Below are 144,179 nucleotides of genomic sequence, written 5' to 3'. Positions count from 1 at the left end.
TTTTTTAATGTGCAAAATGCATCTCATACCGTTCTTTTGCATCTAGATTGTTGAAATTTTGATTAAAAGAAGGCTTTATTGAAGAGCTCAAAGCCTCTCTTGAGGGATTCTTTCTTCTAGCATTAACTTTGGTTTTTGAGGCCATGTTGAAGTGAAATTGATGAGTGAATTGGTGATAGTAGGTAATGAGGAGCAAGATATATGTGGGAGATGCAAAAAGGATGAGTGAGTGTGGTAGATCAACTTTCTAAAGTAAGAAAAGATAGGCATCAATTTTTGAGTGATTTGATGGGTTTCAAGAAGGAATTTTGGCAAGAAATCAAGTTGAAGTGAAGGAATTTGCAAAAGATATAGCTAAGAATGATCAATTTTAGGTGAAAAATGAATGAGAGTGTTTAGGGTTTGGAAAGAATAAGTTTGAAAAGAAGATGAACAAGAAAAGAAAGCTAAAATGATCACCCAAGCTAGAAGAAAACCTGATTTTATCATGCCAATACAACACGCATAATGCCAAAGAAACATAAATCGATTGATCGACTGAGATGAGGGATCGATCGGTTATGGTTCTTGCATGGAACCGATCGATTGGTTTTAAAAGGGATCAATCGATTTTGCACATTTTCAGCCTAATTTAGCAACTGGTTGCACACCGGATTGATCCTGTCCAAAAGGGGATCGATTGGTGCTATATGTTTTCCCTTTTATTTGGCTACAGGGTGAGTAACCAATCGATCCATTCCAAAAGGGATCGATTGGTTTTTGCTATAGCATAATTTTTTAAAAACCATGCAACATGATCATTCAATCATACACAAACTTTCAAAAATTAGATAAACATACATTTGATCAATCAAAAATGCACCATTCATCATCACATCAAAATATTCACTTCAAGAAGCATTCATCATGCCAAGTTCACCTCTAATTGCATAAATTCTATCTTTATCAAAAGGTTTTGTGAAGATATCAGCTAGTTGATGCAATGTATCAACATATTCAAGCACAATATCACCTTTTTGAACATGATCTCTAATAAAATGATGCATAATTTCAATATGTTTGGTTCTAGAATGTTGAATTGAATTTTTAGCGAGATTGATGGCATAGTATTGTCACATTTAATGGGAATATGATCCATGGTTATTCCAAAATCCTCCAATTGCTGCTTAATCCATAAAACTTGAGCACAACAACTTCCAACTACCATATATTCAACTTTGGTTGTAGATTAAACAACACTATTTTGTTTCTTGGAAAATCATGATATGAGTATATTTTCAAACAATTGACAAATACCAAAAGTGCTTTTTCTATCAATTTTGCACCCATCAAAATTCGCATCGAAATAGGCATGTAAAGCAAAAGATGAACCTTTTAGATACCATAATCCTAAATTATGGGTGTCTTTAAGGTATCTAAAAGTTTTTTTAACAGCAGATAAATGTGATTTTCTAGGTGATGATTGAAATCTAGCACATAAACATACACTAAACATTATATCGAGTCTACTTGTAGTAAGATATAGCAATGAGCCAATCATAAACCTATATAGTTTAGAGTCAACACATTTACCTCATTCATCCTTGTCAAATTTTGTTAAAGTGCTCATTGGTGTTAAGCAAGGCTTTGATTTTTTCAATCCAAACCTTATGAGCAAATCTTTGATGTATTTGGCTTGATTGATGAATGTGCTATCTTTTGTTTACTTTACTTATAAACATACACTAAACATTATATCGAGTCTACTTGCAGTAAGATATAGCAATGAGCCAATCATAGACCTATATAGTTTAGAGTCAACACATTTACCTCATTCATCCTTGTCATGTTTTGTTGAAGTGCTCATTGATGTTAAGCAAGGCTTTGATTTTTCCAATCCAAACCTTATGAACAAATTCTTGATGTATTTGGCTTGATTGATGAATGTGCTATCTTTTGTTTACTTTACTTGTAAACATACACTAAACATTATATCGAGTCTACTTGCAGTAAGATATAGCAATGAGCCAATCATAGACCTATATAGTTTAGAGTCAACACATTTACCTCATTCATCCTTGTCATATTTTGTTGAAGTGCTCATTGATGTTAAGCAAGGCTTTGATTTTTCCAATCCAAACCTTATGAACAAATTCTTGATGTATTTGGCTTGATTGATGAATGTGCTATCTTTTGTTTACTTTACTTGTAGTCCCAAGAAGAATGTGAGTTCTCTCATCATGCTCATTTCAAATTTACCTTGCATAATCTTAGCAAATTCTTGACAAAGAATTTCATTAGTAGCACCGAATATAATATCATCAACATAAATTTACATTATGAGAATGTCTTTTTCTTTTGTTTTAATAAAAAGTGTAGTATCAACCTTTCCTCTATTAAAACCATTTTCTATCAAAAAATTTGACAATCTTTCATACCAAGCTCTAGAAGCTTATTTTAAACCATATAATGCTTTTGTTAATTTATAAACATGATTTGGAAATTTTGGATTTTCAAAACTAGGAGGTTGCTCTACATACACTTCTTCATTTATAAAACTATTAAGAAATGCACTCTTGACATCCATTTGAAAAAGCTTGAAATTTTAAAAACATACAAATGCAAGCAACATTCTTATGGCCTCTAACCTTGCAACCGGGGCATAGGTTTCATCATAATCAATTCCCTCTTCTTGACTATACCCTTGAGCTATCAATCTAGCTTTGTTTCTAATAACATTCCTATGCTCATCCATTTTATTTTTAAAAAGTCATTTTGTGCCTATAGTAGGATAATCACTAAGCCTAGGTACAAGATTACATACTTGGCTTCTTTCAAATTGGTTCAATTCCTCTTGTATGGCTAATATCTAATGATCATCTCCTAAGGCTTCATCTATATTTTTGAGTTCAATATGAGATAGGAAAGCAACATAATTATGCATGTTATAAGAAGATCTAGTTCATACCCCTTGAGTTGGATCACTAATTATTTCATTATCTTTGACATACCTCCTTTCTCTAGAATGATTTGGCTCTCTCTCTACGTATTGTGGCTCCTCTAGAAACTCATCATCTTCTTTTTAATTGTTCTCCTTAATCTCATGAGGTGCATCATTGATCCATTCTTAAAGTATACCTACATCATCATCATCAAGAGATACCTTTCTCGAAGGTGGGATAAATTCATCAAAAATAATATGTATAGACTCTTTAACCACTAATGTTTTTTTATTAAAAACTCTATAAGCTTTTGGATTCGAAGAATATCCTAAGAAAATCCCTTCAGCACTTTTTGCATTAAATTTACCAAGATTATCTTTTCCATTATTCAAAATAAAACATTTGCAACCAAAAGGATGAAAATAACTTATGTTAGGCCTTTTTCCTTTAAAAAGCCCATAGGGAGTTTTTTTCAAAATTGGCCTGATCATAGCTCTATTTATATTATAACAAGAAGTATTTATGGCTTTCGCCCAAAAATATCTAGGTAAATTATTTTCACAAAGCATGGTTCTAGCCATTTTTTTTAAAGTTCTATTTCTCCTTTCTACTACCCCATTTTGTTGAGGAGTTCTAAGAGTAAAAAAATTATGGCTAATACCATTTTCACTACAAAATACATTAAAGCCAAGATATTCAAATTCCTTTCCATGATCACTTCTAATCCTAGTAATTGAATAACTTTTTTTCATTTTGTATATATTTGCTAAAAGTGATAAATTTTTCCAAAGCCTCATTCTTTGAATGCAAAAAGAGAACCCATGTGAATATAGTAAAATCATCAATAATAACAAACCCATATTATTTTCCACCAAGACTCATTGTTCTAGTAGGGCCAAAAAGATCAATATGAAGTAGTTAAAGAAGTCTAGTAGTTAAAATGTAATTCTTAGGTTTGAAAGAAATTCTTCTATATTTTTTTTTTAGCACATGCATCACAAACCTTATCATTTTCATATTTTAACTTTGGCAAACCAACAACCAAATCATTTTGAGAAAGTTTTGAAATTACATGCATACTTGCATGTCCAAGCCTTCTATGCCAAATCCAACTATCATTTTTTTTTAACCATAAAACAAATATTTTTAGAGGATAGGTCATCTAGATGCACTACATAAATATTTTCTTGACGATGTTCAACAAAAATAAGTTTATTAGTTTTGATATCAATCACTTGACAGCACATGGATTTAAACACAACTCTAAGTCCTTTATCACATAATTGACTAATACTAAGTAAGTTACGCTTGAGACTTTTACAAGTAAAAAATTTTCAATAGTAGTAGAGGAATTGTTACCAACGGAGCCAATCCCTTTAATTTGGCTTTTAGAGTTGTCACCAAATGTAACATCTCATCTACTTTTAGTTTTCAAGTCCTTAAAGAGAGTTTTATCTCTGGTCATGTATTTTGAGTATCCGCTATCAAGGTACCATGGATTGTTCTTGCTTGAATTGGCTTTGTAGCAATGCTCATCCACCAACAAAAACACAATTAAATTTTTGTTTTATGTACCTAAATTTTCTTGGGTTTTTTAGTATTAGTACTAATAATTTTTGTGCCTTTTGGAATCCACTTCATTTTAGTAATTTCATCTTAAGATGTGCTAACTCCTTTTAGAATCCACACTCTTCTAATGAGCTTAACTCTATAAGTGATTTTTTTCAAGGAATAATATTGTATAGAATGACCCAATTTATGACAATGTACACATATGCTAGATGAATCATTTGGCTTAATAAGGAAATTTTTTAAATGAGTCTCTTAGTTACCACCATTATAGCCTAGTACATCTTTATCAAAGAATGCTCTTTGTATTTCAAGCATGTCATTAAACTTTTGATGTCCCATATAAAATCTAGAGAATGAATTATGCAAATTTTTATTTTTCTTAGTTAAGTCATTGACATTCAACTTTAAAAGCTCAACTTCTTTTTCTAGGTCTTCTTTTGCTTTACTCAAAGATTCATTTTCTAGTTTCAACTTAGAGACCATTTTCTTATATTTCATGCTTATGTTCTCAAATTCTATGGCTAATTCATCATAGGCATCTTGTAGTTCATCAAATATGTATGAATTTAAATCACATAGATTAAAGGTTACCTTGGGCTCATCAAAAGCCATGAGACATAGATTGGCTACTTCCTTCTCATTTGATTCATCATCGAAGAAGTTGCTATCACTTCATGTTACTACCATTGCTTTTTTCTTTGGCTTTGTCATGTTTTGCTTCTTCCACAAAAGATAATCAAATTTAATATGTCACGGTTTGTTGTATTCATAGTAAATAATTTGATCCTTTTCTCTTTTACTTGATTCTCCTTTAGTCATCTCCATTTGTGGTTTTCTTCTAATTAAAAACTTGTTCATCCTCATAAACTTCTTGAATCTTTTTGCAAACATAGCCATCTCTTCATCTTCATCATCTTCTTCTTATCCAAAATTTTCTTCATTTTTTTGAAAGGTAGATTTGAGAGCAATGCTACCTTTCTTGATTGGTTCTTGTCCTCTTTGATCTTCATTTTACAGGTGAGGAGAGAACCCATTAGTTCATCCAAAGAGAGTGTATAAGGATCTTTGGACTCTTCAATGGTTATCATTTTGGCTTTCCAACTTATTGGTAGACTATTGAGAATTTTTTTCACTATCTCCACATTGAGTAAGTCTTTTCAAGAGCTTTTAAACCATTAATGATGTTAGTGAAGTGGTTTGACATCTCACTAATGGTTTCATCTTGAATAACTCATAATCATGAGTGAGCATACTAATTTTTGTCTCTTTCACTGGATTTGTACCTTCATGAGTGACAACTAACTTATCCTAAATTTTTTTTGCATTTTTATACAAAAAAACTCTATTGTACTCACTTAGCCCCAATGCACAAAAAAGTGTGTGCATTGCTTTGGCTTTGAGTTGAGCCATCTTCATATCATTGACATCCCATTCACTCTCTAGCTTGATCACCTCCTTACCACTATCTTCATTGAAATTTGAAAACCATTTATAATGAGCCTCTAAACTTCATAATCATTGGCTTGAATGAACAACCTCATCCTAGTCTTTCAATAGGAGTAGTTGTCACCAACAAAGAGAAGAGGTCTTACAATTGAATGCCCTTCACTTTCAAAAGATGTTGTAACTGTTTTATTTACCATAAGACACACCTCTTGTTGGCCACTATAGTTGTTGTAGCTTGAGGATAGTTCTTCCACATTGATTACCATATTTCTTTAAGCCATTTTTAAGATCACTCTTAGGTTGTTAAACCTACAAAAAAGAGTACTAGCTTTGATACTAATTATTAGTTCAAAGACTTGAAATAAACTAATAGGGGTGAATTGGTTTTAATAAAATTTTCAAAAATAATATTCAATAAGCACAAGTTTAGCTAAACAAATTATCTAAGCAAATGAGCACAATAATTGAAAGTAAACAAGAGATAGGGTTAGAGAATTTGACATTAAAATTTATAAAGGTTTGGTCCTTTCTTAGGCACCTACATCTTCTCCCTTAGCCTCTCTTGTCAAGGAGTTTAATCCACTATGTGTTGAATATTACAACCAAGTTTCTCAAAGCTTTACAAACTCAACACTAAAAACTCTTAAGGGTTATCCTCCCCCTTAAGCTTACAAACTCACAATACAAAATTTTTGAAATATTTTACAAACTCTAAGAACATCTCAAAGGTTGAGTATTTGCTAATTTGACGTACACAATAGTATAAACAAGAAAATAAAAAAAAACTAATATGAATTTTTACATTTTTCTCTTTAAACAACTTTGAATGCTTGAGCAAATTGGTAGGTGAATAGCAATAAGTTTTCTTGGCTCTTATTGTTATTGATCTACAGTGGAATGCTTTATTTATATGTAAGAAGAAGTTAAGAGCCATTACCTTGCATTTAATGCTTCAAACCTACAAAAATTTCAAACAAAAAATAATCGTTGGGAGTTTTTGGGCTTCAGGGGATCGATCCCTTCCTTTAGAAGATCGATTAGGTCAGCTTTGAAGAAACAAAATCATGCTTCAAATGCTTTACCCGATCGATCATGTAATCCACCTGATCGATCTGTTCTTTCGATGATCGATCTTTTCTTTAGGTGATCGATCTATTTTACTTGTTTTCGAGCAAGAAAAGCTTTCTGTTTCAGAACGGATCAAACCCTTTAATGAGGGGATCGATCCCTTACCTTAGGTGATCGATCTCCTATATGGGGAGATCGATCCATTTTATGGAAAATTAAGCGAAGAGATCATTTTGTATGAAAAAGTAATCGATCCTTTGAATGAGAGGATCTATCTGGTTAGCTTGAAACCCTAACCAATCGATCCCTACAGGGAAGGGATCGATTGGTTTTTATCAAAACTTGATGAATTTCGATTTTGGAAAAAAAACAAGATTGATCCCTTTTGCTAGGGGATCGATCTAGTAAGGAGGGGATCGATCCCTTTCCTTAAGGGATCGATCCCTTCTATCAAAACATGCACTAATAAGTTTTTTTCCTATAATTTGACTTGTTTTGGTTCTCAAATGGATTTTAGCAAGATAAAAGGGTAGAAAAATGTTCAATTTAAGCTTAGAACAGATTGATTCAAGTTAGACAAATTTTTGTTTTATCAAATCAAAACTCTTAATCAATTCAAGGTCAACAAAAGTTTTTCTTTATAATAAACCAAAAAAAAAAAGAATTTAAGGGTTGTCAAAAAGATATTTTTGGTTTTTGAAAACAGAGTTAGGTTCGAAAATACGATTATGTGTGAGAAAGGATTAGCAGTCCTATAAAGCCCGCTTTAAAAAAACAGTACCAATTAATCATGCGTTATCTTTTGGTATTGGAAAAAAATAGTTTTAGTTTGAAATTTAATAATAATTCTCTTTACTTTTAAAAAAAGAAAATCAGTTTCATTAAAATTCTTTATTTAGGAATATTGTGAAAATCTTTAAGTTTAAAAATTATCTTAAAATTTTTTAATATCTAGGCAGAATTTAAAGATAACGTTTTTCACTTAATATTTACCATGGCATTCCTTTTTAAATGAAAATAAAATTCTTTGTAGATGATAATTGTTGGCAACTCTCCCATACTTAGGTAGAATATCAATAATTATTTCCCATAAAATGTTATTTTAGTTTTATTTCAAAATTCATATTTTTTAATAACATTTTTTACATAAAAAAATCTACAAGAAAAACCAATGATGCTATAATTAACCAATAAATAATAATAATTAAAAGATATATACATGTGAAATGAATGCAAATAACAACCTAAAACTAAATATATGCAAATGGATTCATGCATGACGTTGAGACAAAATTTTGAAATCAGATTCTTAAATATAAAAAGACCACCTAAACTCTCCAACCTCTAGGCAAAATTTAGGTACGATTATTTATATTTAAGATTATGTTTTTATTTCTAATCTTTGTTTAATCTTATTATTGTTTTTTGGTTAAGAAATCGTGTAAAAAATTTAATGAAATAAAACTTCCAAAATATCCTATCTTTTAGATGACATTTGGAAACAAATTATTTCATATGAGATTTCTATATGTATCCTTAGAATTTTGGGTTAGTTTTGGGTGTTGGCATAGGTAAGGTTTTTTAGGGTTTAAGTGATTTTAAGGTCTACGTAATTTGAGGCTATGGGTTAGATTTAGGTTTCAATTATTAGTTTAGGGTTTGGATTAGAGTTTAGGGTTCTAAAGTTTAGGATTTTAGGGTACAAGATTTAGGGTTTTAAGGTTTAGGGTTTCAAGGGTTTATCAGAAAAACGGGAATTATTAATAACTTGAATTTTCTCAATCGTCCCCGACATCTAAGCAAACTCTTAAAACAAATTCGATTTTATATTTCTCGTTTTTCCTTAAGAGTTCTACTTTAAATGCAATGTGAGATAAATAAACCATGCAAATGCAAACTAAAAAATGAAATGACCAATTTAATCCATCTTATGCATATTTATCCTATATTGATTTTTTTAATCATTTATTTTCTAGAATAAAAATTAAAAGAATTTTATTTACTTGGTTTGTGAATAAATTAAAAAAATTCTTTCTTGTTTTGTTTGTTTTTTAATTCTCTAAAATCTAAGCGAAATTAAATTTTTTAAAATATGATTTGAATTCCCTCTAATGTTTAGGCAATGTTTCCAAAATCTTTCTTTTAAAAATAATACCTTATATTTTTATTTTTCAAATAATGATGACAACTATTCTATTAGCAATAATATATGCACTCAAAATTTTTAATTTCTCAAAATATTATCAATGCAAAAGAAAAAATAAGTAAATAAATGATTGCATGATAAAATAATTAAAGTAAAGAAATCATACCTAACAAAGCTTCAATATTGAACCCCGAGCCTACAATCCATTAAGCCCAATGAATCCAGGTTGCTGGGCTGAAAACAAGTTGCTAGGCTAAAAACAAATGTGGGTCTTGTTCAAAGGTGGGCTTGACAAAAGTTGGGTCGGGTCTAAATGGCATGGGTAAGGTCACAGTTCAGGTTGGTTTACCTTTTTTTCTTTCTATAAAAACTAAATTTTTTTCTCAAACTTTCCCCTTTTAAAAAATAAATTAGAGCTATTTCTCAATAACCATTGTAGTTCTTAGTTGTTGTATCAGCTCGTCGCGCTGCCACCATTGGTTGGTCGCCATTTAGATTTTCGCCAAAGCTTTATCTTTTTTTCTTATTCACAGAGCCAAGCTCCGTTTTGCATAAATCTAATTGGATTCTCCTATCTAAAACAAAAGTTTGCATCATCTCACCCTTTTTTCCTCGTATCCCACCATCCGATTTAGCCCAACCTAATGTATGTTATTCTCCTCCCTCAATCTTTCTTTTTCATCATTTTTTACTGCCCCAAGGGCCTACTGCTTTAAACCACCCTTACACTATTACAACTATCGCCTTCTGAAATTAGTTGTTGTTTCTTTTTCTTTATATATATATATATATAAGATGTGTTGGCACTATTGTACCCTACACCCAAGGATGTGTTTTTGTTTTTTTTTTTTGTGATTTTGGATTCTGTCAAAATGAATTTTGATGATGTTTGTTGGCTGTAGGGTTGGTAGATAGTGGGCTATGTAAATAATAGTGAGTGGCTTGGGCTAATAAAGGAAGGAGGTCGAGTAGGTGATTATTGGGATGTGTTTTTGATTGTTTATGGCAATGTGTTCGTGGTTTGGTTTGGGACAAGACCTTTTTTTTTTATTAAGTCAAACGGCTGATGAAGGCTTAAAAAATGGGTTGTGGAAGGCTATTGTTGTTGTCAAATAACTAAATGAAGGGGCCTGTGAATGATGGTTTCGACGGCAGGCTATAGAACTAGGTCACGGTGGTTGCTTGGTAATGATAATAGGGGTTTCCAATGGGTTTTTTTTTAGAGGTATCTGGATTAAGAATTTTTTTCCTTTATGAATATTTTAGTCATAAACCCCCCTTTTTTGGAATTTTTTTTTTATCTCCAGTTTATCAATCAAAGCTTGCTGCATAAGATCTTGTCTTGTTGTGACCTGCAAGCTAATTGTAGGATAGGATTTTATTGGTTGTAGAGTAGTGGTCTGTGCAATTACTTGCCAACCACTACTTGTGCCGTCCTTTCTATTCTTTTTTTTTTTTTTTTTTTGCTTTTTTTTCTTTTTTTTAATTTTTTAATTTTTAGTTCATTTAATTAATTCCAAATAAATAAAGAAGTAAAAAATAAAAATGAAATTGGGTTTTAAAATTTAATTTGAGCCTAAAATTGAAGTTTGAGAGTTGAATAATTGATTTGGACTCCTATTGGACCTTCAAACTTTAGTTCAAAATTGATCTAATAATGAAATGGAATTAGGTTTGAGTTCATGCAAAAATAATCCAAAAATTATTAATCCAAAGCAAAGTCTAGTCAAGCAAAATCTAATTGGAACACATAGTTTAGCACGAATCAAAACATAAAAATCGAACCCATTTGAATCAATTTGAAAAAAATTAGTCATTTACAATCTATTCAATAAAAATTTTAGTGAAAAAATTCTCAATTTGAATAAAATAATATTATTATTATTAAAAAGAATTATATCATATATTATTACTAAATTTTTTGAACTCTATATTTTATAATTGTAAATGAATAACAACATATTAATAAATTAAAGATAGCTTAATAAAAAATAAGTGGTAATAATTAATTATTGATAACTTAACAAGAAATCAATAATAATTTATTAGAAAATTAGTGATAACTTAATAATAATTTAGTTTTAATTAAATAGTAATTAATTAATAAACTTAGTAGTAAATTATAAATAATTTAATAATAAATCAATGATTATCTAGTAACTAATCATTGAAAATTTAAAAGTAAATCAATATAAATTGGTAGTAAATTATCAATAACTTAATAATAAATTATAGATAATTTAATATAAATCAGTGATAACTTAGTAGTGAATTACAGATAATTTAGTAATAAATCTGTGATAATTTTATAATAAATAATTGAAAACTAAATAGTAAATCAATGGTAATATAGTAGTAAATATATAATAACATAAAAATATATCATTAATAATTTAATAATAAATCATTGATAATTCAATAGGAAATTTCTAATAACATAATAATAAATCATTAATTATTTAATTATAAATTAATGATAATTTAATAATAAATTAATTAATTATTGATAATTTTATAGTAAATTATTAATAAATTAGTAGTAAAATAGTTATAATTTTATAATAAATTATGAATAACTTAATACCTATTGATAACTTAATTGTAAATTATTTGTAAATTAATAATAAATCAACGATATTTTAAATACTAAATCATTGATAAGTTATAATAAATCACTCTTAACTTTATTAACAATCATTTATAATTTTTTTATATTTAAAATTGCTAAAGATTGAAATTTGATTATTAACAAAAAATTAAAGCTAAAATTTTGATCAAAAGAAGTTAAGTCCTATCCTAATTTATAATAATTAGGTTTAAAAGAAAAAAAAAACTTGAGAAGATGAAAATAATAGTTTCGTTTGTGCTAATAATTAAAGTTTAATTCCTAATAAATTATTAACAGAATGGAGGGTAGAAATTTCATCTTGAAGTTTGAAAAAATTATTTATTAAATTAAATGTTTAGGTTTAAAAATTATACGTGCCTCCTACACAATGATGTAAATTATACATTAGTATTCATTAATTATTCAGATTTAATTCAAATAAATTTTGAATTCAATTTGATTATTATTAAGTTGCGCTCGAGTTCGAATAGTTTAATATATCGATGGAGCTAAATTTAAATATTTTTATACTCGATTCGAGTAGTTCGTAAACTTAATCAAATTTTTATATTTTAATTATTTTAATTATTTTAATTGATAAAATATATTAATTTTGAGTTCAAATTTAAACATAAATAATTAAACTTTAATCAAATATAAAAATTAATTTTATTTTTACATGTTAATCGAATGAGCTTAAATAATTCAATTTTTATCTCAAATCGAATTTAAGTTAAAAAAATAAATTTTGATTAAATTATAACTAAATTTTAAATTTTAAATTTTAAATCGAACTTAAATTTAAACTTAATATTAGATTAACTCAAACACAATCTATTCCATCGTACTCGTAAATACAAGAAAAAGTAGTTATTATAAATGGACGTCCAAAAAAATTCTCGATCGCCCCCGAAAGGACCCTATAAATGAAATCCAACCCTCCGTATGGTTTTTACGGTCTACACTCTCCAACACGCTCGTAAATTCTTTTGAGTGAAGCAAACTAATAAAGTACGCTAAGAATCGCCAACAATGAGGTTTTTCTCTTTACCCCTTTTTTTTCTGAAATTTTTGTTCTCATTTTTCATTATACAACAATTTTTTGTTTTCTGTTAGGTTGCTTAGAACGTGGAGGAAAATGAAACAAAAACATTTAAACATGAACATGCATTGCTACTATAATTTGTTTACCTTTTTGTTTTTTTTGGTTTTAAAAAAAAGCTATAACTAGAGCTATAACTGTTCTGAGTTTTTTTGGGGCAAGGAGGGGGATTCTCTGGTTTTTTGTCATTTTAATTCTGCTGCAAAAAGTGGGCTTAGACATTTACTGTTTTGCTTAGTTTTTTTAATGATGCTTTTTCTTTTATGTTGTGGGAGGGATAGATGACGGGATGATTTTGCTCTGTTAATTTGTTAAAAGAAGTGGATAAGAAAAAAAAAAAAACAAGAAGAGGGTTTGGTTTGCAGTGCAAATAAAAGTATGATTTTTGAAGGGTTTCTCTTTGGGCAACTCTCCAATAAGTTATTTTTGGCTAATTACTTTTTTTTACCTCATGATATTATGAGCTAGCTGGTAAAATTGAAAACTTGACCTCTACAATAATTCTATTGCTATTTAATGTTGCAACTTGCAAATAAAAGGCTAAAACTTTATGAGAATAAGCAACCCTTTTGTTTGATATGGCTGAAATAGTAAATTCATACTCATTCTCATATCCACTGTTTATGAGGTGTTTGTGGTGTTCAGAGTTGAAAATTTGTTCCATTATAGCCTCGTTTCTGCCTCTTGGTTAGGGGATGTTGATGTCAGATGATCCTTGTTTTAGAGTCTTTAGGGTTCTGGAATAATGGAATGTGAGAAATGTTCTATCTGCTGAATGAGTGAGATATTGGGATGGCCGTGGCTGTTTGTTGGAAGTTTAAAGAAATTCCCTCCCTTCTTCCGATTTAGTGTTTTTTGATACAAGGATGACAATTATGTTGACCTTGATTGCCCACCTCTTCCGGCTCTTATAAGAGAGTTTTACTTATTAAATCTAAAACAAGTTCGATGATACTATCATCTCAATCAAGAAACTTGTACATAGATAATTGATATGATTTGCATAATTTTTATGCTATCCTTTACGAAATTTATGAGGGTTGAACATGTTTAAATTGTGTGAGCATGTGTATAGACCTGTCACATCTCTAGAATTTTGGATGTTGCTACGATGGATTCATTGTATTGCTATCAGATCATGATCCCATCTTGGTGTCTACCCACTGGTTTTTTTACTATCTTTTACATCAGTTATATTGCCTCATGCTGTTTCTTAAATTATCAACTTTTATTAAACATCTATAATGTAAATTTTCATGTTTATGCCAGACCAATGTGGACATTTTTTTTCAACAAAATAGTTCTGTAAATTTTGAGTTAGAAGTAAGTTGTCTATTCAGTGGTCTTTATTGAATTAGGTTGTCTGTTAATACATCATCTTGGAACAATGATGTTGATGGTTCTGGACTATGATGGAAATACATCAATCATTTAAGATTTGCTTCATGGATTGAGTTAATTGTTTTAAGACAAACTATATTCTTAGAAAGATTGATTAGAGTGTTTATGTTTTCAACTTGTTTTTAATTTTCCATTTGGAAATTTTTTATTGCAGCCGACATCCTATTGTGAAATGGGCCCAGAGGTCAGATGTAGTCTTCATAACTATTGAGCTTCCTGATGCACAGGATGCGGAGCTTAAACTGGAGCGTGAAGGAAAATTTTTCTTCTCTGCCACTAGTGGCGTAGACAAGATTCCTAATGAAGTTGACATGGATCTGCATGACAAAGTTGATGTTGATGTAGGTCGACAGCTAAAATCTCAATTCTTATGATTAACCTTTAATACATGCTACCTATAGGGTAATATGTGTCATTATGATGCTTGCAGGAAAGCAAGGCTAGTGTTGGGAAGAGAAATATCTCTTACCTTGTGAAAAAGGCTTAGAACAAGTGGTGGGGCAGATTGCTGAAACAGGAAGGGAAACCTCCTGTGTTTTTGAAAGCTGATTGGGATAGATGGGTTGATGAAGATGAGGAGGATCAGGACAATAAGTGTAAGACGTAGTTCCTCAATGTCTTATATGGTTTTTTCACTGCTATATTTTCATGGTGTAGGGTTTTATTTTTCAGTTTGACTGGCTGGGGATTTTTGTTGCCAGCTGGACCCGATATGGACTTTGGTGACTTTGACTTTTCTGTGAGTAGCCGTGTCATCACCTAATATTTAATGATTTGAGAGTGTCTCTAAATAGGACTTGACACCATTGCTTCTTTTTCCTTTTTGTTACAGAAGCTGAACATGGGTGGTGATGAAGGCTTTGGAGCGGATGAAGGTGAGGATGGTAAGTTTCATAATCCATCCAACATCAACTAGAGTGTGCCAATTTGCTATGTGGATGTTGATTTGAAGTATGTTTCAAAAGAGCTAATTTGTATATTAATTTTACGAATCTCAATGCTTTCCCCGTGCAGATGATGATAGTGATACGGAAGAGGAAAATTTGGAAGAAATTCCACCTTTGAAGAAAGATGCCTCGTCATCTGTTGCCAAACCTGAATTTAAAAAAAGTAAAGCCATATTTTGGCCCACAGTCATATCTAAATTGAGTTTTTCTTACATGCAAATATTATGAATCTTTCTTACTTGTTGAGCCTCCTTTTTTAGTGGAAACCTCTGGTCATTATGAGATTGTTAGATTGTGAAATTTATAATTGTCTCTATAAAATATCAGCTAGTGAAATTGTAATCTGCCAGTATTGCAGTTTAAAATGCTTCTTATTTATGGTCTTACATCTTGTAGCTTTTGAACTTGAATTAAAGAGGAATTTTTTCCTTTTCTGGATCAAGATTTTGGGGTGGGGAAAGGGCTCCAATCTTGAGCCCAACACTTTGAGCTCAAGATACATGCATATACATGCATTTATCATCGGATCAAATCCTCAACTTGAAGGATTGTTTTTCTAGTACGAGCTTTTATTTATCCAATGTTACCCAAAAGGATGCATATATGCAGAATAAGATGTGAAGCAGGTAATAGTTAATTTACTAGTAGAGGTGTAATCGAGCTTGAGTTGATCTATTGTTAGATTCGAGCTTAAGAAAATAAGCTCGATTGAGTTTATTTGTAATCCGGTGTAATCTGAGTCAATTTTAAAACTTGAGGTTTCAGCTTAACTCAAGTTTCATTGAGTTCCATATTTCATCCTCACGCTTGAGCTTGATTTGTATTTTATTCAAGTTTCACTCAATTAGATTTGATAAAATTGAAAATATGATCAAGTATTGCGATTTCATCATTTATTTATATATACATATTAATAAAAAAAAAAAAGTTTTGTTATGCTTTTGAGCATAGGAATTAAGAATTAAAGTACTTGAATTTGGTTTGATTCGGTGCTCAAATAACTAAAGCTTGAATTCAGTTTAATAATTGGTTAGTCATATTCGAGCATTTATAGAATCATATGCTCAAAATTGACTACTTACCATCGCAAGAATTTGGGTGTCAAAAGCTCTTTTCCTCCATGTACTTGTTCCAAAATTGGCCTGTTGACACCAACACGTCCATCAACATCGGCACCCTTAAGGCACATGTCGCTCTGTGCTTTTGAGTTTTGACAATGTGACCATCAAAATGTTGTAACAACCCAATGCAAACTTTAAGAAGTAACAACTAACCGAATCTTTCTTGGATTGTGATTACTACCAGTCTGGGTCAGTGTATTGGCAAAGATTGTCTCGCAATCAAGGACCAGAATATCATGAAATATTTTTCTTGCTAAGTGATAGGCGAATCCAAACACCACAATCCCAAATTGATACATGTTCAAAACTGAGTTTGACGAGCCGACTTCCTGTCATGTCAAATCGTTTTAAGCATGAAGATGTCAAAGATAATTTGAAGGAAATGTTATCAAGCGAATTCATCAGAAATTTCATGTTGTAACAGCACACAGGAAATATGTCAACCATACAGTTATCATTTGTCTGGATCCGAATAAGTCATACACAGCTTACTAGATACTATAGTACTGCAAATATAACACAATCTTCAATTTCACATGTCATAAAAGCCAGATCAACTGTCAGGCAATCTCATCTGTGCCACTTCAGAAGGCGGCCGTAAAGTGCAAACCATCTCTCTCGTCTTTCCAAAGTAGACCTGCAAAATCGGTAGATATTCTGACTTGTCGTACCAAACCACAAAATAATCAATATCGCAACATGCAGAGGCAATTGAAATAAAGAAAGTAGTCAACATACCTGATCCAACGAGTTCCTTAGCTTACCCTCCATTTCTTCTATCATCTTTCCCATGTTACAAAGATGACCATCAGCAACTGCAAGGTTCATATTCATCTATGGACAAAGAAAGGTTAAAGTGAACAGGGGCATAAACACACAAAGGATGGTCAATATGCATTAAGCTAACTGTAAATACATTAATTCAACAAGAATCTATACTCAGTTCATGACATAAATATTGTCATGTCATCATCAAAATTAGACACTCATGCTTTAAGACTAGAGGTATAATTGATCGAGTTCGAACTAATACAATGAAAGCCTTAAGCTTGACTTTAAATTAGAAACTCGAAACTCAACTTAAACTCAATCGAATTTTATTTTTTTAGCTCAAGCTTGACTCAAAATAAAAATTAAGCTACTCAAACTCACTCGATTAAGTTCATTTACCATGTAATAAATGAGCTCAATTTTCAACTCGATTTCAAGCTAGATTATTTATGCTCGAACTGGAATTGAAATTTTTTATAAATATATTGTATATTAAAAGTGTGTTTTTAGAATTTCTATTGAGAAATGAAATAAACTGTGATTATAAAGAAAAAAGAATAAATGGAGAATAAAAAGCATTTCCCCAAGCATTTTTTTTTATAGCTTTTCAATTTTCAGGAGATGGAAATCTTGGAGCTTTTTTTATACTAATTTTCATCATGCTTTTGTTATTTTATTTCAGGATTGAACTCTTGCTCAAAATCCCATTGCACAAACCAAATAAGGCAACACAAATTCAAGAATTTTTTTTTTATTAATATGAAATAGACATTTACAACAGAAGACAACCGTAGCTAATGGCGTCCACCAAACATTTAACCAACATATGGTATTAGAGCATGATACAAACTAAAGTTAGAATAGATAAAGCATAGAAATTCAATCACATTACATCTAAGAAACAGATAGAATATCGACCCTAAAGACAATCAAAGAAAAACACAAACCCATTGGATCACAAATTCCTTACACCACCAAATCATAAATTTCCCAAAATTCACTGTCAAAGTGACCGATTCAAAAACATAAAAAGCATCCAAAATACTAAAATATTACCAGAAATGATCTAGGAGTGAGAGAGGGACTAACACAAAAATGATTAGGGGAGAGTAAGAGGAAAGGAGGCATTGTTGGCCTAGGATCAAGGGAGCAAGAAAGACTAAGGTGGCATCGAAAGGATGGTTAGCTAGCTACTACATCTGCATCAGAAAGAATTAGGAGCGAGTGAGAGGAAGAGACGCCATAGATGGGTTTTTTGGTGGGATAAGGGAGCCGAGGAGTAAAAGAGAAAGAATAAAACGGAAAAGATTAAGGTTTTTTAGGTTAAGTATATTAAGGGTAAGATAGTAAATTATTAATTAAAATAATAAAAATATATTAAAATTGTGGGAAAATATTTATTTATAGCTGATTATAATCATATAATCTGTATATTTATATTTGTATCTCTAAAATTAAATATTTATATCCCTAGAATTAAGAACAAAAAATTATAATAGACAATCCCTCAATTATAGGGTCAATGTTAAGAAAATTTAGTTACTTATTTTACCCACTAGTTAGTTTTATATAAACCTAAAGTGCTTGTATAATTTTGAATGAGCTGATTTTTAATATACATTCAATTTTACTTTTACTTTTTCACACAGTTTTATTTCTTAGTTTTTCTCACATTGTATCAAAGCTTTAGGCTCTTCTCTAGAAGCAAAATTTTCAACCTTCATTGCTAACTTCTATTTTAGGCCTTCATTGCCAAACCCTATTAAGGTCTTCATAGACATTTTATTTTTCCTTTCTTTAGCCTTCATTGCTAAGAATCATTTTTTGTTATAACTTAAGACTTGTTTTAGTTCAAAGAAAGATATCACTACCACCCAATTTAATGAAGTGTCCACTGAAAAAATCACCAGAGTACTCCATATGTCTCGAAAACAAATAAAATTGGACAGAGAAGAGATTGAGAAGCTGAGAAGCCCATTGAAAACCCTTGAAAAGCCTACTGGGGTATTTTCCTTGGGTAAGGTCTCTAGCTCAGGTAAAACTTTTGATTCTCATGGATTAAAGCATAGACGTGTGTCTTTTCTAGTTAGCAATAAAAGAAGTTCTACTCCTTTTTACATGATTCATAGTGACATATGGGGTCCCTCTACAATTCTTAACATTTTTTGTGCAAGGTGGTTTGTTTCTTTCATAGATGATTGTACGAAGGTCTCTTGGATATTTTTACTTAAATCCAAATCAAATATGAATAATATGTTTTTAAGCTTCCAAAACATGATCCAAAACCAATTTGGAGTGAAAATCAAGATATTTAGATCCGATAATGCAAAAGACTATTTCAACCAGAGTTTATCTACCTAATTCCAAAAGAAAAGGATTATTTATGAATCATCTTGTGTTAATACTCCATAGCAAAACAGAATGGCAGAGAGGAAAAACAACAATTTACTAGCCACAACTCGAGCTTTACTTTTTCAAGCAAACATACCAAAATCCTCCTAAGGGGAAACTGTTCTAATTGCCATACACATTATAAATAGGTTACCTTCAAAGGTTTGGAGATTTAAAACTCCTATGGAACTACTTTCACAATTCTATCCCAACTTTAATACCACAAACAACCTCACACCTAAAATATTTGGTTATACATTTGTTCATGTTCAAATTCATTATAGGGGGAAGTTGGATCCTAGAGCAATTAAATGCATTTTTGTGGGGTATTCATCAACTCATAAAGGATATAAGTGTTATCATCCTCCTACCAAAAAATTTTATGTGCCTACAAATGTCACTTTTGATGAAAGTAAATCATTTTTTACTCAACCTTATCTTTAGGGGGAGACTTCATTCATGGAAGATAAGGATAAAGACTTCTTTTCCCTTGACTTGTCCTCCTTTCCAACATATTCACCCATTAATTCTTTTGAGTCTAAACCTGTTTCTTATAAATCCAAGTCAAACATTGAATTTGAGTTTGAACCCATTCCAAACACAGAAGATGTGACAAAGGATAAAATTAATCTTTATTCTATGAAGGAATTATAGGTGTACTCAAGAAAGAAAGTTTCAAATCTTGAACCAGTGCAAGTCCAAGAACCTGATCCTAACTCTGGAAATGAGGTAACTACAATCTTTGACTTTGTTTCTCAAAATGAGCATAAATCTCCCAAAACTATAACTAGTAATTATGATCTGCCTATTGCCATTAGGAAAGGAACCAGAGAATGTACTAAGCATCCATTATACCCAATCTCTAATTTTGTGTCATTTGAAAAATTCTCACCATCCCACAAAAATTCCCTTGTGAGCCTAAACACTATTTCTATTCCAACTACATTATCCGAGGCATTATCTAGTGAGAAATGAACGCAAGCCATGAAAATAAAAATGAAGACCTTAGAGAAAAATAAGACATGGGAACTAATAGAGTTGTCTAAAGGAAAAAATCCAATTGGGTATAAATGGGTTTTCATTGTAAAATACAAGGCGGATAGTATTGTTGAAAGGTACAAAGCCAGATTGGTGGCTAAGGGCTACACTCAAACTTATGAAGTGGATTATCAGAAAACTTTTGCTCCAGTTGCCAAAATAAATACAATTGGTATTTTGTTATCATTGGCTGCAAATCACAATTGGTAGCTTTAACAATTTGACATGAAAAATGTTTTTCTACATGGTGATTTGGAAGAAGAAATATCTATGAAGGTTTCACTGGGATTTGGAGGTCATCTAGAAGCAAACAAAGTATACAAATTGCTTATATGACCTTAAACAATCTCCTAAGGCTTGGTTTGGGAGATTTGCCAAAGTGATGCTAGCAATGAGATATAAGCAGAGTTAAGGAGATCACACATTGTTTATTAAACATTCTGATTCAGAGAGATTCACAGTTCTATTAGTGTATGTTGATGATATAATTGTAACTGGAGATGATGAAAAAGAAAAAAAATCTCTAAAACAGTGTCTGGCTAAAGAATTTGGAGATAAAAGAACTAGGGTGATTAAAATACTTCTAGGAATTGAAGTAGCTTACTCACGACAAGGTATTTTCATCTCACAACAAAAATATGTGATGGATCTTTTGAAGAAAACTAGGAAGTTCGCGTGTAAACCTGCAAATACCCCTATAGATCCTAATCATAAACTTAGAGAAGCTAATGAAAATGCTACTGTAGATAGAGAGACATACCAGAGATTAGTTGGAAGACTCATTTATTTCTCACATACTAGACCTAATATAGCATATATTGTGAGTGTGATAAGTCAATTTATGCATAGTCCTAAAGAAGTGCACTCGCAAGCTATTTACCGTGTATTGCACTATTTGAAGGCTAATCCTGGGATAGGTATCTTATTTAAAAAAAATTTGGGGCTAGTTTTAAATGCATATACAAATGCGGATTATGTAGGTTAAGTAACTGATAAAAGATCCACCTCAGGTTACTGCACTTTCCTTGGTGGTAATCTTGTGACTTAGAGGAGTAAAAACCATAATGTGGTGACAAAATCAAGTGCTGAAGCAAAGTTCAGAGCAATAGCTCAAGGAATTTGTGAACTACTATAGTTAAAGATTATCCTAGAAAACTTGAAGATCAAGTGAGATGGACCAATGAGACTCTACTGTGATAACAAGTCTGCAATAAGCCTTGCACAGAATCCTGTGCGACATAATAGAACAAAACATATTGAAGTAGTCCAGCATTTCATAAAGGAAAAACTAGACAGTGGGTTGATTTATACACCGTATGTATCAACCAAGGGTCAACTTGCAAATGTGTTGACTAAAAGTCTCAGCAATGCAACATTTCAAGAAATTATTTTCAAGCTGGGAATGACAAACACTGATTCGCCAATTTGAGGGGAAGTGTGAAAAAATATTTATTTACAGCTAGTTGTAATCTTGTAATCTGTATATTTATATTTGTATCTCCAAAATTAAGTATTTGTATTCCTAGAATTAAGGATAGAAAATTATGATAGATAATTCATTAATTATAGAATCAGTTTTAAGAAGATTTAGTTTCCTAGTTTACCCACTAGTTAGTTGTATATAAACCTAAGGTGTTTATATAATTTTGAATAAGCAATTTTTCAATATACATTCAGTTTTACTCTTAGTTTTCCACACAGTTTTATTTCTTTGTTTTTCCCACAAAAATATAAAAGCTCAATTAAGCTCACAAGTTATTCAAGTCGGGCATTAAGATACTCGAACTCAACTCGCTCGATAAGTCAAGTTACTTGAGCTCGAGCTCAGCTCAACAATGATCAAGCCAAATTCAAGTTTTATCCCAGTTGAACTCGAGTAGTTTACGAGCATTAATATATCATTTACACCCCTATTTAAGACAACATCTAATTTTTGGGGGGCAAGAGGAAACTAAAATAAAGTCCTAGCATTAAGGATGGTAAGAGGAACTTTATATTCTATTTGCCCCTGATCCACTCTGGCATCAAAGTTATACAAATAAATTTTAACAATATTAGATTAATGACCCAAGTAAATTGCACCAAGTATATTTAACTTTACAAATGCAATGCCTAAACAAAGTTTTGTCTAACATTTCTGCAGAAGTTTTCTCCTCTTATTTATACCACGGAGGCCTTGTTCCTTGGGTTTTAGGTAGTGGGTAGGGTATGTGGAACTGGTGGTAAAGCCATTGCCTTTACTCCACACATCATCTATGCACATCAAGATACCAAGTACAAAAGGAGCATATGTGAAAATCAACTATTGAAAGAACATCAACAATAATAAGGAAAAATAGCCTTCTCAATTATAATTCCAGTTATGTCACTCTACCAGTAAATCATGTATGGACAGCAACAGCTCTTAAATTAGGGTAAGAAAAAATTGCAGGACAAGTACAGGATTTCAGAGGATTATCACTAGTTATGCACCTTTTTTTTTCTAAATGATCCAGACACTCATTGCCGGTGATGTCCAAGGTCATCCATTCATTGACACTTGGGGGTCAAGAAATCCCACGACCTATCCCCAGTGTTTTCACAATGAATGGATAACATTGTAGTCTCCATTTTTACACCACTAATGGATTATCAAAAGGTAGATTAGTACCTATGAACAACTCTCAATGAACATAAAGCTCGAATCTCCAACAGTTTATTAGCTTTCCACTACGGAAAGCTTCAACGCTTGACTTTGAAACAAAATACCCCCAATTACCTGTCGTCTGATTGATCCTGACAAACTGAAAGTGCCTGATGACTCATCATCTGTAGTCAAAGACAGCATGACTGTACTGGTCAAGCAATAACGTGTTGTTCCTTCCTCTTCTGGTCCAACCTAGACAAAAGGTTAAAAAGCAGCACGAGTGAGAAAATGCATAACAAAATGTCGACATAGGAATAGATGGGTAAACGGATAAACAAAAGTGACCAAAGAAAAGAGAAGAGAACAGAAAGGTTTGAGATAAGAATGGAAGTTCTATCTTTAATTGTATCAAGACATTGAGTTCACCTCTATAACATGTATAGCATCCCAAGCTCCCTCCTCTAAATAACCTCTTCGCCCGTGCCCAGTCTTTGAGCCATCTATCTCCAAAAGCAATGCCAGCAAATTAGAAGTAACAGCACACAGGGTTACTGGTTTTATTTAGATTAAAACTAAATGGCTTACCTTTCTTTATCAAAAAGCAGGCAACAAAACCTTCATTGTCATCTTCCCACATATAGACTGATGAAATCCCACCCTCATAATACCTATTGTTTTATTGGTTAAACATAAATAAATGAACAACAATGAAGAAACCTTTGCATAAAAAATCCAATTTGATTGATGCCCCACCCCCTTATCCAGCCAGAGATAAAAAGAAAAGGATAAAACAAGAAGATATTATAAATCAATTTTAATCAAACCCATATTAAAAGCAAATAAGATAAACAAACTGTAGCACGAGGTAAGAACCTCACTGGTCACAATAGATTGCAAAGATATCATTAGCTTCAATTTCAAGTTTCCTCAACTCTGAAGATGGATAAGGTGCATCTTCCAATGGTGGATGGTATTTATTTGACCAAGGTGATCTACAAACAGTACAAATGCAAAGAACAGAGCCACAAATTACAGGTTATTTACAAATATGATTTTTATAGAACACATGCCATTCTGCAAGTGAAAAGGAACTCAACATGTAACTCAAAATATGGCCTTAGTCCTTACAGCAGCCTATAAGACATGAAATTGAAACGGTAGCACTTGAAGTAAGAATGATTTGTGAATGACATGGTTCAGTACCTGATCAAACAGAGAGAGCACTGACTTTGAAAGATGTCTGATTCTGGAGCTAGTATTTGTAGTTAAGTTGGAACACATCATATGTGCAAATTTATTTCATATGGCTAATGAACATGCAAATATATATGCACACAAAGAGAGAGAGAGACCACCATCGCATAATTATTGCATTCTATAATGTTTATTCAAAAAAGGCATCATGATGACAAGTGCAGTGCTCTGGATTATAGGTGCAAGCTTTTTCTATCATAAAACCTTTACAACTGTTTTTCTATGGATATTTTGAGGGAAAATGCCCCAGGAAACAAGCAATAAATTAAAACAGCTTAAGGGGGCTTAGACTACAAAATAAGAGGGTATAACTTCTATATAGATAAATTCATCAGAATCGTAAAGCTACCTATATGAATCAGCATCTCTGTTGTATTCACACAAAATGAACTCCTTCCCACTGTCCACATCACATAAAACCTATTTTCACAGGAAAATACAAAAATTTAATCAACTTATCCATCCAAATTAAGGGAACAGAACTCATTTCATCTTAATATGTTTCATATCATGTGAAAACTTCTCTGGCCATAAAAAATTATAGGTCACAAAGTAAGATAGTATGTAACAAGTTGGCATGAGGACACCATAAACTCAAATGCTAGCAAAGGAATTTGAAAAATCCCAGCAAATGGATCATTATATAAGATAAAAAAAAAAAGCAAGTTAGTTGATTGGAGAAGAGTGTGTAACAGAAAGTTACCAGCTCCATTGGTAAAGCTCAAAGTGAAAATTTTATTGCTAATATGTTTGCGCTCAAGACTCAAATGGTCAATCAATACGGAGTTTTACTCTTACACGTTACATCACATCATAATACCCAATTGTAAGGAGATCTAATTTATTTGTATTCCAGATGCAGATAGACAAGTGAGTTGTTATCAATAATGAAGGAGATATTGATTGAACAAATAATAGATTTAAAGGAAGAAAATTGTAGTAAAGGAAAGAATCTATAACAAGGCAATTTTTATGAACAATGAATAAATGATCAAATAAGAATAACCTTTTCTCTCATGTTCATAAATCAAGGGTGCTACAATGAGATTATAATGCAAAACTATCAAGCTAAAATATCTCCTGGAAAACAATTAAGTTCATGCGGTTGGCAAGAAAAATGAGAAAGAAGAGAAGGACAATCAATCAAGTATCAGAATGTTGCATGCGATCAAGGTCCCAAAGAAGCAAAATCCCAATCCCAATTACATGATCAAGTGATTCAGTTCCTCTCAGTAGGTGGGATAAGGGAAAAATTAAATACTTCTCAACTGAGCTCTAACGAACCATTTGACAGCAATAGGTAAATACATTTGTTTCATAGCATTGAGAAATGAAGAAACAAAAAACAAAGAAGGTCAAGTGTACTGTTCAAAAGTTAGAAACCACAGCAAATGTTTCGAAACTAGCATAAAACGTAGATTGCTGCACCTATGACATAATTCAAGGACTTCTTTAAAAAACAGACAATTTTGCTTTTTTTAACCAAAAAAAAATCGTCAAGCAATATTTCCCAGCTCCTTTTCCCTTTAATACTTAAATTCACTGAATCCTAAGCAAAACACATTCTAACATTGTAGCTCCATATATAAAAGTAAAAACAAGAACTCTGATTTGCAAAAAAAAAGTTTAAATCTTTTATTTCTTAAAGAATTGTTAGTATTGCTGTTGTTCCCAGTCGAGATCTTTACTTTTTTTATCGACTTCCAATGCACACCAAAAAAAAAAAAAAAAAAAACCAAACGGTACCTAACTTTAAATGCTCGTTCGCTTAAATCTTAAGTTTCATTATCATTTTTTGACATTACATTTTCCTCAATCGATTTAAACAAAACTCTGTCAATGAACCCTAAAATACTGATTTTTTTTTTTTTATTTTACTCCATTTCCTTATCAACCAAACACATTATCAAGTCATTTTCATAAAAAGAAAAAGAAAATCTAGCAAGTACTCAGATTTCAGCAACATTAAAGCGCGAAATCTCAAAAAAATGCAGAAATAGAGAGAAGCAAAGAAAAAGGAAATGAAAAGAGAGAGACCTGGAGAGGGAGGTCGACTTGAGAGAGGAGATCGGAGGAGTGGTGAGGCAAAAGGCTTAAAAGAGCGGAGAGTGTTGTCTCCGAGTGGCGAGGCGGCATTCTTCTCATCAGTCCCATCGCTGCCTCCATCTTCCTTCCTATTTCCCCCCTCCCAACTCAACCAACACTTATTATTCTACAATTAATCCAAACAAGGAAACGAAAGAAGAATTTTCTTCTTCTTTCTTTGGTATGAGTTTTAGAAGATAAAGATATTGCAGTAGCAGTCTTTGATTTTGATAAATGAGAAAAAATTTCACAAAAAAAAAAAAAATTTAAAAGAAGCGAAGAGAAAGAAAAAGAAGTGATCCGAGTTTCCCTCGCGGGAACCACCTCTGTTTATACAAAATGAAGAATCTTCTTCAAATATATAAAGTTTATACGCTCCGTATTATCGCATTCTTAATAAACAAATTTAAAAGTTTGAGAAACTCAAAAAAAAAAAAAAAGGAAGTCAATATTTTTATTAGATTTAAAAAATGTTTTCATTCCGTCACTCATGGATGGGGTTCTTTTATCAAAAAGAAAAAAGAAAAAGAAAAAATAACGCAGAGCAAACGATAAATTTAATTGTAAAAATTTAAAAATTAATTTAATCAACATATTTTATAAAAAAATTAAATCAATTGATTCATAAAATAACAATTGAAATTAATAAAGCTAAATACAATCGATCAGTTTTATCAAATTTTTTTTATTTTCTTAAATAACAAAATTAAATTACATAGAAACCTAAAAATATAAAGATATAAATTCAATAACTACTTTTAAGGTAGTCCAATATACTATTATAACAATTGTAAGCAATCCTATTCAACGTCCAAACACAATAACAACCTAACACATTGTTATAAACAATCTCCAATACAACAAAAAACAAACTTAAATAAAACAAACAATTAGCCAATAACAATTCATAAATTTTTAAAAATTAACTAATTATAGACCACATCTTTTCGTCCCATCATCGCCAGCAGAAGCAAGTAAATGCTTTTCTTGTTATTCTCAAGAATAGTAAAGCGAAAATGCCAGCTAAATTAAGACAAAACAAAAACAACCACAAGACAGGATAAGCTTTCCATACAGTTAATTTAAGGTAGAATAAGCCACAAATACCACCGTTCTGAAATAAAAATATATAGAAAGTAAGAAGGAAGATGCAACAATTTAACAGAAAAAAGTGATCTTATAGGAAAATCTTAGCTCGACATAGCGATGGGGCACTGCTTAGTAAAACACGCATGGCCTAATTGATGGGAAATATGGTCTAAAACTCACACCAGAACACTAAAGCTAATGAGACGGACATTTAATCACAACTTTTATTTTTACGTTGAATCCTTTCAGGATGGTTTTAGTCTCTAACAACTACTCTTGCCCTAAACTTGTAAGACATTGCATGCATTTTTGAAAAGGAAAAAGATTATATAAATACGATCAAGCTACCTTTCGCATGAAATAAGCAACTGAGGAATAGAGGAATTTTGTATATTACACATAGTCTAGAAAAAGTAAATATCGTATGGATGTGGGCAGCTCCTATAATAAAGCCTAGGAATTGAGGAATTTTGTATATTACATATGCAAGTACCTACAATATAATGTTGATATAAACTTCTCAAACATATGATTTTGCATCTTTTATGAGAGAATGATATTACGATCCCTATCTAACTCATATCTAACTCAAATGCATAAAATATATAAAATTATCTCAAATGATTAACACATTTTACTGATCAATTATGAGGTGCAATACAATCTTGAATAAATCTAAAAATACGTAAATAAAAAAAAAAAACAAAAAGTTAGTTCTAAATTAAAGAACTAAAAGATTTTTAAAAAATAAGAACTAAAAAGAAAAAACATGGTGGCATAAATAAAATAATTACCCAAATCAATTTTGTTAAATTGTTCCATTTCATCTTCAAAGGCATTTGGATCGAAATTTGGAGATTCACGTAACCAATTTTGAGCACAAATCAGTGCTTGCACAAGTTTAAGAGTTAAAGAACTCTTATGTGCATTAAGCACACGACCACCAATGCTAAAAACGGATTCAGAAACAATTGTGGATATAAGAAACACCAACACATCATGAGAAAGATGTGAAAAGATAGGAAACCAATGACTATTGATTTTCAACCAAAGAAGAACATCAAAGTCCATCATATCCTTAATAGCATCAGACTTTTCATTCAAATATTTCCAACTTTATTTTATTCTCCTCTCTACTATGTTCTTTCCTAAACCTCATAAACTTAGCCATAATAGATCGTGAGTCACATAAGTTCCCAATCCCAAGTTCATTGGTGAATTTTGTAACTTGAATCGTCTAGCTACTTTCACCAACTTGTTCGAGTTGCAACATGACTTTGTATTCATGAAACAACTCACCTACTGTTTCTTGCACTTTTTTAACCATGATTGTAGTTTGTTCATGAGAATACATTTTCATAAACAATAACTCCACAAATGCAAGTTTTTTCTATGATCAAGAATAGAAGCAATATAAAGCAACATATTCATTTTCTCCACAGTGCCCCAATACTTGTTATACTTATATTATATTCTCTTAGCCATTACACCCAACCCAACATCAGTATTCAATTGTCAATCTTAAAAAATATCATAAACACCATAAATATCTTTAAGAAAAATGTTAGTGGTGACATATTGAAAACCCAAAACTCTTATAGTGAGGGTGTAAAATTTTTGCAAGAAAATGCATAATCTCCTAATACTTTCTATAGAAACCTAATTTTGTCCAAGTAGATTCCAGCCAGTTGTAAGACTCTTAAATTTTGACCTAATTCAAATCCAAAGTTTCTTTAATTTTAACAAGTTTTTAAAATCAAATTTGGGACCAACTTGACCTAAATATCCTAGGGTCAAACATAGTCAAATAAAGTCAAATTTGATCAAAATCGGTTAAAATCAATCAAATCGGATAAAACTTGAGTCAATCTTTTAAAATTCATAACCATATGGGATTAACAAGGCTAAGAATTGAAATTGGTGGTTTTAATGCACCAAAAGCCTTAATTGCAATTCGAGAAGAGTAAAATTATCGAAACCACTTTTAAGGGTATTTTTGTAATTTGTGATTTTAATGCACTAAAAATAAGCATTCTAGTTGGTTATGCTTTCTCACATATGCTTTATTGGCTTGTTCATGTTCGTCATTCACAACACCCATTTGTGTTCCAATGTCGACCACTACCCTATTAAGCATTTGGATGTGCTTTTGTACTTTGGTGAGTGCTTTGTCTTTTTCTTGCTTCTTTGCTTGCAATTGTCTATTTTCTTTCAAAAGTTGGGCTTACTTATGATTAGTGGATAACTATGTGATGTTAAGATAAAAAAAATATGTATATATTCTTCCATTCATCCCTTTTTTTTGTCTAAATGTTTGAATCCTTTTGTCCATTCCTCCCTCTAACTCCTTTTTTAGCCTTTTGTTTTCAAGCTCCAATTCATCTTTTTCAATTTAAAGCTTTTTTTTAGTAGTTTTCACTACCAATAGAGGATCAAGATGTGGTGATTTTATTGGGCTATTTGAAGTTGTTTCTTTAGGTATTTTAATGTCTTTACCTCGCCTACTGTGCCATACAAAGTACTCGGAGGTAACTTCATTTGAGCATCTCATTCTATCTTCCCTTTGAAGCAATTTCTAAACTTGCAGGGCTTTGGCTATCTTTATGGAGGCATCAATTTCAACACATGAGAACTCCATTTTACTAAATCTTAAAGTGGCTAAGATAAACTATTCATAGCCATATTGCCTTTGCACCATGATGGGAGAGTAACTCACTACACCTCAAACGCTTAAGAGAGGAACCTAAAGCTTATTTTCATAACCATATAATACTATTCCATAAGGCATCCAAAGAGTTCTCCATTTCACATCTTGATTAATGAGCTTGCATAGAAATAAATTCCATGTTTCCTTGGATTTTTATGTAAGTCATTCATTCTCACAGAATTTCTTAATGGGAATGCTCGTAATGAAATAGGGCTTGTGAAATTTACCACCATTATTTTCGATACAATTTTTCATCCAAATGGTTAACAATTGAGCACACCCAATAAAATGGCCATTTCTATTTCTGTGACAATGATTTAAAGATCTAATAGTTTTAGCCAAAATTACAAGAATATGGTTAATTTGGTAACCAAGTTTATCAAAGAAATACACCACTGCAACTTTTAAAAATACCATCATCCCATATAAAGCCAATGCATTAAATCCATTCCTCTTTCAGTGCCAAATATTTGTATATAAAGTCACAAACAATGGACTAAGGAAGTCAAACACTTTCACCTTTTTTTTTTACCCAATTATCAACAGTTTAGACCTCTATAGCCATCATTTGAGTAAGCATTTTTTGGTAACCAGTGTTTTTATTTTTCCAATATACCTTATCAAGATTAAAGAGATCTAAGTGAATGAAATTGAATATTCTTTAATAATTGGCACCATGTCAGCCTTATTGAATACGAAGCAGTGATATAAAAGGGTCCTAAAACTAAACCAAGGCCTAATTAGTTGATCATCAATAGGGACTGAAAGAAGTAGTGCAAGGTCCTTAAGTTTCTTTTGGAAAGTTTCCTTAGTAGTGACACTCTATTAGTTCCAAGTACTAACCAAATCGCTAAGATCATTTCATTTGAGACTGAGACAGAATTTAGCAGGCAAAGTAGTTACATAATTGATTAGCAAACAATCACCTCCTTTAAGCTGACTTCCTTGGACTTCATTCTTAGGCATATATGGAACTTTGATAGGCTTTCCATGAATGTAATTAAGATCTTTGTTGTTAAGATTATTTTGTGGTAATCACTCTTTATGTAAATCTAATGATGCATGTATGCATAATAAAGTAGAGAAAAAAATGTTAGTTAACAATATAATATATACAATGAATAACAAATATAAAAGGTTAGTATGCAAAAGTATATACAAGGAATAACATAAATTTACAAGAATAATGTTTGTCCCATTATGTGTCCTATTTAGGTTTTTTCTAATTAAAAGGAAGGCAGGACTCTAGCCTAGCTTTGGATCCTTAAGGTTCATGTACATGCTAGGTTCAAAAGCTTAACAATATAAAGCCTCCCAAATTATTTCTTATATCATAGTCCATTATAGATGAGTAAGGCACCCCAATCTTTGCCCACTATTACAAGCTCAAACAGAAATGGTTTAATTTGAGTGAGAGTTTTCACTAGCTCACACGAAAGTTATCACCTCATAAATGCAAGTGTGATGTGTGTAAAAGGACATGGCGAATAATCAAATACATTAATGCACATAAAAAATTAAAATCTGCAAAACAAGAAAACAAAAACAAATAGGTTAGTAATATGAAAATCACAAATAATTACATAATAAAACTATCAAAACAAGGCTTAAGATAACACATAACTAACTATTGGCTTGACTCTCTAATATCCCCAGCAAAGTCGCCAAACTATCATAACGTCTAGGTTCAGAGAACTGACCCATTAGACACAAAAATCATGAAATCACTACCAATCTTTTTTAACTAGGTGTGATTGGCTACCAATGTGAATCTATTTTTTTTTTTTTAAGTTATCCTAAGCCTAAGCTGAGGGTCCATAAAAAGAATAAGATCTAATCTACATCAACAAAACTAAGGTTCAAGAATCAATTACGTGTAGGGAAGGTATTAGCACCCTTTTAGACCCAAAATTGGTACCAAGTTAAATATGTGTTATCTTACCTAAGCTTGTCAAATATAGTTTTATCATGTAAATAAATCAATTCCAATCTTTTTATTTATTTACAAAACATGGTGATACAAAAATTTTATCAAAATATCAAGCAATCATGCAATAAATATAAAATCATACCATGAAAAAATTATCATGCAAATATAATATTATAAATCATACCAAATATCATGTAATAATATCATGCCTAGATCTATTAGAATATTCATGCAAGAATGTCATGCAAATATATTAATTATCATGCAATAATAACAATCATATAAATATATGATATCATGCAAATATATTTTCATGCAATAATATAAATACCATGCAAATATATTAATAACTATTCATGCAAATATATAATCATGAAATCTAATATAATCACACACAATAAATATAGAAACAAGCAATTAAATACCATTCAAATATAATATTAATCGTGCAATAACATATAATATCATATCATGCAATAAATATAAAATCATGCAGCAATAATAATAATAATAATAATAATAATAATAAATAACGATGCAAATAAATATATTAATCATACAATCACACATAAATAAATTAATAATCGTGCAAATAGACATGCAATTAAATATTTAATCATGCAACAAACAATGTAAAACATGCAATTAAATATATAATCATGCAGTTAACAGTATAAATCATGCAAATAAATGTATAATCATGCAATTAACAGTATAAATCATGCAAATAAATATATAATTACATTTATAAAGTTATGCGAAAATCACAAAAATAAACAAATATAACCTCAATAGATCACAGGTTCTAACAAATTTTCATCTTTCAAAAACTGATGTTTCCTACTATAAATCTTACCATTCCCTTTAAAAACTCTAACTGGATCTTCTTGCCAAAATTTTTTGCTTGATTGCTTTTTCTTTGTTAATTCAAAACTTTGCCCAAATTTTCTCTCTTTTCAATGTTCTCTATTTGATCATGAAGTAAATTGTTGTGAGGTGCCCCTTTGATCTTAGATTCAAGATTTTTATATAATGATTGAATTTCTTTTGATTTAGAAGAAATTAATTCAACCGAATCTAGGATTTCTCTCCAAATTTTATTCTTTATGTGATCTTTCATTTTCAATAGATTAAGGCCTAAGTCTTTTCAAAATTATTCAACCATTAAAGTTAAAATCTGATATAGAATCTAAGAGTTGAATTGAATCCAAGATTTTTCATGCAAAATCTCATATTTTTTTTTATACTTTTTTTTAATTGACTTTGACTCTTTTGACTAAAAAAATTAAACTAAAAAATTAAAATACAAATAAAATTTAGGTCTTAATCAATGGGTCAAAAATTTACTTTTCTAATTAAGATCTAATTGCACAATCAAACTTAAAATTTGAAACCTAATAAATTTCAAAAAATCTTCAGACAAAATTAAGTGTCTACAACAACTAGCATAATAATTATATGAAAAAGACATAAAATAAGATGTTTCATACACATGCGAAATGCATAGTTTTTTGTAAGGTTTAATTTTTTAAAGATCCTTATGTATTAGAATGAGTTAAGTAAAACATATGAGTAACCAGCTTCAAATTTTTATATAAAGAAAACAAAGTGTAAGTGTCAAATGGAATTAATTATTAAACAAATTGAAATGCTTGTACACTCAAAATAATGACGATGCATTTTAATACACAAAACTAAAAATAGTTAGCATCATCAAACAAACAATTTTTTTTCAATATTGAATTCCATAGGCTTTTTTCAATATTACATCTTAACATATGAAATTCAAATGATAAGAACATAGGGAAAAACTCATGCAAGTCAAGAATATGTCGTAGAAAAAATCACATAAATAAATGTGTGAAAATAATCTAACTTCATAGACATAATGAACACAGCATGAGTATATCTAACGTCTAACATAGAAAACTCTAACACCTAAAGTTATTTTTTTTCATATTCCAGAGCATTTACACCAAATAAACATGAAAAACATTCAATTGCTCGAGTATTTTTGTAGTGATTGCACTAAAGGGGAATTTTTTTTAAACAAAATCAAATGGTTAAAAGAGAAAGGAAATTAGACCTTGAATAGAAAATAAAAAAAGGAGAAACAAGCTACTTTGAGTATTGATGTGTCTTTCTTTCATTTTCCAAAAATTCAAAATGTTGAAAGGCATAATTTTATAATTGTAAGGAAATGAATCAATGATGGCTTTGTTTTTTTTTTTTCTTTTTGGTTACTGTGGCTTTATCTGTTTAAAAAAAAAAAAAAAAAAACATAACATAGTATCTTATAACATCAACCACCACCATTCAATTTCTTGATTGCTGTTTAGTTTGGACTTTTAGGTATTAGTTTTTTTATAAAATAAGGCTGCATATATCATATGATCTAAATATCAAACTCTATCATCCAAGTTTACTTTTTTTAAGTTTTTAGAGCAACCACCGTAGAGATTGCATACAAAGAAAGAGGATGGTGACAAATTATAATTTTAAGAGGAAAAAAAGAGGTGATTGTGAAATTTAGAGGCAAGGAATGAAGCTTTGGTTTTTCGGATCGCACAAGTGGAAGAAGCATCTAGGTTTTAGGCAGGGTTGTTGAGGTGAGTAGAGAAATAGAGGTGAGGTCTAGTTTATGTTTTGCCCTACAGGGATAAAAAAGATTGCAATAGGGACATGAATTTTTTAAAAAAAACAAAACCAGTTAGTATATTCACACAAAAATCCCACAATTACAATTTTAATAATAATAAAAACTTGATGTAGTTTTGACAATTATATAATCCGTTGATAAAATCTAAAATTTTAATTTTAATAAGAAAATTTGACAACTTCAAATATATTAATAATTTTTATAATAAATAAGATTTCATGTAATTTATCACAAATTTATTAAGAGGGCGTTGGCTCATGAGAAAATTAAATTATTGGCCAGAACCTTACTTTTCATAATTTGATTCCCTAGTTTGGTTTACAAAATTTGATTATTAAGGTATTCTAAGATTCTCAACAGTATCACAAAAAGAGGATGATAACCCTGAATCAAAAACCCATATTTTCCTAAGGTTTTTTAAGATTTTTGGAAGAATGTAAATTTTGTTTAATTTTTTACCTCGATAATGTAAATAACTTAGTTTTCAAACCTGAAGCATCTACACTAACTAGTTTAAAGTGGGAAGAAAATGCAATCATTGTTGCCAATAATATATTTAAGAAAAAAAGGTTTTAATTTGCTTAACTATGATACTTAAGACACAAAAAGGATAGCAACAATCAACTCTGCTCCAAAAGCATACATATATTAAATTAATTGATTATTCCTAGAACTAATTCATTTACTATCCATGAAACTGACCAAATTGCATCTAAACTCTTGTAAATCAACTTGCCAACAAAGCTATATCAAAATATGTTCTTAGTCTAAAGTCTATAGGTTTTAAACATTAATGTAAGGTTATTTCTGCACAAATTTGTATAAAACAATTTATGAAATATGTAATATCTTAAATATCTACTAAATATTGATGTCTATCTGAGTATAGTTTTGTCTCATGAAGAGAAGTTTGGTGAGGTCAAAAGCATTTAAAAATCAATTACCATTTCCCTTGGTATGATATAAAATAGACTAATTTGAAAAATGAAAGCAAAAATGTCCAATATGTTATTTCTCTAATATGACCATTGATTCAAATATCTAAACTTATTTTTGTTATTATCTTTTAATTTCATTCTTAGTCATTAGAGATTAAGTTTTTTAAGGTACCAATCCTTTTCATTGACTCAAGTGTCTTAAAATATTAAAAACAAATATAAGTAACTAAATTATAATAAACTCTCGATCCTTAAAAAGCTAAAAAAAATTTAGATACATACTGAACAAATTTATGTCGATTATCAATTTATAATTGAAAACAAAGATGTAAAGCCAAACATTCATACTTTTCATTGAAATTTCACAAACATTCATCTTTCTTTTTAAAAAATAAAAAATGAGCAAGACCCAAATGCATGAACATAGAGAGAAAGGAAGAAAAAAGCGCATACACCCACAAAAATAAAAAAAAATAAAAGCATACAAATGTTAGTTGTAGGGGAACCATACTTGAACCAAAAGTTACATCTTTTGCAACACAATGTATTAATTGCAGCACATTCTTAACCCCAGTGAGTCAATAATAAAAAATTTTCAAGCTTTCTAATAAACAAAAAACATAATCAAGAAAGTTGTGAAAGGCAAAGAGGCCATTAAAAATAAATATATGTTGCTTCTTTCCTTATTTTCATGTGGAAATAAGAGTAACAAAAAATTTTGGCAATGTTTTATATCATTAAATTAATAAGAAATTCTTATGAAAACTTGAAGATGGATTTCAGTAAACAATACTTAAGCATAACAAAAACAAAAAAAAAAAGAACATTTATAGGTTATAGATTAACTCAACAATAAGGTGAAATAATGGATTATGGTAAACTTCTATTGTCTTAAAATGTCTAATGCACATACATTTGAGGCAATTTTAATTGGTTAATTATTCAAAAAGTGAACACATATAGTGATAAAAGTTAACTTAAGAATACTTTTCAAACTGTTAAAAAGAACAATTATGGATTTACCTAAAACAATCTACCTAGATTTACTAATAAACTTTTGTCTATCTATATATACAAAAAACCATTGTAAGAAAATAAGTTAAAAGTTTGAGAATGCTTTACCTTGTTTAAGGTGAGAGCAACAATTGTGTATAAAGCAATTGATATCTGTTAGAATAAAATATCAAAAAAAAAATACATAAGAGTTTAAAAAATGACTAACACTATTAATATCTTATGCACTACCATAATAGAATAGACACAAACTTATTTTCCATAAGAGTTTGAAAAGCAATTAACACTATGTTCATTTTGATACATAATAACATGTAAAAAAGTTACATACTTAAACCATACTTGAATCATATTATTCCAAAATAGATTAAATTCTAAGATTGAAACTTTCAAAGTAAGCAATAAATTTTCATTTTGAAAAAAAGTAAGAAAAAAACAACCAAAACAAAGAATCAACTTAAGATGCAATGTAAATTGTAAGTTGACCAAATTTCATAGTTATTTTCATATGAGAAAATAGTTTATACTCCATCTTCTTTTCCTTCCCATGCTTATTATTTTACTATAAAATTCATCAACAATTAATCTCAATATATATATGTGTTAATGCCAATGCAACTCCACCATCAAAGCACTGCAAAGCTATAACTATAGATATAAATTCAATTTTATAAATCTAAGAGACAAACTATATGGAAATTTAATTTTCAAACCAAAAATTAGAGATTTTTAATGTCTATAAATAATCAAGTGAAAACAAATAGAATAACGATACATCATTAAGTCAAATATTACGATTTCAAATAGTACAAAAATAAGTGAAAAATAATAAAAATCATGCTACCACCATCATATCTAACTCCATCACTCAGCTTTTACCACCATTTTCAATAAAAGAAAGACCCAACTTTTATTTTAAAAGTATTGTAGTAATTAAAAAAAAAAAAAAAAAACTAGCCTAGTTGCTTTGATAAAAGTAAAATTTACCTCACATTCTCTCACCAGATTTAATAAAATCTCTAGTCATACCAACACACCATTTAGGAACTTCACATATTGGTTTCTTCATATGAATTGGGTTTCTCTTTGTTCCATTAGCAAACTTGCTAAAGTTCTTAATTCTTTCAAATCTTCTTTTCTTAACCTAATAATATAATAAGTGAAAGAATACAAAGATAATAAATGAAAAAAAATACAATGACACCAAATATATATTCTTAAAGAAAGACGACATAAATCAAATAACTTAAACAAATAAAAAAAGTAAATAAATTACCATAATAAACCACCTCTACACAAACTTAACTAGCCAACAACATTTAATCTACAAACCATAAAACCTAAAAAAATCTCTAACTTTTAAAACATGTTTAAACAACTTTAATGAAAAAAATAACTCTTATAACAATTTCCAATATTGACACATCGATGTTTATTCGAACACGTTAAAAGCAAAAAATTAAATATTATCAAAACTAATAATTTGAAACACTTTCATAATAAAAATATTAAGATCAAGAAAAATCAATAGAAAGAAAAGAAAACTAAAAAAAGTGAGAACTTGCCAAGTAGATTTTGGAGTGAACAATGAAATTTGGAATTTGCTCTAACTGCGGTAGAAATTTGTTTGTGAATGAACCTAATTAAAGTGAATAAATTACTAAAAATGTAGTTTACTCTCACAGTAAAAGGAGTTTGTTGTTAATATATCTAATATGTAACACAAAAATACTCAAATCTTCAAAATAACAAAGAATATAAATAAATATATGTCTTAAAAAAAGTATGAAAAAACACCCATTGAAGCCTATCAATAAAGGAAAAAAAAAGTAGACTGAATCCAATCAATTAAAGAACCAATGCCACTAAGAATGTCAAAGAAAGACAACATACACTCATCAAAATAAAAGTCAATGAAAAAAAACAAATAAACAAACCTGACACAAAAAAATAAACAATAAAAAAAATAACAACATAAAAAATAAAAACTCATTAAATCGTTAAAATCAAAAGCTAGACATGTTCTATCAAAAAGAGTAAAGAGAGCATCAGTGATGAATAATAGCATTAAAAAAAATAAACTTAAAACAGAAGATTTGAAACCTAAAATGGCAGAATACAAAGACAATGGTAATAAACTGATTATAGTTCAAACCAAAGTGGCTTTTTGTTTGGCATTAAAGAAAGTCAGTCATTAATCCATTTTTTACACTAAAAAAGTAAGTCATTAATCTCGACACATGACATTTAGAAATAAACAAGTGGTATTTAATTCCCATCTTAACTGAGAAAGATCTAACGACTTGACAAAAAAATTGTAAAGGTGTTTACATGCTTAAATTTAATAGTTTAATAATTATAAGGTTAATCATTGGTATTCATGCAAATTTTAAGAATTAGCTAGAACCAATCTAACTAACTCATAAGTAATATTCTTTTCAACCTTTCATTCAATAAAAAAATAGATTATTTGGCAAAAAATTGCCTTCAAATTCAGTTTGAACCAATCATGAAGCAAAAACACACAATGCATCATCTGTGACAAACTAGCATCCAAAAATTGGTTATTTATATGAATCATACAAAAAAACTACTTTCACTACAAACATTTCATAATACAACTTGCAATTGATCATCAAATGCTAGAAAATTCTATCATGAAGTGGTTCAAAAATCATAAGTACTCCATAGTTTTAGTTAATATGATCATATCAATCCATGTAAAATTCATATTCATAAAAGACAAAATACACTCAATCACTATGACCAATTTTATAGTATCACATGAAAGAGAAAAAGAATATGTAAGACTAATAATATTTATAATCATACAAACAAAACATGTAAGACTAACTAATAATATTTAAACTCTAATCACTATTCTCCTCCATGATTATTTCGTTAATATTAACATGTTTTCACTTAATTGGCTTTAGATTTATGCACAGTAAAAAAAAAAAAGTGAAATGCAGAAAGTAAGTCAATTTTCTTACGTGCGTGTATATATATCCCATTGTAAAGAAACAAAATAAATATGAAAAGGAAAAGGTAATTGCCTTTTAAGTATAAAAAGATGTAAAAACTCTATATTTCTCAACTTTTGTTAAAAAAAAAAAAAAAAAACAATTTAAATATCCATAATTTAAAAGAAAAAAATTATACATCTAAATTTAAAATATGTCATAGATACCCTTAATTTAGTAAACATATCAATTTTCATTAGCTTCATGTAAGACTATAGTGTTTAAAATACTCATTATATATATATATATATATATATACACACACATCTTATGCTTGTTAAATTCAACTAATTAATAAAATTAAGCAATTTGCTACTTATGTGTTATGATCTAAATTCAAATATCCCAAACATATTTTTTATTTGAAAAAAGAAGAAATTTGGATCTAATCAAATACTATTTTTTGTGCAAATCTAACAATAGCTTTGGAATAAAAAAAAAAGAAAAACTTTGACAAAAAAAAACTAAATTTTCAAACATCCTATTAATAAATAGATATCAAAGTAAATTTGTAAGAAACAAAAAACAATTTTGGTAAACAAAATAAAATTTTCAAACTATTTATTTATAAAATCATCTTATTATGGAAAAGAAAATAATAAGCAAAATCTCTATATGATTGAGTAGGCTTTTAATGATACATTTTCCAAAGATGATGTTCCAATTTGATTATATTGGAATGCTAAAGGCCATCTATATCAATGAATAAAAAGTGATTTTCCACCTTTTAATAACTTCAATAACTAATCCTTTTAAATTTAACAATAAATTAATTGATTAATAAAAACAAAAAATCAAGAAAGATCTCATAACTAAATTTCACCAAATAATGGAAATTTTATATCAAACTATTTTGAAACCTAAAAAAAGGATCACAGAAAAATTAAATTGATGGTGTTAAATATAATATGCAAATAAGAAATAAACTATATAAAAGTCATATCATTTTATCTTTCATGAATGAAAAGCCAAAGACTTGAGAATTGAGAATAAAAAATCCTATCAAATAATTATACATAATAAGTGCTATAAAAATATAGACACAAACAAAATAAGATATAAAAAAAAATACAAATACTAATTTTGCTCTTGTTGAAACAGTTCTATAATTGTATCACTAAGAATTTAACATACAAATAACAACAAACCTAAAAAATAATAGTCTACATATCAATACATTGATCAATCATTAAACAAAACCAATAAAAAACTTGAACCCAAAGTAGGATCCGTCATAACTTATAAGTATAGTTTAGTCAAAGAAAACATAAAAAAAATATGAATATTAACTTTACCTCAATTTATCAATTAAATCTAATATTAACTATATTCAAAACTTTAAAATTTAAAAAATAACAAAATAATCTCTCCAAAATGTATAAAATAGCAAATCAAAACTATATATAAACATATATTTAATTGATAAGCAATAAATTACTTTATTAAAAACACACAAAATATAATCAATAAATATAAACCCAAAACCAAAATTAAGATAATAACATAAAATGTCCAACCAAAGTTGTCAAAATAAATAAATAAATAAATAGATAGTAGGGAGATAGAATCATGAGCAAGCTCCAAAAAAATTATTATTGAAAGTTTATTGTCAAGTGTTTTAAAGACTCATCAATCAATTTTCTAATCTTCTTATGAGCAAACCAAACTCGAAAAACTTCTATGTACATATTATCAATATCTATACTACCTCGTGTGTATCCTTGACTCCACTGTTTTTAAAACCTGACTTAATGCATCCTTCGAGAACTTAGCTTTTTGTGATTTCTCATGTTGTCAATAGCTTTTTTTAACATAAACATATGCATCTTTAGTTCTAAGTTTTGCAAGACAATTCAAAAGTTAATTCAATGATAGCACAACACTTTCAAGCTCCAAACCCACCTCCCCTTCAAGAAACCAAACCAAATAATTTTTTTAAAAAAAGTTAACAGCCCAATTACAACACAAAAATTTTAAACTGTTAAAATTTTAAAAATTTAAGCATATTAGTAAAAACAAAAAATTTGAACATTTTAACCAATTATTTAACCAAATCAAATTACATTACACATATTTTCCTTTTTTTTTTATTGTTTTTGGGTACTCAATCATTTTTTTCTATAATTAAACTTTATTTTAACCAAAATTTGAACTGAAAAAATTTCAACTCTCTTCCCCCAATCATTAGACAGTAAAAGCAACCCAAAAATCTTTACCAAATTTCTAATCTTTTTTCACTTGAAATTAACTTAAAATGTAAAAAGTTGTAAACTCTCCTTTTATACATTAATGTAAAACATTTGTCTTTCTTAAATAAATGAAATTAATAAAGAAGAAATATCTTAAAAACAAATAAAGAATATGAAAAAAATTACGATATAATCGCTGGTAAATCTAAAAAATATCAAACCAATTTGAACCCCAATCCATTAGATTCTCGAATGTTTTTAGAGCTTTAAAGAGTTGGTTTTTTTTTAATGAATTTCAAAAAAATTCCATGATTAAAAAAAATTATGAAAAAAATTGAAAAAAAAAATGGAAGGTAACGTGAAAAATTGAAAAATGAAGAATCAAATGAGTTAAGTAGGTAAGGTAAAAGTTTTGTCTCTCCAACCTTTTTTTTTAATTCAAATGGTTAAATGACAAAAAAAAAAAAATAGAGAGTGGCAAGTGGCATATTTAGATGATGACGAAAGTTGGGTTAAAATTAGTAAAATTTATTGTATAGATTTACTCTAAAAACTATGTCTATAATTTTAGAAATGTAGTATTTAGTATTTGTAACATCAACTAAATTTAGCGTTTCTAATGTAGGGAACATAGTTTTTGTTGAATTTTTTTTTATTAATAACTACGTTTTATACTTTTACAAACTTAATATTTGTAAAATATTTTTTTTTAGTCTTAAAAAAGAAAAAGTGATAAAGGAAAAGGTAAGTCAATGAATCTCATTGAATTTTTTCCTTTTACTTTCCCAAGAATTTTTTTTACAATAAAAAGCTACAAAGACTACATTTCTTATGTAAGAAATATAGTCTTGGTACACCAAAATCTCACTAAATCTTCTCTTTTTACTTTTTCAAAAAAAAATTTCACAATAAAAAACTACAAATATTACCTTTATTATGTAAGAAAGATAGTCTTTGTACACCAAAATCTCACCAAATCTTTTCTTTTTACTTTTCTAAGAATTTTACTTTTCCAAGAACTTTTTTTTACAACAAAAAAACTATAAAGACTACAGCTCTTATGTAAGAAACATAGTTTTTGTGCATCAAAATCTCACCAAATCTTCTCCTTTTTCTTTTCTAAGAATTTTTTTTACAATAAAAAATTACAAAAGTTACCTTTATTACATAAGAAAGGTAGTTTTTATGCATTAAAATCTTACCAAATCTTCTCCTTTTATTTTCTCAAGAACTTTTTTTACAACAAAAACTACAAATACTAACTTTCTTATTTAAGAAAGGTAATCTTTATGCACCAAAATCTTACCAAATCTTTTCTTTTTACTTTTTCAAGAATTTTTTTAAAATAAAAAAATAATTATAAGTGAGTTTATGAAAGCTCATGAAAGCAATCATCTCCTTGTACTCTCACAATTCATGAAAGCAATATCATATCAAAAATGGGTCCTGACAAATATATATGGGTGAGAGCTTATTTTGGTTTTACAAAGATCACGTTTTTATATGAAAAATGTAGCATTTGGATTATATTCAAAAACTAAGTATCGAAAACAAAAATGATGGTCTTGATTAACTTTTTAATTACGTTTTTATGTCAAAACGTGATCTTTATTAGCTATTGATGTCAGAAACCTTTTACTTACCCCTCTCTCATTCTCTATTTAGTTAAATCAAGAAACAACTACTCATCTCTTTTTCTCAAATATTTTTAAAAAACAAAGAAAAAGGTAAACCATGAAGCCATCACATGGCACACCCAATGAAAAGTCACGTGTTTCGTACATTTGCAAAATTTATCTTATGAATGAATATGTCAACTATTTCAAGGTTTTCATTTAAACATGCAATTATTTTTTTCTCCTTCCTTTCCAAAGATTTGTTCTTTTTGTTTTGCACCTTAAGTTACTTCAATAACTCTCATTGAACTTCAATGGAAAAAAAAAATAGCTGTTAAAACAATCATCTAATCCTTATATTCAACATTGAATTGAAAATTTTTCTCATCTATCAACTTCTCTATGTTTTCCATTCAAGCCAATTTGTTATCACTTACTATTTTAAGTTAGGGTTCCTTCATTAATTATTAAGATGGTTCAACATTTTTTCTTATTTTTAATGAAAAAGATAAATATTAGCTTAAGTTTCCAAATAAATATATATATAAATATTAGCTTGTGACATGTGTAATGCACAAATTAGTTTTATTTATTAATTAAAATATTTTAAATCAATGAAATTATTAATTGAAATATATTATTACAAATAAACTAAAACTATTATATTAAAATACATACCAACAAATAAATATTAGTCTGTAATAAGAAACTTTATGTTGTTTAGATAAAAAATTATCTTAAACTCAAAGAAATTCTTTGGAATACAATTGATCCCCCACTATAAAATTTGATGTAGTTCTAAGATCAATTATGTAGATGTAGCATACCATACTCAAGTTACATAATTATAAAAAATTAATCTATGAATTTTTTAATTGAAAATTTTTTAATGATAGAAAAACTTACTATCATTACCTCTAAAAAAAAAAGAAAAAAACCTTTGTGACTTAATATCTTTATACACAATTTACGTTATCACTTTTTAGAATTTGAGAAAAAAAATGTATTAATGTAAAAGTTAAAAGCATCAATATTTTTAAATGTAAATATATAGTAATAATAATTATATTCTTTGCTTTATTTTCCTTATTTTTTTTATTTGGTATAAAGATTATAATAAAATAATAATAAAAAATAGGACTTACATGTTAAAAAATCATTATCGTGAAATTTCATATTTTTAAGAAAATAGTAAGATCAATTATCTACCAATAATTTGGTATTTAAATAGGATCTTTAAAAAGTTAGAGTCAACATGTAACACAAAAAATCTAACGAATGAAATCGATATTATCATCAATAACATAAAATCAATTTCTTTATATAATGAATTTTTTTGAGCTAGTAACAAAAAAAAAAAACCTCCAAATGATACTTTGAGAAGTATGATATTGATCAAAACCTAAAAAAAAATAAATGAAAATAATTAAGAAATGTGAAGCAAATTAAAATGTATTGGAAATAAACGATAATGTTAGAAAATAAAATTAATTAAAAAAATTTATATACCTTAACTAAACTACAATCTTGATTAGAAACATTAAAAAATTAAAAGTATTAAGATATTTGTGCTAAAAGAGAAAGAATTTGGATGAAAATAATGTATTTGTTGTGCGGTTATTAGAAATAAGAATATATATTTCATATCTAACCTATACCTAATATATCCGAAATCATAAAATACTGTATTCTTGATATCTTAGAATCCTAACATCAAATTTATTTTATTTTTTAATTTATGTTTTTTCTTCTAAAATTTTATTCTTTTAATTTTATTATTACTTGAAAGCACATATCAATGTTGATAAATTTTATCTGAATCTCCAACATTTTGGAGATTTTAAATAGAAAGTTTTTGTTAAACAAATTACTAGAAATTCAACCGTTTTTAATTTCTAGAATTTCACCACTGCTTGGTCAACTTTCATTTTTTTAAGGATTATATTCTTTTTTTTTTTATTTTCATAAAGAAATTCAACCATTTTTAATTTCTAGAATTTCACCACTGCTTGGTCAACTTTCATTTTTTTAAGGATTATATTTTTTTTTCATAAATTATTTTTATTAAAATTTCATGTAAATTGTCTTTAAACGAAAGTCAACCATTCTTTATTTTTAAAATTTCCTCATCAGGATAATTACCATTTATTCTAGAGTTTTTATTTCATTTTCTATAGTTGTTGTTCAATTGACGATAAATTAAAATTATTTTTTAGATTTTCAACTAAACTTTCCACCATTATGGAGAAATTGCTTATCTAAAAGTCTCTAAAAAGTCAACTCCATAGGAAAATTTTTCACTTATAATTAAAGTTGAATTAAATTAATAATTTTAAATAGAATTTTATTTACCTTCAAGATTTATATGAAATACATGATTCTAATAATATTTTAATTATAGAAAACTACAATTATAAATATCTTTTATTGAACCATATTTTAGTTTTTGAAGTTTCAAGCAATTTTTTATGGTTTAAGAATAACTAGTAATAAAATGAATAAATAAAAGAACAAAAAAAACTGACTCAAGAAAAACAAGAAAACTAAACAAATAGAAGTGGAAACCTGGGATTAAAAACCAACTTCAACGATGGGTATGGGCTTAAAGCGTGGACTTGCAGATTTTCACTTCAGCTTGAATCTTCTTTGGGTTACACCCAAAATTTGAATTTTTGGACTTTGACCAAGTCTTAAAATCTGGACCATTTTTACAATATGTTTTCCCTTTCTTTATTCTCCATTTCGTCGGCTTCTCTTTCTCAAAAAACCAGTGATACAGCTCCCAGTTTTTGTTGCTGTCTTCTTCCTCTATTTTCTTTTGAAGTCCCCAGAATATGGTAACTCCGCTCTGACAGTCTACCGTATGTTACCGCTTGCCTCTCGTCGCCCACAACTCCCTTCCCTTTGTCGCTGCCCCCACTGATGTAGGTCATGGGGACCCAGAATTTTTATTTTTTCTGTTTTGCTGGCGGTTTGTGTTCTCTGATATGGTGAAACTCCTTGAGTTGATTGCGATCTTTTTTTGTCTACTGAGTTTCGGGTATTATACTGAGTGACTGCCGAGCCAGAAACTGAAGCTTCTGTACTTCTGGATTTTTACTATTGCTAGGCTTAATATTGTGAGACTGTGTTTGGCTGTGTTGGGTATTGCTTGGTGTTGATGTGGGTTGTTGGTTTTGGTGGTTATTGAGGTTTGGAGATTGCTCGGGTTAAATTTGATTCTCAAAAGACTACTGATACTATGAGGAATATGTGTTTGACTGGATATGAACTTGGGTCTCCCCCTCCCTTGTGTCGATTCTTTCTGGGATCTGGTTTTCTAGGTCTGGGCACTAGGATGATGGGTTTTTTCCTCTCTGTGTTCGTGATTGCTCTGTCTTTCTGTGTTTTTTTTTTTCTTTTGCTCCTTTCCTCTGTTGATGTCAAGTTTTTTTATAGAGCTTAGGAGAGTTTTAGATCATTCACGATTCAATCTTCTTCTTCAAAATTTTTGTGTTATCACAAACAGAAATTAGAATTTATCTTCTGTAAGTTAAATCTAATTCCCATTTTGATAACACCAAACTTTGTTATTGATCCTCCTTAAAATTGATTCTTGGCAAATTTCATCTTTCTTTTTTATTTTTTTAATTAGTTTTTTAATATTTTTTTAAATAAAAGACTAATAAGGTAAAATAAAATAAATATTAAAGATAAATGCACTTAAAATTAAAGATAAATCAAAATAAAATAAAAAAAATCAGATAAAGAAGCAATTAAAAGTAAAAATAATAATAATAATCAAGATAAATGTAAATAAAAATCATAAAATAATTAAAAAATAAAAAATAAAAAATGAAAAAGATAGATAATTAAGTTTGGATTAGTTTAGATCCGAATCAAATAAGATGTTTACTATTAATATTTCAATATTTACTATTCCTTTCAAAGCCTTTAACTCATAAATTTTATTTGAATATGTTTTTACTGTTATCGTAAGTTTGCCAAAATTTTTATATATCTAATTATATAATATGTAAAGTAAATTGAAACAGATAATTAATCCAAATAATTAAAGTATTATATAAAGAAAAAGGTCAAAAAATAAAATAAAATTATAATGATTTAACTGAAAATATTTGATCTTTAACTGTTAATATTTTAATTTTGGATTTAATAAATTGATAATAAGAGTGAGTTTAGATATTTATTTTTATGTGATTTAAATTAGGATAAAATTGATATATAGATTAAAAGATTGGGATAAACATACTTTTTAGGATTTTTGAACATTGAATAATTTATATTTATTGAATAAAATTTATCTTGTAAATAATTAAAATTAAGCAATTAACATACTTTTAATTAATGAATTATCTCACTGAATTATCTTACTTTTAAATAGTGCATGTAAGTGACTATTTAAGAATACTTATTTGGTTACACATTTAAAATTATCTTATGTGCTCATAAGTAAGTCTCATTAAATAATATTATATGTTATAATATAATATATTATAATATAATTCTTAATTTGAGGAGAAAATAATTTTTTAATAAAAAATCTCATATGCATCTATTATTAAATTAAATACTCAAATGCAATTTTTTTTTTCTTTCCTAGTTAATAATTCTTACATTTTGCAAGATTTTATTAAAAATCTAAAGAATTAATTTACAAAAAAATTTTCCATGTAAGTTTTAACTCATAAACTTTAAATCTAAATTTATGATGAATCCCTTTAATATAATTAAATAATTAGAATAAACTTTGCTTTTTTAGAAATTATAATTAATTCACTTTCTATTTTAGGTTTTAGTGGCACTTATAAATAAGCTAATTATAAAGGTGAATATATAATTGTTATTAATCCAAACTTTAATTTGATTAACCATATTAAATTATATAAGTGATATTTGATAAATATTATTAAGTTATATGTTCGCCATACATTTTATTAACATCTTTTTTTATATAAATTAAAAGTTTTTTATCTAAATAAAAAATTATTTAAGATTAATCAATCAATTTTTTATCACATAACATCTACATAAAGTTTTTACAAAATATTTAACACTTTTATATAACAAATAACATATATATAATAAAATTATACTGGTTAAATATCATAAAGTAGAGTTAAGTTAATAATATTAAAATTTGGATTAAAATGACATATTATTAAAAATTTAGGATGTAAATTGTATATTTTATTTCTTTAGATATCAATTTATACATTTTTTTTAAAATTCAAGTATCAAAAGTATAATTAAATTTTTTCACAAAAGATAATATCACCAAGATAATGAAACACCTTGGAGTAAATAACATCGATGCTCCCAAAACTTTGGGGAACTGATTGTTTTGGTCTATATACATTCAAATTTCACTTATTGCTGTTCGAATTTTAAATGTTGTATAGAAATAATTAGACCTATCATTGGGCAAGTCAAGTTGGGTTTGAGTTGAGTCAATTTTATTTGAATCATTTTGAATTTGAGTCATTTCTGTTCGAATCAATTCAAGTTCAGATATTTTGGGTTTGGTACTTGGATTATTCAAGTTAGGATTATTTTCAATTTAATTTATTAATTTTAAATTTTAAATTTGATTAAATTTAAATAAATTATTTAATCAAGTTCGAGTTTGATTTTGTTATAATTTTGTTAAAAAATAAAAAGTAAAAAATAATATTTTAAAAATAAATATAAATTTTGTAATTTGTATGCTTCAAATTAAAGTTAATTTATATATAAATGAAAATTTGTGATTTTATTAGATTTGATAAATTTAAACACGATACGATGATATAATACCCAAATGACACAAAAAAAATCCTATAAGTTTTAAAAAAATGTGCTTTGTGTTTAGTTGTTACCATAAATTTGACACGTGTAAGACAATAAAAATACATTTAATTAAATTGTGTCATACAAATACATATATATAAGACATGTGAAACATGTTTATTATGTTTGATACGTTTAATAATTTTTATATTTATTTTAATTAATATAAACACTATTTTAAACTTTTAATCATAATACACAATTACATATTTAATATAATCATATAAAAACTATTTTAAATATTTAATTATGATACACATTTAATTTACAATTATTTTTATATTAATAATATAATTAAGATATAAATAATCATTTTAATATAATTATAACTAATTATATGATTTATTGTAAATTACATGATTAAAATTAATAATATAATTATAACATAAATATAATGTACATACACAAATCAACAACTTATTATATATATTTCTAAATCATATGATAGTTAATACTCATGTATTATTATAAAAGATTATATCATTTATTTAAAATGATACATTGATAAATATAACAATAATAATTAAAAATATATAATTTATTTTAAATTATATTATAAATTATAAGAAATTTTATATGTAACATAACATATATATGATTTATATTAGTTTGATATTAAAAATATATATTAATTTGATATTTTAATAATTCTAATAAGTTTTTATTTGTGTTATATTTATTATTTTTATTTGTGTTATATCTATTATTTTTATTAAATTAATTTTTTAAAAATAAAATTACACTTAATTTAGTTTCAGGTTATTATGGATTTAGGATTTAAAGTTTAAAACAAAAAAATATTTTAAAATAAAATATTTTAAAATTTACTTATTTTGAATTATAATATTCGATCAAATATATTAATTTTTAAAAAGAAACATTTGTTTTTTTTATTTTTTTCATATTTTTGATTTTTTGGTTTTTTTCTTTTTTTTTAATCATTACAAATGTCACATCAAACACTTTTTTTGATCAAAGACCAATTAAATGATAAAGTTAATGGTTAAATTGATGAAAAAATTATTTTGATACAACGTTAAAACTTTAAAGATTAACAAGTTATTTGTTAAACTTTTAAAACTAAAATGTTACACGTCTCAAATTTTGAAAATTATGAATGCCATTTACTCTATTATTTATGCTTTCGAAATTTATAATTTGGAGATTATAAAATTTTGGGTGTAGTTGGACATGCTATATGTTGCATACATTAGTAATGGACTATTATCTCCATAAACAAGAAATATGTGAGATGCTTGACCAAAAAAGTGGGGTGTCGCTTGTTCATAAGTTTTAGTTTCAGGCATTCAGTAATTTGAATTCAATTTATGACATCTTCATGTAGTAGATATGTTGTGTAGGTTGAATAGACAGGTAATGCATGTTCTGATCACTTGGAATTAAATCTAACTATTCATATATTTATATTATATAAAATATTAAAATTTATATATTTATATAATATTTTATATGAAAATTACGTACCATAATTTATATCAATATAAAAATATAAAATATATTTTTTATTTTATTAAATTTATAAATAATTATTACTAAAATTTTAAACTACAATTTTTTTATATTTTTTTATATTATATTTATATTATATTTATATTAACATATCATATTTTAAATTATCAAATTATCAAACTTATTTCAAATTCGAAAGCTCCCTCAAAATAAATAAATAAATAAATATTACATCCGTTTGATTGATTTTGTGGCCCACTACATGTTATCATCTCATGTCACACTAAGCATTAATCATACCTCCCTGCCATGGAACTCTATATCTGTTTGGGTGGTGATTTAAACCCTTTTTTTTTTTTTTTATGTTGGGTGGTGACTTAAACTTAATTTAGTGGAAATAGATAATGTTTTATATACAAAATTATATTAAGATAAAATAAGATAAAATTATAAATAAAATAAAATAATATTATTTTATTTTATATTTTATGTGTGTAAGAATTAAGATATAATAATTTATTTATTGATCAAAATTATTTTTTTAATTTACATAATTTAAATTATTGATATAATTTTTAAAGGTATAATAAGACATGTAAGTTTAATTTTATGAATTAAAAATAATTTTATCTAATTTGAAAGAATTGAATCATCTTATATCAAGAAGATGATAATTTTTCTTGCAATCCTATCCCTTTCAATTAAATACAAACTAAATATAATATAAAATTATTGTTATACCATCATATCCATTATCTTATACACCAAACATAATCATAATTTTTTTTTATTATTCATAAAATATTGACTTCTTATCCTCAATAAATTTTTTTTTCTAAAATAAAAGAGGTTTAGATGTTTTGCTCTTGCGGTTTTGAATGCATCATAAATTTTTTTACACCTTACGTTTCTTTTAAAATTTTTTATAAGTAAAATTACTTAATTATTTTTTAAAAAATTTTAAAAAAATTATTTAATTTATCGAAAATAAATTTTTGAAAAAAGTTATAACTTTTTAAAAATTCATTTCCTAAAATAAATATAAACTTTTTAAAGAAAAATTACAAAATGAAAATTTTATTAAAAATTTTTATTAATTGATGTAATAAAAAATTATTATTAAAAAATTATAAATTTTAAAATTAATTAAAAAAAAAAAGTTGATTTTATTATTTTGACTTTAAAGAAAGAATAAAATCTTATGAACATTTAATTAAATATTTCATCTCTTGATGTTACGAGAGATAATAAAGAAACTATCAAATTTAATCAATATCTGAAAGCTGAAACTCCTGAAAGTTGTACAAGTAACACCATTAAATACTACACAATATTATCAAAATCTAATATGCTAATTAAAAAAAACATCGTAATAAGGAAATGAAGAGATTTCTCTAAAAAATTCATTTTAATTAGAACTATCATAAAATTTTAATAATTGATATTAAGAAAAAATATTTATTAGAAAAAAATAATGAATTTTAAATTTATAAAAAAATGTGTTTATTATTTTATTCTTAATTTAATTAGGATCTCATAAAATTTTATTTGTTAATAATAGTAAACTTAATTTTTTTTATTAATTTTAAAATTTATGATTTGTTTCTAATAATAACTTTTTTATTACATCATAAATGTATTTAATTTTTTTTGTAATTTTTCTGAAAAGTTTGATACTTTCCTTTCCAAAAATCGATTTTCAAAAAGTTGTTTTTTAAAAAATTATATAAATTTATCAGATATGGACATCCTAGAATTTATAAGAAAAATAATTAAATAATTTTATTTATAGATAAATTTTGAAAAAAAAAATGTGAAGAGCAAAAACAAAGGAGCATTTAGAAGCTACCTCAACCCTTTTAGAACTTTTTTTTTTGGACATGTGAAGTTTAATGCTCAATCCATGAACTTTAACTTTCTTTCCTTCCTCCAAATCCAAACAAGCTAAATTTGCATGAGCATTAAAACTTGAAAGCCGTCGCAAGAGTGAACCTTGATTTTACATTCATTTTCATTTCAGGTTCCCAGCCACATTGTATCAGTATGCATCCAAATTCCAACTGTTTTTTGTTTTTCTTACCCATTTCATGAGAAGGTCTGAAACCATCAACCAGCCTTTCGATTCTTCATAATACTATATCCAGTCCACCAAAGAGTAGTTCACACACCTGACAAGTAGGCCAGGCCTTGAACTTTTAAATGCATGTTCATATCTGCAAGAACACCACCAAAAGTGAAGCGATCAGGTTTTACTCCTTCATGATTCGTCCTAAAGATAGGTATATGCAAAGTATGGCATTCCACGGACCACCATAATTATTAAATAATTGTTAGTACACAATAATAAAAGGAGAAGATTGATACATACAAGTGCACACCAGGACATATAGAGCCAGCAGCTTTATACCTCAATGCCAATTATATGTACTTGAGAGTTTCCTGCTTGGAACCAACATATATAGGAACACGTATATTTGCAGATTTAGGCTTATGTATAAAGGATACTTCACCATGATATATCAAAGACATTGACTAATTCCGTCAGCTTCTCAAAGGCATATCTACATCCTTAAATTATGCATTCAACCTTGATAAAAACTTTTAAAGAAGCATTCTCGACAGGCATCATTCTGTTTCTTACACAGAACATTGGATGCACAATCCAAAATCAGATCTTGACACTTCCAATATAGTTTCACTTCAAGCAAAACTGCTTCCAATCTCGCCGCTTTAGCTTCAGCATCAACACCGTCATGTCCATTTGCTCAGCTGATTCAGAAACCTTTAGTTTATTGTTTGATCTAGACAATTCCCATGATGCTTTTGTAGGAATAATTAGAGGATAGAAATGAAGGATTCCTAATAGCAGGTGCTGGCGACAAAACGAACAGAAAATTTTATTAAAATGATATTATCTTACATCTGGTAAATATTAGATTATTTATGTTTTTATATTCAAATTAAACTCCTATATCTTACACCAATTGATTTAAGGTTGGATGTTTAATATAATATTAGAATCCAGATTCTGTCCTGTTGTACATGCTTATTACCTATTTCAAATTTGTCGTGTGATATATTTTTGTTTCCGTGGAAGCATGTTATACCAGATCGTGATGCTTACCGTTTTGTCATGTGGTAAACTTTTTGTTTCCGCGGGAGCATGTTATACCATATCTGTGATGCTTACCGTTTGTCCTTGTAGTAAATGCCAGGGGCAAGTCTGCTGCAAGTATTGCCACTGTGGACAACTTGTAAACTCGATTTGTAGGGGTGTTCATAATTTGGTTTTAAGCAAATTAATCAATCGAATCGATTTAATTAATCAGTCATTGAATTAATTTCGATAGATTAATGAAAATAATTTTAGAAAAATTTCGATTTTTGATTAATTTAATTTGAAAACCAAATTAACCAAAATTTTAATCAAAATATAACATAATCCAAATATAAAATAAAAAATACATTAAATAAATCATTTAATTTCATAACTTGTTAAAATTTTTAACAAAATATTTTAGTATTTTGAATATTTTATTTAATTTATTTTAAATATGAAAAATTAAGAATTTAAAGTATAATTTAATTTAAATGTATTTATTATTTTAAAAAAACTAAAAAAATTAATCGATCGAATTAAAATTAATCGGTTAATTTTTAAAATTTATAAATTTGATTTAATTAACAAAAATAAAATAATATAATTCAATTAATTCAATCTAAAATTAATCGAATGAATACTTTTATCTGCTGTCATTTTCCTTGTAAGCCATCTGCAGAAGTACATCCAATTTGACTACTTACCAAACAGATACAAACTCATATAGATGCATCATGAAGGAAGTACCACTTAAGGTAGAAAACTGAATGAATCACCGGCCCAATTGCGGCAAATTAAGGTTATTGGGCTAACAAGGACCTCGATCATCCCTTATGTTCTGCGCGATTACCAAGTTCTCAGCTCACGCACGTACAGATTCCTCCCTCGGTTCCACGTCTTCCAACAATTCATCATCAGTCAATGAAGCATTGATCGTAATTTACTGTGTTGATGAAAAACTTTCCAGGGTAATTGTCATGACATATTGTTCGTTTTTATGGAAATTAAATACTTGGAAAAATTGCCACAGCACCATCATAACAAAGTGGTTTCAAATTTGGTGAAAGACTATGATAAGATAATTTTTTTTACAAATTTATTAAATTTAACAAAAATAATCCTACTTAAACCGATTCGGAAAGGGACGTACGTATTTACGCATTGAGCAAAACCCAAAAACCTCTTGCCGCTAATTAATAAAAAAAAAGTGGTTTCATCGTATCACTGGTTTTGTTGAGGAAATGCATGTTATAATTCCGTTTCACAGATCTGCATGGTAAGTGATTTGAATTGCACATGTTTCAAATATGCCTCGTAGAATGTCTTGGTATTCGCCACTTCACTTCTGTTTTCCATATTAAATCCCATATCTCAAGGTGTTGCCTTTGCATGCAATACTAGCCCTTAATGTCTGCCCTAATTCCCCTTTGTGGCTTTTTCTACTTAGTAGTTGAAGAGTGAAGTGGATCAAAGAGCATAGACAGGGATGATGCCCTCCAAAATTATCTCCTTAGTCCTTATAAAAGATCAATGACCCAAGTGGTAAACAACAGATAACTTGGAAGATTAATCACCACAAACTAAACATATTCAAGTAATTACTTTATATGTGAACCTGTGATAAAAAAAAAAAAAAGGTTAATCCGCTTTGACCTGGCAGATTAGACGGCCGATAGCTTGCGGTATTTATCTTTGGGATTTCATGCGTCTGAAGAGCCTCCTACTTGTTGAGCCTGTGCTTGGTGATTCATTTTATTTTTTAGTACAAAAGAAGTAACAACTTAAGAACAGAAGAAAAAAATTACAACTTTGAGATTCGAATCTCATACCTGTTGGCCATGACTATTTGTGCTTTAGTTTCATTTTAACTTTGCTCCCAATGTAGCCAAAAAGAAAAGTAAGTAAAAGCAATATAGTGAAAACTGTGAAAGCCATACGAGAGAACACTTTTCCTTAGATGATAATGATCAAAATTCACCATTTGTAAAATTACATATTCCCTGGCATGACTAAGAAGTACAAACAACACAAAACTATGAATTCCGTACTTGTCCATAGTACAACACAAAATTTAGAGGTGAAGGGTAATTAAGTCAACATGATTAACCAAAATGCTTTCCAGCAAACAACTCAAAACTATGAAATCCATACTTATTCCATAGTACATCACAAAATTTAGAGGTGAAGGATAATGAAGTCAGAATGATTACCCAAAATGTTTTCCAGTTTCATCTTCTTGAATTCAGTTTGGCACACCGTTCCTCGTATGATGCTGGGAGAAACAAGTTAGGTAGAAAAGAAAAAAGAAAGGTTGGAAAGTTAAGTTTAGGACATGTCAATTGGCAAAAGTTGAAGAAAAACATACAGAATGCCAGCATTCTGCAGAAAGTAAAAGAAAACTATGGTTTTACAGATATTATGTAGAAAACCTATAGACTACACTATAAATCTCTTTAAAACGCATGAGGGTTTTCAGTTGGTCATGGAAAGCTTAGGCCAAAAGGTTAAATGCATTTTATTATTAGACCAAAACGAAGAAAAAACAAAAAAGTTGTCTAGGTTAATACTCTGGAGTTTGCTGCAACACATCTATCATAAAAAACTTAGACAATTAAGCTATCAAGTTTTTATATTCTATTCCTCATTTCAAAACCAACCATTAAGCTTCTATCTATGAATGTAAGCAAAGATTAAGGGCGAATAAAAAGTACAGGAGGGCCACCCTGCATTTTCAAGCAAGAGACATGTTATTTGTACATCAAAAGTATTCATTTCTTCCAAAACAGGCATTTCCTTAATGACTATTATAGCATTCTACAAGGCTGATTGCCAAGGAAGTAACCATGATCGTCAATTTTCTGATGAAAACATTTTAGTCATAGAAAGCAAACAGATATGAGGTTTGATTGGAACTCTGTTATCTACAAGCAAACCTTTGAACATTCCTACACAACTTTTTCTCTTTGGTGGTAATAAATGCATTTAATGACTCCTATTCAAACATCCACATGAATATGAATAATGACAAGGTACTTTCATCTTCTATCAATGATATGCATTTAAAGCCTCAATTTAATGAATGCCCGAAGAGTAGCAGCACTTACGCTCAGTTGGCCGTGACAAGAGAGGAACATGGGAAGCCACCTTCTTGATTGTTCCCTCATTCAATGTACTCTGGTCTGAAAAAGTCAAAGCTCTTTCAGCAACACAGATAAACAGAAAAGTAAGACTGATAGAAATGATATGATAGAAATTTGGTTTCTGCACCATTTGCTAAAGGCAAGCAGCTCAGAACAGCCTCATGAAAAATTGCAGATTGGAGCTGGTATGCTTGACATTCATTTTCCAAGTGTATACGCAGTGCTTTCCCAGAATCTACACATAAAACCACATGATAACACAAATATTTCAAGTGTAAATGGTTGCCAACTTGGCAAAGGTGTGAGTAATATATGGATGCAAATTGCAAAACATTCTTCCTTTTTCTCTCGATCGGAACAAATTGTAGATAAAAATCAGTATCCTCCATGCAGTGTAAGCAAGGATTCAAGGTCCATTTGTGTATCATGTACCTGATGAACAAATAAATTTGACATCTTCAAATTCACATGATTGAAGGACCAATGGTTTCTCTGGAGCCATGGCATACTGAGGTTTTCTTGGTGTCTTCTCTGTGTCCAGTAATGAATCTATCACCTATACAAAAAGGGACAGGTTGATCATTCAATGCTAATGTAATTCATACCACAAATAAAGATGCATGCAAAATACTCTCGAAAGAGTTAAAAAGATTTAAGCATCTTATAATCAAGTTACCATGTTGAAGATCATTTTAAAGCTGCATCCCATGCTTACAAGAAGATCCCAGGAAATTCTTTCCATAACCATCACTTATGCCAAGAGTTCTAACTCAAGGTGGTTATGCCCATTTCTATTCGTGATTTATAACTAGTTATAAGGGTTAAGGAAAAGCAAACTCTAAGCATGAAATTCTGGATTGAAGAGTCAGTCAGAGTGCTATAAATTCATCACCATGGATGAATTATTGGTTTATGCCAGAATGCACACACTAGGCCGGCCTTTGAAATTGAGGTAAAAGGATGCCATAATTAACTTTTGAATTGGCCATCATGTCTCATACCAGTCAATGTCAGGAAAAAGGACCAGTATGAAGGAAAAATATTGAGTTCTGGTGTCTGTTGAATTCCACCTCTGACGTAGCAAGCAAATTAGCAAAAACAGAAAACAAAGAGGTAACGAGAACAACTGTCACGCACTTCAACTGATTCGAGACCCTGGCCGATCATAAATAGTACAGCAACCATGCACCGAACCTGATGCCATAGGAAGGCACTACCTTTAACTTTAATTGCACAAAGCTGATTACCTTCAAGCCTGTGAATATAACAAAAGATTATCCACTGTTTCATACATTCTAACTAGGCAGATCATATAAGTGACTTTTTGTTGATACATCAACATTATCCAACCAAAATTGGCAACTGTAGAGGATTAAATGTGGTATAAGCACTAAAGACAGGTTACGGAATTCATGTCAGCCATAAATTAGAAATAATAGAAGCACAAGTTCAACAACTAATTTGATGACATTTAAGAAAAATAAATAATAACAAGGACAGTATACCAAAAACTATGATATTCATGAATATGTTAAAACCGATTAATTTTGAAGTACCAAAAGAATGAATCAAGCAAAACAAAAATCTGGAGGAGAAAATCTGGCTTCTCTCTCTCTCTCTCTCTCTCTCTCTCTCTCTCTCTCTCTTTATATATATATATATATATATATATATATTCTCACTTGCATCAACCAGAACAGACAGATTCTTACCTAATATTAGAAGAAGAAATTTCAAACAATGTAACACACCGCCTGTAGTTGTGTACATTTGCTGCATCCATCTTACAAAAGTTTCTGAAGTCATGCTCTCCTATAAATTTCTTTCCTGCATTCTCCATAGCCTGGTAATAAATAAAAAAATATTACAATATTGTGAATCTCATTATCTCATATTTCTGATGAGACCTCATAAAGTAGGGTCAGCATATGGTCAGAATTCAGAACTCAGAATCCATGTAAAAAGATTGCTTACTGGGAGATTCAAATTTCCTCTCCAAAAGACGTATCTATATTCTCTAGCCAAGCAGCTAAACCTGCAGTACAGACAATAAGCAAAAGTATTAACCCATAAGATAAATAATATAATGAGTTTGAAAAGAAAATTTTCATAATAACACTTAGCCAATAACTCTGACTACCATAAACCCATTAAGGATGAACTAGGATTATTATCCTCTGTAAACTAAATCCACACAACCATCCTCAAAATGTAAAAAGGAAATCAACTTTTTAAAATTTTAGAAAGACCTTGCATTGAAATCAATTGAAACAGGACTCCATCCTAAAATTCGAATATCGTTTGGAAGGACTCGGTTCAGTACTCTCACATAATCAATTTCTCCTTCTGACAAAGATTCAAAAAAATAATAACAGTGTGAGTTAAGATCAAAGATATATATTTTTTCATTTTAACTTCACCGTCAGTTTATTCACATAATTTTGTAAATAGGAAAAAGCTAATAAATAGCTAAAACCATTTTAAAATGCATTGAATTTTACTTCATATCTATTTGAATTTTCTTGCAGAGACCAAGCTCAAATGCATCAAACTTTGAAGTTTGAAAGTTTTCCACTAAGACCGGGCAAAGATCTTATAATTCGTCTTCTAACGTGGTATCCGGATTAGGCAATAATTCACCAATACAGAATACTGATGTGATGCTCATGGCAAACAGAAATTAATGAATTATTTATTTACTTAGTTCTAATCTTGATCTGATTTATTTTCCTGAAACTTGTGACTTTTGTACTAGTTTGTCCCTATTATGCGTGGGCATTGTGCCCTACTTTGCACTTTCATACATGAGTAATCACTGGAATTGCTCAGGAGTTTAACTTGATAGCACAAGTGAGAACATTAAAGACATGCAAGGTATTGGAACAATTATGATACTAGAGTTTTATTACTCCACAATTTAGCCCACTCATTGGCCTAAAATATTTACATACAAGGATCCTATTCCATCTCATCACTACTTTGACCCACAGTTTTCATTCTAGTTTCTCCAATTGCATAATCAGTTCTCTCAATGCTGACAACCAAGACTGGTTAACATGTATAAAATCCAAGCTCTTTAAATAGTTTGATTTACCCTCAAACCAAAACGGTACATCCTAAAATTCTATTTTTTGCTAGCCTTTATTAGTTAAAAATTAAGTCCTTTCATGTTCAATTGCAGTAGAACCTAGAAAGTGATAGAATTCAAGAAAAAGCCATGAATTGCCAACATCAGATGATATCTAAAGATAAAGCTTTTAATCTAAGTTAGAGACTCCAGGATAGAATAACCGGCTGACCAGTTCGTGTATCTGGAATTAATTCTCCAGAAATTTTGTTGTTTGCATCAGTTTCTTTGAGGTTTGACCTTAAAAACAATGCAATCACCTGCATCAAACATTTTCCACGTTCTTAACATTCAAATATGGGGGTAAACCATTGTTCAAAAACAGGATGCAAGAATAAACATTAAACATGGAAATAACGAGCAACATCATGAATAATTCTAATTTTTCTCCAATTAGTGGCAGAATAGGGGCACATATATAATTCAAAGTAAGTTAGGTCCATCATGTTAAAATTGAATGGAGAACAAGATATGCACCAAGCTAAAAAGCTGAAGAGAAAAAAGGTTCGAAAATGGAAAGTACATAAAGCAAAGAATAAACAGCCTCATGAATAATTCTTCAAATCTTGGTTGTTGATGAACTCTTGCACCGGTGGTAGTCTGGTATTGGCAACAAAATGGGATTGGGTTAATTTAAGTTGGAGTTATTTATTGGGATAAAATTAATTAAAGGCGCAAATAGTGGAATTACTAAAGGCCCAATGCCTACTGGAATAAAGGATAGCTGGCCATACCTCTGAATTCTATTTGGAATAGGATTTGGCTAAACCCTTCCTCTATTTAAAGAAGACTAGTGACGCCTTCTCTTCATGCTATTCAATAGAATAATCAATCTCATGCATTGAGAACAAATTGAGAGAAAACAAAAGCGGGCAAGCACATATCCTACTAATGTAGGATTCATCCAGCTTCTTCCCATACTTTTATGAAGTTTATTTCCTCCTTGTTCATGTGGACTAAAGTTAGAGGCTGAACACTTATTCAGTTGTTGGTTTGCAACAACCAAGCTTGGTGTTTCTTGGTGATTATCGCACACAACTACCCAAGGTATCGAAATTCTGCTCTTGCTTATTTTGTTGCATGATTGTATAAGTTATTATCAACAAGATCCCATGGTTTGAGAATTAGAAAAATTTTAATTTCCACTGCGTTTACATGGTTCTTGCATGACCAATTCCCAACATTTTTATCATTATATGTCCTAGCATTGAGGGAAGACCACCGTGTAAAAACAAACACTAATTATCTTTAACAAAAATCAATTTCAGTTCATTCTGGTAAAGAACCAATAGCACATGTATGGTATTTGAGCAAAATAAAATAGGGCAATTACCCAATACCTTCGGGCTACATGTACACACAGAGTGAAACAGAAAAAAAAAATCCATAGAATCAATATTGAAAAACAAAATGTGGATATGTGTCAATATCCAATTCAGAAGACAAGGTTTGGTCAAGGCAAGCTAGAAAAGTTATAAATATCAAATAACAAAACTACATATAGGTAAATTTCTTTTCTAGCGTGTCAGCACATATTTCTGTTAAGGTAGGCCTTGCACATTGGCCTTTTGCATCTTACAAAAAATACTCACAACTACTTTGTCTTTTTTTTTTTTTTTTTGGTCGGTTCTCACAACTACTTGATATTTAGACATTCTAAAGCAAAGTACAAAAATTGCCAGTAAGTCTAACAATTATTCAAGCAAACCTCATTGTCAAAACTTTTACTACTGAAAGTAAATAATTTAACAGGATTCATGTTTCATATGAAATTTAAAAGCTTTGGATCATCGTTTTGGGTCTTGTAGGTGTGGGAAAACACTTATTTACAGCTGGTTGTAATCTTGTAATCTGTATATTTATATTTGTATCTCTAGAATTAAGTATTTGTATCCCTAGAATTAAGGAAGATTTAGTTTCCTAGTTTAACCCCTAGTTAGTTGTATATAAACCTAAGATTCTTGTATAATTCATATAAGCAGTTTTTCAATATACATTCAGTTTCCACATGGTATCAGAGCTTTAGGCTCTTCTTGGGAAGCAAAATTTTCAGCCTTCATTGCTGACTTTTTTAGGCCTTCATTGCCGAATCCTGTTTAGGCCTTCATTGCCGAACCCTTTCAAAGAAAGATATCACTACCACTCAATTTGAGAAAATGTTAACTGGGAAAATCACTAGAGTACTACAGATGTCTCAGAAACAAGGAGAGTTCAACAGGGAAGAGATTGAAAAGCTGAAAAACTTATTGAAAATCCTTGAAAAGCCTACTATGGTATGTTCTTTGGGTAAAGTTTCTAGTTCAGGTAAAGCTTCTGGTTCTCATGGATTAAATGTCTCGGCTAAGCCTATTACGAGTTCTTGGGTCATTGACTCAGGAGCCACAGATCACATGACACATTCTTCACAAAAGTTTAGTACATATAACCTGTGTCCTAGTAATAAGAAAATTGTTGTTGCTGATGGTTCACTTACCACAGTGGCAGGATTAGGAGATGTTCAAGTTAATCCCTCGTTTGTTCTAAAAAATGTTCTTCATGTTCCTGGATTATCTATTAATCTGATATCTATACAAAAACTTACCAGAGATATGAATTGCAAAGTAACTTTTTATCCCTCTTATTGTGAATTTCAGGACCAGAGTTCGGGGAAGATGATTGGACTTGCTAAGGAGAAGGATGGACTATACTATCTTGAGACATCAAATAGCACAAGTAGTATCAAAAATAGTTTACCTTTGTCATTTCTTTCTGAAAAATCTTCCAATAAAGACAAAATTTGGCTTTATCATTTTCGTCTTGGACATCCTTCTTTTGGAACCTTGAGAAACATGTTTCCTTCTTTGTTCAAAGGATTAAATGTTGAAGATTTTCATTGTGATATTTGTGAATTTGCAAAACATAGACGTGTGTCTTTTCCAATCAGTAACAAAAGAAGTTCTACTCCTTTTTACTTGATTCATAGTGACATTTGGGGTCCCTCTACAATTTCTAATATTTCTGGTGCGAGATGGTTTGTTTCATTCATAGATGATTGTACTAGGGTCTCTTGGGTTTTTTTACTTAAATCCAAATCAGATGTGAATAGTGTGTTTTTAAGCTTCCAAAACATGATCCAAAATCAATTTGGAGTGAGAATCAAGAGATTTAGGTCTGATAATGCAAGAGACTACTTCAACCGTAGTCTATCCACCTATTTTCAAAAAGAGGGGATTATCCATGAGTCATCTTGTGTTAATACTCCACAGCAGAATGGAGTGGCAGAGAGGAAAAACAGTCATTTACTAGCCACAACCCGAGCCTTTCTTTTTCAAGCAAATGTACCTAAATCTTATTGGGGGGAAGCTGTTCTCACTGCCACATACATTATAAATAGGTTACCTTCAAGAGTTTTGGGATTTAAAACTCCTATGGAACTACTCTCACAATTTTATCCCAACCTCAATACCACAAACAATCTCACACCTAGGATATTTGGTTGTACATCATTTGTTCATGTTCACAGTCATAACAGGGGAAAGTTGGATCCAAGAGCGATTAAGTGTATTTTTGTGGGGTATTCTTCAACTCAAAAAGGATATAAGTGCTATCATCCTCCTACCAAAAAATTCTATGTGTCTGCAGATGTCACTTTTGAAGAAAATAAACCATTTTTTACTCAACCTTATCTTCAGGGGGAGACTTCATTCATGGAAGATAAGGATAAAGACTTCTTTTTGCTTGATTTGCCCCCTTCTTCAACATTTATACCAATTAATTCTTCTGAGTCGAAACCTGTTTCTGCTGAGCCCAAGTCAAACACTGAATTTGAGTCTGAACCCATTCCAAATACAGAAGATGTGACAAAGGATAATATTGTTCTTGATTCTATGAAGGAATTACAGGTGTACTCAAGAAGGAAAGTTCCAGATCCTGAACCAGTGCCAGTCCAAGAACCTGATCCTAACTCTGGAAATGAGGTAACTACAGTTTTTGACTCTGTTTCTCAAAATGAGCATGAATCTCCTAAAACTATAACTAGTGATTATGATTTGTCTATTGCCATTAGGAAAGGAACCAGAGAATGTACCAAGCATCCACTATACCCAATATCTAATTTTGTGTCATTTGAAAAATTCTCACCATCCCACAAAAATTTTCTTGTGAGCCTAAATACTATTTCTGTTCCAACTACATTATCCGAGGCATTATCCAATGAGAAATGGAGGCAAGCCATGAAAATAGAAATGGAGGCCTTAGAGAAAAATCAGACATGGGAACTGGTAGAGTTGCCTAAAGGAAAAAATTCAGTGGGGTGTAAATGGGTTTTCACCGTAAAATACAAGGCAGATGGTACTGTTGAAAGGTATAAAGCCAGGTTAGTGGCTAAGGGCTACACTCAAACCTATGGAGTGGATTACCAGGAAACCTTTGCTCCAGTTGCCAAGATGAATACAGTTAGGATTTTGTTATCATTGGCTGCAAATTACAATTGGCAGCTTCAACAATTTGATGTAAAGAATGCTTTTCTACATGGTGATTTGGAAGAAGAAATATATATGAAGGTTCCACCGGGATTTGGAGGTCAGCTAGAAGTAAACAAAGTATGCAGGCTAAAAAAGGCTTTATATGGCCTTAAACAGTCTCCTAGAGCTTGGTTCGGGAGATTTGCCAAAGTGATGCTAGCAATGGGATATAAACAGAGTCAAGGAGATCACACATTGTTTATCAAGCACTCTGATTCAGGGAGAGTCACAGTTTTATTAGTGTATGTTGATGATATAATTGTAACTAGAGATGATGAAAAAGAGAGAGAATCTCTAAAACAGTGTTTGGCTAGAGAATTTGAGATAAAAGAGCTAGGGAGATTGAAGTACTTCCTAGGAATTGAAGTAGCTCACTCACGGCATGGTATTTTTATCTCACAACAGAAATATGTGATGGATCTTTTGAAGGAAACTGGGAAGCTTGCATGTAAACCTGCAAATACCCCTATGGATCCTAATCATAAAATTGGAGAAGCTAATGAAGATGCTGCTGTAAATAGAGAGATGTACCAAAGATTAGTTGGAAGACTCATTTATCTCTCACATACTAGACCTGATATAGCATATGCTGTGAGTGTGATAAGTCAATTTATGCATAGTCCTAAAGAAGTGCACCTACAGGCTGTCTACCGTATATTGCACTATTTGAAGGCCAATCCTGGGAGAGGTATTTTATTCAAAAGAAATTCAGGGTTAGTTCTAGAAGCATATACAGATGCTGATTATGCAGGTTCAGTAACTGATAGAAGATCCACCTCAGGCTACTGTACTTTCTTAGGTGGTAATCTTGTGACTTGGAAGAGTAAAAAACAAAATGTGGTGGCAAGATCAAGTGCTGAAGCAGAGTTCAGAGCAATGGCTCAAGGGATTTGTGAACTACTATGGTTAAAGATTATCTTAGAAGACTTGAAGATCAAGTGGGATGGACCAATGAGACTCTACTGTGATAACAAGTCTGCAATAAGCATTGCACACAATCCTGTAGAACATGACAGAACAAAACACATTGAAGTAGACCGGCATTTCATAAAGGAGAAACTAGACAGTGGGTTGATTTGTACACCCTATGTATCAACCAAGGGTCAACTTGCAGATGTGTTGACTAAAGGTCTCAGCAGTGCAACATTTCAAGGAATTATTTCCAAGCTGGGAATGGAAAACACCTATTCACCAGCTTGAGGGGGAGTGTGGGAAAACACTTATTTACAGCTGGTTGTAATCTTGTAATCTGTATATTTATATTTGTATCTCTAGAATTAAGTATTTGTATCCCTAGAATTAAGGAAGATTTAGTTTCCTAGTTTAACCCCTAGTTAGTTGTATATAAACCTAAGATTCTTGTATAATTCATATAAGCAGTTTTTCAATATACATTCAGTTTCCACAGTAGGGTATGCCAAACAAATCACAATGGTAACTTCAAGCATCTTAATATATTTGTGTAAATAATTCATGTTAAAAGGTGGAAAAAAGAGAGCAGAATTTCGAACATGTAATATCATAATAAAGGCTCTCATAAAGACAATACACTAAAGTCACTACAATTTTCAAAGTGGTTCTGAATTTTATTAAGTTAGAAATTTGGTCTTCTTTTAGAAATGAATTCTATATTTCAGAAAGCTCAAAAAAGCATTAAAAAAAAGAAGTCTATTTCAATTCTATGAGACTCAATAGGGACTAATGCAAATGAAAGAGATTCAACAACAGTATATTACATAAAACATCCACTCAATCTCAACACCAAAGACATCTTAAACCACCAAATATGAGATGTTGTTAATTTATGGATTTTATATAAACACAACTTCACATATGGAATAAGAGCTACATTCTTTGCCAAACATCAAAACCATCAGCAACAGCTACCTTGCAGATTTCTCCAATTTGTGAAAGGACACTCTTAAGGGATTATATTAAAGGAGGTTCTTCTAGTGATCAACTTACCTGACCAACAGAAGAGACTCCCTTATCGGTTCTGCCACATCTTGAGTACCGTGATTCCTTCTTGTCACCAATTAAAAGCCTTGTTTTCTCAAGAGCTTTGAAAATTTCAGACTGCATGGACACTAGAATTATACAAATGTATTCAAGAATGAAACTAATTGAATCATTCAACAAAAATAATTGTACAAGTTCATATCTGATACTAGTTCAAGTATATACTTAGTTAATTCTCTTTTCTCAAATATAAATTGTTTAAACATTCAAACAAGTCTTGCACTTGTCATACCTCAGCAGTTTAGTTCCAAGAGAAATTTAAGCACCATACCTCAATAGTAGGATCCATTTGTGCTTCTGAAGCAAAACCATAAAACCTGTCATGTAGCACATGAAATTATAAGCTTTAGTTGCCTTCCACTTTCATTAGAATTTATAAATTTTAATTCTTTCTTAAAAAACAAATATTAAGGCTTCCACAATCAAATAATAAAATGGGAAATGAGGTACATAAACACATAGTGGTAGCCAAGGACCAGAGTTTTAATGCAAAGAGAAGAGAGACCCTACTGAAGCAAAGAATAAGTCTCGCTTAACCTACCAAGACTATGCATTAGAAGGACTTAACCCTGTGATCATCTTAAATTAACTATGGGTTGGTATTAAGTAAGCATCTTACAAGGTAAACTATGTAGCAAAACCCTATGCCATGTTAATACTAGAAGAAACTCAGTCCAAGATTCAACATCTCAATCTTTTCAAATGCCAGCAAGTCATTAACTGGAGTAGCAGCATTTACTAAAGAAAATACATACTAAAGGGCATCCCACCCTCGTGGAGATGTTGTTGCTTTTCCAGAAGGAACAATACCCTAACCAGAAAGAATGGCAGAAAATCATTGATGTGGTCGACCCTGACTTGCTGGAATGAAGGCTGAACCAATTTACATGAAATTGAACTGTGCCATTGTTAAAACCAGTTCTTCTACCATGATTATCCAGTTGCTATTTTCTATTCTCCTCTCCTTCCACTAGCCAAAGGAATTATGCTATTGATGCCAAGACATAGGTATGACAAGGGATTATGATTGCATTGCATACCTCTGACCAAAATACATGACTTTTAGGGCAACATATCTCTTAGAATGGTGAGTCATGATTTCCAAATTATAACCTGTTTAGAAAGATAGATGATGAAATTTAATACATAGGAATATGTCTGATGAAATATAATACTACTTGAGAGAATGTATAAGCCTAAGCAAAATAAAATTGCATGACCAAGGAAACTGTTTCACTAAGATAACATCATAATACACTTCAAATTTACAATGGCCATTATTACTGCCTTCTCCACTCTTTTTCTGTGAATTCATAATGCAATCAAGCAGAAGGTTAGTAATTATTGCTCTATGCCAGACTAGCTATGCAGCAGTTTCATGAAACACTATATGCTAATGCAACAAATCTCCAATTTCATATCTCAGGAACCAAATGGCGATCATTAGCAAGCAAAAATGAATGAACTATGGTAAATATTTTTGCAATAATCGCACATGGATCTCTGAATATAAGATCCCAGATATGTAAATTTTGCTTTGTTTCATCTAGTGCATATGAAACAGTATATTATTAGAAACAGTATATGAAACTTGAAACAGGAAGGATACAACAACCATAGAAATCAAAAGCATACAATAGAAGGAGAAACCAACAAGATTAATTCAAATCCGATAATTTGTAGTAAAAGAAGCATCAGAAAAATCATGAAAAATGACTACCAGATGTTGCTGCCACAAAAAGGAGATTGTGCCTTGTTATTTATCTGCAGGCTACATGGTACAAGGGGGATTTGGTTTATTCAACTTAGTAAACCCCTGTTCATTTTATTTCATATCTTTTAATAACAATGCACCAACTGATTGGTGGGCATTTAGGTATAGACTTCATCCTTTTCTGCTATATCATATTTCATTTATCAGCACACTAAGGGAGTAAATGCATTAGGGAACTAGAGAAAGGGCTGAAGGTGCCGACTAACTTCACTAATAAACTAGTTAGGTGGTTTTACCAAGAATCTAACAAAGAATCTCACATTCAACATGTATGCATGATGGAGGACATATATTGGACCACAGAGAAACTTTATTATTAAAAACCCACACAACAAACTTTTTATTCTTGAGATTTTATTCAAACTTGGCATTTTATTTTATTTTTTGCTTATTTGAGGCTACCAAGATTTTAACCTTAGTCACTAGAATTAAGAGTCAAGCATTCTACCAACATACCACATGGTGGTTGGCAACTTGGCAAATGTTTCTGCCACATAAAGTAGAAACTTTGAACACAAAGACACTGTATGTTTACTCAAATCACAATACGCAATCCATAAAGATTTTTCACTGTTGTCGACAAACTCAAATGATATTTAAAATTAGTCAATAGACAAAGACTAGGAAAGAAACCTGGAATTCTTTCTATTGCTTTCTTTTTTCTGGTCTTATCACCTCCAGTGTTTTTTCTCTGGCTTGGCAAACCCGGATTGAAAGTTTCTACATCATAAGTGTTAAGCATCTCCTCTCTCTGCGTCATACCAATACTTTAGTCTCATAGGTAACTAATTATGACTATTATCCCAAAAACCTGTTCCCCCTTTTTAGATCAACTGAAAAATATGAAATGCACACAACAAGGAACATGGAAATCCAAAACCAAATAAGACCTACAACTCATGCCACACTCCCCAAGGCCTATAAAGTTTTTACAAGCACACCAAAGGCTACTTAATTGTAAATTAAGGTTCTGTCCTAGGTCTTACCGTTACTTCTATTAGTTGTTTTTCATTTCCAGAAGCAAAAAAAAAAAAAGAACATGTCTTTGGTTAAAGAGCAAGCAATTTTTTTTAAAAAAATTGAAGATTCAACTTTCAAGGACAGCAAAAGGCATGATTTTACCTCTTAATGCAACAACTATGTTGTGAAGTACCATTTCAAACTAATTCTTCAACGCACGTAATAGCAAAAAAAGCAAAAATAATAATAATAATAATAATAAAAAGAAAGAAATTCAGAGCCAGTAACAAACCATATGGCAACAACATTTGGAGAGTTGAGAAGATAGCTTTGCATTCTCAGTTTCTAATTCCTGATTAAATAAATTACAAAAAAAAAAAAAGAAAGAAAAAGAAAAAAATAATGATAAAAAAAGAGTTGAAAAGCAAAGGGAATTAAGAAATATAGGCAAAGCAAGAAGTACCTTGACTCTATTTCGGAGAGACTGTAATTGGGATTTCAAAACATCAACCACATCTTTACCGAAATCACTTACTTCGTTCGACATGTTCGATTATCGTTCTATCTAACGGCAATTAGCCCACTAAGACTACCGCCGGCGATTCGTTAGTTAAACAGCAAAATTTGACGAAATGGGGATTTTGTTCCAAGCAAGTCACAGCCGCTCTTAGACACTACGACCTTGCGTCGTTGAGGTTTTTTTTTTTTTAAATAAAACTAGTATTCATTCCCTGGGCTAAGTAAATCGATTTATTTATTAAGTAATTGATGCTAAAATATTAGATTTATTTATTAAGTAATTGATACTAAAATAGTAGAATGTGTGTATTATATGAATGGAGTTACCGTTTGTATTTATTTGAAATAATTTTGCTTATTATTAATTTTTTATTAAACATTTTTATAATTATTTTAATACAAAAGTAATAAAAATATTAATTTACATACAAAATATTACAAATACATTAAGATTTTAAAAAATAATATTTAATGTCTCGCAATTAAATTTTTATTATCATCTCTTTTTTTTTTTTGCAAATATCACAATTAACTCCTCAATAATTCCTTAATAATTCTATTTTAAAAAATTAATTTAATAATCACTTATTTATTTTAAATAATTATTTTTATGATTTTATGCATAACAATAAAATATATAAAAAAAAAAATTAAATACCTCAATAAACCTTGGACCAAATTAAAAAACAACATGCTTTCCGAATATTATTGCTTTTGGCTATAAAAAAAATACCAAAAAATAACATAAGAAAATCAAACTTTTACCTTTCACTTTCATGTTTTTTATTATTATTTCTTTTTTTATTCTATCTTTCCATTTTTTTCTCCTTTCCCTCTTAATAAAACCAAAAAACAACCTTCACTTTTCAGAATTCAACAATCGACAGTAATCATTGTTGCCATGGCCGTCACTCATCGACATGCTTTTAAACTCAAATTTCACCACTAACTCCTTTCAACCTCTTCTTTAGGTTTTCCTAAAACATTTTAGATTCTCTTTTATCTACAAAATTAATCTTGATTTTAACCCTAAAAATACCTCTCGTTCGTCGCTTTCAAAAGGTTACATCCGTCAATATATTATTATCCTCGCCCTTGCCTTCTCCCTCACCAAATTTGAATGCCTAAAACTGCCTAGAACAACTAAACTGAACGCTCTCTCCATTTTTTTTTTTTGTTGTTTCTTTTTTCGCTTGCTTTTCTGTGGCTGCTCTTCGTTCTTGGTTTTGGTTTTTTTTTGTTCATGCCAAAATTTTTTTTCTTTCAATTTATGCTTGTATGCTTTTCTGTATTGATGCTTGGTTCTTTTTGTAGGCCAGTTCTTCTTACGACCAGTTTTTTTTTTTTAAATTGTAATATTTATACATTTTAAGAGGTAAAACAATAATTTTGAAAATTTGGACAAGTGAAAAGCAACTATCCCCGTTTTAATACATAGCATAGATTTGCACTTTATTTAGATTGACGAGAAGAGAGAAAGGAAAATAAAAGAAAGTAGTGGAAACATAATTTTTTTTTAGATAAATTTTTAATTTAAAAGGAAGAAAAGATATGAAAATTTAATAATATTTAGTTTCTTTTTGTAATTCTCACTTTTTTAATTCTCTAATTTTGAGAAAAAAACTAAGAAAAAAAAGTTTTAAAAAAATTATTTTTATAAAAAAGCTATTATATCTATTCTTTTATTAATATTAAAAATTTAGTTAAAAAAACTTAATCACATCACAATTTTTTTATAATTTTTTTAAATTTATCTCTTTTTTTAAATAAGTTTCACATATCTATTTCAATATAAAATTTTTTTATAATTTTTTGATGATTTGATTTTGATGAATGATGGAATATGAATAAATATATTTTTTGAAATTATGAGATGTAACATTTTTATGTGATTATATTTTTTATAATTAATAGCTTTTATATGAAAATATCACCAAAGTGGTAGTGTCATGAAATTTTGACAACAACAAAAAAAATCTATCAACAAATGTTTGTAAATATATATTGTTGTTTCACTTGATTAAAAATTACTAATATAATAACAATTATGATACCGTACAAAATAGTAAACATATCATAGTCTAAAGGTGCTTTGAAATCACTGATAATAAAAAGTTATTATTAGAAAAAATTATTATAATGAATAATTTTTTTTTTATTTTTAACTCTTTATCCAAACAATAGATATTAAAATTTTATTTTTTTTTATTTTTTTATTAATTTTAATTATTCAAACAAGTGGTATATATATCTTTTTTTTTCTTTTAAAACATTTTCTTTTCTATTTCATTCCTTTCATTTTCTTTCCTTTATAAATATTTATCCAAATATTACCTTAGATTAAAGAAAGGGTTTGGGTGAATTAATAGCATTAGAATTAGAATGTGGCACAATCTTTGTATCTAATATAGCTATAAAATTAGATATTTTACGGTGGATTAAAATAAATAACAAATTGTGTTTTAATGCTATCATAACGGTGAGGGTAATATTAGGAATGATAGTTGATTATCTCGCTAAAAGAAATTGATTGTCATAATTAAAAGTTTTCTTATTTTCTAATGTTATATTAAGACAATAGATTATATCGATGAGAAAAAATAAAAAAAAATTAAAAATCGATTTGAAATGATAATGTTTAGTTTGAATCGAATTGTTTTTGTCTTATTTGATTTTATTTAAGTTTAAATATTAAATATATTTATTTGATTTAGATCAAGAAGTAAAAAAAATCAAAAATATTAAAACCGATTAGAATTATATATTTTTGTTAATTTAAAGATATTTTAAATTTTTATAAAATAAAAAAATTATTTTATATTTATATCTATTTAAGCATATTAAAATTTGTATTAAAATTTAAAAAACTAATTTTAAAATTTAATGAATCTAACCAAATTGATAGAATTTAAATCAAATCAACTTTAAAAAATATTTAATTCAAATTCGAATTAATTTTTAAAATCCTTAATACTATACATTAATCAAAATAACCAAACTAAAATGAACTAAACTGTTATTACCTTTAGTTTGCTTAAAGAAAAAAAAAAAAGGAAGGAAAGCAATAAAAAGAAAGAAATCATTCATTTGCTCAGGAAAAATTTTAAATTAAATAAAGGAAAGATATGAAAATTGATTACCTCCTGTTTTTTCTTAAAATGTTCACTTTTTAATGGTCTAATTTGATAGAAATATAGAAAAAGGAAAGCCAACAAAATTTCTAACATGTGAAATAACCATTATAATATTTTATATTTTGCAAATTTTAAAACTTACTTTCTTTTTTATTTTCTATTAACTTAATAGCATCAAGTATAAAAAACCTAGCCTCGGCATATATAAATTGGTGCAGATCAATGGATCTGCAAATTACCACTAGTTAAGCTTTTTTTTTTTTTTTTAACTTTTTCATTTTTACCTTCTTTTTTTTTTACATTTTTATTTTTTAACTTTTTTTAATAAATAAAATTTTTTAAAATTAAAAAAAAAATTTAAGATTTTTTTGCGTGACATCTACTTATATCTTCTTTCTTTTTTACCTTTTTTTTTTTGCTTTTTCCTTTTTTTAAATATTTAATAAACATTTTTAAAGATTTTATTTTTTATGTGAGAGTCACTTAATACCAAAGTATGACATGCATATGTTTTTTTTTTTTTTTTTCATTTTTTACTTTTTACTTTTTAAAAATTTTTATACATTTAATAAATAATTTTTTAGATTTTAATTTTTTTGTGAGACTCACTTAATATTAAAAGTATATCAAATGTGAAGTTATTTGGTTTCTTTTTTCACTTTTTCTTTTTTATATTTTTCCTATTTATTTTTTATTTTTTAAATATTTAATAAATATTTTTTAAAATTTTAAAATTTCTTAAATATGGGATCCATTCGATATTATTATTTAAAAATATATTTTTCCTTATTTTCTTTGTTTAATATGATAATTAAAAAAAAAGATATTAGCAAAGGTGTTGATATCACATCTAAATTTGATTTTTTCCATTTTCGATCTTTTCTTTTTTTGTCTTCTTTTAGTTTTTATTTTTAAAAAATTCATGGTATGAATTTTTCAAGAAAAACTCATCATTACTAATGTCGTGTGACTAAAGGTATAAATGAATAAAGTTTTTGACGAACTGTTTGTGAATATGTTTAGTTTTCATTTGTTTATATTCATGTACTCATCATTACTAATGTTGCATGACTAAAGGTATAAACAAATAGAGTTTTCGACGAATTGTTTGTGAATATGTTTGATTTTTATTTATTTATATTCATTTATTAAACTTAACATACGATCTTGAATAGCATTTTTATGTTCGCTTATTAAACAAACCGAACACCAACAAAGATCTATTCGGTTTGTTTATATTCTATAACAAACTCATTTAAGGATCAATTAAAACTCGTTTTTTTAGGAATTGCTTCTATTTGTTTAGGATTTGTATATGTTCGCTTATTGTTTTGTAATAATAAAAATAATAACAAAATTACATTTTTATATTTTATCCTAATCCTATTATCCTAACACTTTCACTCTTTCAACCTATTTTCTAACTCGCCACAAACAAGGTTACATTTTTTTACATGCATTTTCTTTACATTCTCAAAGTTATTTGGCAAATTCTTTTTCTGAGCACTGTTTAATTTATAGCTTTTTTCCATCAATTCTTGCTTGTTTTGCTTCATTTTTTTTATTACTTTCAATTCATAAGACTTTGGATCTGAAAAATTTTGTTGTCAAATTCAATTTGCATTTTTTTTCTAAAAATCTTTGAAGTTTTAATTGGCAAACAGGTAGTAGAGGTAACGGTGGTGATAGCACTTGTAGAGTCTTCTCTCCTTGCTAAGCTATCGGTCCACTCTTTCCTTTATTTGATCCTGTTGATTTACTTGTTTACTTACTTAATTTCAATTTCTTGCACTTAAATTACTTTTTTCAATTGTCATTTGGCTTATTTATTTTTAATTGCTCTATTTTTACATTTCCAGCACTTAGATTTTGTTCAATTTGAATGAGCTTGCTCTTGCATTGATTTACCTGATTTCTTTACTTGCATTTGTTATTCACACGTTGATTTAAGTTTCTTAGCTCAACTCAAGATTTTTTTACATTTTGGAAGTGTAGATCTGCGATTTAAGTTCAACACATTTAAATTTCAGCATGAAAAATTAGTTTTGGTTTCAAGCAATTTACTATTTCTTGTATTTACTTTCAAACACTTTTAATTTCCTGCATTTCCATTCATATTGATCTACTATTTTTAGATTTCAATTGCATTAAACACTTGCATTAGGTTAGATCATTTACTTTTCCAAGTTGCATTAAATTAGCTGTTTCAAATTTTGCTTGTCTTTTATATTCATACACTTTATATTCTGTTTGTTTTTAGTTCATGCTTTATGTTTCATGTTTTTAGTTTAGGATTGAGTTCATTTACTGTTTGATTTCATTTTATTCCTTTATGCTGTTGTTTTGCTTATGTTACATGTTATGTTTCCTTGCATATGCACTTCATTTTTCTGCTCATGCTTTATTTTCATGTTTAACTTAAAAAATCTTATACTTTTCAAGAGAATTAACTATAGTAAGAATATGCTGATAATAGATACTTAGATTAAATGATCTAAAACCAATCTTTGTGGGATGATAACTCGACTTTGTTAGTTTATCACTTGATATGCCCTGAATACATGCAGAAATCACCAATCACCTCACCAAAACTTACCCGAAAGCATTTTTCCCAACACTCTTATCGTCCACCCCATTGAAAAAATAATAAATTTTAAATTGACAGCCAACAAAAAGAAAAAAAAGCTTGAAACAAATATTAAGAACCAAAAACAATATTCCAAATGAGGTAAAAAAAAGAACCTAAGACAGCAAAATGAAAACAAGAAACCAAGCAATCTTAAAAGCACAGAGAAAAGCAACAGTTTACTTACAAGAGAAATTAAAAAATAAAAATAAAAAACCCATAAATTGGTAAAGCACATCGTTTCAATTAAATTTAAACAACTGACACATAACACATTAAAGAAGAGATAAAAATTTTAGGGAAGATAATATGAGATAATTTACCTTTAAAAAACCTACACAATCATCACACACATTTTTTTCAAAACATAATTTGTATCTTTTGTCTTTTTCATCCAATATATACATTTTTTAAGCCAATTCACCGTAGATTTTTTTTTTTTTTTTTGAAAATAATTCACCATAGATGTTAGATGTGCTAAAATCTAGTGAGTGAAAATGGCTAACAAGAAAACATTTTACCTAATAAAAAAAAAAAAAAAAAGGAACTAGAAATAGAATACATGATAAAACTTTTTTTTTTTTGAACGATTTACAAGGCTGTTAGTTCTGATGCGGCGGAGAAACTGCATTTGCATTGATATTGAATGAGTGAAAGAAAAACCATAAAAAGTGAGCAAATTGCGGCACGAGTTTCCCGAGCAATTAATCCCGTTTCAAAAGGCACAATGCAAGATTCTCTAAACCCTTGGATCCCAAACTTCCTTTTGGATCTTCGTCCATTTATAACGGAACTCCAACGACTATTTTGCAACTGTCTTTCTTCTTTTTCAACTAAAAACTGAAATCTTCACTTCAAATCAATAACACCAAAAAAGTTTTGCTAGAAAAACTTTAAACAAAAAGAAATCAATCGGACCGCCGGTGTGATACGTCGCTCCGGCGAACGGTACTTTTCAATTCTCTCCTTTGATTTAGACATTGATTTGTTTTAATTTCCTTTCAAATTCTTCTATCTAATATTCTTTTCTTTTTTTTTTTAGTTCTTGATCGAGTTACATAATGAAGATAGGTTATGTGAATGTACGAAATCAAAAACTTGCATATTTTCCAGGCAATAATTGTTTTTTACCATATTTCTAGATACCTAATTATTTAATCTAATTAATATAGGGTTGAAATTGGTGTTAATGGTTACATATTTCAAGATTAGATTATAGATACCATCAGATTTTTTTGTTTTCCTTTTCTCCCAAGATAAACATCACATACCTGTTTTCTAAGTACAAATGTTTTTAAAAAAAGCTATATAAATTTAATAGTTTTGATAAGATTGCTGATACTTTTTAAGAGTGTTTTCTTTTTTCTTAATTTTTTTTATTTGAGGGAAGGAGATTCTGATCCCTCTTTTCAATCTTTTTTTTTGCATCTTAAATGAATGTAAACTATTGAATTTCTTCTTGAAGGAATATTGACAAATGTTCAAGTAAATGTTTCTAGCGTTTGTAATATCTATATATCTTTCTCTAAACTCTGCAGAACTTGATGAAGTAGACGGAGACATTAAAGGATGTATTGCGAGATAATGAAATATGATTGTTGTAGAAGGTAGATATTACCCATGAAGGTGTGATAGAGACCCTAGAAGCCAGATTTTCACCAACTTTTAGTCTAGGCAAGTTAATGGTGGCACATTCTCCTCAACTTGAAGGAATAAGTGGAAGGTGGTGAGTGGAGTCAGATAAAAATGGACTTCACTGATGGTTTTGTATCAGATGAACATCGGGAGCCTGTCCAATCTGCTTCACATAGCGCAGATCCATTTTCCGCTTCTCCGAAGCAAATCATCATTTCTTCAAATTCTCCAAGGACCCGAAAGTCTCCAAGGTCACTACACGTCCATGGCAAAGGAAGTCCAGTTAATTATGACAGGCATTCACGTTCTCCCAGAGATGGTCGTCCTAAAAAAGGTAATAATACTAATATCATTCTGAAATATTATTCAAGAACAACAGGGAATGCCAGTGGAGAGAATGTGAAAAAGCTGGTGCCATTGTAATATGGTTATATCTTAGCCCCATTGACCTATCTATAAAATTATGGAGACATTCCTTGTAGATATGGTTATATTGCAATGCTGAAAATGATGAAAGCATGTTCTTTTCTTCCCAAAGTTAATTACAAAATATGTTCGATACCTAATCATTTAATCGTTTTATATAAAAGGAATTGATTTAAGCTTTTTGCTTATAAGATTCGCTTTTAGTGCATTATTGATCTCGTTCAGCAATTTCGTTATGCAGGAGGTTGTGGTGGCAAAGGTACTTGGGGAGGGTTACTTGATACTGATTACAGTTATTCCCTTGACTCAAATGACCCAAACTACGATAGCACTGAGGTAGTTTAGTCCACAACATGTCCCTTTTTCTTTCTTTGATTTTTTTTTCTTGTTCTATATGTCTTTTTTTTTTTATTTCGAATTACCAGAGAATGATTAATTCCTTTTTCAAGATTCAAAGCCCCGTTTGATAAAAAGTGAAAACAAATTTGTTTGATGCAGGAATACGGACATACTAACGCAAGAAAATCAACATGTGATTTTGATGCATACAAAAAGAAGGCAACAATAATAGTGGAGGAATACTTTGCCACTGATGATGTTGTCTCAGCTACCAATGAATTAAGAGAACTTGCAATGCCCAACTACAACTATTACTTTGTTAAAAAGCTTGTCTCTATGGCTATGGATAGGCATGACCAAGAAAAAGAAATGGCTGCTGTTTTATTATCTGCAATCTATGCTGATGTGATTGATGCCCTACAAGTTTACAAAGGCTTTAGTAAACTAGTGGAATCTGCAGATGACTTGATTGTAGATATACCGGATATAGTTGATGTTCTTGCATTGTTTATAGCTCGAGCTGTGGTTGATGACATACTTCCTCCTGCTTTCCTTAAAAAACAAATAGCGCTCTTACCTAACGAGTCAAAGGGGGTGGAAGTCTTGAAAAGAGCTGAGAAAGGGTATCTAGCAGCTCCTATGCACGCAGAAAGTATTGAGCGCCGCTGGGGAGGCAGCAAGACTAAAACAGTTGAGGATGTGAAAGCTAGGATAAACAATCTGTTGATGGAGTATGTAGTGAGTGGTGACAAGAAAGAGGCTTTTAGATGCATCAAGGATTTGAAAGTTTCTTTCTTCCACCATGAAATAGTTAAACGAGCTCTTGTTATGGCAATGGAAAGGCGCCAAGCTGAAGATAGACTACTGGATCTGCTCAAGGAAGCAGCAGAAGAAGGCTTGATTAACTCAAGTCAAATCACAAAGGGATTTGGTAGGATGATTGACACGGTTGACGATTTGTCGCTTGACATACCAAATGCACAGAAGATACTGAAGTCCTTAGTTTCTAAGGCAGCATCTGAAGGTTGGGTGTGTGCTTCATCTTTAAAGTCATTAACATCAGTGCCTAAAAAAAAATTATTGGAAGACAGTTTTACTAGAACATTCAAGATAAAGTCTCAATCAATTATTCAAGAATATTTCTTGTCTGGTGATATCTCTGAGGTATGCAGTTGTCTGGAAGCAGAAAACATAACTTACTCAAGTGAACTAAATGCTATCTTCGTTAAAAGGTTGATAACTTTGGCAATGGATCGGAAGAACAGGGAGAAAGAAATGGCATCTGTTTTGCTGTCATCTTTGTGTTTTCCTGCGGATGATGTTGTAAATGGGTTTGTGATGTTGATAGAATCTGCAGATGACACAGCTCTAGATAATCCGGTTGTTGTTGAGGATCTTGCTATGTTTTTGGCTAGAGCAGTAGTGGATGAAGTTTTAGCTCCACAACACTTGGAAGAGGTTGGGAGTCAATTTTTGGGGATAGACTCTATTGGGGGCAAAGTGCTTCAAATGGCAAAGTCATTGCTAAAGGCTCGACTTTCTGGAGAGCGCATTTTAAGGTGTTGGGGTGGTGGTGGTGGTGGTGGTGGTAGCAGTAGCCCTGGATGGGCTGTTGAGGATGTCAAAGACAAAATAGGAAAGCTATTAGAGGAATATGAAACCGGAGGAGAGATTAAGGAGGCTTGTCGCTGCATAAAGGAAATAGGCATGCCATTTTTCCACCATGAGGTTGTAAAGAAAGCACTGGTAATGGGTATGGAGAAAAAGAATGAAAGACTTTTCGGTTTGCTAGGAAATTGTTTTGGCTCAGGGCTCATAACCATGAATCAGATGACAAAGGGTTTCTTAAGGGTAGCAGAATCCCTTGATGACTTGGCTCTCGACGTGCCTGATGCCCAAAAACAATTTGTAGATTATGTCGAAAGAGCAAAGACTAAAGGGTGGTTGGATTCATCATTTCATTATGGCAATTCCGTGCATGAGAAAGAGAACGGGACTAGCCTATGATAATGAGTAAGCTTTCTTATCCCTTGCTATGTCACACAGTCACGGTAATCAAACCAAAAATACACTAAAATGGCTTGAATTACTGCTCAACCGATCAAGTTATCCAACTTGACTAGATCATTTTACTCTTAGCAGATATGACGTGGTCAATTAATGTTACACTTCAAATTAATCATTGATAGGTTTTTCAGAAAGTTGAGTTCCTTCTTGCTGCGCCCTCGTTTTGCAAATATTTAAGTTAAGAATTGACTTAAATTTCAACATCTGCATAATACATTGCATTTTGATTGAAGTCAACGTGTTTTTGCTATTACAGCTTCTGTTCTTGGTACTTCAGCTTCTGCTCAATTCCAAGGTCCAATATTACACGGCCAAATGAATGTTAGAGATTGTTGTCCCATGTTCTCCGGATCCTATTTTTGTTGCATTGCATTGCATTGAAGGACTTAACTCAGGAATGTTCCACATTTCCAGTGCAAAGTGTGTATGGAAGAACAACAATTCTGGAACTTGGACTTCCAACATTCAACAGTTTCATGGTTATGTTGTCCTAGAACTTTTAATCTTATTTAGGCAGGGCAGTTTTTAATTAATTTGTTTAAACAACTATGAACAATATTGAAATGTGTAGCTCTCTTTTTTTTTTCCTTTTTTTTTTTTTATATTGAAGTGATTGCATCCACACCAAGCAATCTCTTGAACTTTTTTTTTTTTTTTATATTGAATTTTTTTTTAATGTGTAAATTTACCAGTCCAAACGTTTTTGTATTTTGACAAAATATTTTAGGAAGTGATGAGAAGCAAAATATTAGAAGACGATATGTATTTTGATTAGTCTGATCAAAAAGAGAAAAGGGGGATGAACATAATTAAAACGTGGGATAACAATACCGTCATCGCCGTCGCCAAAAACATTGTTATATATAGAGCTGAATATTCTGAAGGCATTAGCAGATGAAACGCGGCCTCGAACAAGAAAACTACTTGACCTTATTATTCTGCAAATTTTGTCACATTGAAAACTATTATTAATTTATGCTGTCTTTCTCATGATTCATTACTATATTGTCCATTGCTTTTTTTTTTTTCCCTCTAAATTCTCACGTGCTGGAGTTGGATCCGCGTTACTGTAAAAACAATGAATTTGAGCTTTATTTTTTTAGTTGAATTTCAGTATTTTAACATTAATCGTTTTAAGTGATGCTCCTTAGTTTCATCAATTTTTATTTTCATTATGCGCGTAATCACACAGGTCATTGAGCTTGATATTAATTAATTGATAGTTTGAAATCCAAATGCATTTTAATTTTAAATAATCAAACTAAAAAATAAACTTAATAACTAGATTATCTACATCTCAAGTTTGAGTTTAAAATTAAAGATAATGTCACAAACGATCTTTGAACTATAATAAAATAATAAAAAAAAAATACTTGAATTTTAAAAAGTAATAAATTTAGTATCTAAATTATAAATCTTTAACTAATGTAATATTTGAAGAGTTTTTTTCAAGCTTAATTTCAACCTCAAAATGTTATACTTGAATCAAATTCAAGATTTTCGATGGCTCAAATTTGACTTAAGTTGATTATCTCTATATATAAGCCTACATTAATTGAAATTATAATAAAGTTTGTGAGACCACATATAAAATAAGGACGTATTTGATATATACAAGACAAGTAGAGGATATGATAAACAACTTAAAAAAAGTTTATTAGATTATTTAATATCATTAAATCCTACAATTCGTGTCAACGATTAAGAGTAAAATAAAATGAATTTTTATCGCATATCATGTTTTGTGTGTGGACGATTTTTCTTCTATAATAAACCAACACTTAGAGGCTTATAAATTGCATTATACTTTATGTTGATTTTATGCAACTTAACAATCTTTTCTCCCCTTATATTAGCTTTTTACATTAGCATTATAATCATATCTTTAATAATTTCAAATGAAAAAACCATCAATGAATATGAAGAAAAATAGAACAAAAATACCCTAATACACCATGCTAGTTTCCTCATAAAAGATAAAGAAAGAAGAAGTAAAAAATATATAGATAGAAGAGGATCCATAACATATATATATAAGAAAATTTGTTTGTACAAATACACACATTTCTTAATTTCTACTTAGTTCTTCATTAACCCTTTCCCCAATATAATTAATTGCGAAATACTAGTCATATGCATGAGAAAAGAGAGTGAATTAGTGCTAATGCAATAGACTGAAGCAAGTGCAGTAGTACTGTCTATCTATTTAGCTCAGCTAAAGCTAAGGTTGATGAAGAATTTGAAGGGTGTGTGGCTGTAAAGTGCAGTGAGCAGAAGGAATATTGAAGGCATTGGTGTGGCATGTGGCAGTCGCAGGTGAAGGGCTTTCATGGTTATGCTTCCCCTCATAAGTTGTGATCACAAACCTCGGATCTTCTCTATCCCTTTCCACCCTTTTTTTCACCTTGCATCCTCCAGCTGAGCACCGGTAATAGTTCCTGCATGTTAACATGTATATAATCAGTTTCACCCCACCCCTCCCTCAATCAATAGTTATATACTATAATACCTCATCATGAATTTAATCAATAGCAGAAACACCTGTATATCGATCCTTAGCTTCCTCTTTCTGATCTTATTTATATTTTTGGGTTTTCAGAAGAGGAAGTTGAGAAATATGTATGGTCTTCTAGCAAGCATATACAGATGATGATCGATGATGATGAGCTGAGAGAATTAATTGAACCCTTTGTTTCTTCAATATTAATTCCAACTCCATGGTTATAAAAGATTGAAGCGTTTTCATCAATTAATAGATTGATATATATGCTCAAACTTGAACCTTTTGGAGCTGGGTATCATTTACATGAATCCCAGACCTAGAAAAGATTTAAATCAGTGAAGGGAATAATTAGATCATTTGTGTCTTTAATCATCTGCTGTTAAGCTGTGAGTTCAGCCATATGATCATTTAATTAAGCTAAACCCCATTAAAGGAGACTGCAACTCTAACACGATATATATATATACACGTACTTACCTTGGATTAGGGCTATTTTTAACCCTCTTCTTCCCATATTTTCTCCATTTGAATCCATCGTCCATTATCTCAAGATCAGATTTGGTCCTGAAAGCAATTTTAAACGTCCCCACATCATCCCTCTCCATTGTCTTTACATAACCCTCATTTCTATACAAGAAAGGAAATTAAACACCAGAATCAGTAAAATAAAATGAAGAATTATATAGATTAATTAACAGAAAAATGATATGTATACTTCCAATACTAGATATAATAAGGAAGGAAATTTGTTACGGTTGCATATAATCAGCACATGAGCTGCTTCTTGGAACTTCCCAGAAGCTACCATTGATTGAACTGCTAGTCATGATCTTATTCTCATGTGATGAAAGGAAAGGGTTTTGAGAAAGTGTGGTGGACATTTTAAGACAAGAAGAGGAAGTAATTTTCTTAGTTCCTTCATGATCATCAGCAGCAGCTAGAATTAGAAAATCTTCAAAGTCTAGTTGATCACTGTTAGTCATGATCTTATTCTCATGTGATGAAAGGAAAGGGTTTTGAGAAAGTGTGGTGGACATTTTAAGACAAGAAGAGGAAGTAGTTTCCTTAGTTCCTTCATGATCATCAGCAGCAGCTAGAATTAGGAAATCTTCAAAGTCTAGTTGATCACTGTTAATTTCCATGGTGTGAGTGCAAATAGGGTTTGGGTTTTGTGGGATGTTTGCTGCTGCTAGGAAGGTGGTGGTGTTGGAGTTGAACATGGTGTGATTGGAGTATCAGAGGGTGTGCGTGGAAAATCTTCAAAAATGAAAAGAGTTGGAAATTTCTTCGTTTTCCATCAACTTTAAAGTGAGAGATCCGATTGGGCACTTTATTAATACATATAAAAAAAAAATTTGAAAGGGGTTTTCATGGGAACTTCCTAGTGGAATACATTAGTCTTCCCTTCATACTGTCTCGTGCCTTGGACTTTTGCGCTGCATTGTTTACATTATGTTTTTATAATACGCTCACAAATTTTCTTAAATCTTATCTATTCCTAATCTCCAATTTTAATAACACATTCTTTAAAAAAAGACTGATGCAAGCAAACGATTTTATCATTGGAATGTCCCTACAAGAATTAGATTGACCACGAAAGAAAATTCCTCTTTATTTAAATTTCTTTTTTTGGAGTGTTTACTTAAATAAATAAATATATATATATATTTGTAAATAAAAAATGGAACTAATATATCATTGTATATTTAATTTAAAACGCATTATTTTATTTAATTAAAATTTATCGGTGGATAAAAAATTGTCAACATTTTTTAAAAAATTTTTATTTTTATTTTTTGCTTGCTAATTTATCTATATGTAGTCTAAAACTTTATAGAATGATATAATTAGATATTTGGTTTTGTTTCTTTTATTGTATTCTCACTTAACAGGATATTTAACTTGTTGTTTGTTATTATTGTTATTGTTTTGTATCCCAATTTCTCATCAATGAAAATTTTTACTTTTAAAAAAAAAAAAGTTATTAGTTTGTAGTCTAAAGTGTTGGTAATTTTATTATCCACTAAAGAACTTTCGATGGATTTATTAATTTTTTTGACGAAAAAAATGTAAAAAATAAATTAAAATATACAAAATTATTTTTTATTTTTTAATTTTCAATTTTTAAGATGTATATAAACATTCTACGTTAACAAATGCATCTGCCTATGTAAGTATGTATGTACTATTTACCATGAAAGGCAGAAGGGATTTTTTTAAGAGTAAAACCAATTACTTCCCTTATTTTAATACGAAAATCACCTTTTTTGCGAGCCTCCAAACGTCTGAGAAAATTTAAAGCATGTCTCTCGCAGGAAAAAATGTGGTCAAAAAATGTACCGCTTTGAAATCCTCTTGACTTCGACGAACAAGGAGTATTTTGTAAATTGCTATTTATATGATGGCAGACTTGAGAATATTAATAATTTTTCTGTTACAAAATTACGTTTCAAACCTCAAGCCCGGGTGGAGTAACATTATTTTTCCTCTCAAATATTAATGTATTTCATGAGATTACATAGCTAATTTGTTCTTTACTTTTATGCTGGATATTTTTCATTAGGATAAATTAATAAAAAGTTTTTTAAATTTTATCATTTTATTTAAATAAATTTTTATATTTTTATTATACATAAATAAATTTTTAAATTTTTAATTTATACATAAATAAGTCTTTAACATAAATAACCCATTCTTTTAAAATAAAGATTTATTTAATTACATAAACCGATCTTTATTGATATATCATTAGAGTTGATACTTAAAAATTATAAATTCAAGAGAAGTTATGCATGTAATTTTCTCTTTAGCTAAATAAATGATAAGATAAAAGGTTTAAAGGTAAATTACAAACTTCAAAAAATATTAAAAAATTTTATTCAAATATAAATCAATGGTTAAGAACTTAATTATTTGAATACAATAAATAAGGACTTATTTATAAAATAAAATAATTCGATTTTTTTTTCGTATTTTAACCTTTCCTCTATTATTCTTCTTTTTCTTGTTTAAAAAGGTGGGGGTTTGTGCTACCATTTTTCACTCCTTAAATATCTGATTCTTTCCGACAAAAAAAAAAAAAAAAATTCCACCGTCCTTCAAATTCAACCAATTTTAACTACTTTGCTTCTAGAAATGCTAAGGTTTTTTATTCACGAAAACATTAATTAATCCTCTACACGAAAAACGTTCTTTGGAGGCGGTCCACAAGGGATAATTTTTTAAATTTTGGCACGCAATGTAATCACATCTTTTTCACCATGTTTTGCAGTAATTGCATTTAGGTGTATGATTAATTAACTCACGGTATTAAATTTACATATTATATTATATTTTTAAAAATTATATTAATAATTTTAATTATATAAAATTTTAAAAAATAATTTTAATTATTTTATTTTAATCATTACATATATCAAATATAAAATAAAATAATATTATTTAAATATAATCACATTTATAATATTATTTTATTATATCTTATTATAATTTTATGCATCAAATATATTCGTAAGAATTTATTGAATTTTATATATAAAAAAGGTAGGGTAACATCAACATTTTTGCATCCATACCAGATTAAAAAGAATATCTCCGGCAAGCGGCAACGTATTGACCTTAACTAGTGTAATAATGTCCTCATTCCTTGTACCAGACAGCTAACCGGAAGTATGCATGCATGGGTGTACACTAAAAATTTGATGAAAATATTTTAATCTATTAAATTATATATTTAGTTGATGATTAAATAAATTAATTCAAGATTTATCAAAATTATTTTATTAGGATAGAAACATATGATTTGATCAATCAAAATTTAAAGACTCATAAATCATCCAATTAAATTCTATCTATAGGCCATCTTTAAATTTATATTTAATTAAATTAAATTAATAAGAGGTAAATTAAAGTGATTAATTTCTTTTACAACTCTCTTACATAGTATCACCTACTTCTATAAATATAGAATTACTCCAAGCCATTTGGAATCAGTTTCCAAAGAATAGAAAGCCTAGTCTCCGCCAGAGATTCTGAAGCTTTCAATGTTATCAGGTCAATACTTCATCAAAGCACTTCAAATCCAATCGGTCTATAAAGGAACATCAAGTTTCTGCCACTGTTTCTTTGAAGATTTCTCAAGCTATCTCAAATCCAAGCAACAAACCAAGAATCATAAGCCTTTTGCCATTTATTTCAAGATCTGCTTAACTTCGTCAATTCTTCATCAAGCTTTCGCCCACAAAAATCACTCAAGCTTTTTTTTTTTTTTTTTGTACGACATAAAAACGACGTTGTAAAGATTTGTTAATCATTCTATTCAAGATTAAGTTGTCAAACCCTCGATCATTTTTGCTTTCAAGGAGATTGAATCAGAAAATTATTTTTTAGTATAGAAAATATTATATAGAGAATTGTATCTATTGTTTTAATTTAGTAAATATCTTTACCTAAGTTTACTTTAAAAAAAACAAAACTAAGCTCATAGACCACAAAAGTATAGACTATTGACGACAAAAATAATAATAACAATAATAATATGGGTTAAATATAAAAATAATCTATAAATTATACATTTTCTTTTAATTTGGTATCTAAACAAAATAAAATTATGAGACTGATGCTTGAACTTTCATTCGTTATTATGTTATACTTAAAACTAACGTCATTAGTCAATTTTATTAATGAAACATAAATATCGAATAAGATATTTACACATATCAAAAAAATTTATTCAATGTCACATTAACATAAAAAAAGTTTTTAATTAGAAAAAATTTCTTAAAAATTTTAAAATTTTTTAAAAAATCAAAATAAATTTAAAAATTAAAAAAATATTATAATTTAAAAAAAAAAAGTTCTAAAAAATTTTTAAATCTTTTAAAAAAATTTTAAAACATTTTAAAATTTTCTAGAAATTTTTGAAATTTCCAAAAAATTCAAAACAACTATAAAAACTTTTTAAAAAATTTTGAAAATATTCTAAAAAATTTTTACATTTTTTAAAACTTTCTATTAAAATTTTTTTAAAATTAATAAAAATTCTCAAAAAATAATAAATTAAAAAAATGCTAAATTTTTTTTAAAAATTATACAAAATTTTAAAAATTTATAAAAAAAATATGAAATATAAAATATTTTCTCTTAATTATAAAAAATATGATAAATTTAAAAATTCTAAAAGTTCTAAAAATTTTAATAAAAATTAAATTTTCTTAAAAGTAAAAATTACAAAAACTTTAAAAAATGAAAATTAAAAAAATATAAATTTTTTTGAAAATTTAAACAATATAAAAATTTTTAAAAAAACCGAATTTAAAAAAAAAAAAACTGAAATTTAGTTTTTAAATTTCTAAATTTTTTTGAAAAATAAACAAATTTAAAAAATAGTAAACATTCTAAAAAATAAAAAAATTTTGAAAAATAAAAATTAAAAAAACTAAAAATTTTAATAAAATAAAAAATTTCAAAAAAGTTTTAGAAATTAAAAAATATAGAAAAATTATAATTGTTAGCTTGAAAAATAGGACAAATTTTTAGAATTTTTTATATATTTTTAAAAATTTTACATTTTTTATTTTAACTCTTTTTATGTTTTTGTGAATTTTTTAATTTTTTTTAAATCTTCATTTTCTAACTTGTCAATTTGTTTTTGAAATTAAACTTTTTTATTTTTTGAAAATTTTTTGGTTTTTTATTTTTTTTAGAAAATTAAAAAAATTTTTAGAATTTTTAATAATATTTTAAAAAATTTTGAGAAATTTAAATTTTTTTGGATTTTTTAAAATTTTTAGAAAATATTTATTGTTTTGAATTTTTTAAAATTTTTTAGAATATTTAAAAAATTTTTAGAATTTTAAAAAATTTTACAAACCCTTTTAGAAATTTTTTTAATTTTAAAAAATTATTTTAGAATTTTTGAAAAAATTTTAAAACTTTTTAATTTTTTCAAAATTTTTTTAATGATGATGTAACACTTATTAGATTTTTTGACATATATCAACATCTTATTGAATATTTATTTTATATAAATAAAGCTGACTAATGATATTAATATGAGATATCAATATAATAGTAAAACAAAATTTAGAGACTAATCTTATAATTTTATTTTATTTTTTAAATTAAGCTGATAAAAAATATATAATTTAGAGGTTATTTTTATATTTAATCTTAAAAAAAAAAAAAAAAAGTGGCACACTGCATCTGGCAAGGAAAACCATCGGTAAGAAAATTCAAAATGTTGCTAGATTACCTTCCTAGAAGTAAGTCTAAAAAGGCAGCCATCCTGTTAAGCTGCGTAAAAGGAAAAAAAAAATATCAACCTCAAAAGATTACTCAAGCAATCTTCCTTACGCCACAAGGGAAGAGTTTTCAAGCGGTCTTTTGCTACTAATGTGTGGTGCAAGACGCACATATAATTAGGTAGGCAGGCTGGTAAAAGTTTTGGCGTGTATGACTTAAATGATTAATTTTCTAGCTAGTTTTAGATGCATGATAGAGGGGTGCTGAATTAGAGGAAGACTTTTTGTAGGGAAGATGAAGTCAACTTGGAATACGTATACGTAGCTTTGCCGGCCCCTTTCAACTCCACTTTCTCGTATTTGTCTTATTCTTAATTTACATCAAGCTTGTTTTACTTTTCTTTCTCGGACCATACAAAATTATATAAATCCCATGTACCGGTCAATTGCTCAATAATGCTTCTGTTTTACACTGCCTTTTTTTTTTTTTTTTTGATAAATTGAATTTTGAATCACATAACAAAAATGTAATAAAGATAATTCTCTCATAACTTATAAATTTATAATTAATTAATCTAATAATCAAATTAAACAAAATTATAAATCATATTTATAATATTTTATCAACCATCAAATTAACATGATTAAATGAATTTAATATAAAATTAAATTAAATTCACACGTAATAAAATTTGAACAATAATTTTAAAATTAATATTTTAATAATTAGAATAAAAGTTAGACTAAGTATACTAAAACTCGCAATTTAAATTATTCTACGAATTGAATTGGATAGTCCAATTAAAGGGTGATGTTATGTTAAAAATTTTGATTCATTTCATTTCTAATTAACAAAAACACACACTAGCCTCCCTATGTTATGGCCACTTATGAAAATCTAAGAGATTAAAAGTTTAAATCCCATCATTTAATTAAGAGATAAAATAATAAAACAAATATTAAAAATCAGCGTAAATCTGGATCAGATCTGGTCTAGTATGATTCAATGAAAAGATTGATCTGTTTTTGACCGGTCTTATATCTTTCCGGTTCAATGACCCTTTTCAAATTGGGCAAGGTGAACCAAATCTTCAATCTGACTGGTTCGATTGATCTGATTTTAAAACACTGCTCAGGATCTCTTTTCTTGCCGCTAACACAATAACTTATTGTCAACATTTTCTTGTTTAATTTCCTCAAAAATCATTTTGTAACTTGTTTGGCAAGATATTACTTTGGATGTCTTAATTAATCAATTAATTCAACAGGTTGTTGTCCTATCATCAGTCCACGCATTACAAACATAAACTTTTGACCACAAATAAAAGCAGGAAATTCCAATGGGGAAAGAATACGTTTCATGATCCTTTTGCCTGGAATGATGAACTTCACTTGTTAGCACCAATCACCGATGAAGAAAATGCCTCCAAATTTACCATAACTTTTATGCTGCCAATTTACTTTTGCCGGAGTCAGATTAACAATCAAAGTGATGTACAGCTTATCAAATGGCAAAGAGCCAAAAGAGGTCGATTTCATTCAAGGATTTTTTGCATAATTTTTGCCATAAGACAATTAGAAATGAGATCATATCATTTTTAGTGCATAAAATTATGACAAGATAGGATAAAATGATATTATAGATAAAATTAAATTAAATAATATCATCTTATATTATGTTTTATATGTACAATGATTATGATAAGATAATTTATTTATTAATTAAAATTATCTTTCTTAAAGTTTATAAAATTTAAATTCTTGATATAATTTTTAAAAGTATAATAAAACATGTAAATTTAATCTTAAAAATTAAAAATAATCTTCTATATTTTTGGAGGATTGAAATAGTTTATGCTAAGAGAATGAGTAATTTTTCTTACAATCTTATCTGTTTTTTAGATACAAACAAAAAATGGTATAGGATGTTTATAATTACTATAGAATAATTAATCAATTACAATTCAATATTATGTAAGATTTATAAAAAATTATTTGAAATCTGCACTTTTAAGTGATGGATCTTTATATAATTTTTTATTATGATTGATTAATTATAATATTATAATACAAGAAATGTAAGTGATATAGATTCATTAGAAATAAGAAATAACGACAATGTGCAAAAATTAATGATATTTTCCATCATGAGTCAAATCATTCATTATAAAAGAAATATTAAATTAAGTACAAATGTGGTATTTAAATTTTAAAAAATATACAAATTAGTATATAAAGAAATAAATTTTACAATTAATACCTTAAACTTTCAAATAATATACAATTTGTAAACTTTCATATTATGTATCATTTTAACTCAAATTATAATTTTGTTAATTATATCTACTTATATATGTGGCATTTGACAAATATTATCAAGTTATATGCTCACTACATATACTAATAACATCTTAAATGTAAATTAAAATTACATTTTTGTTGAACTGTAAAAATTATTTATGATTGATCAATCATTTTTATCATGTGACATCCACGTAAAGATTTTTACAAAATATTTAACATTTTTATTTAGCAAATAACATACATATAATAAATTCATATTGGTTACCTATCATTTAATGGACAAAGGAGATGGAGCATAGAGGTTGCCAAGCTATGAAGCATGGAGATAGACACACAAATGCGTAATACATATGTTACACGATACTATGATAATTTTTAAAAAATAGTCATAAGTACAATAAGATACATTAATAAAAATTAGTTTCTATACATTTTTATATAAAAATATTTTTATCTATACATAAATGTTGATATTTTTCATTAATATATGATAGTATTTTTCACAAAATTTAAATCTAAAATATAAATATCATTATCATTATAAATATTTAAAAACACCAAAATTATTTCAATTCATATTACAAGTTTACATGCTACAGATCACTCATGTGCTAGTTATAAAAATGAAACTTTTAAATTTATCACAGAATAATTTTAAAAAGTAAAAAAAAAAGTAAATTTTGATAAAGAGGCGTTTGATTCGTTAAATCTTAGATTTCGAAAAAATGTGTGATTTTTTATAAAATACACGAACAACAAATGATATCTTTAGTAACAAAAGAAAACAAATATTTTAATCGATGGTTGTTTTAATTTATAAAACATCATCAATTAAGGCAAATATAAACATGAAGGCCTTAATTGATAAGGTAAATTTTATTTTTAAAAAAAGATCAATTAAGGCATTTGATATTGTAAATGCCTTAATTGATATGTTTTAAAATTATAAAAGGGACCACACACCATCTAGTTTATAATTTTAAATAATATCAATTAAGAGGTTCAAAGTATCAAACACGTTGATTGATCTTTTTTAATAATTATGATTGATGGTTTTGAGAATGACCAATTTGTTATGATATTTGTCTATTAAATATCAAAAAATTTATTTATTTTTATCAATTATGGTGTTTTTGTACACAAACACCATCATTAATTAAGACGTTTGTGTGCAAAATTACCTTAATTGAACTATTTTAAAAATTATAATTTAGATCAATTAAGGAGTTTTTATACACAAACTTTTTAATTGATCTGTTGGATATTATAAAACATATCAATTAAGGTGTTTGTAATCTGAAATGCCTTAATTAATCTATTTTAAAAATTATAATGATTAATCAATTAAAGCGTTTCTATACACAAACACCTTAATTGATCTAACTTTTAAATTATAAAACTAATCAATTAAGGCCTTTGTATACAAAAATGTCTTAATTGCCCATCTAGCTTAAAAATTATAATGATTGATCAATTAAGGCGTTTCTATACATAAACGCCTTAATTGATTTAACTTTTAAATTATAAAATTGATTAATTAAAGCAATTATGTACAAAAATGCATTAATTGCCCATCTATTTTAAAAATTATAATGATTTATCAATTAAGGCATTTTTGTACACCAACGCCTTAATTGATCATCAATTATAAATTATGAAACGTTTTAATTGATTATCAATTAAGGAGTTTCTACTTAGAAACGCTTTAATTGTAACATAAAACCAAAAAAAAAAAAAAAACTATATTGTTTATAAAAAAAACTTATAACTGAGTTACAATCACTTTTAGACTTATTTTTCAAAAGGATAATGGCTATGTGATAAAGTTTTTTATTTAGGTCAAATTTGGAAATAAAGCAATTTTTTTCTTGAAATCCTAGAATACCACGAGGAAAGATAAGTTTTTAATTATGAGATTTTGGGTATTGTTTGGAATCTGACATTTAATCGTGTAATCGGATTATCCTGAATCAAATGTGATAATCAAATACCAACTATAAAGATTTCGAAAGTAAATTTATGGATTCTCGTAAATCAAATGCACTCTAAAAAAAAAAGCAATCCCATGACTCTTAAGCACATACAAAAGAGAGAAAGGAATACCTACTTTTATTGCCTTTGAAGAGAGTCACTAGATGTTCTTCTTTTGTATAATATTTTATTGATTAGTTTCATAGGTTCAAAATATTGATTGGGCAGTTTGGATCTTTTCTCTAATTCAAATTTTAATGATGAGTTGAAAGGAAATTTCTATTTGCACTTCAAATTTGTTATACATATATATATATATATATATATATCTTTTTTTATTTCAAAAAATTCTTAAATGAAGTTAATTATTTTTATTAAATTATTTTCTATCTCTCAGCAAAATCTTCATATTCTTTGTTTATAATGCTTCTGAAAATATAAATTCAAAAATTAAAAAAAAAATTTCTTATAAGAATACATATTCAAAAAGTTTTTAAACTTTTTGATTATATCTTTTCGGAAGGTCATTAAACTTTTCAAATTTTACAAATATGTACCTTTTGTGTGCCTGACAGATACACATTTTCAAAAGGTTTTTAAATTTTTCGAAGATGTATTTTGGAAAAGTTTTCAAACATTTTGAATATACATTTTTGTATGCACTATAAACTAATAATACATTTTTGTATCACTACAATTTTGTCGATTTAGTTATAATATTCAAAATAAAATTATTTTAGAGTTTGGATTGAAGTTTTTAATATTAAATTTGGTTAGGATTTGAAGGATTTGAAGGGTGTGAATTGAGAAAGGGGAAGAAGGGAAGGAATGGAAAATGAGTGTAAAAGGTTTTTAAGGAAAATAAGAAAATGGGAAAGTGAGTGTTAGTAAAAATTTATGTTTATATTTTGAGTTTGAGGTTTAAAGAAGCTCTTGGATTGAATAAGATTGTTGATCTCGTGTTTGCTTTTTTTTTTTTTTTTTTTTTTTTTTTAAATTTTGGACTCCAAATTCAAAACAAAACTCAAACATCTGTGTTCGAAGATGTGCTAATCATGTCGAATTAATATATTTTTTATTTTTGTTGTATCTTTGCGTATTGAATACATATTTTATCATGTCGAAGGAATATTTGTGTCATACAGATCTAATATCAGTACATGAAAGTGTTTAAAAAAGCATAAGCTACTAACAAGTAACAATGTTTATTAGCTTTTATAGTGCATTTGATTAAAAATTTTAAAATTTTGAAAAAATTTAAAATGAGGACATTTTAAAATACATCATTTCAATTGTTTTGTTTAAATAAATGTTTTATAGAAGAAAATTTAGTTTATTGAAAATTTTTTGAATTTTGTATTTTATGATGAATTATGTGTAGTATAAATGGGGAGTGCACTATAAACAATTTTCTCCAGATAATTTTATAAAAGGAGAGAGCCCTATCTACTTTTAGGATGAAAAAAAAAAGATGAATGTTTTTTTTAAATTTAGCAAGTCAATTTTAAGATAAATTTAATTTCATTGCTTCTTTCATCTCAAATTGTTTGGTTAATATTGATTTTTACAAAATTTAAGAAAAAAATTTTGAATTAATATATTTAATATTAAAATTTAAATCTTTTTATAAAATTAAAGTTCCATAAATTTTAATGTTAAAAAATAAAAAATCATAAAAAATAATTTAAAATATAAAAAACATTTAGATGTAAAAAAAAAAGACATAACTTTAAGAAATTTAAAAAAAATAAAAAAGGAAGGGGGAATATAATTTTACTACTATATATATTTTATTATATTTCTCAATTGATTTACTGTCAGGTTCGTAGTTAGACTAATTCAATCAAAGATTTTATAAATTAATATAAATACCTAATTTTTACTAAAAAAACTCTAACCTTTTAGGAAAAAAAAAAAAATAAAGAAGCATATCGTTAAAAAAGTACCATTGTACAACTACATTATTACCACAATCTAATAAGACATCAATACTTCAATTAAAGTTGTTTAGAAAAAAAATAATTAAAAATAAAGGAAAAATATAAATAAAAACGTGGGACCCAAATTTTGTGAAGTCACTTTCGCTTCACTTGGCCTTTGACACTAGTGTCCAAAATGCTGGAGCAACATATTACATATCAAGTTCAGCGCAAATGCCGCGGTAGATGCTCATAAAATATTAAAATTTTAATTTTATTAATTTGAATTTAAATTTAAATTTGATAATTTTAAATAAAAAATATCAAGTTAAGCTTCTTCATGCAATTCCCAATTTTATATTTTTAGCCAAAGGTTTCCTTATTTTATTTAGTATTTAATCAAAAAGTTGTAATTAATTAAAAATAAGTGTACAAAAAGATATCGAATGGCGTTTCTTTTCTCTCTTTCTCCCAAAAAAACACTCTTTTTTTTTTTTTATTTCTTTTTAGAATAAACAAAAGACGGTACAGAAAAAGTGAAAATCAATAGAGAAAAGAAGGAAAAAGGAATTTCTTTCCCATCATTTTCCATATATTTCGTGTAAATCCATATCTACAGTACTATCAAACAACCAAAAAATATATATATATTTATTAAATAAAGTAAATAGAATTCAAATCTAATAAATCAAAACTGAAATTTCCCGTTAGGTTTACCGCCATGTCAATGCGAAGACGAACCTTGCTCAAGGTCATTGTTCTCGGCGATAGCGGGTACGTTCGTTATCAGTTTCAATTTATAGGTCTGTCTTTAAAAATATATTATAAATTTTTGGAAAATTTTTATTATTTGTATAATTAATGGGTTATTGCGAATGCCAGGGTGGGTAAGACGTCGTTGATGAATCAGTATCCTTTCAACATTAGTTCAATTTTGATCTTCTCATCTTATTTTTATGTAAATTTTCTCTTCATTTTTGAGGGTTAATTTTAGATCTTAAATGTTGTATCATGGGTTAAGTTGATTTTAAGGTTGTTAACTTTCATCTGAATAATCTCAAATTTTTAATTTATTTATAATTTACAATTTTGGTAGATTTAACTGCTTGAATTTAGATATGTTCATAAGAAGTTCAGTCAGCAATATAAAGCAACTATTGGTGCTGATTTTGTCACTAAGGAACTCCTGATTGATGATCGCCTCGTCACTTTGCAAGTAGGGTTTTTAAATTTTTGGGTATTTCTACGTTCTTTATAGCTTAATTTTGAAGTTGTCATGGAGGGTATGTTTATGCATTTTTCTTTTGGTCTTTTGGGGTATTGGATTGGATAGATATGGGACACTGCAGGGCAGGAGCGGTTTCAAAGTCTTGGAGTTGCCTTTTATAGGGGTGCAGATTGCTGTGTGCTAGTATACGATGTAAATGTTATGAAATCATTTGATAACCTTGATAACTGGCATGAGGAGTTTCTCAAACAGGTTTCTGTTTGCCTCTTTCTCTATTCTTTCATATCACTTTCCTTGTTGGTTTTAGTTCTTTAGGGATATTTTGCGTGTTGTAATGAATGGCATGTTTAGTTGAAGTTGCTTTTATGCCTCTACTAGAATGAAAGGTTTGGTAGTATCTACGTGGTTATAAGAATATCAAGAAGAATGTGCAGTGTATTAGGTTTTTTGGCTTGTACTGCTTCTATTACCCTTGCCATGATAATTCTGGTTACTAGATATATTTTCCTTTTGTCAGTAGGTGTTGGCTAGTAATGCATTATGCATTGACTTTGTCTACAACTAAAGGTTAAAACCTTGCCAATCTTGCTGAATGTGGAATTCACCCTGCATCACTGCAGGTTATTCATAAGCTATTAAAAACTTTTATTTATTTAATTATTTATTAATTCCTTCCAAGGCATCTCACCTTCTCTCTGTCTCCTGGTATGCACATGCCACATTCGCATCAATGCACACACACACATCCCTGTCTACTAGATTTTTTGCTTCTTTGAAACTCCAATTATGTTTAAGTTGAGTTTGAGTTTGAATTGGTTCTTTTGCTTTGTGGGCATAACTTCTTCAATTTTATGGGCTAACATTAACTATAGCGATCTTAAAATGATTGACTCTAGACTAGTGGAAGGCTGACATTTGAGATAATTGCTTCTATTTAGTCATATGAATCGTGAAAAGTCTAGAAAAAAAGTAGAATCCAAGACATTTATCCTTATGTTCACCGATATTTTCTTTACATCTTTAAGTTTGTGCAGAGGTATGGCTTCTGAATATACTAAAAGGTTGAAGCTGCTTTAGTAAACTTCCCCAAGGACATTTTTGCTAACCTATGTGTATTAAATAGGAACAATTTTTGATAAATTGTTTCTGAGAAAAATTTTTTCAAAGAATTTTTTTCTTCAAAGATTTTTGATAAAGTGGTTAATTATTTGAAGCACACCTGACATGAAGCAAATTTTCTTCTAGGTGGTATTTTGTTGATTGACCTTGATCAAAGATTTTTTTTCTTTTACATGCCAAACTGAAGAAGAAATGCATGCGATACTTCTTGTTCGGAGTTTATGCTTTCAAATTCATACTGATATTTATAATGGAATTGCTAATGGTTGCATAAGTTCAAATACATTATTCAACCTAGTTTTGTCAGATTGTGGTTGGGCTCATAAATTCTTTGGATAACTTCTTTTTATCTATTGTACTGGCTCAAATCACATGTTATAACTGGTTTTAGCTTTGTTTTGTTTTTTTTTTTCATGTTTATTCAATTTTGCACTTTGTGAACAGAAAAGAAACATAGAGTTTGTAATTTCTTACCCAATCTTTTGTTGGACAATTGCCTCTGGCCACTGGAGCGAGTGATATAACCTCAAATGTGCATACTGACTTTCTGCTTTGATCTATTTTGTTGCCTTTCTGCTGTTCTTTTGGCCATTAATGTCGGTTTTCCCATCATTCCTTTGCTTTGTCAACTAGTCAAAGCTGGTTTATATAAGTAGTATAGGTTTAAGTAAACAGATTAAAAAGAGTATGTAGGTAGATATGTACATCGTAACAGCACTCTTAATGAGAGCTGATTCTCATGGGAATGTGATTTTTTCTCTTTTTGATGCCTAGTTGCATCATGTCAATGCCCACCTAGTTAGAAATTGGGAAAACATTTGTTGCTGACCCTACAGTTCAGTGCTCAACATGACCTGCTCACCTTGCAATGTGCATGATCTTTCCTAGAAGCCAATTTAACTTCTGACGTTGCTTACTCTTTTATGTCTATGTTTTTCATTCCTCTAAACATATTATTAGTTTCTTTGAGAAAGTGATTACCTTCTGTTTTAAATGTTGATATGATTTTCATTTTCATTTCATGCCAGGCAAATCCAACTGACCCTAGGACGTTTCCTTTTATATTGCTTGGAAACAAGATAGATATAGATGGTGGTAATAGTCGAGTGGTAAGGATATATAGTTGCAATACTTCCTAATTTTCTTTTATCCTCACTTCTCAACCTAATAAGTGGTGCCTTGAGCCTTACAGGTCTCTGAGAAGAAAGCAAAAGACTGGTGTGCTTCAAAAGGAAACATACCTTACTTTGAAACATCAGCAAAAGAAGATATCAATGTTGATTCTGCATTCCTTTGTATTGCCAAAACTGCGCTAGCAAATGAGCGTGAGCAGGACATGTAAGTTTACCTATCTTAAAGCCTATTTTATGTTTGGAGTGAACATTAGTATTGTTCCAAGATGGTGTTATTGACCCAGAAAGGAGCATGGTTTCATCATGCACTGCTGATTCAGAGATGATCATTATCTTTTCTTGCATTTTTACTGCACAGCTGTGATATTTAGCATATGCTTTTGGGACATTATATAGTTAATGGTTGGGGAAAACGTGGATGTTTCCAGGGAGTATTGTCCTTAACATTCCTGACCTGTTATAATTTGGACTACATTAAGGGTGTAAAAATTATACTGTCACCTTGGAAACCTTGTTTGAGTGCTAATTGATTTGCCTTGTCATATCAAATTGGTGGTGTGGAGTTGACAAATTTTTATGATTCTTAATGAAAAGAATATAGAAGGTATAGTATGCCTCAGTTACACCCATATTTCTTAACTTTACCGAGATGCTCATTTGAACATTGGTTCACTAATAGCCGAAATATGCTACTATAATCCTTACTCTTAAGAGTTAATCTATGTGTGCTTGATTAGGAAAGATGTAGTAGAATATGTAATCAAATATGTCAGCTGCTTCAAGACAGCTCAATGGGGTATGCTGACCTGAACAATTCTAAGTGACAAGTGGATAATTATTTAGAGTTCAGTAGGATATATATTTTCATGTTTTTGCTATTGATATATAATAATTATATTTTTAAGTTTGATCATTGCATTCTTTTCTGTCATTCTTTCTTTCTCTTATGCATGGGCACTTTTGTTTCACGTGTAATTGTTCAATGGTGCAAAAAGTACTAATTAACTTTCAAAAGTACCATAATAAACTGTTTCTTCTTCCAATTTCGCCTTAAAAATATTGGGTGTGTGTGTGTACCTAGCTCTTGCATAGATGTTTTTAAATTTTTAAGATTGTTGACGAGGCTATGCATTTATAATTCCTTTTTTGACTGATATCCGGTTTGTGTATGATTGCAGATATTTCCAGGGCATCCCAGAGGCTGTGACCGAGACTGAGCAAAGAGGTGGTTGTGCATGCTGAATACAAGCCAAATTCTTTATTCTTGGTTGCCAGATGCTTCCATTTTTTCTGGTTCCTATGGTTCTTATCCATTTTTTGTATGCATTGTATTTCTAAATCCCTTGATTGAAGCATTATTTGCCATTATTTTTGGTAGAGAAGATTTTTAAGAATAAAAATTTGTAGAATTCAGCATGAGTTTGCTTTTAATTTTAGTTAGGGATTTATGTTCCTGGTGGCTTAGGATGAGCTATCATCTAAACTGCAGACAGATTTACTAATTTTAATTAGAGATGTATGTTCTAAGGGGGGTGTTCCCTAAAATTTTTTTGTTTTCTAATCTTTGCACACCATAGCTTTACATTTAGATCCGCGTCCGAGAGAAGCTATGCTAAGCCTTTGCCAATTAGCGATGCTTCAGTCTTGGATGGTTTCCCTTTTTCTCTTTTCCATCATTGGCTTAGTACTTTGGTTTGAATGGAAGTATTCAACTCTGCTGAGCTTCTTTGATTCATAAAATAAGGTTCAGTTATTAAGGATTTTTGGACTAAAGCAAGGTGTAAGGAGTTCCCTATATATTCCCTATTTCCTCGAGTAGAAGCTGTAGGTGAGGAACAAGTGATTGCTTACTACAAAAACATGTGCCCAGAGATGAGTGTTATGGATTTGAGACTGAAGTTGTTGATTGGAGACTTGACATTCCTAGAGATCAAATTTATTTCTACTAATCTACAACCTCCAAAGAGTAGTAAAGCATGATGGATTTTTGTAGTGAGGCCAATACAAGTAGCAAGATTATAATTCCAATCTCTAAGAGACCGTTTGGTTCGTATCTACTTTCTAGAAAGATTACGTTTTAGAAAAACCCCTTGTTTTTTTTTCTTAGTGCAGGTGCCGCCATCGCGATCTACCTTCTTCAATTCCCCAAAGAACCAATTTTATAAAAGTTTAAACCCCACCACCCCCCCCCCCCCCAAAAAAAAAAAAAAAAAAAACTTGGGTCATGACGGTTTGACACCCATAAATCAGGGTCTAATTAAAGTTTCAGCTGTTACCGTTCCAACTCATATAAATTGTGGCGCAGATCACGCCCAAAAGGCACCAAATACCATTTAACTTTATTGTTTATCACAAGTACTAGGCATCTTGTGCAGGAAAAAAACATGAGGTTTTCCTTTGTTACCTTAGCTGTGGTGGTCTTGGTGGTGTTGCTGTTTCAGGTGACACACACACCGCAGAGGCAGTGACATGTAATGCCACGGAGCTCATGCCATGCCTGGAGGCGATCACATCGTCGACACCTCCATCAGAGACTTGTTGCAGCAAGCTGAGGGAGCAGACGCCATGCCTGTGTGGTTACCTCGAGGACCCAACTCTTAAACCATTGGCTAACAATCCCAATACTGCAAAGGTTGCTAGCACTTGTGGAGTTGCATATTCCCAGTGTTAAAAGGTGGTTAACTAGAATATCTATTGGCAGCATGGGTTGTTTTGCTGTCAATTACTGATCTAAATAAACGAATAATGATGAATTGAGGTAATATTTTTACTTGTGCAAGACGCATTTAAATGTGTTATGATGAATTACGGTTGATGTTTCTTGTGGAAATGGGCTCGTCTCTTTTTCTTTTTCCTCCTTGATCTGAGAAATCAACACTCAAAACAACAACAATTTGTCATGATTCAACGATAGTTTTTTAGCACAATTATAGAATGATTAGCAACCGGAAATTTAAGAAATACAGACAGAATTTTTTGTTGTTAAAATCTCCCGATGAAAAATTTAATTTATGAAATATCTTTAATGACTTCAAATTTTTCAAAAAAAAAATATTTACGTTGGAAATTTTATAAATAATGAATTTTACTGACACAAATTAAGCTTTTAATGATAAAAAAAATTCTACCATTTTGAAATAAAGTTTTGGCATATTTTATCTTCTATCTCTTCTTTCTAAATTATTAGTTTCTTATTTCTACTGAAAATAGCCTTTCTTCCCCACCCAATTGATATGAGTGAATATCAAGCCACAAAAGCAATTTTTTTTATCCTGTGCTGACTTTTATTTATGGTCAATCTTGTTGTGATGACTTTAAATTTTTAGTTTTGCTACTAAAACCAGGATTCATTCGTCAAGAATTAAAACTTGAAACTACATGCCACTTAAATTTGTCATCCAATGAAAGGGAAATCCAATCAGTACGGTGATCATGAAAATTTTAGATAGATCATCTCTTGTGTATGATCAGGAAAATTTTTTAAAACTCAAAATTTTATGAATAATATCGGTCAAACTATTATTCGGACCACAACTTTCCGCATCTCCCTAAGTAAATATTATAAATAAAATCTCCCCAAAAAAATCTCTTTCGGTTCCCCTCACTCCCGTGCTTCTATCTCGTTATTTTTCCTTTTGACATGGTGGCATATACACGGAGTTATTTCTCTTTCTGCCTGTGTGCTATTTGTACTGCTGGTTCTGCCAATTTTAAAGGTTGGGTTTAGAATTCATGGCATTGCGGACAGTGTGGTCCAGTTATTATGAAAAATTGTGTCAACAACTTTGAGATCCAAACAATTTGTACGACGCGATGTGATTTTCGCCGATTATTTATTGAAATATGAAGCTCCAGTCTACCATTTTCATAGTTTCTTTCAATTTTTTTTTCAATTTTCCTTTCAAGTTAACAACTTTCAACTTTCATTTTTTTATTTAATTTTGCATTTAAAAATTATAAAATTATTTTGTTAATTTTATATAAAAATAAAATTTATTATTACATAATAAATTAATTATAAATAAAATTTATTGTTTATATAATAAACTAATAAATAAAATTTAATTATTTATTAACAAATTTATTATTTAATTTAAAAAATTTAAATAGTTTTTTCAATAATTTATTAATTTTATAAATATTAAATAATTTAAATTTTTTATTCCGTATTGTTTTTAATCAACGTTTTTAATGATTATTTTACCTTGCAACCTTATTTTGCAACGACACAAAATATGTTATGATATATTTTTATATTTATAATGATATTTTATAATTGTTGTAAAATTGAATTTTTAAATATTTTATACAACAATAAAATTTATCGTTGTGAATTTATCTATTATTTGTAACAACAATAAAAAATTATTGTGAAACCTTATTTTATTTACAATGATTTTTCAAAATCGTTACTTAATTTATTTTTAAATATTTTATGTAATGACAAAAAACGTTGTTACGAAAAATTTTATTATATTTGTTGCAATAATAAAAATTGTTGCGAATACTTTTTTTTATTTGAAACAATTTTTTAAAATTGTTGCTTAAATTATATTTTAATATTTTATACAACAACAAACAATGTTGTTTTAAAAAAATTATATTATTTATAACAATAAAAAAAAAGTTGTTGCATAAAACTTGTTTAATTTGCAATAATTTTTCGATATCGTTACTTAAGTTTTTTCTTAATATTTTATACAATGACAAAAATTATTATTACAAAAACTTTTATTATATTTGTAATGATAAAAACGTATTGCTGCAAATACTTATTTTATTTGCAACGGATTTTCAATGTTATTTCTTAAATTTTTAAAAATATTTTATACAATTAAAAAAAATTTATTACGAAAATTTTTATTATATTTGTAATGATATTTACTTGTTTTTGAGTCTTTGAATGATCAATTGAAAGCATCTTTTTGAACTCGTAAAATTAATTGAACAATGCAAACTATATGTGTTTTCTACAATGGGAGGAAAAAAAAAAGATTTAAACTCTAAACATAGAATCAATGGTAATTTATTATCAATGCAATTTTATGCTCTTCTTAGTATTTTTTTTCTAGAATTTTGTTAATATTAGTATTATTAAATTAAAATTATGATTAACACAAATGAAATAAAAATAAGCAATACGTTAACTCTTTTTCAATTAGTATAGACAAAAAGATAGAAAAAAGATATTCATGACTAAAGACAAATTTTATTTACTTCATTTAATAATTTAAAATGATTACTTTATTGAAATTAACCAAATTAAAACATGGCTAAAAACAAAGTTAAGCTTATTTATTGCCTTTGTATACTTGTCACAAGGTATGCTAGTATTTTTTTAAAGTAAGTTTGAAATTTTATTTCCTTTGGTACTTTTAAATTTCATATGAAATAGATTGTTGACATAGAATTTTAAAGAAGGAAGAGTCTCGTATGAGTTGGAGATTTTTTATCGAACCTGATAAATTTTGGTGTCAAATCATGTAGAAAAATGAACTTTTATCTTAAAAAGGAATTATGATATATAGAGTTTTTTCAGATAACATAAAATTTGTATTTCTTATTAAAAGTACTTTTAATCTTATTTCTTCAAATAGGATATTTCATGCCACATAATTTTTTTTTTCATCTTTCATACTTCACTTTCACCAAGTTACTTCTTATAAATTTAAAAAAAAAAAAAAGAAAGACTTTAGAAATCTAGTTTTTTTTTTTTTACAGTGTTGCTTCACTGGAGAATAAACTCATTTTCATACATAGAATTTTTTTTTTCAAATTAAATTAAAATTAATATAACTAGAATAATAAAGAAACAGAATGACAATATAAATAATAAAAATAATAAACAAAAAAAAACAGTAATTGGTTAGACCCAAAATGATGCCATTTCAAGTTTAGAACAAAAGCTAAAAAATAAAATTATTCCCTCATTCTCCATCCTCTTTCCAGTTCTAAGCTTGAAAGCTAAAAAAATTGACAGTTCAAATTAAACACCACTATTTTTTCCAGTTCTCGGCCAGTTGCCATTGATGACCAATGTCAATCCTTATCTTTTATTAGCAACATAACTTTTTCATGCTTTCACTTTTGTGCTAAAAACTCCTTTTCCAAATCCCTTTATCCCTTTTTTGTCTTTGTCCTAGCTACCCAAAATAAATTCCAAACCGCCAAACCAAAACCCAACAAAGAAAGGTTTTTCCATTGTGAAATAAGTGTTACCAACTAACATATACATTGACAAGGATACTCTTTTAGGAACTTATTTCTCAGATTCATTATTATAACAGTGTCATAATGCAGAATACAATACTATTAGTTATTTGATTTTGAGCATTTCCTCTTGTAATTGGTTTTTCAAAACAATACCAATGGATTAAATTGTTTTGTTCACTTTTTATTCAACAGTAATTGTTATTGTGAGTTAGGATCAAATCTCATGTTTGAGTTACATTTAATTTCTTTGGTAAGTAAAGAATGGTTGGTGAAAAGGGTTTTCTCACATTGAAATGAATTAAGGCTTGGCAGTATTGAATAGGATGTTATAGCTACTTTTGAATCTTTTTCTTGGGTTGCAAATGAAAAAGTGTACAGTAGTGATAACCAAAATTCTTTTATTGTGAAGGGTTAAGAAATACAAACAAGGTAATGCCTTTACATGGTGAACCCCTATGTTACATGTATTGTCATTTTGCCCCATTTGTTGAAGTCACAAGAGTAAGAGTTTGAATATGGCTGTATTAAAGTATGCTTTGCTTGATTTTTGTAATTCATTTTCCATAGTCCCATAGTTCTATAGTTCCTCCACTGGTTCTCGTTTATAACTACAGAAAGAGGATTTGATTCATTTATTTAACTAATATGTGAGGTATGTAACCTTCATAATCTTCATAACAAGTTTTACAAAATTTAAATGGTAAGATTTCTATAAAAAGTAACCTTGGATCTTTTTTTCCTCTTCCCATCTTTAGTGAAATACCTTTGGATTTTGAGCTAAGAAATTGTTGCTCGTTTATTCATTTGTAGAGTGGTTTACTTGTTGGCTTTTTTTTATAGCATATAGCTTTTTCTTATTATTATTAGTGTTATCATATTTATCTATAAATTATGTACCTACCAAAGAAAAAAAAGTCAATATACTTTACTTTACTATCTAAGAGGTTTGAAGTATAAACATTTTATGTGGGTATGTTTACATAGTATGTTGGTTTGGTTTTATGAAAAATTACATTGCAGACATCCTAGTGGAAGTTTCTATGCTTGTAATGCTATTTTCAACTTTTAGGATCACATTTTGCTTCATTCTTTACTTTATTTGTGGTTTAGATGGTTCTCAATCTTATTACTTTTGCTTAACTAGAAATTTATGTAAATCATAACTATATTTGAGAAACTTTTTACTGCATTTAGGTCTTATGATGGGAATTTGTTATAGTAGTCGTAGTAGTTTCTTTTAGATTTCTTCAATTTATTTTTATTTCATGGTGAATGAATCTTATTAGTTGTCATGGATTATCAAAATGTACAAAAAAGGTTTCACTAAAAATAGTATTCTTTTGAATGCTTCATATAATATTTTGACTGTGGAAGTAAAGTCCAAGAAGGGTGACAAGCTACACAAGCGCAATATTTAACAGAGTGATGGTGCCAAGTATATGTCATATTTTAAGGTCTGTAGCTGGTTTGATTGGTATAAATTGTAAAGTTATATTGATGATGTGCTTTTTATTTTGATAAGTTATCTCTTTATATTAGAATTTATCCTTTTTGGTATAGAATTAGTCATTAATTAAACTCTGATTAATTGACACAAGATTGCAACTTCTAGATGCTTTTTTTATGATTTTTCCTAAGCTGAACCTTTGGCTAAATGCCTAGTTGATTGTTGCTATTAAGATATGATTATGTCATTAATGCTCCATTATCTTATCACTTTGTAGCTTTTATAGCAAATAAACTCTTTGCTTTGGGCCTTATGGCCATTATAACATGGGCCAGAAACAATTATTATAGCGTACTAGTGATGGCTAGCTTGTTTATAGTTTTCTTCCATTATATTTTTGTAATTGAGGATTTCTTTAGTATTTATTACTATTCAACGTTTTCTCTTGCTGTCACATGATTGTTCTAAGGAATTACTTATTATTTGCCTTTGATGTATTCCAGATAAGCAAGAAGCAACCTGAACTTATTAAGAATATGAAATAGTCTGATAAAAGCTTTAGTTTAGGTCTCTTAACTATGTCTTGGGTGACATTGGTAGCTTGCATGTGCAACCATATGAAGTATTCATGGAATAAGAATAGAGGAAATTGCATGAATATTGGAGAATGGTTAAGCAAGCAGTTCTTTTTTAAACTTTGAAAATTTTAATTATACCTCTACTCAAAGTGAATTGTTATCTAAATAGGCTAAGATTGAAATTAATATATTCTTAACATGTAAGTTTTGTTTGATATTTAAGTAGGTGTTTTGAAATTGTTTGTTAAATGGCAATTGTTTAAGGCATGATTTTTTATTTTAGGTATTTCTTACATTGCACATTGATATCGTTTTTTGTACAGGACAGAAGCTCTAAAAAGAGCCAATGGCATGCATTTCTTTGATGACGTAATAAAAGTTTTAATCAATTTTGCAAAGACTTAGTTATCTGCAATATTTTAAATATATTTTTTGTTTTTATACTTAATAAATTATACACAAAAATTTTACAAGTCGCTAGTTCAACTCGTTATGGCACTTGATTACTTGTATGCCAACCATATTTTTCATTGAGATGTTAAGGTCAATGGTAGTTCTTGGTAAAGATGAAAATTTTAATATATGCAAATTTTGTGATTACAATATTCTAAATTATAATTTTGTTTTAGTGTTGAAATATATTCTTGATAAAAGATCAAGACATATGTCTAGATAGTCAGTCTTCTTTTTACACCTAATTTTCATGATCTACTTTCTTACTTTTCTTACCATGCATCAATTGTTCATTATTATGTATTTTAAACATGGTGAGTTTGTTAAAATGTGCACCTATATAGGTGACTTTGGTCTTGCTAAGATGTTGACTTTTAATAACCTTGCTTCATCTATGAATATCAGATTGATGGTATGGTTTATATAGTTTCATGATTTGCTTTATTTTAATACTATAGTTTCTTCTTAGCTTTAAATATAGGTTGTGGGAACTTTTAGTTATATGTGCCATGATTTATTTGTTGATATACTTTATGGTTATAAGTCAAATATTTAGTCTTTAAGTACTTTGCAACTATTGAGATTTAAAGAAAATCTGAGTTTAATCACTGTTTCTTAAGTTTCTTCAAACTTGATAGGGGAACTTTATATGCAAGCATAAAAAATGTTTGATGATTGCGTGTCCACAAAGTTGCTTGCTATCATTGGTTTGGCAATCAAGTAGACTGTGACAACTATTAATAACAATGAAGCTATGTTTGTAAGTTTTTATGTTGGCTTTTTTCTTCATTTTTTTCTCTAATGTTTAAGATATATGGTGGTTTTTATTCATTATTTTCGATTCATTTTTCCTTAACTAGTAGAATTTTTAAATTAAATGAAATTAAACCTTGTCAATAAGAAATGTAACATTGATTTTTTTCTTCTTTATGAACAAAGCTTATTATTTTCATCAGTAGCTTTTTTAGTTCTTAAAAGTAAAAGAGGAGTTTGAAATGTCTAAATCAACTATTAGATATAGCAAAAACCAGCAATAATGTGCACTTACTCTTTATTACCTAATGATTTCTTTGATGGGTTGTCTTACTCGCACACATGTACATGAAACAATTTTACTATTGTTGATCTTCATATTTTTTCTTTGATTGAATGTGCAACTCTTCTAATGCAGCAATACTGAAAATCAAATATAGAAAAACATTAAGGGAAGGTCTCTAGCTCCGTCATTGGTAATTGTTTCCTGCCTTGCAAAGTCTCAGACTTGTAATGCTCTAAGTTTTTTTGTTTGTTGCTTGATAAAAACTTTTACATTAACATTAGTAGGTGTAACTTGCTAAAAAAGAGCTCGGTGGCTCATCCAAACTAATAAAAGCAATGTGAGTATGGATATAACTTTTTCAAGATTGAAATGGCTATCTCTTATAAATAATTGGCTTGCGTATAACACAAAAATTTTGACTTGTAAGGCTTGTCTATAGTGAATGTTTGTATTGGCTTGACTTTCTACTGCTAGTTTTTACGTTTAAACATAATTAGTTTCTAAAGTTTTTGAGATAGAAATTAGCTTAATAATGACATTGGCAAAGTTTTAGATGTTTACAGTCTTAGTTCAATGATAATGTATGAAACATTTCAGGGAGAAAGGCATATGAGTGGTGAGTGACGCATGACAACATTGAGAAAAAGGAAGCACAACCTTTAGAAGCTTATGACACAATTTCAGATCTTGCTATTGATGGTAAAAAAATCCCATGGGATAAACAAGATTCTGAAAAAGCAACATTTGAATCATTTTCCGCAGAAGTATGCATTTCCCTTAGAGAAACTTTAAGAGATAGTAAATGCATATTGTTTGTCTCAATTCTGTGATTTAATTGCTTGCAGCTCAAGCTATATGAAAAAAAAGTTTATAAGAATAGCAAATTACGGGAATAAGGTTGCCACATCTTTGAAAAAGATGGGATATTGTACACTATGCCTTTTCCCTTTGTGACCAAGGAAGGGACATCAAAGAGTAATTTAGCAAATTTTATTTAGTAATTGTGTATCCCCAATTTTGTATTCTTTTACATTTGCTGATTTCCAAGCTTCATTGGTATAGGTATTGTATTATGCAATGAGACAATGTAGTTATGCAATGTTTTTTTAGTAAGGATATTAATTGTTTTTAAAATAAATAATGTTATTTCGAAATCTTTATTAACTATTAGAAACGGTATAAAGATTGTTGTAAAAAAAAATATTTGCATCAAGAATTTTGGTTGGTAAACAAGATGAATTTTGTTATGCATGGACTTTTTTGCAACAATAATGGTCATTTCTAAAATTGATAAAGTTGTTATTAAATATTTATTTACTATTTGTAACAACACAAATATTGTTGGAAAAAGATTATTTGCAACATTAATATTGGTTTTTAAATATTCTTAAGTTGTTGCAAAAATAAATAAAAACAACAAAATTGTTGTTTTATAAAAACTTTTGGCAACAATTTTTGTCATTTTTAAATTAATTATTGTAAATACAAAATAATTGTTGCAAATGCAATTCACAACAAAAAATGTTCCGTTGCAAAAAAAAATAAAATTTAGGCAACCAAAATAATATTGTTATGTGGTTGCTAAATAAAAGTTTTGACAATCATATTAAGTCATTTAAATATAATTTATTTTCTAACTATAAAAAGTAGTTGCAAAATACATTTTTTAAAATGACTTTTGAGATGATGAAAATTGTTTGTAAACTTTTAACAACAACAAAGATACGTGCAATTACCTTACAATAACTTTTTTTCATTACAAAAAATTTTTAAAAACGACAAATGGCCATTTAGCAACAATATTAAGCGTTGCTAAAACTATTTTTTCTAGTAGTATTGTTATTATAATTCACTTCACCTCCACCTTACTTTTACACTTAAACACACATCAGAACATTTATTTTAATCCCATTATTTATCCAAATGAATTACCTTTTGTTCTAAACTTTTGGTTAGCATGACTGCTGCATGTTTCCAAACTATAAATCCAGGGAAAGCCTAACATGATGACATCCATGAGTAGCAGCAGACAGAAGCTAGGTTCCGTTTTGATCTGATTAATTTTTAGCACAACTACATAAGCACCCATAATCACACATTACCATCCTTGCTACCATAGCATTCATAAGGCTTTCCTGGATAGCAGTTTTTGGTTTTATTTTGCTAGATGCTTCTTCATGTTTTCATTTGTCTTGTTGTCTGTTTTACTTTCAGATTTCACTATAAAAGTAGATAATATGAAATGCTAAAGGCGAAATTGTAGAATTTGATTAAGATTAAGCTCGTCTATTTCTGTTTACAATAGGTCTCGATTGAAATTCGAACCCCAGCATTCACATGAAATCAGGGTGGATATCATCTTCTACCATTTGACATTTTGATTCTGTCTCCAAAACAGCATCACCCCATTTGTTCATATGATCTGCAAAGTTTCTCCGACCAGTGCAAAGTCTGAAACTCTCACCCTCATCTTCGGTCATGTAATCCTCCCACTTGGAATTCCCTTTAGCTGTTGCTGGCTTGCAATCCCTCATGGACTTTTCACTTATTCCAATTGAAATGTCACTCCATTTTGAAGCACTTGTGTCCATTTCACCCATTGATGGCTGCTGCCCCATTGGCTTCTCATCTGAAATTAAAAAGGAAAATTTTCTGGTTGCTGTCAATAATCTTAAAAGCAATGTAACTCTGGCAACAAGGGAAGAGTAATCTTATTACGTCGTGAAATGAGCATAGTATCCTTTCTGCTATTTCTCTTTGAGAAAACTGGTTTATAAAGTTGATGATTACCACCTTCCCCAATCTCATAGTTCCTCAATTTGGGTCTCTTGAGCTGCTCCTTTGGCGGCAACTCTGTCACAATCTTTGGCTTCAAATCATCCCCTACGCCATAAACAAACAAATAAATAAATAAATATGGTAGTATTAATGGCAGTATAGTGAATTTTTCAAAGTAGATGTGACCTTGTTCCTCTTCCTGTAAAACTAATCTGTGGTGATGATGATCCTCCAGGTCAAGATACTCAGTCCAATCGGTGCGCCTCTTCCTCTGATTCTTCGGATCACCACCATCATCATCTTCAGAATTATTATCATACTCCAACGTAGGATCAGAGGGTTGGTTTTGATCGGTGAATTTGGGGGACATATTGAAAGACTGGACGAACTTACGGAGGTCTTTAGCCATGGGACCCTGAGCAAAGACCTTAAGCACTGATTGCTTCTGATTACAAACAACGCAGGTCCACTTGTTGCTGCTCTTCTTCCGCTGCTTCACCTGCTTAAACCAAATCCAAAATTAATAATAATAATAATAATAAAACAAATATGTAAAGAGAAAGTAGAAGAATTAATATGCCTGCATTGTGGAGCATTGGCAGCATTGGAGGGCGACAAAAATTGTGGTAGGCATTTTTTGGGTCTTCGGTGTTTTTCTTTCTCTTCTCTATGACTCAGTTTTTGTGTTCCTGGGATGTCGTTGATTAAGGGGGAGATGTGGGATAAGGGCGGGATGTTTCATATTTTGAGCTTTCGCCTTTTGGCGCGCAAACTATTGAGGGGAAGGCCCAGTATTTGTTTCTTAAACACTTTGTTGTGTGAAGTGCCAAAACATTTCTCCCTGCTACTAAATGGGCTTCCTACGTTTCGGTAGTTTAAAAAAAAAACATTTTTTGTAAGGATTATTATTTCATAATTCACACATTCCATAGAATTCTTAAATTTCATAAATAAAATTAAAAAATGCATCCTTTTTATATTAATTATTTTTAAATATATTTTAAAACTATATTATGTTAATTCTTTAATTTAGTTTTTAAGATCAAGTTTTATTTTATTAGAAAAATTAAGGTTCCAATTTTAATTATGAATCTTATTTAATGCATATATTTAAATTTAATAAAATTATAGATATAGATATAGATATTAAAATTTTATTATTTATTTAAATAATTTAAAAAATAAAACTTCAATTAAGGTAATGAAATATTCTAATGATTTGAGATTGAGCTCAAACTCGAAAGAGATAAAATCGAATATTTTTCAAACCAAACGCAAGTTAACTCAACTTGTTTATATCCACAGTACAACATTTTCTTTTCCTGCGCTTTCTTATCATTTTCTTTAGAAAACAAGCCTGAAAGCTGAAACCCTAACAAACGAAACAGAGAGAAAAAAAAAAAAAGTCATCTCCATGTCTCTAGACTCTCACATAGAGAAGGTCCTTTGGACCCAAGACCAGATCCTGGACCGAGTGGCCCAGATCGCTTCTCAAATTACCCATGATTTCCAGGCAGCGCCCGACCCTCCTCTGATTGTAGGAGTCGCCACCGGCGCTTTCTTGTTCTTGGCCGATCTTGTCAGGGGAATCCAACTCCCCATCTCGGTTGACTTGGTTCGGGCTCAATCTTATGGATCTGGTACTCTCTCTAATGGAGCTCCAACCATTTCCTTTGACTTGAAGTTCGATGTTAAGGGCAAACACGTCATTTTGGTAATCCCTATTACCCTTTTTCTTTCATGTTCTCCTTTTTTTTTTTTAAAAAAAAGGAATTAATATAGTTATTACTTATTGTTTTCTTTCCAACTTGTTATCAAAAGCCAAAAAAAAAAAAGTTTTTGGATAAAAAGCGAACAATGTCATTGAAGAATTAAGAATTAAATGTGTAACTTTTATGAAATTGCAAAAGCAATAACCAAATTTAGTTTAAGGTAGCCTTTGGTTGTTATTTTTGCTAGTTGCTTTTTCTTTTTTATTGATAAAATGCATAAGAAGTGGGTTTATATGATTAGGTCCCTCAAATAATATTTTTGAATAACTATAAAGTTTTCCAAAAATAATATTTTTGAAGAATTAAAAGTTTAAAAGGTAATCTTTTGGGCATCAAAATGCATCATTTTAATTTTAAATAAATTATATTGGACTTATTATTGCATTTTAGTGTTTGTTTATTTTTATGGTAAAATACAACATTGGTCACTCAACTATGAACGTGTTTTTAAAATGTTCACCTAATTATTAAAATTTTTTATTTATTCACAAAAAGTTTGAGTAAGTGTTTTTTTTTTTTTTTTGTCACCTTGCTGTTAGTCCCTAATGGCGTGGCAATACTATCTGATTTGTCATGTGGCATTGCTAACATAGCATTATAAATTTAGGAAAAAATAAATTTTGCAGGCGTGGTAATGCCACAAGGCACTTGACAATTGACGTGTTATTTTCGCCTCAGCATGTCGTTAGAGACTAACGGTTGGGTGACAAAAAAATACTAACTCAAACTTTAGTGACTAAGTTGAAGAATTTAATAACTGGCCAAACAAATTGTAGAATTTAATAGTTTAGTGACCATTTAAAAAATATGATTATAGTTGAGTGACTAATGGTGTAATTTACCCTTATTTTTAATGAATTATTATGCTTTTTGGCAACTTTTGAGGAAGTAAAAGCTAAATAACAAAAAACTCATGAGCAAAAGTAATAATCAATCAAAGCCTTAAAGATTGTTATGATCAGAGCATATAGGACCAAATTCACTAATAGAGTCCATGTTATTGTCTTAGGTTGAGGATATTGTTGATACAGGGTGCACTTTATCCTCTCTCATTGCACACTTGGAATCAAAAGGAGCATCTGCTGTATCAGTTTGTGCTTTTCTTGACAAACCAGCTAGACGGAAGGTTCATATCAAGCTAGTTGGTGATGGAAAGTTCTACAAAGGATTTGAGGTAAGTGTATCCCATTCTCTGTGCACACATGTGGGCAAATATGTGGTATTGTTGTATCTTAATAATTGCTTTTAGCGAAATGCACTCCTTTTTTTCCAGAATATATGATCATTTATGGGAGAAACTTATTGCTTGTAATTTTTTTTTCATTACTGTTCGGAGAACACCTTGTTTTAGACTAAAATCTTTGGAGCTTTTGATGTTGCAATTATTAATATCATACTTTCAAATTTTTACTGATTAAATTAGCTTTTCTTTTTCAAATTTAACGCCATAATTTTCTAAATTTCAACTATTGGTACAATATTCATCATAGTTAGTTCATGGAAATGAAGCATTTGTCATTTTATTGCATTGGAAATGTAAAGCACCTGGTTGAAAAAAATTCCCTTTTGTTTTCCTGGTATTTGTATTTTCGATATTTGTCATCTATATACTCTAGGTTACATGGTCATTTTAGCCAGTATGCTTAAGGATTTTTCTTTAAAGCTGGCATGCGTGGTTTGCTAAGTAATTTGTGCATTGCAATTTTTTAATTATATTTTTATTGAATTTTATGCCCAGTGACATGAGACATCATAATGTTTTTCTTTCTATGTTATGTTTTTGGCAGTGTCCAGATTATTTCGTTGTAGGTTATGGTATGGACTTTGCTGAACTATATAGGAACTTGCCTTATGTTGGTGTCTTGAAGCCCGAACACTACAAGTGATTTGATTCATCTCCAGCGTTTTTAGTAGATGAACAATTCAGGTCATAGGATTCAAGAAGCAGCCCCATATTAATGTTGAACTTTTATACTTGTAAACAATTGTTATTAGTTTGGGGTATAGATTTGCATTACTTGCTTTAAAAGCCTAAGTGATTGTAACCAAAGAAAAATATTTGTAGGAAGAACAAAAATGTACTTGTTCTTCACTTATATAGTATCTTTGCCAATTTATATCTTGATTTCTTCACACAATATATATATATATATATATATATATATATAAAAGTAAAATTTGCACACATTGGAAATGATGCTTACGGTGAATTTAATTTATAAACTGAACTCTCCTCCTGATTAGCAAACATGACAATGTAAATGTTTATTCCCCGTGCAATGCAGCCATTGATGCACCCGTTAGAAGGGAGGGAGACAGAGAGGTTTTGATTTGTCTCAACTTCTATCTGTTGTAAATGAGTTAATACAATAGAGAAAGGTTGAGTTGAGTTAGTTTTGGTTGGAAATGTCTTGGCAAGGTGACAGGTCCACTTTGTTCCCGATAAGGGTACTTTGGCTTGGAAGATGGTTTCTGAAGCTCGTATCATTGAACATGGTTAAAAACTTAAAATCCTACAAAAAAGGTGAGGGCAGAATTCACTCCTGCCGAACAAAACAAATGATTCCAATCCTGAAACCAGGATGCAGAATGCAGATTGTAAACTGGTCATGCGACTGATATTTCTGGTTTAACTTGTTAAAAACCAGAAAAAAAAAAAAAAAGCAAATGAGCCCACCAATAGGAAATTGCTCATATGGTATCCTTCAATTTGTAAAGGCTTCTGCTGTAGCTATACAAAAGCATCATCTTGACGTGGTTCAAGAGTTAAATCTCCACTGGGTTCAGGCCTTTAAAGCCAAACGGTCCTGATATTCTGCACTGTTATAAAATCCTTAAACCGGTCAAAAATCGACTCCGCTCTCCAGTCCAGACTCCATCCCCTATTGACTTATTATTTGCCGCTGTCGGCTGTTCCATAACCAAACCTTAACAAATGTGACATAGAAACCAGAAACGAAAACAGACAGCAAAGACCATGAAAAGAACAAGCAAATCACTTTTCCCAAGCGGTGTTGCTTTCTCCTCAAAACTTCTTTCTTCAACCAAACCTTTGACACCCAGCAAGCCCTTTCCATCAATTAGGCCTCTCTCTTCTTCCACCGCTAAGGCTGTCACAAAAACAGAAACAGAACAATCTTCGTCACAAAAATCCAAGAGGGACTCCCTCATTCTTGAGAAGTTCAGACAAAGACAGCTCAAAGGTTTCGTGAAAAGCAACTCGGATTCTAATACTAAACAACAGCAATCATCAACTTCAAAACCTGCTTCGACTGCTGTTGAAAAGGAAAGAGAAAGGCATCAAGTTGGTTTTGAGAATAACAAAAGTGGTGCTACAAAGTTTGTTTCTAGTTTCCAAGAACTGGGTTTGAAAGCTGAGATAATTGGGGCTTTGAGTGAGATGGGAATATGGGTTCCTTCTGAAATTCAGTGTGTTGGGATCCCAACTTTGTTGGATGGGAAAAGCGTTGTCTTGAGTTCTGAGTCTGGGTCTGGAAGGACTTTGGCTTACTTGTTGCCTCTTATTCAGGTACACCTTTCTTTTCGTATAATATATAATGTCTTTTAGGTCTAGTTATATGTTTTTTTCCCTTGTCCATGATATAGAAAAGATTGAAAAGGAAAAGCATGTATTTGATTTGCTTTAGCTTTCTGAAAGTTGTTCAACTTTAGTACTTGATGTTTGCTTTGCTGCTCGAGACTCAATTTTGTCAGCATACTAGCTGAACTGAGGGTTTTGTGTGTAAAATCTTTACAAAATGCCATTTTTTTTTTTGTTTTGAAAGTTGTACTTTGCAACTGAAGCTACTAAAAGTAATTATTTAAGCAAACAAGAGCTAAAATTATATCTTGTGCTTCGAAATTAAAGTTCAAACAACTGTTTGCCGTGCTGCAAGCTTCTACTTCCAAGTCCTCCATTTATTTCCAGATTCTTTCTTTTTAATTGATTTAAGTTTGTCACTAACTTTTGTCTATGCTGAGGATGGTGAGGGTTGTGATATTGGTATATCGACACTGTTTTGAATCATTGATTTCCTTCCTTTCAATTCATGAAATGTGCTTTGTTGTGTTGCAATATCTACCGTCTCATACCTCGCTCCATAAATTAAACATTAGAAATGTGCCCTTTTTTATATGCATAATAAAAAGTAATTAACTTATATTGAGATAACAGTAACCGAATGTTTGTAATAAAGGTTAAAAGGAAATACTTACATTTCGTTGAACAGCTTCTGAGACAGGATGAGGCATTGATAAGTGTGAAGCCAAAGCATCCCCGAGCTATGGTGTTATGCACCTCAGACGAACTATGTGACCAGGTCGCTCACACCACCTTTGTATTTTTTCAATATAATATTCTTGGAATAAATCTTTTTTTTTTTTAATTTCTTAGAATTTGTTATTCTCATTCTTGGTGGGGTCAAGATGCCACTTTGTGGAGATATCTTTTTATTTTTCTCCAGGAAAATGGATATCTGAAGAAAGAAATGTTTTTAAGTTCCATCCTTTTTTTCTCCACTTGTACCAATCTGACAACCTCGCATCTTGTATGTAAAGTTTTTTATGTGTCTATTCCAATGATTCTATTGTTTTTACACCCACATGAAAGATTGTCTGAATTAGATTTGCACTCATGCAAATCTCATTTTTCTCACCGGTGGAAATTTGCAATTAAATCAAGATGATCATGCAGGGTTTTCAAGTAGCAAGGTTCATCAGTTATCATGCGAAGTTGAAGTCTGCCTTGGAAAGTGGTTGCGGCAAGTCAAGAACCTCCAAGAATTTGCCAAATGACTCAATTGGCATGCTTGTTGCAACTCCCAGTGAGACTATTCAGTACATTGAGGAGGGAAGTGTCATTCTAGATGACATCAAATACTTGGTAAGTATCCTAAAGTTTTCTTACATTTAAGGTATATTAATTTTAAGTACACAACCACACAAGAAACTTTTAAGTATGCTGCAATTTATGTGTTAGGATTCTGATTTCTAAGAGTAGTAGGATAATCTGGTTCTTAATGACATTCAATATCTTGCATATTTACTGATGACCAAATCTCTGGATAGGTGTTGGATGAGATGGACTCTATGTTCGATCATGGCTTTGGTTCTGAAATATACAAGATCCTCAGCCATCTAAAGAAACGTGCATCAAAAGCCAAAGACTTTGGACTTCAAACTGTTCTAGTCACTTCAACAATAACAAAGGTAGGATGATTTGCTTGGAGTTCTACAGTTTTATTGTCTTAGCGAACTGATAATTCATTTACAAGGCTTTAGACCATGCTTGAAGTTTCAAATTATCTGTATTATGAACTGCACATCTGTTCTGAATAATTTTTTTTGTCCAAAATTACAGATGTTCGGAAAACAGTTAACTCCTCTTATGGAGCATCTTGAACAAAATAATGCTGGAAAGTTGGCTGCAATGTTGCTGGAGATGGATCATCAAGAGGTATTTGGCCTTACTGAGTCTGTGGATGCTTTGAAGATAAAAATTGCTGAAGCAATGGATTCCCTTAATTCATCATGATTTATGTCATTGGTTACGGGCCTTACCATGCTCTGAAGGAGCAAGTCCTGACCCGTATGCACAGTTAGCTGATCTTTGATTCGTCTTGAAGAGCTGCTGTACTTCTTAATATTTCTTTCTTTTTTTTTTTTTCTTAGTTACTGGAAAACTTTGTTCCATTTACGGGGGGATGGTACCGGGCAACTTGATTGTTGCTAGACGGGTGCACTGCTTGATATCTTTTGAATTATTATAAATAATTGTAATTAATTCTACGATGATTTTTTTTTATTGCACAAGTGACATCTTTTAATTTTGGAGTTTATTTTGTGATGTAGGACTGCATTTGTTTTTCTTTTGGTTTAGACCAATGTTTCTCTTCTGAATTATTAAAGCCCAACGGCTGGAGAGTTCTCACTTGTATGTTGTATCTATGTTGTTTGATCCTGGACATTGGAGCTCTAATTGTGCGGCAAAAGTGTCATGCGCAAGGGGTGTAGTCAGGCATGATCCTGAATGCTGCTGTTTTTTCTCGTTACTCGTTTTCTCTATCCTGGTGCCAGTGCCCGGACACTGTTCAATCGCAAGAAAAAGTCTTTTCAAAGTCCTGTGCTGATCAAATGAGAAATGATAGCACTGGTTTTCTCCCAGGTTGAGGCCTGAGGGAGTGCTCTGGCTGGAATGGAATCATCAATTACTTTGTGCACCAATATATAAATTATTCCCTTGCGTTTTAGTTGCCTAATCCGGGTGAAGATGAATCCTGTATCTGAAATTTTGTTTCAAAAGGCTCAAAATGTGTACTGCTATTGCCTTTCTGACCAACCCAGCCTGGCTCAATCGGTAGAGATTATTAGTGTGCCTGCCTAATGCATGTTTTTCTCTCGAAACAGAGCTCGTGACAAAGAAAAGTTCCACCTAAAGCGAAAAGCCCTTGCTTTCTAAACAAGGAAAATGGTTACTTGGATTCAAATACTTGTTTACGAGTGAAGTAAGTCTTAAACCCATTTCAGGAGCAACTTGTCTTCCAGGATGGGCTTAAAAACCTGATCCATTTGGGACTTCGTCAATCATCACATTCTTGCCACAACGGCGAAAGGATACGAACATCATCATCTCACCGTCTCTTGCTAGCCAAAAGCTAAAGCAGCAAACAAATCCAAAGTCCTGATAAAAATGCAAAACCCACAAAAACAAACTGCCTAGAGAACATGATGGGAGGAACATCAAAAACTCTCCCTTCTCTCTCTGTATCTATCTTCTCAACCAATCATTTCTCTCGCTACCCATTTCTCAGACTCCCTAAACCCTCTAGGGTTTTACCACGGTTTAAGCCTTTTTTTACTGCCCCAACCCCCATCGCCATCGAACCTGACGAGTTGAAACACACCATGCTGCTTGAAAGGCTTAGAATGAGACACCTTAAAGACTATTAAATCCCCATTTCGCTCTAAACCTCGAGAAAAGCGGGCTGTTTTTGGTAAAGAGAGTGAGAAGGAAGAAGAAAAAGGCATGGTCGAAAGCTTTGAGGAGCTGGGTTTGAGTGAAGAATTGATGGGTGCTGTTAGAGAGATGGGGATTGAAGTTCCAACTGAGATTCAGTGTATTGGGATTCCTTCTGTTTTGGAAGAGAGAAGTGTGGTTTTGGGTTCTCATACTGGCTCTGGCAAGAGTCTTGCTTATATGTTGCTACTTGTTCAGGTCTAGTTATCTCTTCATTGTTCTTTGGAATAAATTTTGGATTTTTTTTAAAGGAGGTTTTGCCTTGTATGTTGGCTTTTTTGTTCAGGTTCATTTCATTCTTTTTTTCCCTTTTAATTATTGTGTTTGGTGATTGAAAGTTGCATTTTTCTTATATTTCCCCCTTTCAGATGTTCCCTTGATTGGATTCGGTTTTGGGTGTTTATCTCATTATGCCTTGTGGATGAATTGAAAATTTGAGACATTGAATATTCATTTGCAGTTTTGCACCCACAGGCATGGAATTGTGATTTTGGTTTCTGAGCGTTCTATGCCTTACTTATATCAGTTCAAATCCATCTTAGTTTGTGGTTGATTGGAAAATTTCAACATTTGATCAGTAAAGATTTGATTTTACTTATTGACATGCTCAGAAAGCATTGAAACCAATTTCATGTGGATTATGTTGGTACTGGAAGTTCTAAGAATTTAAAGGCAATTTGCTTTTATATGCTTATCTTGCAGTTGCTGAGGCGGACGAGGCAATGTTAGGTATGCTAGCAAAGCCCAGGCGTTTTAGAGCAGTTGTTCTTTGCCCCACAAGAGATCAATCTGAGCAGGTTTTGGTTACTTGCTCTGCTATTTGGCCTTCAGACTTTATTCAATCTTTGTAGACTTTGGCAATATAGATTAACATTAATGGGCTTTTTAGGTTTTTCGTGTGGCTAAGTCTATTAGCCATCATGCAAGATTTCAGTCCTCTATGGTCAGTGGTGGACGCCAGTTGAGACCACAAGAGGATTTTTCGAATAACCCAATTGACATGGTAGTTGGGACCCCTGGCAGGGTTCTTCAACATATTGGGGATGGGAATATGATTTATGGTGACATCAAATACTTGGTAAATGTGCTAGTATATATATTTGAATTTACATATTTTATAGACTAGTCTCCAATGTCCTTCTACCCTAAATAAGCACGTTTTCTCCTTAGTCTTGAAATTTGCGAAGAACTTTATGATCAATGCACTCGTATGCTTCTAATCATTTTGTAGGTTTTGGATGAGGCAGACACCATGTTTGACCGTGGCTTTGGTCCTGACATTTGCAAGTTTCCTGGTCCAGGAAAAAATCGTGCATTAAACAATGGCCAAGGATTTCAAACTATTCTAGTGACTGCAAGGATGACAGATAATTATTGTGTTGTACATTCATTCTTATGCTATGTGCTATTGTTGAAACTAAGTTTTTGTTTTGGCTCACTATACATCATCATTTACCTTCATAGTATTTACGGTTAGTCCATTTCCCTTTACTGGGATCTAGATATTGGGATGTTGAAATGAAGAAATTCCTTTTTTATTGCTTGGGTAATTATTATAGATGTGGTTTTTGTGATTCTTGTTTGTTCAGGGCATTAGATTTTAGATTAAATATGTGATATTGGTTTTTGACATTGAGCCTTTTTAAAGAATTTAATGTTGGTGCACATTGAAGGCCAACTATTAGTTAGAACATTTCCAGAGATCTAGATTTGAAACTTTTGACTCGATTATGTTTTAGGTGGGTTTGTAGAAGAAGATGCCAAAAATCTTTCTGCAGGCTGTTATAAATTTTAAGGGTGTACTTGTTATCTTTCTGCTTTCTTATTAACACTTGAGACAAAATTTAGGTGCAATGTTACTTCTTAGGTATTTAGGTTTATAGTAACATGCTTTTTAGTGGTTTTTGCTTTGGTCTAATGAGAATTTCAAATTTTAATATTTGTGAAAAATTTCTGGCTGTGCAGAAACTGATTGATGAGGAATTTCAAGGAATAGAGCATCTACGAACATCAACACTGCACAAGAAAATAGCATCTGCTCGGCATGATTTCATCAAACTTTCAGGTTCTGAAAACAAGCTGGAAGCATTACTGCAGGTCCTCTTCTGTGGTTTTTTTTTCATTCACTTTTAGTTTGTTATTTTTGAGGAATAAAAGAATGGTGGTTTTGTCATCAATGTTTCACAATTTCCTGCAGAAAATCTCAAGAAGAGTATATTATAGTATTATTCAAAATAAGAGGACCATATTATTATGCTTTTCAAAAATCTCTAGTTAATAGTAATAAACATATGAAATTGTTGCACAAAAGGCATCTCCTAGGTAATATGTTGCATTTGGTAGAACTTCAACTTTTCATTTTTAAATGACGGTCCTTAAAAATATGTAGTTCCAAGTCAATACTTTTGATTATGATTCTTTTTACAATTTTGTTTCTACAGAACTGTTTTAAATATATCCTAATGTAGTTTTGACATCAAGGAGGACTTCTATAGATTAACAACTGTATTAAAATCATTTAATAGGAGTGTTAAGTGGCATTATATCCCACGTCAGTTATGTTGTAGTTTGTACTGGCCTTTAGATTCAGGTTGGGCCTTTTCAACCATACCCAAGTGGTTTTAATTGGACACCATGCTTTAATATGGTAGCAGAGCCCACTTGTTTGTTGCATTAAGCACATGGTAAGCCTATTGTACTTGTTGTTGGCCTACATGTGAGCTATGTTAAGTAGTGCTATCCTACATTGATTAGGTTTATACTTTGTAGTGACCTTACAATCGGCTTGGACCTCTGGACTTAATTTCCTATTGGCTTTAGATTGGATGGCAATGCTTTAAAAAAAGGATCTGCATCATAGAAGGGGGTACAGTGTAATTTTCCCTAATATGAATGTGCTGTAGACAGTTTATGCTTGCACTGGGTAGGTAGAAGAAGAAAATGCCACTGCCTAATATTTGTTCCCTGAGATTCCCCGATGGCTAAAAATAATACCTAAGATTTGGAAAATCTGTCACCTTGAAGTTGCTTCATAACTTAACCTGTCTACCTTTTGTTTGTATTCTAAATCTTTGGTCAACCTCTACATTGTGGTTGGTAAAATCTATGAGGGCTCCTACCTTCATTTTTTTCCCCATGGGCAGGATCTTGGGAATTTAACGAGTCAGCTGCATGCTCTCTGAAAAATAGTTTGATTAGAATTTTGACAAAACTAGTGAAGTGTTTTCTCCAATAAACATTAATTTTATAAGCAGAGTTTGAGATGTCAGATTGATTTAAGTTAACAGTTAAAGTGATCTAGTTTGTAATATAAGCATTCTGAATAAGTGCAGTAACTTGCATAGGTTTAGTTTTGATGTGTTGACAGGTTCTTGAGCAAAGTTTAGCTAAGGAAACAGAGTGATGGTGTTCTGTAATACATTAAACTCTAGCAGTGCTGTGGATCATTTTCTCGGCAAAAATCATCTCTAATGTCAATTACCATGGTGAGGTGCCTACAGAACAAAAGTGAGATATTACTAGATGTACATGGTAGATCTAGTGCAAGGATATAATGCACATATGCATGTATGTTTCTCCAAAATAGGTCGTCCAACTGTTTTTCTTGTAAAAACAGCCTGAATAAGTTCAAGAGTGATGATGAAGACTATCCAACATTGGTTTGCACAGACTTGGTTGCTAGGGGACTGGACTTGGATGTTAATCATGTTACCATGTTTGACTACTCTGTGAGCATTATATCTTTGGTCAAATTGGTATAATCTTAGCTTGCTTTTCTCTCCAACCTTAACCCCTTTGCTTTTATGCCCCTTTTCTTTAATTCTATTTGGTCTAACTTTTCTTTGGCCTTTTAGATTGACTACCTTCGTCACAACGGAAGAACTGCACCTATGGGTGCAAAAGGTCAGTGAACATTTCATTTCAAGTCTCTGCATCACTTGTTTTATTTCTATTCCCTTAAATAAAGAAAGTGTCATTTTCCTTTTAACTTGTATTAAGATGCACCATGAATGTGAGTTCCAGATGCTGCACAATCAAATCCATAGATATGCTTTATCAACTTCACCAATCATAATATTTATTCTTTCAACCAAAAGTTTAAGTGTATTATATGGAAATTTCCAAGGAAATTTTTGGTTATGTGCCCATCCCAAACAACCATGGTATTGTTATCAATAAACTGTTTCTACTTTCCCCTTGGAGATCAATTTGTTCATTGAGCCCCTTTTTTCCCTAAGAAAAGGAAAATGAAAAAACCATTTTGTATGTTACTTATGTTACTGCATCTTTACGTGGACAAGAGATAATCAGTTTGACAACATGAATCTTACTATGACATTTTTGCATCTAATATCCTATCTTCTTTTCTCCACTTAGATGCAGAGGTTATTTTTATCAGGTTTGGAAATTCTTTACATTTGTGCCCGTTTTGGTTTTTCATTTTTTAAGTGGTAGAGGACTGTGTTTCTAAGCAAATATAAATCTCAAAATCTTGTGTCTTCACGGAAAGTAACAAATTTGGTGGCTAAAAGGATCTACCGTTAGCAGAAAGGATCGGGAAGGCAATAAGAAAAAAAAAGAGAGTTTGGAATCTCTTACAGCTGATAATGTCCAAATGGATATTGCAAGGGCTCGGATAACTCAGCAGAAGGGGAAGAATGCTGAACTGTTTAATGTGTCAAATCAGAAAAAACAAGACTAAAGTTGTGTCTGCCCACGCATCAGGGAAAAAAAACCCTCCATTGTGAAATCAGTAAAATTACCTACTCCAGCAAAACCTTCAAAGCAAATATTTAAGGTGTCAAATTTTGAAGACTGCAAAAGCATCTTCATCAGGAAGGAAAAACAGATCCATTGGTGTGAGTTCTAGAGGCAGGAAACTGAATGTTGTTGGGTCGAGCTTCCTTGAGCAAGAGAGAATCATTTAGGCCTTGTTGATTGTGATCAAGTTTCTGGGTTTTGCAAATGACTTTTTAACATGTAAGTATCATTAATGAAAACGAAAAAAAGATTTCCACTAAATGCAGGTCTCTCTTATCTACCACCTAGAACTGTTGTAAGACATCTAGATTGTCTTTCCACAATGCACCTTTAAGGGTTAGCTGAGGATGCCATATAGCCTTGTGGCAAGGGGGGAATTATATTAACTTGCTGTGGAGAAAATTCATACATGGGAAAGGATATGTAATCATTATTTTTCTATATTGGCATTGATTTTCATCCACTCTGACCGTGTGCCATAATTTACAATAATTGAAGTAGAACTAAATCTAATGCAATGTATGGAATTCATTATCGGATTGGCTTAAATATTCCAGAAGGCTTGTTCTTACAGGGTATTCTGATGATTTTACTTTATTGTCATTATCCTGTTATAGATACATCTAAATGTTGTAAAGCCAGCCTGGAAATAAGAGCAGCAGTTAAAAGTTGTAGTCGACACTCCTCTTGAACCTCAACTTCTTTCTTTAATCATTTCCAGGTGAGTAGAGGGTGAGGGGTTTTGGAAGGGGTAATAATGTTGCCTTCAGAATCATATATTATGACCCCAGAGAAATCGGGCAGCCGACATTTCTCTCCCATGAGTATGTTCTTCTGCCAAACTGGTTGTTCACGGCTGAACATGCTTGTGTCCACATCTCCCTTAGGTTGATAGCCATTAACTTCCGAGGTCATGACTTCATGGTTTATTTCTATGACAGGATCTTCATCATCAAAAAATTCATAGCAAGCTCTCCATTGACGACGCAATTTGCGGGTGTGGGAAGCACACTTGATCACTGCAAAAGCACATAGAATAAGTGTAACTACAGCGAGGCCTGCTTGAGATGCGCTAAGTGGTGATGCTGGTACGAAGAGAAGTTGGCGAGCCATGAGAAACCTGAGACTGGGGGTGAGTTTTTTGGGAAATGGTGAGGAAGTTTATATAACCTCTTTGTGTTGCTATATTATAAATGGGGTCGTTGAAGTTCAAGGATTTGTTAGAATTTGACTGGTTATGTGGTTTAGGTGAACATTGACCTTCACTGGTTTCTGCAATCAAAACTTTTGATGAGTTGGCGTTTTTTGGTTTAACCTGAATTGACTTAATGGTTTGGTTTATGGAAACAGGCTTCTACCGACAACAGTTGAACATGTCCCAAATGCCTAATGGACGACTATAAGAACCAAGCAAGGTTGCTCATAAGCACAAAGGTTTATCTTGTAAGTTTTTAAAAGAAAGAAGACTATAAATAGTTCAAAAAAATTTACTAACCAAGTGGTAATCTGTAAACCGTCATTTGATTTTCATTGTCCCTAATGTCTTTTGACCCTCGAAAAAAGCCTTTTACCTTCAAATATATGGGCCTATTTAACATTCTCATTGGTCCTAAGCGTCCAAAACTACCATGCCTAGGCCTCAATTTTCACCTCTCAAAATATTGGGAATTCGCAATTTTTCCTGAGTTCCAGTACACCCATTTTTCTTCTTCTTCTTCTTCACCTGTGTTGAACTAAAATTGAACAAGAGAAATCCAAAAATGCCTTATTTTTCACAAATTTCCCTATACAAATTCCTTTTGAGGCAACCTTTTCAATTACCTCTAAAATCTACTTACCCATTTCTCGTCTCGCTTTGGCCGATTCCGACTCAACTCGTTCCCAACTCAGTCCCATCTTCAAAACTCGCTTTTTTCCACTCAAAATCCAACCTTTTTCAATACCCAATCTTCAAAACCTCTCCAACTCAACACCCAGTTTACCAAAAGCTGAGAGAGTACAGTACTGAGTCAGCATCCGAGTTAGATGTGAACAAGGAGGTTGACTCGATCAACCTCAAGTTTGCAGAGGCAAGGGAGGAGATAGAGATGGCAACGGAGTCAAAAGAGACTGTTTATTTCAACGAGGAAGCAGAATGTGCTCGTGCTGCTGTTAAAGAGGTTTTGGACATGTTCGAAAGGCTGTTGGGAAAGCTATCAGAGTCCCAAAAGGCGGTTTTGCAGCGTTCAATGGGACTCAAGATTCAGCAGTTGAAGGCTGAGCTTCAACAGTTGGATGATTGATAAGGTTGGTTCAAATGGGTTTTCCTCAAAATCTTTTTTTTTTTTTTTTTGGCTTTGCTTTGCTTCATTTGTCATTCTTAGTAGTGATGAGGGATTGGCGATTTCGGTGGTGATATTTGATTGTTGGGGTGAAGAAAAATATATTTTGCGTAACGGGTTAGTATCTTTTACGCTCTGCTCTATATTATGATTTTGATGGTGATGATAAAGGAAAATGTGTACTACATAGAGAGAATAATTTAGAATTTTTGTAAACTAATATCATCTATAATTAGATGGTAATAACATACTTATAGTTCATCTGTATGTTTTTGTTGTTGTTGATGGCCTGGCCTCTTTGGCTGTAGTGCTCGAAATAGCTCATCTGATGTTCTTGATTTTGCTACTTCTAAGCAGTATTAGTGGATTTGCATGAGAATACAATCACAAAATTGAGAAATGGTTTAAGTAAAATCATGTCAATTGACAATATAAACGCAGACAGATTGGATTGTAAAACAATGAGGTGAAATACATGGGCAATTTGGGGAAATATAGTGTATTATCTGGAGAGCAATCCAAAACACAATTCCATGTTAATGCACCTGGTTCATACGGGCAAGTTTCTTAGAAAACTGGAACTAAACACGATTGTTTCATCGCTCTATCGACTTTTGCTTGCATCGTTCAATGTTTGAAGGATTAATATAGACCCTGTTCCAACATGGCGCATCTGTCCGTCTAACCATTTTTCTGGCAGTTAATCATAGCAAGCCTATTCAAACCAAAATCCGGCATGCCTTAAAATGACATCAAGTGTTGCAATTTAGTTTTAATTTTTAGCGGAGAACTAATTGTTAAGCAGCAACATAGGAAGGGCGGCATTCCAGAACTAGTGGTTCAGCTAGGAGGATGGAGAACAAATGATCACAAACTCTGATTTACTTAACCACCCATGATTTGCACACTAGCAATAGCTGCCAATACATCTTAAGAAACTCTAAAATCATACGGCAGCTTGTTTTCGAAGTTGGAGATTTCAGTACTACTATGTTTTAGCTGTCTTGAACAACAATAACTTTTGGCCGAATGAACTAGTTCAGAGCTTCAGATGCAGAATTGGAGAATTTAATATCCTCATAACAATCAAAGCAATTGCAATCGAAGAATCTAAGAAAATGGAAAAGCAAATCAAACCAAAGAGATAAACACACACACACACACACACATATATATATATATATATATATATATATATATATATATATATATATAGAGAGAGAGAGAGAGAGAGAGAGAGAGAGAGAGAGAGAGAGAGAGAGAGAGAGAGACCTTTAAGAGCAAAATTTTAAGAGTTGATATAGCATCATCTTACTTGCCATAGGTGTAAACTCACGTTTCGTACGCTGGGGAGTAACAATAGTAATACTTTTAAAAAATATGTAACATAAAATATATAGAATTAATCGTTCTAAACCGCATTTGACAAAATATGAATTTTTTGTTTCTGAAAATGTATAGAGAAGAATGGTTAAAGGCAAAGACAAAGGTTGTTCCTTGTGTTTGCACTCTCACGGATAAGTTAGAATGAGTGAAGTCGAAAGGAAAATAATAAAAAAAATTAAAAGTAGATTGAATTTACCTTAATTATGCCTGGACATTTGTATTTATAGGTAAGGATAAGGGACCATCAGGAGACAATAAAAACATAATCGAATTGATGTGGCATTGAATACGTTAGGTCAATCTAACATATCAGGTCAGCATAAATGTCAGAAATATCCTTAGCTGTTTACTGAAGGCTTTTAATAAGGAAAAAGATCATTGTACCTTTTTGACCACCAAATGCTCCTATTAATCTGTCCCTTCATCAAACAGTCTAAATGTCAAACTGCTGGGTGTGCGGTCAACACATTCTGCACAGGCCAAATAAACAAAGGGGGATGACATGAAATTTGATTCTTTGTAGCCAACATTATAGTGGAGGTTAACATTGGGAGACAATTAGCTTTAAGTCATGGTCTGACCTTATGGGGGTCTAATCTAGCACGAATCTCTTAGGTTGAGTACATAGTTGACTTAAGAGTCATTGAAGTGTCAATTATTTGGGATGATATGAGATTAATGTTGGAGTTTATCTGGTCGACGTGAGACTTGTGTTTTATTTCAAGAGTTTGGATTTGAATTTCTGTTTTGAACTCTGACAACAAATCAGGCATTCGATCTATCTCGAAGAGCTGTCCAATTGGCTAGTCTGACTTAAGGTCTATCCGATTTGGCCGGTCTAATGACATTAAATGAGGAGAGAGGTAGTTTAAGTGGGAAAATCTAAAAAGGGAAGACAAAAAGAAGTCTTCCCATATTTGTTCTGACACTTGGTGTAGTTTGTGTCGTTCATTTAATCTAAGGTATGGCTATATAAAGGGCCGTTAGGGCTTTCATTTTCTACCTTTTTGCTTTCTTTGCTCACTATCCGATTAAAGTTTTTTGACTTCAAATGCTTTTCAACTCTAAAGTTATTCTTTTTATCATATGTTTTATTCGCTTTCTTCAGTATATACTTTCAATTATGTCTTTTAGTTTTAGTTCTGGAGACGTCGAAAGTTTCAGGGTGGAACCTAAGGGTGGTCAGCTCGAGTAAAATGATGATGACCTAATACCTTTAGTTATCGAAGGTCATGATTGTTAAAAAATAGCTTTTTAGTTCAACCCGATGTCTAAAGAAGGGCAGCAATGAAATGATGACAATGCTAGGCCAAAAGGAGAATTGGTCCTAAACATAAAAAAGTTGTGTGCTCAGATAGATTTTGAGTTATAGAATCCACCTCTTTTCCCTATCTATCAGGTTAGTCTGTCTTCTATGGTTGACCTTTTTTCATCTTTAGTTGTTTTTCCTTCTAGGGTCCAGTCTCATTAGTTTTCTTCTACTTCTACTTTTCCACCTATAGATGCTCTCGTTGTCACTTCCATTCTTTATCGATCAACTATTGCTGAGATTACTTCTTCTCTTGAAGGGTCTCCATCTTACCTTTTTTCTCTTGAGATCATATTGCTCTCAGCTACGTTTCAATATCAAAATCTTATTCCTGTTCAGAAGCTAGAGTTTTCTGGCGGTGAAGATTCTAACGATGATGAGGGTTCTAATAAGGAACAAGACGAAGAGAGTACCTCAACTAGGAAAAGTGAAGGCGAGAAAAGGGATCCTATAGAGCAGGATAAACTGGCTAAGGTTCTTGTATATATTTCATGTGACCTCGACACAATCCCTAAAGACGTGATAAGGGAACTAAAGGGCAGGGCTAATCTCAAAGACTATTCTAACATGTGTTTAGCTTATCACATCAATGCTGCATATTAATACCGAGTTCCTTAGATTGAGTCATTGATAAATTGAGCCACATCGACTCTATGTTTATTGGGATTCATTCATGGTTGGTCTGAGGATTCCATTTCATTTTTTATTTGTTTTATTTTTTAATTATTACAAATTAACTATTACTCAACTATCATTCTTTGTCAACATCTAGATATTCTTCTTGTTCTCCCTCTATTCAAGGAATTTCTTTCTTTAAAAAACATCCCAACAATAGGAAGTGGTATTACATAATAGCTCGATCCAATAAAAAATTATTTGCTAATTACCCGAGCTATATAAAAACTTGAAAGTTACTTTTTTTTTGCCTTCAAAAGTAAAAAAAAATAAAGATGATGAGATCGAGGTCGGTTTGACTACCAAGGTTGAGGCATGAGAGATAATAAATGGGCTTGACATTTTTATAGATGCACTAGTAGCTCTCTCTATCTTGGATCTGTTAGATTAAGACAAATAATGGATTACGCCCCTATGAGGGAGTTCATCATTGATACCCACGAGTTGACCTCCTTCGAAGTAAAAAAATGAGATAAAGTATTAGGGTAGGTGTGAGGTAACCTTATAGGATTTTTTTAAACTTAATTTTTATCTAATTATTAGCTCAATTTTATAAGGATGTCCATCAACAAAGACTTTAACTTCTTCCTATTTCAGCACACCCCTAGGCCCAAGAGGGCCCAAAGCCAAAAAAATAAAGCTTGGGGCATCTTTTTGCTAAGGGAACAAGGTCATTAACCCTTCAATGGGCCGATTGTTAGGCACTTTATCCCAACACTCCCTCATCATCTAAAAGATGAAGTTTATAGCTCATTGAGAGCTTTCTTCCATATGACCTCTTCTTGTCAAGAAATTGAATCTAGGTCTTCTTTTTCACCTTAAAGAATCCCGAGGTAAAGGTGTTAAGTTCAAATTCAAAGAAGATTTGCACAATGTTGGAGTATACTCCCATCGATGACCCCACAGAGAACTTCGATATGGTGAAAAAGTTCTGCAAAGTCGCAGTCTATCCCCTTAGTAAGCATTACTTAACTTCATCTCAGCTTTTCATTGTTTTTTATTTTTGTTTTTACTCAAGTGTGAGCTCATATCATTTAGTCTAACAGAAGCTCCCACCTCTATTCCTAAACAATGCCAGCTAGGCCTTTCACCATTCTTATCATACCATGGCTCACTTGTTCAAAGCCGAGAATGATGTGGCCATCTTGATTGAGAAAGTTTCGATTGATCCTATGAAAGAGCAGATTGAGCTCAAGTTTAATTATGCTCAAGTTGAGATAGCAAGGTTGAGGTCTAAGTTAGAGGTTGGGGAAAAAGAGAAAGAAGAACTAAAAAAAAAAAAAGTTATTGATGACTTCAAGGCCTTCAATGAATTCCTCTAACTTCGAGTGAAGCTCTCTAAGGAAAATGTGCTCAGTGCTTTCGATCTGGCCAAAGATGAGGTGCAATTCAAAGTTATCGACCTTGACCTCAATCTTTCTGATATTGATATCAGCAATATCAGATCAAGGCCTTTTCTAAGTTAGCCTGAGAAAGAGGAAGAAGACGATGATAGGGCCATAGATACTGAACTTGAGGTAGTTTTAAGAGACAAGCACGAGGTGGATGAGGTTAGAGAGGTTGAAGTCATTGTTGTTACTTCAGTGATAAAGGTGTTACTGCTACTACTACTGCTGTTGGTGTTGTTGACATAATTTATTTTTACTTTTTAACTTTTTGTAAATTTTTTTGTTTTAGAAATGTTGATGTATAAGGTCAGTTTTTGTGGTGACCTCTAATAGAAATCTTTTAGGACAACCTTTTTACGAATAATTTTTATATTGGTCATACTAATAAGAAATATATATTTTGTTCATTTTGTTCAAGTTTCAGTTTAGTTTTATTATTATTTTTTCTTTATTTGTACAAGTTTAAGCTTGATTAATCATGGCAAGACGAGTTCCATAGATTTATGATAACAAGTTTAAGCTTGATGTTTGATTTAACTAAAGTTGATTCGATTAAGCCCTATTAAGTGGGCTAAGGATTTACTTGGTTGCTTAGGAATATCTCAAATTAATTAACTTGAGAATCCATCTAAGTTTCAGGTTGAATTTTGTTAGATCGATTAGGGTATGAGCTAAGTGTAAGTGTAAGTGTCATTGGATGAGCATAATTTGATTTCTATATTTAAGTACAAAGTACAAGTGTAAGCTTGGTTTATTCTAAGCTATTGGTAATAAACTTTTAAGTTATTCACATTCTACATCCTTGGGATGATATTGCCATTCATATCTTTAGCTTGTATGTCACATCATAGATGATTTCTTTGACTACATATGGTCATTCCCAAGTCAGGGTTAGTTTGCCACCTCGATCATCTATTTTTGAGGCTTTAACTTTTCTAAGCAACAACTTATCTTTTTTGTTGTGCTTATGTCAAACTCTTTTATTATAATAGTTGGACATATTTTGCTGATAAGCTATTATTCGTGTTAGGGCTATATCTCTTTATTATTCAATGAGGTCTAGGTCGGCCCTTAGAGCCTTCTCATTTCCTTCTTTTGACCCTAATTCGACCCTTAAGCTCGAAAGGTTGATCTCGCTAAGTACCACCATTTTTGTTCCAAATGTTAAGTGGAATAAAGTTTTGCTTGTGGGTACCTTAATGGTTTTCTTTAAGGCTTATTGTACCTCTAGTAGTTTATCAACACATTTTTTTTTCTCTTCATCTAGTCTTTTTTTCAAAGCTTCTAATATTATCTTGTTCTTCAACTTGTTTATTGGGCTGAATGTGAGCGACCGATGTAAATCTCAGGTTAATGTGAATGTTTAAACATTATTCATTAAACTTCAAGTTTTCGAATTATTTTTCATTATTTGTTATTATGGATCGAGATAGGCCTAATCTACAAACTATATTCTTTCATACAAATTTCTTTACTTGGGCCTTTGTTATAGTGGCCAAGGCCTTTGTAAAGAGCTATACCCAACATACAAGGTATTGTTTGCTTTGACCCGAAAGTTACATGATTTTATCCCATAAAAGGTGCCTCACAAATTTGAGTTTAAGCCTCTACATATATATCATAATAGATTCTTAAAGCATTTTGATGTGGGATTAGGGCGTTATAAACTCCCTCTATTAAAGCTTGATGTCCTTATTAAGCCAATCCAAAATGCATAGATCCATCGAATTACACCAAACATTAGGCAAGCTCAACACAAAGCACACATAGATCATAGAATCACACTAGAAATTAAGATTTTAGAGGTGGCTCTCATCATATAGCATTTAGCTCTCGCAAGATTCTAGAGGTGGCTCTTATGGTATAACACTTAGCTCTCGTCCAATTGGTGATTATTCTGATATCATTTGTGAAGACCCATACCCAACCTGTGAGGTATTATCCACTTTGACTTAAAGGCTTCATGATTTTATCTCATAAAAGATGTCTTATAGATTTGGGTTTAAGCTTTTATATATATATCATAACAAAACCTTAAAGCATCCTAATGTGAGATTGAGGCATTATAGCCTCAACTTCGAGTCATTTCATAAAATAGTCTATTGCTACTAAGATAAATTTCCTCTAACCCGTGGCTAAGGTGAATGGCCCAAGGACATCCATTCTTTATTGCATGAAATACCATGGGCTAATGATAATAGTGAGCTTAATCGAGGGAAGATATTGCCCATGAGCAAACCTTTAACATTTATGACATCTCTTGACTAGTTCAGTTGCATCCTTTTTTATGATAGGTTAATAGTAGCCTTATCTAAGCACTTTGTAGGCTAATGACTAAGGTCCGAGGTGGTTTCCACATATTTTTTCATGAATTTCTCATAGGACTTACTTTGCTTCTTTCTTATTAATACATCTTAGATAAGGCAAGCTAAAAATCTTTTGTATAATTTTTCCTTGATCATTGTGTACTGATGAGCCTTTCATATCAATGCTTTAGGTTGGACTTTATTTTTGGGTAATGTTCTCTTGGTCGATATGTTTTGATTGAGGTCATCCAAGTTCTTTTTTCATGATCTGCCTTACAAACTTTTTTTTGGTGCTTTTGTGCATCCTTTTTTTTTTACCAAGACTTGATTTGAACTTTGTGATTATTCCTGAAGTCAACTTAGATAAGGAATCTACTAGTGAGTTTTTGGAACTCAGTTTCTTATTTACCTCAACCTTAGTAAAATCGACAACTAAGTTCAGTATTTTATCTAGATATTTTTGAATTCCTTCTTTTCAAGCTTCGAACTTCTCATTTATCTAGTTAACCACTAATTGAAAGCCACTATACATGGTTATATATTGAACATTGAATTTAGTTACCAATCTCAAACTAGCTATCAATGCCTGATATTCTACCTCATTGTTAGATGTCCTGAACTTAAATCTTAAAACGTATGGATATTAGTCCTTCGAGGTTGATTAGATGAGGTTGACTTTTTCATTATAGTTTATGGTGGATCTATTAACAAAAAAGTTTCAACTTTTTTAGTCTAAGACTTTCTTGTTTTCTTCATATTGTCTTTCAAGGTAGGCTGAGGTAAGCTTTATAATGAAGTCCGCTAGCACCTGAGATTTTAAGGTCAACCTAGGTAGTATGTGCAAGTTGAATTCATTGAACTTTACTACCCATTTAATTAACCTCCCTGACATTTTAGCTTTTGTAAACCTATCTCAATGATTGATTAGTCAGTATGTGGATCACATGAGCTTGAAAATATGGCCTGAGTTTTTAAGTCGAAGTGACAATCATATAAGCTAATTTTTCTATGTCGTTGTAGTTAATTTTTGGCACCACCAATACCTTACTCATAAAATAGATCAGTCTTTACTTTTTTTCTTTTTCTCGGATCGAGATCAAGCTGATGGACTGGTTTGTGGTGGTCATGTATAAGTACAAGATTTCATCAAATCTTGACTTAAACAAGAAAGGTAGAGAGGATAATAACTCTTTGAGTTCTTCAAAAGCTTTTTAACACTGAGGGTCCACCTAAAATCAAAAATATTTTTGAAAATTTTGAAAAATAGTAGACATTGTTCTACTGACTTGGATATGCATTAACTTAGGATGACTATTCTTCCAATTAACCTTTGTATTTCTTTTACTGATGTCAATGCCTTCATGTTTAGGATTGCATGAACCTTTTTTGAGTTCACCTTTATTCCCCTTTATTAATCATGTAACCGAAGAACTTACCTGATGTGACTCCAAAAACATATTTGCTCGAGTTAAGCCTCATATTATACTTTTTCAAGGTGTTAAAAGTTTCTCTAAGGTCTTTTAAGTGCTCAGCCAAGTTTTTGCTTTTGACTATCATGTCATCCATAGATACTTTCATGTTGCGGTTGATTTGATTATTAAAGACCATGTTGACCAATCTTTGATAGGTCATCCTTATTTTTTTCAATCCAAAAAGCATCACCTTGTAACAGTAAAGGCTTTTTTCGGTAATAAAAACTATTTTTTCCATCATCTTTTAGCATTTTGATTTGGTTGTAACCAAATAGGCATCTGAAAGCTAAGAAGGCCATGCTTGGCACTATCATCTACTGACTGATTTATGCTAGAGAGGAAAAAACTATTTTTTAGGCATGCTTTTATTCAAACTGATAAAGTCAACACACATCTTTTATTTTTCGTTGTGTTTTTTTACTATAAACATATTGGTTATCCATTCAAGGTATTAGACCTCCCTGATAAAGCCTGCTTGAAGTAGTCTATCAACCTTCTCTTCGATAGCCCTTTGTCTTTCTGGGACAAAGGTTCTCTTATTCTGTCAAACTAATTTTACTTCGAGATTAATATGCAGCCTATGGACCATTACCTCGATGTCAATTTTGGGCACATCAAATGATGTCTAGGCGAATAGGTCGGCATTATTTCTCAAAATTGGATTAACTAATCCTTGTACTATAGTTTGGTTTCGATATGTATATATTTTTCAGGGATGCTATCCCATAATGGTATAGTTATGTGATCCCTAATCGATTTAGGTCAGTTTTCATTTGAGTTTGGTCTTTCATCAACTATCTCTTTTTGTTCGATTAAGTCGAGATCATTTCCTGCGAAGACAGATCTCGACTTTATGATTATTATGTTATTGGTAACTTGCTAAAATGTATGGTTGAATGGGTATATAGATTTCATTTCAAGCTAGATTTTTGTAAACACCAAATTTGTCCGGTTTTTAGTCAAGTCTCGTTTTAAAGTTCATCGCGTGTATTGGATTTTTAGGCCCAGACATGATTTCGATTTAATCGGACCTCAGGCTCGATTTTGGCTCAATTGGGCTTCAGGCTCGATTTTGACTCAATTGGACTTCAAGCCCAATTTGATCTAACCAGGCTCGAAGCTCAATCTCATTCTTTAAGCTCAAAACATATTTATTTTTATTTTATTTTATTTTTATTTTTATTTTAATTAAATAAAAAATACAATTAATAATAAAAAAAGAAAATAATAAAAAAAAAAGACAAAAAAGACAAAAAACAGGGGGCTGGTGTACAGCACCGTTGCAGCCCCTATCCAGCCCCTACCTAATGCTATCATATCCAGCCACCCCTACCTAGTCCCATCAAATCAGTCGCCCTCACTGGCCACTCGACCAGCCAACCTACAACCACCACCTACTCTACCTTGCACCAGTGCCCAGCCCTATAAAGCACCCAGCCTCCCATTCCTTCCTCTATTTCAGACACACCTCCATTCTCAGAAACGCAAAACTCCCACACCCATAAGCTTAAAACCATTCTTAGAAACCCAAACACTTCCCCATCCCCATCTATCAGAAAATAAAAAACCCAAAACAAACCCACAAAGATAAAAACAAATAAAACAAAACACAGTCTTCCCCATAGGGAGGAGCTTCAACGCTAAAGCCACTTGCACCAAAGAAAAAAAAAAGATCATTAGTTAATCTTCAACCAAAACAAAGAAGAGAGAACACAAAAAACTTCAAACCCTGATTTACGCTAATCAAGACTATTTATCATGAAAATGATAGTGGATCTGAGCTCAGGAAGTCGAAAAGAGCTTTTCGATGAATTTTAGAATTTTTCAATCACCAGTGATCACCGACGACGACCACTAGCCGCGACCTAGATGGCAGTTGGCTCGATAGCACGGCACCAGACTCTAGCCAAAGTTAGAAAGAGTTTGGAGAGTTGGAGAATTTTTTTTTTTTTGAAAGATGGATGAAATGAACTAAAAAAAATTTAACTTTTATAGAAAAATCATAGGAGCAAAACACCGTTTTGAGCATATGGAGATCCGTGTGTGCCCGTGACCCAATCCGAGATCTGCACAAACCGACCCGTTAACCCGTCTCATCCAGCCTTCAGTCGGTCCAGATGAACTGCCAGCGAATCAGTTTCAATCGGATTGAACCAGTCTGAGCCATCGATTCACTGAGCTGATTAGGTTGATCGTTGACTGGACCGTTGATAGGTCCGGTTCAAGTAATTTTTTTTTTTTACATTTTTTAAATTTTTTCAAAAATATTTTTATATCATTTTAATCCTATTATTATTGTTATTTATGCATGTTTTAACATTGTTATGATTTATTAGAATGATTATATGTTGTTTTATAATAATTAATAATAATAATAATTAAATGACAATAACAATAATAAAAATTCAAATGATTTTTAAAACTTTTAATTCCTTCTAATATTTTTTAATAATCCAAATATTAAATAAAAAATAAAAAATATGCATAATAATAATAAAAAAACTTTTCCTTGCCTAGATGTTTGAGAGAATACAATCGTGCTTTAAATAATGATAATTTCACCTATATGTTGAGAAATTATTATTAAAGAAAAAATTTTAAACTAAGTAAATTAATATTAACTCTTTATAATAATAATAATAATAAAGGTTAATTTTAAAAATCATAAAAATCAAACTTGCTCCGAAAGTCGACCTAAAAGTTGGAAATTTTTAGAGATGTTCGCGTTTTCTTTAGCCCTAAAATCCAAACCCTTAAAATCCTAAACTTTAAACACTAAAATCAAAACCTTAAACCCTTTAAACCTTAAGACTAAACCCTAAAACCTTTAAACCCCGAGATTGAAATCCTAAAATCCAAAATTCCAAACCCTAAAAATTGAAACCCTAAAATCCAAAATCCGAAATCTTAAAAGTCTAAACCCCAAATTTAGCACACAATCCCTAATCATTACCCAAACATCACGTAAGTCCTAAAACCTTGACCTAGGCCTATATTCAAAATCATTTCGAAACTTTAAGGATACGTGTGAAAATCTCATATGAAATGATTTATTTCCAAATGTTGCCTAGATGATGGGGTATTTAGGAAACTTTATTTCATTAAGTTTTTTTTCTCACACGAATAATTTACAGTAATAATGAGATTAATAAATAAAAAGTATAATAGTAAATTGAGATATTAAATATAAACAATCTCACCTAAGCTCTACCTAGATGTTGGAGTGTCAGGGTGGTCTCATTATACTTAAGAACCCAACTTTAAAATTACACTTCATCTTACATAACATTAATTGGCATACTTACGTTAGTGTATTATCATTGGTAATTATCTGCATTATTTTATCTTTAATATGTATTTACTACTTGATGATAAAATGTTTTATAATGAAAAAAGGATAATAAATTTTATTTATAATATTATAAAATAAAATAAAAATAACATTTCGAAGGAAATAATTCTTGGTACTCTACTTAGATGTTGGAGAGTTACCAATAATTATCTTCTATAAAGAATGTTATTTCATTTTAAGGATTGTTGTGTTAAATCTTAAGCGAAAAGAGCTATTTTAAATTCTGTCTAGATGTTTAAGAATTTGAAGATAATTCTTTAACTTAAAGATTTTATCAATATTCCTAAATAATGAGTTTTAGCAAATTTTTTCTTTTTCAAACGAAAGGGATTATTATTAAGTTTCAAATTAAAACTATTTCATCCAACATTGAAAATAATGTATAATTAATTGGTACCAATTTATAGGCATTGTGAGGGTGCTAATCTTTCCCCACAGTAACCGACTTTTGGACCCAACCTAATTTTCGTAGACCAAAATTTATCTCTTTGATAAATTTTAAACCCGATTTCATAGTTTTGTTAAAAAGATAAACTTTTGGGTAACCAATCACACCTTCAAAAAAGGATTGGTGGTGACTCCCTCATTTTTCTCAATTTTAAAATTCTTTACGTCTGGCGGTCTCAAAACTGTTATGACAGCTTAGGGACTCCACTGGGGACTAGTTAAGAGTTAGGCAAAAATTTTAATTATGCGCTATTGACAATTGTTGGATTTAATTGGTTTTATTTTATAGTTAATTTAATTCCTTTATTTTATTTTTCAAAAATATGGAAGTTAATGAATAAAATAAATTGTATGTTAGTTATTACTTTATTTTGGTTTTGTGTTATGATTTATTTATGTTATGTTGATTAATACATCACTTTGCACATATTTTGCATATTCATTCACATGCATGAGCTCTAGACCCGGGCTCTATTCCTTTTAGGAGGAAGTGAAGTAGCTACGCTCTCGTGAGGTGACAACCTTCGATTTTGCTACTGAAGCACTTCTACTCAGATTGAACTCTTTTCGTTAATAGCCCATAGTGGGTGAGGATCGAGAAACCTTACTAGTCTATAACGGATAATGATGTAAGGAATATTTTGAGAACCTTTAGACACTTAAATCTTAACCCGACATTTAGTGAGCCATAAGGCCCAGCCTTAGAATAGAGCCATGTCGTCTTTTTTTAGAAAATTACCTAAAATTAGGACACTATATATTCTGTTCTGTTATGTATGTTTGTTTATTTATTTGCTTCTTTATTTATTTGTTTTATTTACATTATTGCTTTGTTTAATTCTTTTGTTGCATTTAATTTTGCTGCATGATCATATAAGTATCATATTTCTTAAGAGGGTATTGTTTTAGACTAATCTTCAGCAAGAAAAACTTTCAGAAAACCTACGGGATGTCATCCATGTGTAAGAGTTACTTAGAGGTTAAAAGCCAATAAAAAGGTACTCAGGAGAAAGAAAAGAGCTTGTTTAGTAGATGGTCATATCCTGTCACTATCGCAATCAATGTACGTGGATCTCAATGAAAATGACACATCAAAATTGAAGGCTATCTGGAAACAGTGGGTAACAAAAAGAAATGAATCTTTTTTCAAGAAATATGGGGATGTAGCACTACTCATGTTAGTAAAGATTGATGAATAGCTGATTAGAGTAGCAATATAATTTTGGGATTTATCTTACCAATGCTTTGTGTTCAACCAAGAAGACTTGACCTTTACAATTGAAGAATATTCATCTTTACTTCGGATAAAGTTTGCCAATCAACATATGATTTATTAAAAAGAGCAAAAAACCATTGGATGTAGAAAGAAGTTAGCCAAGATCATGCAAGTAAGGCTTGAAGAGATAAACAAACATAAGAAGGAAAAGAATGGGGTTGAGATTATTCTATTAGCTTTTTTGTTTAAATATATAAAAAAGTATATTGATACTGATTAGGGGTTGGATGTGTTTGCTTTGATCGTGTATAGATTGATGATATTCTCTAAGGTGATAGGACATATAGAAGCATTAGTGGTTGGCTTTTTTAAGCAGTTGGATAAAAGTATAAACCCTTCACCAACTATTTTGGTAGAGACTGTTAGATCACTTAATTTTTGTCGAAGGAAGGGTGAGGAATGATTTATAGGGTGTGCTCAGTTACTTTTTGTTTGGCTTAGAAGTCACTTTTGGGGAAAAGAAAAGATATCATTTCGACCATTCTCCGTTCATTTCGTTCCCATCAATGAGTTTGTTGCCAAGGAATGGAGAAGGGATTGGTCCAAAGGTCAGTGGATGTTATTTTTTCTAGAGCTTACTAACGAGGATGTAACATGAAGAGCACCATGAATGCTTCCAATGGCCATCTTATATAGTTGTGGAGAGGAGTCATGGGTATCTTTACTAGGAATATGAAGGTAGTGAACTATGCACCTCTTATGTTTCAAAGATAATATGACTCACGGTAGTTCATCCTTATGACTCATAGACTCAGTTCACTCGAGTTTGATTATAAGGAACCTAGTTACGTGAAAAAAGTTTGTGAAATCATCAAAGCATAAAAGCAGGTCAACCGAATGAGCCTAGCTAGATTTACAGATAGTGTTACAGAAGGTTACTTTACGTGAAAGATGAAAAGGGTTAATAAAATTAGGCCTCTACTAACTGATATTTCAAAAAAGTTATCAACTCTTATTTTAGTATCGATATTATCGACTTTTGAGATTACCCGACGAGAGTTTGACATTGAAAGAAAAAAGTTAAAGAAAGAGAAGATGGCTATAATGGATCAGGTTAACCAACTGAGATATGATTTAATGATAAAGATGATACAGTACAGAAGTTGACTAAAGAATGAAAAGTATTAAAAGAAGATCTGTAAAATCTGCATCAAGAAAATAAGAAATTAAGGTTAAATAGTAGATTTTTGAAGGGATCTAAGAAGGATATAAAAGAATTAAGAGATATGGTGGGGTATTGAAAGAATAGAGCTCGAGAGAACAAGGAAGTGATCTCTGCACTCACCAAAGAACAACATGAATGGAAAGAAAAACTTTCAAGAGCTTTTGAAAAGGTAGCATGGTACCAAAAAAAAAAATGAAAAGCTAAAAGTTAAACTAATGAATGAACATAATAAGAACTCTAATTTACAAAATAAGAAAAAAGCTTTAGAGCAGAAATTAATGAGCTTGGAGCTTCAGTTGACAAGCAATCAGAGTCACATTGACAAGATTTTGGTTAAATGACAAGAGAGAGAGGATTATTATGCTCGCACTTATAATATGGAAGTGGATGCTCGAGAAATGTGTAAATCTTAAAGTTTAGGGAGGCAATAATATATAAAACATTTGACCATTCAAATTTACAAAGCTGTTTGAAAAGCAAGCTACATGGTCGAAAAGGTAAAAGCACTAGAATGAGAGATTGTACCAACTCAAGGCCACAGTCAGAGATTATTAAATTTTTTGTGTGAAGCTAGAAAGCAATATGCTTAAATCAAATGTTTTTATAGTTTTAATGCAAGGATGACTGGATGATGTATAAAGATTCTCATGGTTAATGAAAGTTTCATTTTGTTCCAATTGATCTAAAACAATACCCATAATTTGCATAACATTCATTTCATACATGCATTTTAATAAAGGTAAATACTACCAATAATAAACAATGATATTATATCATGCATTCTAATTCATAGTTAATAAACTAAGATTCAAGGATAGCAAAGCTAAATAATCTAAGTCAAACAATCTCGCATAGATATAATACTCATTTTCAAGCTCGAATTATGGAAGAAGAGAATGCAGCCAGATTTGAGAGAGTTGAAGGGGCACAAGAGAAAATAAGAGAAAGAGTGATGAAGATACAGCAAAATATTGAAGCACAGATGGTTGAATTAAGATAATTACTGACTGGTTCATTAAAAGGTAAATGAGTTATTGGTGCATCAAGGATAGGGGAAGAAGTTAATATGGAAAAACTACTTTATCCTCCGGGATTCACTCCGTCTCAAGCCCAAGCACAATCCCTTCATGGCATTCATATAAGCCCACCGAGTTTGTAGCCATACCCTTATGTTAATCATTTTGCTAATCAATAATTGATCCATTTGAATACTAATATGGGATCTATCCTAGTCGATCCCACCATGGTACTAATCTTGACAAACCAGTTGAACATGAGAAGTCTCGTGAAATGTCAGAGCCTGTTATAAATTCAAAAATACAAAACAAGTATGATCAACTTGAAGAAAGGCTCAAAGTAGTGGAAGGTAACGATATTTATGAGATTGTTGATGCTAATGAGATGAACTTGGTACCTAACTTGGTTATCCCGACCAAATTTAAAACCCTAGATTTTGAGAAATACGATGAAACAAAATGCCCTTATGATCATATTACCATATTCCATCGAAAGATGACAGGTCATACCCAGAATGACAAACTCCCGATACACTATTTTCAAGATAGTTTGATTTGATCAGTAGCAATATGATACGTGCAGTTAGATCGAAGCAAAATCCATACGAGAAAAGACTTGGCCAAACCTTTATTGCTTAATATAAGCATATCCTTAATACAACCCTTAATAGGTTATCATTACAAAATATAAAGAAAAAATCAATGAAAACCTTTAAAGAATATGCACATCGGTGGAGAAATATAGTGGCCTAGGTCTAACCGCCATTGACTGAAAATGAGCTAACTATGCTATTTGTCAACACATTAAAGCCCTGTAATGTGACAGATTGGTGGGGAATGTCACGAAAAACTTCTCTGATATGGTAATCTCGGGGGAAATGATAGAAAACACCATCAAAAATGGTAAAATTGAAGGGCTAAAAAAATAGTAAATTCAAAAAAGAAATAACATGAGACACATGCTGTCACTCACAAAAACTCTTCATATCGTCTTTTTATCCCATATAATCCAACCCCACTATACCCTCCCTATTACCTTGCTACCAACCAAATTTCTCAGCAACCATATTATTACTGAGCCCCCCAACAACCACCACACAGACTGAGCTTTAGCTCTCAACCATCTAATTACACCTCCGTACCTCCAACCTAACCATTCGCCCAACCAACCCACTAAAACAATAATCAAAGAAACCCACAAAATAATAACAATCAGGAAAGACTTCATTTCGATCCAATTCCCATGTCTTACATTGATTTGT

General features: G+C 30.2%; 10 protein-coding genes and 3 pseudogenes across 16 annotated transcripts; 8 read left to right on the top strand and 5 right to left on the bottom strand.

The window, feature by feature from the left end:
- The first annotated feature begins 14,250 nt into the window (after positions 1-14,250).
- On the top strand, positions 14,251-15,560 carry LOC111311185 (co-chaperone protein p23-1-like; annotated as a pseudogene). Its single transcript, XR_016328368.1, has 6 exons — positions 14,251-14,262; positions 14,363-14,605; positions 14,695-14,860; positions 14,966-15,003; positions 15,097-15,148; positions 15,279-15,560. The product of XR_016328368.1 is annotated as a co-chaperone protein p23-1-like (transcript).
- Positions 15,561-16,701: 1,141 nt separating this feature from the next.
- CPB (Subunits of heterodimeric actin filament capping protein Capz superfamily) lies at positions 16,702-26,871 on the bottom strand. Of its 2 annotated transcripts, XM_022912267.2 has the most exons (8): positions 26,450-26,871; positions 24,762-24,832; positions 24,037-24,150; positions 23,744-23,826; positions 23,585-23,658; positions 23,291-23,410; positions 17,071-17,166; positions 16,702-16,969 (listed from the first exon to the last, which is right to left on the bottom strand). In XM_022912267.2, the coding sequence occupies exons 1-8, from the start codon at positions 26,576-26,578 to the stop codon at positions 16,886-16,888; spliced, it is 771 nt and encodes a 256-aa protein (XP_022768002.2). In that variant the 5' UTR covers positions 26,579-26,871; the 3' UTR covers positions 16,702-16,885. The 2 variants fall into 2 exon arrangements, with proteins under 2 accessions (XP_022768002.2, XP_022768003.2); XM_022912268.2 differs by lacking the exon at positions 24,037-24,150 and having other exon boundaries at positions 26,450-26,838.
- Positions 26,872-55,331: 28,460 nt separating this feature from the next.
- Positions 55,332-70,315, bottom strand: LOC111312204 (Pseudouridine synthase family protein). Of its 2 annotated transcripts, XM_022912264.2 has the most exons (15): positions 70,047-70,315; positions 69,876-69,935; positions 69,257-69,374; positions 67,890-67,962; positions 67,121-67,166; positions 66,796-66,906; positions 60,501-60,588; positions 59,451-59,547; positions 59,176-59,236; positions 58,914-59,044; positions 58,339-58,456; positions 57,634-57,757; positions 57,329-57,436; positions 57,166-57,240; positions 55,332-56,333 (listed from the first exon to the last, which is right to left on the bottom strand). In XM_022912264.2, the coding sequence occupies exons 1-15, from the start codon at positions 70,128-70,130 to the stop codon at positions 56,290-56,292; spliced, it is 1,338 nt and encodes a 445-aa protein (XP_022767999.2). In that variant the 5' UTR covers positions 70,131-70,315; the 3' UTR covers positions 55,332-56,289. The 2 variants fall into 2 exon arrangements, with proteins under 2 accessions (XP_022767999.2, XP_022768001.2); XM_022912266.2 differs by lacking the exon at positions 69,257-69,374 and having other exon boundaries at positions 70,047-70,307.
- A 7,085-nt stretch (positions 70,316-77,400) lies between these two features.
- Positions 77,401-80,349, top strand: LOC111311184 (MA3 DOMAIN-CONTAINING TRANSLATION REGULATORY FACTOR 2-like). The gene is made up of 3 exons (XM_022910557.2): positions 77,401-77,831; positions 78,165-78,259; positions 78,422-80,349. The coding sequence occupies exons 1-3, from the start codon at positions 77,609-77,611 to the stop codon at positions 80,267-80,269; spliced, it is 2,166 nt and encodes a 721-aa protein (XP_022766292.2). The 5' UTR covers positions 77,401-77,608; the 3' UTR covers positions 80,270-80,349.
- A 1,983-nt stretch (positions 80,350-82,332) lies between these two features.
- On the bottom strand, positions 82,333-84,145 carry LOC111310729 (uncharacterized). The gene is made up of 3 exons (XM_089763107.1): positions 83,586-84,145; positions 83,310-83,459; positions 82,333-82,767 (listed from the first exon to the last, which is right to left on the bottom strand). The coding sequence occupies exons 1-3, from the start codon at positions 84,050-84,052 to the stop codon at positions 82,551-82,553; spliced, it is 834 nt and encodes a 277-aa protein (XP_089619233.1). The 5' UTR covers positions 84,053-84,145; the 3' UTR covers positions 82,333-82,550.
- An 11,654-nt stretch (positions 84,146-95,799) lies between these two features.
- On the top strand, positions 95,800-100,293 carry LOC111312203 (ras-related protein Rab7-like). 2 transcript variants are annotated; one of them, XM_022912261.2, is made up of 7 exons: positions 95,810-96,042; positions 96,151-96,177; positions 96,385-96,484; positions 96,602-96,748; positions 98,644-98,724; positions 98,808-98,953; positions 99,927-100,293. In XM_022912261.2, the coding sequence occupies exons 1-7, from the start codon at positions 95,990-95,992 to the stop codon at positions 99,988-99,990; spliced, it is 618 nt and encodes a 205-aa protein (XP_022767996.1). In that variant the 5' UTR covers positions 95,810-95,989; the 3' UTR covers positions 99,991-100,293. The 2 variants fall into 2 exon arrangements, with proteins under 2 accessions (XP_022767998.1, XP_022767996.1); XM_022912263.2 differs by lacking the exon at positions 96,602-96,748 and having other exon boundaries at positions 95,800-96,042; positions 99,927-100,164.
- A 115-nt stretch (positions 100,294-100,408) lies between these two features.
- LOC111310728 (non-specific lipid-transfer protein 2 pseudogene) lies at positions 100,409-101,578 on the top strand (annotated as a pseudogene).
- Positions 101,579-110,735: 9,157 nt separating this feature from the next.
- Positions 110,736-112,092, bottom strand: LOC111310727 (uncharacterized). Of its 2 annotated transcripts, none has more exons than XM_089763065.1 (3): positions 111,837-112,092; positions 111,197-111,755; positions 110,736-111,137 (listed from the first exon to the last, which is right to left on the bottom strand). In XM_089763065.1, the coding sequence occupies exons 1-3, from the start codon at positions 111,888-111,890 to the stop codon at positions 110,812-110,814; spliced, it is 939 nt and encodes a 312-aa protein (XP_089619191.1). In that variant the 5' UTR covers positions 111,891-112,092; the 3' UTR covers positions 110,736-110,811. The 2 variants fall into 2 exon arrangements, with proteins under 2 accessions (XP_089619191.1, XP_022765883.1); XM_022910148.2 differs by having other exon boundaries at positions 110,736-111,107.
- Positions 112,093-112,488: 396 nt separating this feature from the next.
- Positions 112,489-115,145, top strand: HGPT (Hypoxanthine-guanine phosphoribosyltransferase). The gene is made up of 3 exons (XM_022912258.2): positions 112,489-112,970; positions 114,038-114,202; positions 114,816-115,145. Exons 1-3 carry the CDS (start codon positions 112,671-112,673, stop codon positions 114,912-114,914), a joined length of 564 nt encoding a protein of 187 aa, XP_022767993.1. The 5' UTR covers positions 112,489-112,670; the 3' UTR covers positions 114,915-115,145.
- A 169-nt stretch (positions 115,146-115,314) lies between these two features.
- LOC111312198 (DEAD-box ATP-dependent RNA helicase 39-like) lies at positions 115,315-118,865 on the top strand. The gene is made up of 5 exons (XM_022912256.2): positions 115,315-116,557; positions 117,258-117,347; positions 117,722-117,910; positions 118,096-118,236; positions 118,388-118,865. Exons 1-5 carry the CDS (start codon positions 116,006-116,008, stop codon positions 118,559-118,561), a joined length of 1,146 nt encoding a protein of 381 aa, XP_022767991.2. The 5' UTR covers positions 115,315-116,005; the 3' UTR covers positions 118,562-118,865.
- Positions 118,866-118,982: 117 nt separating this feature from the next.
- LOC111312202 (DEAD-box ATP-dependent RNA helicase 39-like) lies at positions 118,983-123,528 on the top strand. The gene is made up of 6 exons (XM_089763805.1): positions 118,983-120,241; positions 120,746-120,840; positions 120,933-121,121; positions 121,275-121,421; positions 122,009-122,140; positions 123,394-123,528. The coding sequence occupies exons 2-6, from the start codon at positions 120,766-120,768 to the stop codon at positions 123,397-123,399; spliced, it is 549 nt and encodes a 182-aa protein (XP_089619931.1). The 5' UTR covers positions 118,983-120,241; positions 120,746-120,765; the 3' UTR covers positions 123,400-123,528.
- On the bottom strand, positions 122,447-125,925 carry LOC149520506 (nucleolar protein). Its single transcript, XM_089763818.1, has one exon. It carries the CDS (start codon positions 125,915-125,917, stop codon positions 125,516-125,518), a length of 402 nt encoding a protein of 133 aa, XP_089619944.1. The 5' UTR covers positions 125,918-125,925; the 3' UTR covers positions 122,447-125,515.
- On the top strand, positions 125,797-127,463 carry LOC111312201 (embryogenesis-like protein pseudogene; annotated as a pseudogene). The gene is made up of 2 exons (XR_016343615.1): positions 125,797-125,936; positions 126,155-127,463. The product of XR_016343615.1 is annotated as an embryogenesis-like protein pseudogene (transcript).
- The last annotated feature ends 16,716 nt before the right edge of the window (positions 127,464-144,179 follow it).

The sequence above is a fragment of the Durio zibethinus genome, chromosome 1, assembly GCF_047325235.1.
Source record: "Durio zibethinus cultivar Kanyao isolate XHJ-2024 chromosome 1, ASM4732523v1, whole genome shotgun sequence".
Classification (NCBI taxonomy): domain Eukaryota; kingdom Viridiplantae; phylum Streptophyta; class Magnoliopsida; order Malvales; family Malvaceae; genus Durio; species Durio zibethinus.
This window is presented reverse-complemented; position numbering and strand designations above follow the sequence as displayed.

Bases quoted from the DNA above. Each gene is read 5' to 3' on its own strand.
- CPB (XM_022912267.2), bottom strand. From the start codon at position 26,578: ATGGAGGCAGCGATGGGACTGATGAGAAGAATGCCGCCTCGCCACTCG. The intron at 24,151-24,761 runs GTAGCTTTACGA...TACTGTTTGTAG, and splicing joins AGAGATGCTGATTCATATAG to ATCACCTTGGTCAAATAAAT. The intron at 23,659-23,743 runs GTAAGCCATTTA...TTTTGGAGATAG, and splicing joins CTGCTTTTTGATAAAGAAAG to ATGGCTCAAAGACTGGGCAC.
- LOC111312204 (XM_022912264.2), bottom strand. From the start codon at position 70,130: ATGTCGAACGAAGTAAGTGATTTCGGTAAAGATGTGGTTGATGTTTTG. The intron at 57,758-58,338 runs GTGCGTGACAGT...CTTTTTGTATAG, and splicing joins AGGGTCTCGAATCAGTTGAA to GTGATAGATTCATTACTGGA. The intron at 57,241-57,328 runs GTGCAGAAACCA...TGACTTTTTCAG, and splicing joins CTGCTTGCCTTTAGCAAATG to ACCAGAGTACATTGAATGAG.
- LOC111311184 (XM_022910557.2), top strand. From the start codon at position 77,609: ATGGACTTCACTGATGGTTTTGTATCAGATGAACATCGGGAGCCTGTC. The intron at 77,832-78,164 runs GTAATAATACTA...TTCGTTATGCAG, and splicing joins AGATGGTCGTCCTAAAAAAG to GAGGTTGTGGTGGCAAAGGT. The intron at 78,260-78,421 runs GTAGTTTAGTCC...TGTTTGATGCAG, and splicing joins CAAACTACGATAGCACTGAG to GAATACGGACATACTAACGC.
- LOC111310729 (XM_089763107.1), bottom strand. From the start codon at position 84,052: ATGTTCAACTCCAACACCACCACCTTCCTAGCAGCAGCAAACATCCCA. The intron at 83,460-83,585 runs GTAACAAATTTC...TTTCTTGTATAG, and splicing joins TGTGCTGATTATATGCAACC to AAATGAGGGTTATGTAAAGA. The intron at 82,768-83,309 runs GTAAGTACGTGT...GTTAACATGCAG, and splicing joins AAAAATAGCCCTAATCCAAG to GAACTATTACCGGTGCTCAG.
- LOC111312203 (XM_022912261.2), top strand. From the start codon at position 95,990: ATGTCAATGCGAAGACGAACCTTGCTCAAGGTCATTGTTCTCGGCGAT. The intron at 96,178-96,384 runs GTATCCTTTCAA...GCTTGAATTTAG, and splicing joins AAGACGTCGTTGATGAATCA to ATATGTTCATAAGAAGTTCA. The intron at 96,749-98,643 runs GTTTCTGTTTGC...ATTTCATGCCAG, and splicing joins ATGAGGAGTTTCTCAAACAG to GCAAATCCAACTGACCCTAG.
- LOC111310727 (XM_089763065.1), bottom strand. From the start codon at position 111,890: ATGCCTACCACAATTTTTGTCGCCCTCCAATGCTGCCAATGCTCCACA. The intron at 111,756-111,836 runs GCATATTAATTC...TGGTTTAAGCAG, and splicing joins GCCAATGCTCCACAATGCAG to GTGAAGCAGCGGAAGAAGAG. The intron at 111,138-111,196 runs GTAATAAGATTA...GATTATTGACAG, and splicing joins TACTATGCTCATTTCACGAC to CAACCAGAAAATTTTCCTTT.
- HGPT (XM_022912258.2), top strand. From the start codon at position 112,671: ATGTCTCTAGACTCTCACATAGAGAAGGTCCTTTGGACCCAAGACCAG. The intron at 112,971-114,037 runs GTAATCCCTATT...TTATTGTCTTAG, and splicing joins AGGGCAAACACGTCATTTTG to GTTGAGGATATTGTTGATAC. The intron at 114,203-114,815 runs GTAAGTGTATCC...TGTTTTTGGCAG, and splicing joins AGTTCTACAAAGGATTTGAG to TGTCCAGATTATTTCGTTGT.
- LOC111312198 (XM_022912256.2), top strand. From the start codon at position 116,006: ATGAAAAGAACAAGCAAATCACTTTTCCCAAGCGGTGTTGCTTTCTCC. The intron at 117,348-117,721 runs GTCGCTCACACC...ATGATCATGCAG, and splicing joins CAGACGAACTATGTGACCAG to GGTTTTCAAGTAGCAAGGTT. The intron at 117,911-118,095 runs GTAAGTATCCTA...ATCTCTGGATAG, and splicing joins TAGATGACATCAAATACTTG to GTGTTGGATGAGATGGACTC.
- LOC111312202 (XM_089763805.1), top strand. From the start codon at position 120,766: ATGTTAGGTATGCTAGCAAAGCCCAGGCGTTTTAGAGCAGTTGTTCTT. The intron at 120,841-120,932 runs GTTTTGGTTACT...TGGGCTTTTTAG, and splicing joins CAAGAGATCAATCTGAGCAG to GTTTTTCGTGTGGCTAAGTC. The intron at 121,422-122,008 runs GTTGTACATTCA...CTGGCTGTGCAG, and splicing joins GGATGACAGATAATTATTGT to AAACTGATTGATGAGGAATT.
- LOC149520506 (XM_089763818.1), bottom strand. From the start codon at position 125,917: ATGGCTCGCCAACTTCTCTTCGTACCAGCATCACCACTTAGCGCATCT.